The sequence below is a fragment of the Eulemur rufifrons genome, chromosome 5, assembly GCF_041146395.1.
Source record: "Eulemur rufifrons isolate Redbay chromosome 5, OSU_ERuf_1, whole genome shotgun sequence".
In the NCBI taxonomy this organism is placed as follows: Eukaryota; Metazoa; Chordata; class Mammalia; order Primates; family Lemuridae; genus Eulemur; species Eulemur rufifrons.
In genome coordinates, this window is record NC_090987.1 from 8,412,071 (window position 1) to 8,556,249 (window position 144,179).

General features: G+C 33.7%; 1 protein-coding gene across 1 annotated transcript; it reads right to left on the minus strand.

The window, feature by feature from the left end:
• Positions 1 to 17,120: 17,120 nt before the first annotated feature.
• Positions 17,121 to 118,103, minus strand: CDH7 (cadherin 7). Its single transcript, XM_069467884.1, has 11 exons — positions 117,894 to 118,103; positions 74,708 to 75,002; positions 72,740 to 72,859; positions 64,957 to 65,124; positions 62,300 to 62,487; positions 45,497 to 45,750; positions 34,185 to 34,321; positions 33,136 to 33,257; positions 32,356 to 32,473; positions 29,172 to 29,423; positions 17,121 to 17,614 (listed from the first exon to the last, which is right to left on the minus strand). The coding sequence occupies exons 1-11, from the start codon at positions 118,101 to 118,103 to the stop codon at positions 17,121 to 17,123; spliced, it is 2,358 nt and encodes a 785-aa protein (XP_069323985.1).
• Between the last annotated feature and the right edge of the window lie 26,076 nt (positions 118,104 to 144,179).

The window sequence follows — 144,179 nt, forward strand, 5'->3', positions numbered from 1 at the left end:
CACACACTCTAGAATCATGACACTGTGGCTATACAAACATATTATTAAAATGTCTTTTTTTGCTGCTTGTAAATGATGTACAATTTAAAAATTAAATCAATTGATTTTATTTTAGCTTTAAGTGTAAAGTTTGAAAAACACACAGAACATTTTGAAATCAAAGATTCAAGACTAAGGATACCTGCAGAAATATTCAAATATATTAAAAAATCTTTAGATAGCTTATTATCCTGGTGCTGAACATGAAAATAAGTATTCTACTTGAAACAATATGCACTTTATACAGAACAGAAATCTTAATAAATGAGCGATAACCACAGCTTAAAAACAAACTTGAAAAAATAAATCTAGAGGAATTTATTTTGTATTAAAATAGGGAAGTGCCCAGAATATCAGGTATTCATGTAAGATCTTTTCAGTGTGATGCAAAAATTTACCTCTACATATATCAAAAATCCTTAATAAAGTAAAGTGAATTTCATGGTTGACCTTAGATTAAATCTCTTTTCTAGAAGTAAAAAATGTAAGGTATCTTTAGGGACCTTTTAACAGATATTGTTCACATAAAGCCCTTTTCAATTATGTGGCTAGTTTTAGTAAAAAGAGGTATGAGATTGCTTTATTTTTCCTGAATTATAAGTAATTTAATTACCCTAGCACACTGCAAAGGGACAATAATCTCTCACCTTGCAAAATATTTCCAAGGATGGTCTTTAAGTTTTCAGCAACTTATAAATAGAACCACAAGCTACCTGAGTTAGAACTAAGTCTTGGAATCCAACTCGAGTTTAATGGCAAAATACATGCATGCATACATAAAAAGGTGAATAATTGACATCTTTTCTTTCCTTAGTAATTCTGGTGGTGTTTAAAACATTAAAAACTTTCTAAATCCCAGTGATTTGCATATTCTTATTTTGCATAAATAAAATAACACATTGTCTCAATATCTGCAGGCTGGAAAAATAAGACTAATTTTCTATATTAAATATTTGAAATAATTTCTTAAGTTGCCTTTATTTCTTTGTTCATGTTATATTTTCTATTTTAATATATTTTTTTCAGAAAAGCAATTTTCTATAATTTAAAAAAAGCATTTTTCCTTGTAGGCAATATTCCTAACTCACATACTCTCAAATGTTTTGCAGTTATTAAATATTTTTTATCATATTTCAATCTAGTTATTTAATTAATCTGTATTTACTTTATACATACAAAAAAATGAGTAAGTACTGAAAAGTTTTGAATAATGTCTTCTGAGTACCTTTGCCATCATCTCTAGCCTTGGTAGGGAAATAGGTAGGTATGAAAGAGTAGAAACTGACAGATATTGTTCAAGCTTTTATTTGTTCTTGGAAGAAAAGAAATGTTTTAATTTTTATACTATTCACAAATCCTATAGTGTCCTTGAATGTAAAATGCAATGTAATATCACACACAGCAACTTTTATTTCACTGTGGGTATTGCCTGTAATGCAAGGCAAAATTCTCTGAGAAGCAAAAGAAAAGCTTTGAAAAGCATTTTTTAAAGTAAAAAGAACTCCATCACTAATACCTCCGATCGAACACATCTCCAAAGAGAATAGACAATCGGTGCACTTAAATGTCCTGTCGTATTTTAATAGAAACTTATTTCTCCTGGGTAGATCTCAGCTCTTCCTGTGAAGATTCTAGGCAGTTCTGACACAACATTCTTTGTCCTAATATTTGCTTCTGGAATAGATGAACTTGATGAATTTAGGTTATTGCTCTCTCCAAAAACTTACCTATCACATGTTTTATTTCTTTCAAGAAGATGTAGATATTTAGAATGCCAGAGTCAATAAAATCCCTAAGAGAATTTTTCTTAAAAGTTTCATTATTCAACACTTATGTACATGTATGGAAGTAAAACTCAAGGGAAATCAAACAGGTGGGAGGGCGGAGGAGGGGATAGATAAATTCACATCTAACGGGTACAATGCACACTAAATGGGTGAAGAGCACACTTATAACTTTGACTTAAACTGTACAAAAGCAAATTATGTAACCAAAATATTTGTACCTACATAACATTCTGAAATAAAAAAAGAAGCAAGGGAAAATAAAGTTTCATTATTTGAATTTTTATAGATTTAAGAAAGAATTGTCCTTCAGTAGACTTGGTATATTCACATTTTCCTAGAATCTGTGAAGAATGATGTTTTACAAATCTCCAGCCATACCAAAAAAATAAGCATAAAAGGAATTAAACAAATATGTCACAAACTAAAAATATAATATTAAGACTGGAACAATAGAATAGTGATGAATAGTAATTTAGATTTTCACATTTGGGCTGTCCTTTGATATCTCACAATAATTCTTAAAATTCATGTCAGTTAAGTGGATGCATTCAAAATAAGATAAATCAGATGCTCAGTTTTTGAAAGGGCTTTATGAGGGGTACTAGTGGGTGTAGAGAGTTATTGGACAATATTGTCTTTGGATCTTTCTCTCTCTCTCCCCCCTTCTCTCTGATAGAATTAAAGAAATCAAATAGGCAAGAATGCATTTTCACCCTCATAATTGGACAAATTAGTAATGTATTAATAATTGATTAGCCTTAATTGGAACTGAAGTTTTCTCCAACTTTTAGAACAAGTTTCTATCAATACTCTTCTAGACCTAATGAAAAAAGAAAATGATGCAAGAATGCTTGGGAAGGTGGAAGGAGTGGTTCCATTCATGAATGGATTCACACTTAAAAAAATGATGTATGCCGAACATAATCTAAGACTGTCCTAAATGACTACCATAACTAATCATGTTGGCAAATAAGCCATGCAGATAGGATATTTCTATTGGTTCACCTGTGTGATTTTATTTTTTCAAAGCAATCCAGGAAAAAAAAATGATAAACGTTTTCAGTCTGGCAAGACTTTTTATTTAGCAAATGCTGTTTCTGCTACTCTTCTAAATATTACTTTATAAGTGTTAATAATTTTAGTGGTGTTAACATCCATAATAAGTAGATTTTATTGGTATGCCTACTGCATAGATGAAAAATTTGGATATAGAGAGGGAAATTTCTTGCCTAGAGTCACTCAAAGAATAAGTAGCCTGGAAATCAGTCAGTTTACCTCTAGTGGCTGTACCTGATGGTGCCAGCTGATGACGTCTGAAAAATCCACATTAAGAGGTGTGTTGGGGAGTGGGTGTGTGAACAGCTTGATAACATATAAATCAGGAATTAGAAGGTCAATACCCGTCTTTGTTTAAATACTTTATGCAGTGTGTTGGGATGCATAACGTAGGGACAATTTTAGTTGATTTCCGGCCGTGATCAATAAGTTCAGTAAGTGTTGAGCCCTTCCTGCTGCCAGAGGTCCTGCTGCATTTCTCTAGTCCTTTCACTCTTCTCTTCCCCAAGATATCTACTTAGCACTCTTTCCTGAGTCATTAAGATTTCTTCCCCTTCCTCACTTTCTGCTGATGACTTTGCTCTTTTGTTCTGCAAGAACAACAGAATTAGTTAGAGGAAAATTTTCACAGATTCCCACTACCACATTTATTAAGCTACCTGTATTGTTATCAATATGTCCTATTGTTGCTCACATTTCTGTTTATGGACTATCCTTTTTTTCTACTTGAAGCCAATCTTTATGCACTATACTCCTTCTCTCTCACCTTCTCAGAGATATTACTTCAAAAATGGTCTCCCCTGCATCAGCTAGCAAAAATATTGAACTGTTGTTTTATCTTTGAAAACGCTTCTTTGACTTCACATTCTCTTCCAGCTACTTCTTCCTCTGCAGTACAACCACTGGCAACACCCTATGCCAAAGACTACCAGTAATAGACCTACAGTTCAACAACTCTGGGTTTAACTGCCCTTTGCAACAAAGGAGAATACACAAAGCAGAATTGTTGGGCATCTCAGTAAGAGGATATTAGAAAATACATATTATCAGAGCTGTGTTAAATGACTTGGGGAGAAGTCCAAGAAAGCAGGGTTTTGCTCTGAATTAGATACTGTCAGGGAGTCAGGATAATTTTCTAATTGAATATCTTAATACATTTTATCTAAAAGGAAAAAAAGGAAGATAAAGCCATTGAATTCATTATGTACATTGATAATTTAAATTAGGATTAAGAAATAATTTAAGCTCCTTCAGTAAATGATATTTAAAGATAGTAATAATATTTATTACATATAAAATTATAATTATATCTTATCTTTTGCCAGCCTTTAAGCAGATAAAGTAATCCCACTCATTTTATTTTATTTTGTTAGAGCATACTTTATGATTTTTACCCTTTGTTTACATATAATTTAAATTTCTTAAAAATATTTAATTGAAAAATGCTTTTCTAATATACTCTTAAGTCTATCAGTTATAAAGTTTTTGACTGTAAATAATCAAACATTACTTACCAATGGCTTAAGCCATTGGGAAATTTATTATTTTCTTAACAAGAAATAATAACATATCACTTAAACATACTTTATGATGTTTGCTATAGCAGCCATAATTTCATAAAATTAATATTATCTAAATAAAATTTCTAATTTTAAATTAATATACAGCTTTCTGCTAAGCAAATGTACACCAAAACAGATACTCTATGTCATTTGCATCATAGAAAAAAGTGACATAAAGGTCTATAAAAGCTTTTATAGACCTTTATTTTTAAAAATTAATTGATTTATAGGAAAATTAGCTATTGCCAACTCATATTCAATTGTTGAATACATATACTTTATAATACATATCTTAGAATCTTACAACAAAAGTATAGTATCATATGGAAAAAAGAAATGTGATTAGCAGCTCTTTGGTAATCACCATAGAAACTGCTGTTCTTCCAAGCCTGCATCGTATGAGTCAGCACTGCCATATGCAAGTCTCTTACTATGTCTTACCTACTTAATCTAATTTGATTTACCTTGGGGACTAAGATAATGCTGTCTCTAATATTTTATTTCTACTGTAATTAATGGTTCCATTTGTTATTTTTTAAATTCAAAAAAGATATTTCTTTATGTACTCTGGCAGAGGCTAGATTAGCTTTCAGATTGAAATTTCATAAAAGCATTTGAAGAAAAAATGCCTTCTAACTGTGGAAGTTCTTGCATTGCATTTATATATCTCTTTATTTTCTTTTAATCTGGAACATTCCCTAGCTTTTCTTTTTATTTCTTGAACTTGACGTTTTGAAAAATGCAGGCTCCTTATTTTGCATAACATTGCTCAGTTTGGGTATGTATTACGTGTCCTAATTAGAAACAAGTTATACATATCAGTCAGAAATAACACAAAAGCGATATTGTACCCATGTCTGTACATCATATTAGGAGGAATTTGACAACAGTTTTTGCCTTAACCAATTAATCAGCTAATTAATAATTTCTAGTGCAAAAATTTGATAGACACTGTGTCTATCAAATTTTTACACTAGAAATTATTTTTTCTCTGTAATTAATAAATAACTTGTGAAAAAATACCTTGAGTGTTACATAAATAATATGTTCATTACCAAATATTACACACTAGTTTTAATATTCTTTGATGACTTTCTAGCTTCATTATCTCTTCAATATTTATTGGTTGGCATCCTACTGCAGGGAAGCACTTTTAATGATCCCTAATTTAATTTCTTATTCATTAATGCCAGCATGGACTCATGGATTTTATTGTATTTAGTAGTTTATATTCCATACTATTAATACTTATTTTAATAGTCAAATTGCAAAAGACAATTTGAAGTGCTTCGGAATCACTGATGTTTATAAAAACTGTCTTTATTCAATATAGAGGCCAGTTGGATCTTTGGATAGTTTTAGTATTAACATATAAAGAATTTTATTTGCTCATATGTGTGGAGGAGGATCTGACAGAGACACCTGTTGACACATTTCTATGGTAGCTGTTGGTGATTAGAAGAGGATGTCCTGAAATGCAAAGCTTCCCATTCCCAGAAATTCTAATTTGGCTTACGGAATAAAGTCTGTAAAAATATGCTTTCTTAACAAGAATATCATTACTTTAAGAATTGCTATGATTAGGAAATCCAGGAACCAGATTCAGAGAAACCTGTCTAATAGGTGTGTAATAATAATATCTGTTTAACTCACAGTTGTATGGACAGTCTCGTAATAGATGTTTAATAACTTCTAAAAGTAATGAATGAATGGTAGGATTTGGGGAATTGAAGAGGGAGAGTGATTTTGACATGGATTATAGCTAATTTGAATAACAATTTCCTATAAATATTCTACTTTCAACCAACATTTTGTGAACCTCTCTCTAACAATTGGAAGGAGTTTAAGAATTGTAGACATCTTTTTCTATTTGTTTGCATATGATACTCTTCAAGAAGATTTCAGTTGAAAACATAGATATTATGACAACCATTACAACAGAACTATCTCTTGCCTGTTTCTGGTAGGTGCATTTGTTTTTCAGTTGGTCTGTTCAATACTATGTACATTTTCTCACCAGGAGACATTAACGTTTAAAGGATCATCTTTTTGAGGATTTTTCCCCTCTGACCACATATTAATCTGGAGGAACAATAAATTTTAATGACTTATACTTACCTACTTATATGATGGCCAATACATACACATTTAACAGGTGAAATTATGATATAATGATATTAAGCCTCAAATTATGAGAGATCATAATAGTGTTAAGAAAGAACGGACTTAGCTTGGTTCAAGGTCCTGTCCTGTCACTTGATGGATGGAACATTGGCCAATTCATCTAACCTCTTTGCGTTTCACTTTCCTCGTGGGTGAAATGCTGTTAATAATACATGTCCTCAGAATGTGCAATAATGGTGAAATATTCATCATATGAATAATTTTCTTAAATTTAAGTTAAGGAGCATTGTGTGATTTAAGCCTTTCCTGTTGTAACTATACATAATAAAAGTAATAATGCATATTAAAAATAAAAATATTCTTATCTTTTAATAATTTTTACACATTATTTTACTACTTGTTTTCATTTTGGAGTTTAGCTCAGTTAAGACTAAGTTTTTAGACTACAGAAAGTGAAATATGAACCTTTTTTAGGCTTATATAAATGAAACTTTTCTCAGATCCTTTACACATGCTCATAGGCATATACATACTCTACTTACCCACCATGAACTAGGAGACTAAGTTTTATTTATTTATTATTTTCTATGATGAGGGAAACAAATGCCTATAAGTATAAAATCTGTGCCTGTCATACAGCCCTGGCTTTGTTAATGTCTTATGAGAACAAGTCCTAGGGACACCACGCTTACCTCTGACCTTTCTTTGATGCTCAAAAGGAAAAGAAAAACATGACACAGCAATCTTTACTTTGAACTACAACTGAAAAAATAGCCCTTTAATAGCAAACTGTGAAATGGCAAAGCACAGCTCAGCCATCTTTATGAAATTTATAAACCAAGATATCTAAGACCACCTAGAAGTGGTATAGATTAGAATTAGTGACTGATATATCACCTGAGAGCTGAAGAATTGACACCATCCTCAACTGGCTGTATTTTCCAGCTATAGAATATATTGATGGAAGGAATTTGGGGGGCTAAGGGAGTAGGGAGAGAGTATTTGGATAGGAAAAAAAATGCATAATCTTGATTTATGAACTTATACTCTGATTACATTATATCTTTTCTGTCAAAACTAAATTAACTCCCCTTCTATTAGAGTAAAAAGTTAGGACTTATCTTTGATCTTCGGTTACCATAGATTAAACCATACAAAACACCCTAGAGAGAAAAGATAAATTAAAAGACAGAACCCATATTTAATTATCTGATTTTAATTCAGGTTGCATGAGCATCCTGACCACTTTTCATAGGTATGCCACAAGTTTTGATGAATGTACACAATTTATTTTTGCTAGAATTGAAGCTTCATATGTTTACAACAATATTTCTTAAGTGGATCATTAAGCTGAATAAATTAAACTGTGTAGTTCATAGTGAGTACAATTTGCTATAAAGTTAATGGCATAGGAAGACTTGAGCAGAAACCACCATTCAAAAATGGGAGTCAAATAAAACAATGGAACATTCTACTGAAATTTTGATTAACAGGGGTCACAATGGTAAAGGCACATTGGAACTCCACATTTTATCCTTGCCCCTTTACGTTATTGTAGATTACCTTTTTTTCTCTGTCTATGTGGCAGCCTAGGTAATTTTTTGCAGTCTATTTTTTGGTTTTTTTTTTTTTTTAAGTTTAGCAAGTTCTCTCTTGCACAGTGTCTAATGTAGTATATATATTCTCCATTGTATTTTTAGCTTCAAAGATTATATCTTTTATTTTTAAATATACTATTTGGTTCTTTTGAAAGTATACATCATCATGGATAATCTCTGTATTATTCCGCATGTTTTATTTTATCTTTTATTTCTTTGAATATTTTGTACATAGCTTTGCCTTTTAATGTTTCCTATAGTTACAGTACCTGAAGGTCTTGGAGATTTCTGCAAATTGTCATCACTTCTTCACTTCACTTTCTTCACCATATTATGGTGGCTATCTTTTGTGTTTGGTGATTTTTGACTTTTCATTCATATTTGGTTTAAAATAAGCTGTGGGATCCAGGAGTGAAACTGCCCTCATATGACATTAGCACCTTCATGGATCTTGGCTTAATGTAGATTCCTTGCTGCCTCCCACAGGCCCAGCTCTGGGTCAGCAGCTGCTCCTAGGGCAACTTCAGTGACCCTGTTTGTTGACAGTTCAGCTTCATAGAATTTACCTTTACCTTTTCCTTTTCTTCCCCCACCCCCTTTTTTTTTTGACAAATATGGAGGGCTTCTTGGGATTTTCCTTGTACTCTTGTGAGCCAGCTATCCAGTCAAAAGTTTATGAATCTGCAGAGAAAGTAATTCTGAGAAAATCTAAGCTGACATATTTTTGTGATATTGTTCATCTTCACAGCAGTGTTCCACCTCAAAGAAGTAGTAGGAAATGGATTGGAACATAGCGAAGTGTCGACCTACTGACGATATAAATATTTCTATTGTGTTATTTAGATTGAAACACAGAATTTAATGTCATTTCCCAATTATAATTTTTTTTAAAAAAGAAATCTCATAGTCTTTGTAAGAAAACTAAAGTGTGATTAAGATTGGAGAGTTTGATTTTGAAAAGAGTTTCAGCTTTCTTATCCTCCCAAAACAGAACATCATTTATTTGAAGGTCTATGATAATAGAAAAGATAATGGAAAAAATATCAAAAGGTTTTTTTTTCTTCTTCTTTCATCTGTACCGTTTACTTTACATGTTTCCTTGGATAAGTTACAATTATTCTGGGCTTTAATTTTTCTCCTTTAAAAAAGGTATAATAATGCTTAACTTGGGCAAGTCATAGGCTTGTAAGAAAATTGAAATCACATATTACATTAGAATATTCTGGAAGTTAAAATTATATATCTGCTGAAAATTTTTATTGTGATAATTTTATATAAAAATTAGTCACTTAGAAGGAAACATCAAACTTTAATTACAATAATACTCATTGTTTTTTACCAAGTTGTCAGAAGGCATGAATCAGAACTCAAGTTGGCATGGCTACCACAGCTGAGAATGATGACAATGGAAGTAGTCATTGCAGTGTCTCAGGTCTGTTGAGTTATCTGGAATTTGGGAAACTGTTTTCTTCTACATATCTTCATCTGTGACCATTTTTGTCTTATTTTTTAAAAACACAGCAAAACATACATCAAGAAAACATGGCAATAAACCCGAGCTCTCACATCATCACCACTTGTTTTCCAACACTTGATCCATGTTCAGAGTACGCTTTGTATACAGCTCTTGACTTGCATAGTTCTGAAACAGTACTTTATTTCCTGTGTCTGTTCTAAACATCTCAAATACTTCATACTTTAGGAGACTATTTGCCTGAAAGATAGTGCTTGAGCCGAAGTAAAATAATCTATTCAGGATCTGGCATACATTCTGACTCCAGGTTTATGCTCAATGTCTCATTTCCAAAGCTAAATGAACTGGATTTTTAGGATCAATTCTGTGGTCAATTGAATTAGCATTTTGGGGACTCTTTTGTATCTATTTGAGTAACTCTTATGTAAGCAAAACCATTGCAAAAAATGGACTTAATTCTTTTTAATGTAATCTCATGAATATAAAAATTTGTAAGTAGTTTCATTGAAAGTTATGCTGTATGTTTTACTTACATGAATTATTCATTTCTAAATTTGAGAAAGAAGTTACAAGATAAGCATTAAAGAGAAGTTTTACAAATGTTCAATATTTCTTCCAGTACATCCATATAATTTAATTCTAGGGGTTTGATCTGATAGACATAATTACTTAAAAACTAAAAACAGAATATTAAAAGTCATTTACTTCACTTTAATATTTGGCCTCAAATTGTGTGTGAGTGCATGTTTGCACTTTCTATGAGTGTGTGTTATATATAACACACACACTTATATATACATACATACTTATATATACATACATACTTACATATACGCATATATACTATACATGCACACATTTTGAAGCCAAATATGTAACATATATTATATGTTAATATGTTTAACTTAAGAAAGTGTATTATTTTTTCCCTTTCCTTTTTTTGCCTTTAAAATTACATGTAAAATGAAATTTATATAAAGTTATCTGATCTGTTAATTAAAAATTTGATTACTTTTGAAGTGCTGGTCATATACAATATACAACATATTCCAGACTTAGATATACAAAAAACATACTGTTTACACTCACAAAAATAAAATATGAAGCACTAGAGTAATAAATCATATAATTTTTCCTGTTTATAAAATATCAACCATTAGCATAATTATATTCATTAATGAAATGAAGATGCAAAAGTCAATGTTTTCGAATGAGAGTATATTGGACATCTCAACTCTCTCATTATTTACAAAGTTATTAATGTATTTGTTTATAATGTTTGTTTATATGAGCATCAACTAACCAGATAACATAGCTAAAGTTGAGAAGAGGGCTTTTTAACATTCATCTTATGATTAGAGCATCACTGACAAAAATTCATATCCAGTGTATATTATTTTTTAGATTTCTAGAGCTTCTGCATTTATAAAAGGTTAAGAGGTACTGTAAGATATTAGAAGTGATTGTGAATCATCAAGAATACTTTGTATTCAGAATGGTTTTCATGTTAAGTCAATAACCTTGTATTCTAATTCTTTGAAGCGTATAAAGCATTAATTATACAAATGTCACTATGACTGAAAAGATTACTGAATTGCCTAGAACCTCGCTTTCTTTATCTACTCTGGATATCTGGAAGACTACCTCACTTATTATATTCATTATTGTCTTTAAAGTCTTCCCTATTCCAGTGTACTTGTGTTCTATAATGAGGCTGGGATCATCTAAAGGCCTTTATCTTCCAATCATCATGAATAAGAAAGACTTTTTTTTTTTACTTATAATCCATGATGATATCCTTAATTCTTATGAATGATTACATTAGGTTGAGTTAGACTCCAGCCTTTACAGACCTTATGATTATTTCTGAGTGGTTTCAATTAATTATGCCAATTGTCTTTTTGACTATTCTTTCCCAATTTAGGATACTAATTGCATGTATTTTTCCTTAATGCACATTTCCCAAAACAGAAATTATCTGTGTTTGCCATATAACAAAAAATATAATCAACCTTTTTATATAATTTCCATAATAAAGCCTTATATTTTTATAGCATTTTTACAGTTTACACAGTAACTTTCATTTAATCATCTCACAAGCCTCTGAAACAGACAAGATAGTCATTAACTCAATTTTAATCATGAAGATATAAAAGTTCAGAGAATTAGAACAGCATCCAGGGCACAGCACAACTGTGCTGGAATTGAGCTTCTGACCTAGATTTTATAACCACAGATCAGGGGTAATTCCTAGTACATCCCACTGATACTCAAAGGGCCAAAGCCCAGTAACATTCCACATTAAATAATTCACACTCTATATACTGTGTTTACAATGAGAGTGCATGTACACAATAAAAATAAAATGTGGAATTTATACAGATAATTCAGCTAAATGTTCTTCCCTTAACCACCAAAATCCATTACCTAATATAAATTAAATTAGATTGTAACAGCAAACAAAATATTTCTCCTTTCAGTCAGTACCATATTTTCTCGACTTATTGCCTAACAGTCATTTGACAAATGACAATAATACACTGCCATTAGCTAGGTAATATTAGATGCTTTTTTTTAAGGTTGCTTCAGATATACTTCTCAATGTCTCCAGTGACACACACACATAAACACAAAGGCAGACACATATCCTTTTCAGTTAAATTCTGAGCCAGTAGAAGTTAGCATAACAATGAAAAAGTGTTGGAATGTCACACATACTGCCTGTCTTGTTTTTGCTTGAAAAATTACTCCTAGAATGATACCTTACAGTGCCTGCAAAATCACAGCCTCAAACATCTCCCCTTTTTCTCAAGGGCTTATCCCACTCCTGTGAAACAATTTCCATTACATTTAAAATGCAAATGTTGTTACTCCTTTCTTGTTCTTCTTTATACCTAGTCAGCCAGCATGATTGTTTCAGCTTTCATTGCCAAACTTTCATACACCATCATGTATACACACAATGTACATTATTAGTAATTAAAAAATAGCTGATTGCATATTCCAGATCAAATAAACATAGAAAATACATTGGCTTATGTATTATCATATACATTCCTCCCACTTCCAGCCATCCCTGACCAGAAAGAGTTAAAAGAGTAAGTTGAAGCTTTCATCCACCTTAACACATTGACTGCCACATTAGAAAAAAAATTTTTTCCATGGGACCACAGTGTTTTACTATGAAAATAGAATAAAAACTTCAAAAATGAAATGATCCTTTCTAATTTAATTAAAAATTTGTTATTTTTTATTGTTTTCTATGTGTGTTATATGCAACTTGAAAAATAGTTCTTGAAGCTCCCAAGGCGAAGAGATGTGTGAGTTACATATGCATCACAAGGCCCCACCATCAAAACTAGCCTGAGTTAAAGACAACTCACATGGCAGTTAATGTATTAATTTAACTAAAACAACAAAAGAAACTTTTAAATGATGACTTAAAAGATGATTAGTTTTATAGTTAAAAGAGTTTGTACGTCAACTGATGTCAAATTGAAAGTGTGAAGATTAATATTTACAGCTAGTGTAAACTTTAAGATATTTAAATAAATGGTTTTGCCTCTTGCAATATATTTAAATTAATTTTAAGCTCTTTTAGATTTTATATTTCAATATAAATGCTAACACTATTTGCATTTGGATTTCTTTGGGCATGTGGGTCATATCACAAATGTCACTCATACCTTGTACAACTATACCATTTACATGAAAATAATTGACTATGTCTGCTTATCATCCAATATAGTAAATGTAATTGTATATGAAGATAAAATAATTTAAAACATTCTCCGAGGACAGAGTGACAAGGCAGCTATCATCACTTAAACACTATTGCTTCCTGCATGTATCTTGTAATCATCTACAACTGCAGTCAGCCTCAGTGGAGCTTCATGGCAAAGGAAAAAGTTTACCAGATCCATCTGGTGATTGCTTGTAGAAAGATAGAAAGATCTACTTATTGCCTCCAAATTATTGCCAATTTTTTTTTTTTATGTCTCCTTTCTGATTTTGGTCAGTAGCTGATCTTGGAATATTGCTTTAAAAGAGAGACTAATCTGTAAATCGAGATTGATAATTTAGGTTTGATTTTTGAAAGTTCACATTCTGTTATTTTTCTTTTCTTTTTTTTTGTTCCAGAGACAGGGTCTTGCTCTATCACTCGGGCTAGGGTGCGGTGGTGCGATCATAGTTCATTGCAGCCTTGAACTCCTGGGCTCAAGTGATTCTCCTGCCTCAGCCTCCCAAGTGGCTGGAGAAAGCCCATTTTCTTCATAAGATTTGGTTCTCACAATTTTTATGCTGATTTAAAATAATGCAATGGTAACAATTCAGAATAGGGACTTCGGTGTATTTCTTTGACATAAATAGTAACAAGTGAAATTCAGCTAACTTTTCAAAAAATTAAATTGCTTAAAATGGGCATTATTTTGTGTACCCTGAGTTTCTATTGGTGCCTCTGTATGGATAAATGGAATATATTTAAATTTATTGACTTCCTGAACTGTACTCAAAATTGTTAACTTATCGCTTCCCATAATGAAATCCTTTCCCTTTTTTACACCTAGTTGCAAGGATTTGATACCGGTAAATCACTACCACATGCATCTATATTGAATAATGGAATATAGCATAAGTTTCTTTCATGTCATTATTTGATATTCTATTCATTCATACTATATTTATAATCGCAAGTTTTCCTTTATGCTGGTAAACATTTAATAACTTTTTCTCCAGAAAAAAGGGTAGTCTTTGCAGCTTACTGTGGTGGTCTATGATATCACTGTACGTGGAGTGGAGAAGAGATGTGCAATAATTGGTTTTTGGGAGCTGGTTCTAGCTGGTTCCAGCACAACACTGAATTTAAGCTATTAGATAACAGATATTTATTTAAATGATTTTTTAAAAAAAATTTCCTAACTACCTTTAAGACTGATTTTATCAATTAACTGTTCCAATGTCTGTTTTTAAAACAAAGCCCGTCTCTGAAGTATTATGTCAGATAATCATATATAACATTAAATTTCAGGAAAAAATAAAACTAAAATAAACAACAACAAATTTACCATCATTACAATTAAACTGAGAATACTTCATATAAATTCTATCTACATTAAAAACATTCTTCTAGCCATCTCAAGCAATTTTTTAAAATACCAATGAATCAAGTTTAATATTTCATTGAAATAATCTGCCACACATAAATAATAATTGGGTTTATGTAAGCACTTTAAATCATTATTTAAATTTGAGCCTTTTATTTCCTAATCTATTACTGGCAAATATGAAAAAAAATTTAAAAAGAGAGAATAAATACATTTTAAAAGGAAAGAAAGCAAGGTGAATGATGTGATATTTCTTTTTTAAAATACATCCAAACCTTCATTTAGTGATATGTGCAACAATCAGCAGTTTTGAGAACATAATCCAAAGGTACTAAACTACTTTATTTTCTTGCAGACAACGAGGGGATTATTACAAACTGTTTTCTCAGCACCTTCCTGACTTCACATCCATAAAATTCCTGCACCGCAATCTGATTTCATTGAATTGGGTAAGTGTACTGTTTTTTTATTAGAAAAACTTGTATGTATGACTAAAAGTCATGAATAGTACTCCGTTATAAAATTGGGTTTTTATATATCCACATTAATACAGCAAGAAGTGTATCTATTTAGTCATAAAACAATGTCTTCAAACTTTATTCAAATTAGAGAACTGTTTGCAGATAATCAAATTTATTGAATTATTTATTTTTATGAAGCTGAAGGCCACTTTTACATACTTCATTTCTAAAGTTGGGCTGCAAGTTTACAGAATCCTTTAAAATTTTTCTTTGTGTAATCAACATATTATTTCAGCATCTGCCTTTCAGAAGGAAGCACTTTTAGAACACAAATTTCTACATAGTGTTTACTATCTGTAAATTTATTAAGAACCCAACAATGAATCATTCTGAAAAGGAGTAAGGAAGGAAAAAATAAATCCATTCTTACTTGAATATATGCACATTAAACTAGTATTAATCTAGGAAAAAATAATAGGTAGAAATATTATTTTGGTCATGAAAGTCTTACTCTAAGAAGCTCATCTCAAACTTGAACACATATGATTACTTGTAATTGTCTTCCTCACTTTGGCACATCTAAACCACATAGAAATTATACATCTCTTGGTTAATTTTTGAGGGACATGTTTGCATTAGAACTTAAAGATGGGTTTTGAAATTTATCACATTATATTGTTTAAGATATAAAAAATTTTCAATCTTTCACTCAATATGTTTACAGCAAAAATGTCAGGGAACAGATTCTTGAAAGTCTTTGGAGCATGTAGAACTCATGACCTTGAAAAATAAATCTTGCATCAAAGAAGATCTCAATTCTTTCTGAAGTCTTTCTAAAATACAAATATTTTATTCCAATGTTTTGACATTCTAATGGCTCAGAAGAACAATTTATTTGTCCTTGTAGCTGTGCTCCTCTTTGAGATGTGAACTGCAACAGGGCTCAATTGCTTCACTATTATTTCTCCATTTCCATGCTTCATTTCCTTCACGTAGCTCAGGCTGGAGAAAAATCAGCATGTTCTGATGAGTTTAATACCATGAGGCAGTAAGATGGACCTGAATTTAGTGGAGATTGGAGCTCCAAAATAAATATAACACCATGTGTCAAATAAAAAAGAAAAGATATTCTCCTGTACAAATCAGAAGAGATAATAAAGATCAACGAATAGACAGCAACTTTTTCTTTAAGTCATACCTACACAAGCATCTCAAAACTATTGCAAACTTTAAAAATTATTTACCTTTTTCTTATTTGGAACACCTCATAATTTATTTGATAAACAAGGGTTTATGTTGTCTTAAACCAAATTTTACTGGCTTTTATTGAAGGGTTTTCATATAGGGAGGATTTTCTGAGAATTTGTATATTGCTAAATAAAATATTTTTGCTAACCAACAGCAATAAAATTCTGCTGGATTCTATAACATAGCAAGCTAAAAAGCATTGCTGTAAATTAAATTTGTCCCAAGTTTTTATATGCAAGAAGTTCCAGGATTTTTCAATAGCACATCGTGTTCTATTCCTCTTACTGACCGAACCGTAAAGGTATGCACAAGGCATCCTTGACTCACTGACAACACAGGGCACTACTTACTCATAGAGGTTGGGTGCCTTTGCAGGTATATGAGAGTTGCTATCTATTCACAAACCACTAAGCATTTCTTTTTATCAAAAAACCTTCAAATGCTCAGAGTCTGTGGTCAGTAAAGTCCCTTAGGTAAGTCTAATGAAGATATGCTTCACCAAGGCAGAAACCTAAACAGGTAAAAACGGAGAAATATTTACAACCATTTTTCTCCAGCAAGTGGAGTTCTTGTTTTCTGTAAGTAGTTGGTTGGTTTTTTTTTTTTTTTTTTTTTTTTTCCCGCTGTTACTTTTTCTTCAGTACATTTCAAAGTAAGGTGTCAAGGCTATGAGTACAAGCTCTCTTGGCCAGTCCCATACATGTCTGCAAGTCGTTTAAAACGAGGTCCCCAGTCACTCAGGTAGTCATAGTTCTGATCAGAGTTTGAGCTGATGGAATCTAAAGAGCTCAGTGATTCGGCCACGGAACCGTTGCCCTCAAATGCGTACGTCTGCAAAGAATCGTACGGGGGAGCGCCGGGGTCAACATCGGCTTCTTTCAGTCTTTCCCAAATAAATTCCCTAAAAATGACATTATCTGGGATGCTTTTAAAAGTCGGTCGACTCAGGAACTGAATTTCTGGAGTCACATCCCTCCGGGTCTTGGTGTCTCGGATGACATTGAGGTTTCTCAGTGCAGCCATGTCAAAAGCTTCTGTGTCTTCCTCTCCCCCGCCCTCGTCATCGTATCTAACGATATTTTCTCTGATATCTCTCTCTTCATCAAAAATAAGGGGCTCTTTTTTCCGTCTTCTCATAGTGACGATGAGAAGGATCAACACTAAAACAATGAGACAACAATGGGAAAGTTTCAGTAAACTCACCACCTGAGCCTCCTCATGGCAAAATTAGGTCTGTGATGTTGACTTACAGATTTTCTTCCCTTTAAAGAGAAATGAATTGGCCACCTACTTACAAGGGAATTCACAGCAGTAGATGTGCTAAAATTGCTAAAATGGCTTTAAAATAGAACACTTTTATACATCAAGGAACCCTTTTCCACACCTGTTCAGAATTGATGTCTCCCTCTTTAACGTAACCTCTAAAGCATTTGATAGAACAAATTGAAGACCCAGTTCAGAATAAATACAATAATTTCAAAGCCATGAAACACAAAGGGATTTTTGAACTCCTTAATTGCTGGAAAGGTGAAGTGACATTCGTAAATATTTTGTGTCTAATTTAACAACTGCAATTTCAGAAGGAAATGGATTACAGCATTTGGTCAGGTTCTTTGAAGAAATGCCTAGTCCTTGTCTATGAAAGTCAACTGTTAAATAAAATCCAGCATGTCACGCCATTGACAAAGATTAAAAGCTTCTCTATAATAAATTGAGTCCCACTTTCATGTATAAAATACTGAACTTGGTCTTTATACATTATATCTAGAGACAGAACACAGATTGTGAGATTTCAGCATCACTCAAAGATAGATTTAAGAAATAAACCTTTAATGCTAGGAATTTTTCTTCCTATGTTAAAACTAATAATTAAATCTTAAAGCATGTGGTTGCATTAGAAGGCAAAGGAGAACAATTACACTGTCTGTTCTTTGGGCTAAAACGAACAATATATCCTGTGTATTTTCCCTTAGTATATGCTGATAAGGAGACTGCTCTGGCTAGCAAGTGACTGAATGTTCCCTAAATTGAGAACACGTTAAATTTTATGGCCCCTTGAATTATGTTGAAAAGAGGAGGATAAAAAAGGTGTTCCTGAATTTTGGAATTTAAAAACATAAATTAATGAGTTATTAAATCTTTAATTATTTGTCTATAAATATAATACCATTTAACAATTATTATTGCATTAAGTTTTTTTTTTTTTTGGAAGATCTAACAGCCCAAAATATGCAGTAAGTGGATTGTTTGGGGGTACATTATTCTTGTCATATTTTTAAAAGGGGGCTTGAAATACTTACATTTAAAGCATCTTGTAAACTCTTTACTTTGGCATTAAGAGTACATTTGAAAATAAAAATAGAAAACCAAGAAAGATACCAGTGTAAGTCAGTATAATTAAATACAGTAACGAGGGCTGAGGCATACTCAATTCTCCACCTCAGTCTACTTTCAAAAACCAAAAAGCAAAGTACTTATTTAATTTTAAATAAAATGAATTAATCTTTTTATTAATTTAAATTAAAAAATTATTCTTTCTGAAGTATTTGCCATCTGCTTTACCATCATCAAAAGAAATGTGACTGATGAAAACAATTGTATTGGATATCATTATAAAAACAATTGTTTTTGTGGCACTTTCCTTTCCTTTTGTATTTGATCCTGGCCTATTGTTCATCTCATAATCTTTCTACTTTATAGATGGATGGCCTACTGTTGAGCAATTGAGATACATTTCTGAGCTTTTCTGGCAGCCTTCTCATACTGCATTGGCAGATATACCTATTCTCTTTTTTGCTCCTATTTAATGCATTTGGATACTTTCAACCAGCTTTACCAAAATGGCAGATATAAAAGTTATTGCTTGCTTATCTTTCTGTTCCCATAAGTAGTCTGGTACTCACCTTCCTTTCCTGTTAAGTGGCTTGTCCCTTCTTTCTACTGAGAATTAACACTGCCACCACTCCAAGGCCTTATAGTTTTCAGGGTACATGTCAGAATGACACAGGAGAAGAAACTTCAGCTTTGGTGTTGAGAAAGCCTTGTTCAACCTTTCCATATGTTAGCTGTGTGCTATTGGGACAAGTAACTAACTGATCCTACCTATGTATGATAATATCAGCCAACTTCAATTTTCATAGGGGGTATTAACGAGATAAAGAGTTTTGAAAATAATATAAGCAGAATTAGCAGAATTTCAGGCACTTATAGGTGTTCACTGTTATCTTCTGGTCTACCAAGAACATTAATTCAAAATTCCATAAACATAACACCTGAACATATTGTGTTTTCCTTTAAAGAAGGAAAAACAAAGAACATAATTAAATAACAAACAAAGTAGAAAGTGAGAAAGTGTACCAAATATGGCTAGGCGTGTGTACTGAAGATGAAACGAGAGACAGAAAAGGTGGTAAGGTGAGAAATGAAGATCCACGCATAGGACATATGATTTAAAATCCTCAGTTCTCCAGAGCGATGGTTGTCTCAGATGCATGAAACAACCTATTGATGGCCAGTGTAATTAAAAGCAACAATGGGTAAGGCACACTCCACTTCAGTCTTCCTTCAAAGCCTTGGCACTTTCTGTAACACTGTAAACTGGTACTTTCATAGAAGGTAACTGACAAATAAAGCCTGAGGTTGACAAGAGCAAGATCTCAAGTGGTAATTGCTTATTCAAAGAAAGAAACATCAGTTATTTTTACGACACATGGAAGAATAAAATAATGATTTTAGTTTTATATACAACTTTAGTTTCTGAAATCTTTCACATAGTTCCCCCCAAATAAAAGTAATTACAGTAGAAACAAAGTGGGATCTAGTAAGGCTTCTTAGTGAGAATCAAATGGAGTAAAGCAGAGAATGGAGAAGGGAGTATTAGGAGAAGAATGATGGGGTGCACAGGTGGAGGCAGGCAAAAAATGAGAAATCTATTACACATGTTAAACAGCAAAATTGAAGGGGAGAAATGTCCAATGAGAGAAAAGGGGTATAAGAAATAGGTGAACATAAGAATAAGTGAGGATTTAAAGAGGGTAAGAGTTATGTAATAATTAATTTAATTCAGTGTCTAAGTAGGCAGAACATTTCAAGATTCTCAGTTCTTTCACATAATTATAATGAACTTTGCCATATATACACATATATCAATAAATTTGTTATATTCTATTGTAAATGTATTTCATACTACTGATACACTTGCTTTTGATGTTCAAGTATTCAACAAAAGTGAAATCTGAAAGCACCCATGGGTATCTCAGCCCACGGGTACAATACACATCAAGGATAGTAATATCTTAGGGATTTTGCCTTATTTCCCAATTTTGCTCAAAGCGATGAGAAATGTGAAGTATTTTGGAAGGTGAGGCAATTTAACATTTCAACAACTTGAGAGAAGATTAATTTCTAACTACTCGAATACATATGAGAAATAAATTTTAATCTCTTAGAATAAGTATTAACTGCTCTTCAGGGACTATGGTGATAATCTCTGTATTAAGAAGAATATTTTCTGCCTAAGTAAGAACAAGATTATATATTTTAAGAGGTTTCATCATTTATCTTTTTGGTCATATGGACTCTACTTCTGAATGGATACAGGAGAAAAGATTTAAGTAGAGTTGAAGTCTAGCCATGTGATACTTACATTGTTCTGGTTGTTCATGAATTTATAGGAACTTCCTCATAGTAATTTTATGAAGATTCAGTGAGTTTATATTCATAAAGTACTTAAATAGTGCTACACATAGTATGCGCTATCTGTTTATGTTCAATAATAAGTTATGTACTGTAAACTTTTATGTACCGTCTTATACAATTCAGGTCCAATTCTTTTGAGTCTTGCTAAAATTTGAGTCATGGAACTGGTAAACAGAAAGAAATGAAATCTTTACCCTGACCTCACTTATTCAAATATGTGGGAAAGGTTGAAAATTTTATAGTGGGTTGTGATAAATAATATTCATTAATTAATTTAAAATATTTTTGTCTATATGTAGCCTATGCTCAGCCCTAAGAATATACTGGTTAAAAAGAGAGGGAGAGAGAACGTGACAATGATCATTACTCTCGAGGTGCTTCCATACTTGACCAAAGCAGATTAACATATATATATTTCCAAATTGTGATAAGTACTACAAAAGATATAAACAAATATTGGGCCGGGCGTGGTGGCTCACGCCTGTAATCCTAGCACTCTGGGAGGCCGAGGTGGGCGGATCGTTTGAGCTCAGGAGTTCGAGACTAGCCTGAGCAAGAGCGAGACCCCACCTCTACTAAAAATAGAAAGAAATTATATGGACAGCTAAAAATATATATAGAAAAAATTAGCCGGGCATGGTGGCGCATGCCTGTAGTCCCAGCTACTCGGGAGGCTGAGACAGGAGGATCGCTTAAGCTCAGGAGTTTGAGGTTGCTGTGAGCTAGGCTGATGCCACGGCACTCACTCTAGCCTGGGCAACAGAGTGAGACTCTGTCTCAAAAAAAAAAAAAAAAAAAAAAAAAAAAAAAAAGATATAAACAAATATTATGATGTGAAACAGTGGGTGTAAAGGGTGCCTTTTAATCATAGTGGTGAAGATGTTCTTCCTCAGTAGGTAACACTGAACCTGGGACATAAAAGACAATCTAAGCCTAACAGGCAAAAGAATATAGGGAGAATGTTTTAGGAAAAGGGTGGCAGGTTTGAAAATAATGGGAAGAAAGACCCCGTGGCTCTTCCTGCTGGGTGAGCGAAGGATCAGACAGCCTGATACCTTAGAGAGGCGGGCAGGTGGCAGAACGTGCTTTGCTTTGTGGACCGTGAGAAACATTTGGATTTTATGTAAGTACATTTGATGCTTCTGAAATGTTTCAAGCAAAGAAGTAAAATAATTTATGTTTTAAAAAGTAAAATTATAGGAAAAATACAGAAGCACCAGCACAGTCTGGTTGTGATCAGAAAAAAATGTCATTAGAAGTGACATCTAAGCAAAGATCTAAAGGATAAGTAGAAATCAACTTGTCATTTTGTCTGGATTTATTTGCCATGGAATCAGAGATACATGCCGATTCTCAGTAACAAAAAGTCAAACTTTTAACTTTTACTATGGACCCACTCTACTACCTATTTTCACAAAGGATAAATAAAGATTTGTAATTGACATAATCCAGGTACGTGATTGAGATAAATTAGATATCAACTAAAACATTTTAACTGAATTTTAAACTGATAATAATTAGTATCCTTCACATCTCTTCTGCAATATTTTCTTTATCTATCTACTTTTAGTCATACATTCTGATTTTTTTTTTCTTGAACCCTTATATAGTTCCATGGCTATTAAACTGAAAATAAAATTTAAATACTTTTAACCTCTGTCATATCCATTTTCCTGAGACATTAAAGAAATAGACTGAATCTCAGAAAAATGTCCTAAAAATGTAGAATCTTGAGAAATTGAGAAATCACAGTCCAATGGAGATACTCCTATAAATGACAAAAATTAAAACCAATATTCTTTTCCATAAATGAGTACATTCAAATCATTCATGCTTCATTCAGCATGCATATATGGGATGCCTTGTATATGTTAGATCAGCATTTTAATATGTGCTATATATATAATAAAATAATGTTCAGTTCCTGCCTCCAAAAGCAGGAGTCTACTGGAGTAGATGGACAAGGAGACAAACTAATGCAGCAGACAAATCACCTCTGACGGATGCCCTAAGACACAAGGTGTCTTAGGTGGGGCTCTTAGGAGCAGCACCTAACCTTGGCTCAGAAGCCAAGGAAGTGAGTCTTGCATACCGAAGGAGTAAACCACTTGTGGATCCCACAGAGAGGTAATTCCAGGCAGAAGGAGCAAGGCAGGTTAGAAAAAGTAAGACAAAACAGAATCAGTATGAGAAAAAGCAACTCATGCAATTTGGCTAAAGTACACCTTGTAAGGGAAATAAGGTTGAACTGGGAGGGAGCAGTCTGCTGATGGATTGTCTGCGATTTTAGTTCTTAGACAATGAGGAGTCATGAAAATATTATTTTAAGCTGGGGTTGTCACATCTTGTTTGATTGTAAAAAGCTTGCCTTGCAGTTCTGATGGATTGGCTTTGATAGAGAATGAGACAGTTGCCATAATTGAGGAGAGAAAAGATGGACGCTGGACAAAATCAGGTGCAAAAACAGGGAGATAAATGAATTGATTCAAGAACCAAAAAAGTAAAATTAAAAATACTCAGGGCTGAGGCAGGAGGATTGCTTGAGGTCAAGAGTTCAAGACCAGCCTGAGCAAGAGCAAGACCCTATCTCTACAAAAAATACAAAAATTAGCCAAGCATGGTGGTGCATACCTGTAGTCCCAGCTACTCTGGAGTCTGAGGCAGGAGGATCGTTTGAGCTCAGGAGTTTGAGGTTGCAGTGAGCTATGATGATGCTACTACATGCTAGCTTGGGAGACAGAGCAAGACCCTGTCTCAAATAAATAAATAAATAACAGGGCAAAGGGAGAATGAAATGGACAAACATTCTTGGTATGTATATCCCTGAGACTTGAATCATATTGGAGAAATAAATATACTGCACTCTAACCAGGGCATCAGAACAAGACCCTTTCTCAAAAAAAGAAAAAAAAAAAAAAAAAAAGGTACTTAGGGACTACTTGACTATGGAGGGTGGAAGAGAGAAGAAGGAAGCCTGGCTGATTCCACTCAGAAAAACATATAGGTAGAAAATAAACCAGAAAAAGAGGCAGGAATGTAGGAGAATTGTTCAGGATTTGATATTTCTGTTGAGATTTCTATTTTCAGCTCTCCAGTAGAACAAGGAACCAAAGATTTGGAAATCATACATAAAGGAGACAATTTTTTCCATTTTTCAAGACAGGAAAAAGTTTTACTATAACTAAAATGGATCTTATCTTTCCCAAAACAAGTATCACAATTTTTTTTTTTTTAAATGTGAGAGTTAGAAAGATTTTACTTTAGTCTCAGTTAAGATAGAGAAAAACTTTCCTAAGTACTTAAAACTTTTCTAAATGTTTTATGCACAGAGACAATTTGTGTAATTTTATTTTGGTTATACTGAAATATAACCTCAAATTTAACATACACAATTCTAAATGTGTTCTCTGGAGGCTGAAAGTAATTGGAAGATACTATAAATTAGACCCAGAATTAACCAAAGAAATGATAAAACTGCTATGTGAAACAGATAAAAAATACTGCTGCCTCTAATTTGGCAGTGCCAGACTGTGATATCCACAGACTTATAGACATTTCCCCCAAACACACAGGTCATTCATGTTGGAAAACACATATGGAAAAATACTTTATAAAGAACATTCAGAAAGCAGCCTTGCCTGTATTTGGGTTCTAACTCTAACATTCATTCACCCTAGAACTTTGTGCATATTTCCTTTAAGTTGTAGTTTTCTTATATGAAAAGTGGGTATAATAATAATTGTCTAGGGGATTTATGAGAATTAGATAATGTTTGTAAAGCACTTAAGCTAATGTCTAGCACATAGTATGAGCTTATGAAATGTAATTTTTTTTTATTGTGTTCATGCTTGTTTGAGAGAGGAACACATGTGTTACCATAAATTAGCTAACTGTAGTCTGCCCATTATTATCTCAGGACTGCTATGTCAATTATGTTCTATCATTATAGATTATGACGGGGATATGTTTTTTACATAGTGCTACCATTTTTTTCTCAGCAATTGAATATATATTTTTTACTTCAGTAACGTTCACTATCACTTACAAAACCAGGAAAGTATTTTTCCTGTGGAACAAACTCATGAGCAGCCACAGTTACTGGAAACCAAATATAGTTTAGTACCTGGTACTAAAAGGTGCACTTGATCAGGGAAGAAAAGTGAAAAAACCCATGACAGCTAAACGACAAGCTGACCATCCCAGACACACTGGAAGAGCTTGAGTCTCATGTAGTGAACAGTGAGTTTCTACAAACACCTTATTTAACCTGAATTTATGAAACTAGGCCAGTCTAACTAATCCCAATTGTGTCAGAAGAGCAAAGAGCTGGAAGAAATGCTACAGGACTTCAATTACTTGGACCTCAAAGTCCAAGTAGGAAGACAACAAAACTTAATATAGTAAATTCAGTGGCAGCTTTAGTGTGAAGAAAACAGCTTCTTTGTGTAGAGGAACAGAAAGAATCTAGCTATAATATCCTCAGAATAGATGTATAATATTAAATATTGAAACCATAGTTAAAAACAAAGCTGAAATTCTTCCTCTTTATTTTTGAAAAATACACTGGAGTAATAGTTTAATGTGTCAGTTATTCATAGTATTTTTTTCTTTAAAAAGTGCTTTTAGCCTGGTGGAAAAATTATATATCAACAGATATGAATTTAACTATGATAAAAATACATAATTAAATTGCCATTGGTGTCAGTGATGGGTCATAAGTTTTATTCAAGCTTTAGAATACTAGAGCATCTTGCCATATATTGATACATTTTTTCTGCATGAAAAATAATTAAGGCACCTAACTGATTACCATAAAATTTGAATATGGCAATGTGTCTTATTCAAGCTCTATTTGGTGTAAATAAAGGCAACCTCATGTTCTAATATTTAGATCATCTGTTTCATTCAGAGAATTCAGGTGCAGATAAAACAGAGTAGTAAGAACAAGAGTGAGAATTAGAGAAAAGTCAGAAAATAGTCCATCATAAAGTTAGAAGAATACAGACAGAGGGGAAGACTGACAAATCCAACTTCAGATAACATGAATTTCAAATGTGAAACATGATGACGTGAATTTCAGGACTATGTGAGAGTAACAATTTTTATATTTTTCAAGTCATGTTTCCTTTGTAGTTTAATCCAAAAATGGTGATTGAGAACAAAGAGATCTAGAATCTTATCCCATCATAGCCACTAACTTGTTATATTAATAAAAACCCCTGCAAATCATTGAACCTAACTGTACCTCAATCTACTCCCCTCTATAAAGTGTAGAAGTTTGGGTTGGAATCGATTTCTGGGATGCCTTCCAGCATTAAACTTCTGGGAACCTTCCATGCATTCCCTCTGTCATGTTACAGGTAGCTTTAACTTGTCATATCTCTGGAACACAAACGTACCATGTAGTGAAGTATACTTTTTTTAAGCCCAGGTGCTTCTACAGTTTCATCCTTAATTGAACTTGATTCTCAAGTTCTTCTTCTCCATTCCCACCTCCTCATCTTCCTTTTTTCTATTAATATTCATTCAGAAGTCTGAAAGGGTTTGAGTTACCAATCCTGAGATCTAATGTCTGGGGAAAAGATTCACACTACTTTTTGAGGTGTTGTAAAGAATGAGTCATTTGTGCATTAGAAATCAAGTTCCATGTCAGGCTGTGTACACCACCTGCAACCCTGTGAATACTTCAATCTTGCTGTCCTCAGCACCTATGGTGTGAAAATCCAGAGCCGATAATAGTGGTGACAGAACCAAAAGGATATAAAAATTCCTGATTATCTGCTTGTAAAAACTTAGGACATAAGACACAGAGACCACACTTTTGAGCTAAAATGCTAGCATTTGAAGATACTGATTCTTGTGTAGTCACTATAAAAATGAAAACTGCAGGCAGAAGCCCACAGTTCCAAACTGTATTCCAGTGCAATAGGCTCTGGATTGACTTATGTTTTTGGAGATTTGCAGCAACTTTTAAAAAATGAATAAAATATAGGACATAACAACCTAATCCTTAGACACAGAAGAGGCATTCCAAACCTAGTGTCTACTTAAGCAGTATGTTCAAATTTAATAGAAAGAGTAGTCATACTTACCTAAATGTTGACAAAATCTCTCAAACCATTATAGACACAAACACACACACACACTCATACATAGTATACCCAAGAATGAAATCTAATAAAATTCTATTTCATTTACTTTCAGAAAGAACCAGTTGATGATTCTTAACTAATTAGAATGGTCAAGTAACCTAAGTTGCAAGAAACCCCCAAGTCACAGGTGAAAGTATTTACTAAAAGTAAAATAAGCTTCATCAGACAGACACTCATTAAAAAAGCAAAAGTCAATTCACTATTGAGGATAATGAAAATGTGGGTAATACAATTTTATCTTATCTTTAAAATACAGTATTATCTAAGGTGCGTGTAATAAACTGGTTAGCTTAAGTTTAAATAGTCTTCCACACACCATCTACCTATGCTTTCATTACCTTTTCTGTGATTTTAAGCTAATGAATGAGTATTTAAATATGAAGGGAAATTTTTTAATCTTCTTGTGTAGGTTATTCTGCTACTATAAAATAAATATGCAATTTACTAATGCATCTTTATTATTATGTTTTGGAATCCAGTAGACCAATAAAATGTTTGAAATGGTTCCACCCTTTTCAAACTTTATTCTAGTCCCTTATCAGGCACCAATTGAGAATCATTTGCCATTTCTAGTGAATTTCTGAAAGTTTCTGCACATATATGAACTTCTATTGAAAAAAGCAGTTTAATTATTTGCTTCTAGATTGATTTGCTTAGCTAAAGTTATTGAAAGTAATAATTTCCATTTTTATTAGACTATTTACAATGTATTGCTTACTAGGTCCTAGCTTAGAATTTTTGCTTCTTCAATAACACTTAAAATTTAGTAAATGTTCACTATATGGTAGGTACTCTTCTTTACATGAATTACATGAATTATTTCTTTATAAGAAAGTAGGCACTGTTATTTTCATGAATTATCTCATTTAATTATCACAACAAACATATGAGGCTAGTTCTGTTATTTTCCCCTTTTAGGGTAAGAAGCCATCTATAGAGGAATTAACATTCCCCTCATGACAAACTAGTGTATGTTGGTGGCAAAATAAAACCTGGGTTTACCTAACTCCACCAATATAGTTTTTAAACATTATAAAATGCTAACAGCCATTGTAAGTGCTCCTGTTATAAAAAAAAAATATGCTATAAATGGGTTTAGAAATTCTATTAGACTCCAAGGAAACACACAATATAGTGTCAGGTGAAATATTAAGAGCTTGTTGTCCTTGTTATAGGAAGTTACACTGTGAAGGAAAATGTTGCTTTCGGAATAAACCCATTACCCAATGTCCACGTTGGATGTCTCCCAATTTTTAAAAGGATGCTGTATAATCTCTTACAAAACTGCAATTCTAATATGAGAGATAAATCTAATTTAACCAAATAATAAATTAATCATTAAGAAGTACAATTAAATAGGTTAGTACTTAGGAAATTATGACGTTTGCATTGCTGAAATTGTAGTCTTTTAAAATGTGCAAATAATTTAAGCCACTGTAAATATTTTCTCAAAAAGGTAGACTATAAAGCCATAATTTTCTAAAGTAAGCACATTATCAAAAAAATCTGGAAAATGTTCTCTCTAGTCTACTGCATCTCCTCTGTAGAGTGTTCTAAAGCTAAGAGCTGGGATAAGTTAAATTTTTTAAAAAATTGAAAAACATCAATTTTAAGCATAAGCTATACTATTTATCTGCAGTGCTATTTTGAAAATAAAATTAATATTTTTTTCTGACTTATACTTTAAATTTATCACTGGAAAGTATGGCCAACAATTGTATTACTTAATGAGCAAAACACCATCCAGTGGAATATTTACTTTCTCCAAAAGGTACTACAAAGAAATGGAGAAGAAAATAGGAAAGTTGTGACACATTTTTATCGTTTTGACTGCTCTTACAAAGCAAGCCCTGGAAATATTACCTACCCAATAATGTCAAGACACAGGCGAGGATTGCTATCAGGGCTCCCGTACTGAGGCCGGCAGGTAAGACGTAGGCCTCCGCATTGCAGGTCTGGGCTATGCCATCGGCATCACAGTCACAGACACGGATAGTGAGGGTGTTGGTGCTGCTAAGTGAAGGGGATCCACTGTCCACAATGAAAACCGGCAGATAGTAAACTGATTGCTCCTGTCTCCTGAAGCCATTTCTCCTGGTTAGTATCGAGGCTGTGTTATCTAGGATAAAGAAAGCAAATATGTAACACAAGATTTCTGATGGAATCTGCCTCTCCAAACTTTAGTTAAATCACTCTGTTTACTTTGATTCTTTAATTAGGGAAAGCTCTGGAGTTGCAGATCTTTTTTATTCAACAATTTCCCTTGAGTTCCTTTGGACAGAGAGACATATTCCTGGTGTAATACATTTTTAAGATACCTATGTTATTCTACACAGTTATAGCCAAAGAAGTAGTTATAAAGCAAAACCAAATATGAAAATGTTTATGCATCACTTATTGCATGAAGTGCAACTTTGTAAAAACTACCCTAATAATTAAAAATTAAAAAGCAAACAAAAAAATTCAAACCATATACTTACAGAAAAGATAGTAAAAATTAAGAGGTTAAATATTTTTGAGGCATCATCATATAGCACAGATAAAATTTTCAATCATTTCTTTGACAAGTTTCAAGCTTAATATAGAAGCAAGTAAAATAAACCACTTTAGCTTTATTTAAATGGAGTACATAGAAAAGGACATTCAGAAAAGGAATTGTTATATAGTTTTAGAAAATTCTATATTAGTATTTATAGTTACTGCATGTATATAAACATTTTATCAGTGATAAAACAGGTCATTTGTGCTTAATTTATATTCAATATAATATATCAGCTAAACAATTATAGTAATTATAAATTTTTAAAAGCGATGAATAAGTCTCTACAATATCATAACTGTGATTTCTATGTCAGAAATAGATTTTTTACCTGTTAGCAATTTTTTCAACTAACTTGTCTTAACCAATTAGAGAATTATGGGATTCTTACAATTTATAGCTATTAATGAAAATATAAAGGAAATGAAGGAAGATCAGGACCATAGTTTCATTCAGTGTGCTTATGTGTATATATTCCAAACTGTCAAAAAAGATATTTATCCAATGATGGCATGAAAGAATTAACAATACTGTAATGAAAGAGCAAGCTGAAATCTATTCCGTCTCAAATAGCATAAAATAGCTAGCTTACATCAGACTGCAGAAAATATATTACATGCAATTATAGATGAGAAAGTATAATAATAAAACTGACTTTCAGATTCCACCTGGCAGGATTTTATATAAACAAATATTTTATTTTAAAAAATATGAATTTGAGAAGTTACTCACTGTAAAGGCAAGCCTGAAATTGTTGAAAAGTATTGTCTTGAGTATGTCCCTACACACTTAATAACACACAGATATATGCCTTTGGTTCCCACCAACTCAGATGTTATATGTGTCTATGATTTGATACAAAAAGTTTTACAAAGTTGTTGATTTGTAATCTAACCTGACTGACATCACAATAACTAACACACACACACACAGTGAATTGAGGAGCACAAGCTGAAATGCCCAACATGTGATAAAAAACCCCTACATTCAGAAAAGATACCATAAAATTCATCATGTTCTATATTTGCTCCCTAAGAAGGAAGACAACATGAGAACTGACTTTCTCCCTGTTTGTATGTTTTCCTGCAGGGTACAGGCAGGGGTGCAGGGTACAGGCAGGGGTACAGGGTACAGGGGAGCTCTGGGTTGGACATAGACAAATTTTCAGTTGTGTGGCAATGTGGATGTCCTATAAATACAGACCTTTTCACATACATGCAGTACAGCCATCATGGTGGTATTGGATGATGACACATGGGGGATATATTTATATTCTCCTTGTGAAGGTCATAAATTCCCCTTTCTGTGTCTGTTCCGCATGAATCCTAGTTCTGAGAGCCATCCCTTCCAACTATGATTAAGTCCGAGTCTGGGGTTACCCACATAGAGAATATGCTTCCTTTTATATTACTAAAGGGACAAGATAGTGTTCCCATTAAGTGGAGAATGAGATCAGGAAAAAAATATTATTTTCTGATTGAATTTTTGAGGCCAAAGTGGGAATTTGTGCACTAAAGAAGGTGGTGGCCTCAGGCAAAATTCCTCATAACATCCATCTTTTGAAAGCAAGTCTCTTTAGACAAGCCAGTATTTGACTAGCAAATCTATTTCTATATATTTTCCCTGAAACCAAATTCAGATAATAAATCTAAATCAGAAAAAGAATTACATTTTCCACATTGTTGAAGAATACTATTTTCCCTTTATATCAATTTCAAAAGCTCTTGTTCTAAAATAAGTATCGTGAATGAAAACACTTTGAAATATATGAATTCAAAATTAGATAATAAATAGCAAGTTCTCATGCTTTCTTTAAAAGTTCTTATAATTTTCAATATCTATATTATTAAAAAAGACCAGAATCTACTTATAGATATTTGTAAAAATGTTTCTATAATGACACTTAGGAAACTTCTAAGAGTGTTTACCTTTGCAGCAAGAAAATGTGGTTAGGCATATGGGAGAGTACTTTTGTTATTTTTATTTTATATTTCTTAGCATCAAGAATAGATCATCATTTTTTATTATTTTTATTTGCATGGATTACTTTTATGTTTATGTAAAAACAAAGAATAATGGATATTATTATTGAAAATATTGTCAAAGTTGATTTATGTTAAAATGTGTGGAGTCATTGTTTTTTTACTGTTTCCAGTTGTATCTATGTAGTGTATCATAGTACTTATTTAGGCATTTAGTTGGCCCTCAACATATTAGATTGTTTGGATAATGAACTTGTTATACAAATAAGGAAGCAAGTGTCTGGAAGAAAAGAAAGAGAGAGATCTAACTTTCCCTCCTATTTGGCTTTAGGCCTAACATGATTTAAATAGCAGCTTCTCCTTCATGACAGCAAATCCATAGATAAAAATTACTTGAGGGGCTCATTGCCCTTTAATTAATGTCCTTGCTGTTAAGAAAAAATCCATAATCAGCATTCTTGAAGGCAGAAAAACGTACTTGCTTAGAGAGTTGGTACCTGCTGCCTCCACCAGAGACAGTAACACCCTACCTTTGTTATCTTTCAATGAAAAGTTGTGATTATTTGATGCATCCGTCGTTAAGCTGAAGTAAAACTGGTGTCCATTGGATGGCTCATCTTTATCAACTGCACTGATTTTCTGGATGACCTAGGAAAGAAAAACGTAAAACGTGAAAGCCTATTGGTGCACTATGCTAAGTTTTCTGCGGCAAGACAGAGCAATTTACACCTCTAATAAACACCACCTTCCTGAATGAGCTGGGGGAGAGGATCAGATGTATTAATATGAACCCAATCTAAAAAAGGGCTATGAAAAACAATTCCTGCCCTTTTCAAAGTTCATGCTTGCATTTACTTTTGTGAACCTGAGAAATAAGCTGGACCAATTGATTAGACATCCCAGTAAACATCACAAGACAACGAACAATGGATGAACAAACCAAACTGAGATTGAACTATGCTTAATTCTTAGAACTTCAAGACATTTAAACCCTGCCTTGTAATGTGGGAAACAGCCCAATCAAGCTTAATATGCTATATTTCTCCTTAAAGGAGTCTAAGCCCTTAGCCATTTAACAGGGCTTTTACAATGTTTACCTTTTCTTCCCGAGGAATTTTCATCACCCCAATTAAACCAAAATTTGAAAGTTCCTTTAATATTAGTTCATGCTATATACATCAAAGTGTTAGCTTTGCTGAAACAAACTGATTATATTTTATATTAAAACTGGAAGAATTTCAAAGGCAACTGCTGCTGGATATTTGTAAAGAAATCACAAACTAGAAGCAAGGTGTTCTGAAAACTCTTACCTGCCCTGGCTGGGCATTTTCACAGACAGTGGTCTCATAGTCCATGGCAAATTCAGGGGCATTGTCATTAATGTCAAGTATAGTAATGGCCACATAGCCTCTTCCTACTTGAGATGGATTCTCTAATAAATAAGAAAATGTCTTATCATTTGCTCTGATAGATAAGCTGTTATTACACTTCCATTTCAATCCATAAACATATATTAGAAACAATTAGAATCAACCAAAAATGTTTGCCTCTCTAAAGCACAATTCTAATAATAAAATGACCAAGCCCCAAATGCAATCTAGAATCTAATGCTGTATTCTTTAAAGGAAGCTACAGATAATCTGATCCAAATATACATACGTATTTATGTATATGTATATTATTTGTGTATATATACACATGCACATATGTATGTGTATGAGTACATATATATGTAGTATTTATATGTGTATTTTTTAGTCCCTGATAAGAAAATTGTTGAAAGAAGAATGAACAGTAAACCATGAATTTCAATATTCTTTGATGCTTGAGCTCATATTTGTATGAATAAACATACATTTATTTTACAAATAGATGTATAATATCATATATGCATATACATTAAATATATAATATGCATATATGCACATAATTATGCATTCTTTTTTCAACAGTTTTTTTATCAGGGATAAGAATATCAGAATATTCAAATATCAGAATATTCAAATCTGGGTATCTTGGTTGGAGATCAATTTACTAATTATTGTAAGCTATTTCACCAATTCCATATCAGCATAAACAAGATATATAAATTAAGACCAGAAAACAACAAGAAGCCCTCTGAAGATAATCCAGGCCCATTATTTTTTAGACATCTCTGTTCATTAATTTTGCAAATATTAGCATATAAAGCCAGTGAGTATAAATATATGTCAAAGCTTAGAAACTTGGGATATTCAAGTTTTTGTTCAATTCAAATAAGCAAATAATATAATTCAAGTTGAGTTTACAACCTCATGACAACCTGTTCTCCACTCTCACTATCCTCTAACCTAATTCAGTTTGAAACCTCACAACTTACGGCTCTCCATTGCAAGGACTGTGATATTATGAATAGCATTTGTCTCTCGGTCCAAAGATTTGGCAGTGGTAATAACTCCACTGTTGGCATCAATATTGAAGTATCTCTCCAAGTCTGTGTTTCTGTCAATTGAATACCTAATTGAACATTAAAAAAAGCAACATTTGTGTTGTATTATAATTCGCTAAAATTATTTCATTAATTGTGTAGCCAATCCTGCTGACTTCATGATTTGTCACTTTAGTAACATAAATACATGGCTTAGTTGAAACTTTACCCACGTAACAGATGGTTTATAACCTGCATGCCACTAATCTGTTTGTTTTTCTGTCAGACAGTACAAAATGAACACCATAGTATAGTATTCTTCACAGTGTCTTTGAATGTCATTATAGCTTAGAGCTTCAATTATTGTCAATTAGTATTATTATTGATTATTATTATTATTTTTACTACTGAAAACCATTATAATAGATTTTGTAGTCCTGTCACTGTTATAGGTCCTTCTAAAATGAAATACATGTAGACATCTTGTTCATTCACATATTCTTAGTAACATCTTTTGTTTTGATACCACCAACTGGTTAATAACTACCCCCCTCCTACCGCCACACACACACACACTTTTTTTGGTACTTCTTACTCGGGGGCCTTGATCAGGGTTCTAAAGACATGTTTCAAAGTAGAATCCCTAAAATTGCACAAATAGTTTGGCATACAAAAGCCTTTTCTCAAAATATCTGTAATCCAAACATCAGCGAAAAATTACTGCTCTACTTATATTCTTATTTCATACTATTATTTGTCTCCTACAAAATTTATCCTCTCTTCATTAATAATCATTTTCAAATTCCCCTCACAGTCTTTCTAGTTGGGTGAAAGAAAAGATATCATTTAAAAATAAATAATTAAGCAAACAAAAGAACAAACAGAAATACTAAATTCTAACACACATCCACTTTGGCATGATAATTAGTAACTGATTCAACTACACCTATGTTCCATCAGACATACTGGCTTCTCCATTATGTTCTCCAGTGATCTGTTCCTCTCCCCCAATTCAGTCATAGATTCTTATAAACATACCCTTGGCTTGTCAGTTCTCATATATGCACTACTGCTGAAAATTACTTTAAGCATCTTATTCTCGGTTCACCACCTCCCACCCCAGCAATTTTTCATCCTGATAAAGACCTACAATCTATTGATGCTAGCAACATCTTCTCAATATCAATTTGCCTTGATAACCTCACCTCTCATTATTATCACTTCTACGTATATGCATATTGCATTGTAATACCTCCAACTTAGTGGCTTAAAAAACAGTACTCATTTAATATATTTTATATTTTTTGCAACAAGAATTTGGGGGTGCGTTTGTAGGGCAGCTTTCACTCCTGACCTCTCAGGATGTTGCAGTCAAATGTTGGCGGGGTCTGCAGTCATTTGATGTCTTGACTGAGGTTGGAGGATCCAGTTCCAAAGTACCTTGTTCACATGGATGCCATGTGTATGGCATGGATGACTAGTTGGTGCTGACAAGTTGGCTGCTCTGAGTAACTCTCTCTGTGTGTCCTCATGGCAGGATGGCTAGTTTCCCCCAGAGCGAGTAATTAAAAAATATATAAGAAGGTGAAAGCTGCAACACTTTTATGACCTAGCCTTGGAAACAATGCACCAACAATTCATTATATTCTATTGCTCATGTAGGGCAACTATGAGACAACTTGAAAACTGGACAGCCAAAGCTAGTAGGCTTTTAAAAAAATTACATTGCACAGAGAGATGATATGTTACACAGTAGCTTCAATATGCTTTATCAATAAAGAATAAACAATGAGTGTGAACTCATTAATGAGTTTTATGAAGCTGTCCATTGTACCATTTCTGAAACTAAGGTCTAAACATAAGAAGAATGCCCACCAAAGAATCTTTCCAATGTTCATTCCTGATTCAGAGTGTAAAGCTAGGCTATATAAAGTAATGGATTTATATATCCCTTTAAACAATTCTCAAAAGAGATAATTCACAATTTTAAAATTTTATTTTACTATTTATATTAAAATAACAGGAATGTTGATTTTTTGGTGTACTGTTCTATGAATTGTAATGCATATGTGTGAATTATACAACCCTTGTGGAAATCAGGATACAGAACTGTTCTATCACCACAAAACTTTCTTGTGCTATCTCTGTGTAGTTACAACCTTCCCCACCACTAAGCCCTGGCAAACACTGATCTGCTAGCCAACACTATAATTACATCTTTTTGTGAATGTCATCTAAAGGGAACCATACAGAATGTAGCCTTTAGGGACTGACTTTTTTTCACTCATTGTAATGACTGAGATTTATTCTACTTTTGTGCTCATTTTTTTTTAAATGCTCAAACAAATATATGACAGCATGTTTACTCATTCATTCATCTGTTAAAAGATATTTGGGTTGGTTTCAGTTTTGACAGAGTTACTATAAGCATTCATGTGCAAATTTTATTTCAACACATTTTCTCTTCTCCAGGGTGTGGGATCACTAAGTCACATGATAAATATGTAAGAAACTGCTGAACTATTTTTCAGCATTGCTGCATTCCCATCAGAAATATATGAGAGTTCCAGTTACTCTACAATCTCCTCAGACTGTGCTTTTAATTTGCGTCTTCCTAATGGCAAAAGATGATAACCATACTTTCATGTGATTATCTGTCATATTCATATCCTTTCTGGTGAAATATATGTTTAAGAACATTGTCCATTTTTTAATTTGGTTGTTTTTTTCCATCATGTGAAGTTTTGAGAACTCCATACATATTTAATACAAGGTCTTTGTTGGATGCGTAATTTGAAACCCTGTGCTCAATATGTAGCTTATCTTTTCATTTTCTTAAGAGTACCTTTCAACAAGCACGTTTTTAATCTTGATGAAGCCCAATATATCAATTTTCTTCTTTTAATGATTTTCCTATTGTTTAAGAATTTCCTATGTTTAAGAAATTTTTGCCTAACCATAGGTCATGAGTATTTTCTACTATGTTCTTCTTTAAAATATTTATAGTTTTGCATTTTGATGGAAGGTGTAGGTCAGAGTTCATTTTTTTTTATATGATTGCCCAGTTGTTATACTACTTGTTGGAAAACCCGTTCTTTCCATTAAATTGCCTCTGCACCTTTGTAAAAAGTAAATTGACCATATGTATGTGGTTTCATTTCTAGAGTATTTATTCTGTTTTATTGATTTATATGTATACTACCCCACTTTGTCAATAACACAGTGTCTTGATTGATGTAGCTGTATAATAAGTGTTGAAATCTGATAGACTAATTTCTCAAACTTTATGCTTCCTTTTCAGAATTGTTTGGTTATTTTAAATCTTTTGTGTTTCCATATAAATGTTAGCATCACCTTGTTCTATATCTGTAGAAATAACTGCTGGGATTCTGATTGAGATTTCATTAAATCTATATACTAATTTGGGGAAAACTGATACTTTTACAACATTGAGTCTTCTAAAGCATGAACATAGTGCATTTCTCTGCTTGGCTTTCCCTGATTCCTTTCATTAGGGTTTTATAGTTTTCAACATACAGGTCCTATACAGATTTTGTTAGATTTATATCTAAGTATTTTATTTTTTGAAGTTATTGTAAACTGTGTTTATATATGTAGTTGGTTTCAAATTGTTCCATGTTGATATATAAAACTATAATTGGTTTTTTGTTGTATTTGTATTCTGCCATCTTGGTAAATCACTTATTGCTCAAGGAGTCTTTTTTTATTGTTATCATTTCCTTGGAATTTTCTATGTAGACAATAAGCATGCCTTCTGAAAACAAGGACAGTTTTATTTCTTCCTTTCTAATCTGTATGACTTTTTCTTTCTTTTTCTTGCCTTATTGCACTTCCAATATGATGATGAATATAAATGATGAAATACGTATCTTTTTCTTGTTTTTGAACTGGGGCAGGGGAAGCATTGTATCTTTCACCACTGATCATAATATTAGCTATATTATTTTAAATCTCCTTTATCAGGATGAAGACATTCCACTCTATTCCTAGCTTGCTAAGAGTTTTTATCAGAAATAAATGTTACATTAGCCAATACATTTTTCTATATCAATTGATATGATTGTGTGATTTTACTTCTTTATTCTCTTAATATGGTGAATTATTAACTAATTTTTAGTATTAAACCAACCTTATGCTCCTGGGATAAAGCATACTTTATCATGGTGTATTATTCTTTTACATATTATTTGATTTATTTTTCTGAAATATAGTAGAAAATATTGGTATGAGGGCTCTTGATTTAAAGTTTTCTTTTCTTATACTATGTTTACCTGATTGCAGTAGTAAGGAAAATGCTGAATTCGTAAAAAAGTTGCATTGTGTTCCCTCTCATATTTTCTGGAGAACATTGTATAGACTTGATGGTAATTTTTTAAATATTGTGTAAAATATGACAGTGAAACCATCTGGACTTGGATATTTCTTTTTCAGAAAGTTTTTAACTACCAATGTAATTCATTTAATAATTATAGAATTATTCATGTTATCTACTAAGTGTACACTTTTAAAAAAAAATGATCCATTTCATCTAAGTTGCCAAATTTCATCTAAATTATAAGACTTACATGGGTAGATTTGTCCATTGTATTCTCTCATCCTCTTTTTTTATGATTGCATCATCTGTAATAATATTTTTCTTCTGTTCCTAATATTTATAATTTGTTCCTGCTCTTTGTTTTCTGTCAGTGTTTATAGAGGTTTATCAGTGTTTTGGTTTGTTCAAAGAATGAGCTTCTGATTTCATTGATTTCTGCATTATTATTATTTGTTTTCAAATACATTGATTTATGCTCTTATTTTAATATTTTATGTCTTCAGCTTGCTTTGAATTTATTTTGCTAATATTGTTCTAGTTTCTACTCTAGGCCAGGGAATGGTAGAGGGAAAGTAATGGTAAACTCATCACAGGTTTGAGATAATTTTAGTAATGATCTTTTTCCCCAGACTGCCTGATAATACTTGCTTTTAAGGGTCTTGAATAGCTTCATTCAATCCAGGTTTGATAGCTGCATTTAATGTGAGAGACAGGGTAGAGTGTGCTTACTTAGAATAGGATTACATACACATACACATATATTATACATATGCACATATTTATGTAGGCAATATACATATATATTTACTGTTATGTAAGCTTTATCCAATGATGACAATTGATAGGAATGTCTGATAAGAGGATTATAATAATACCCACACACTCATACATCAATTGAGTCAATACTAAAACCCTGAATTGTTCATTTTGTCAAATATCTACATTAATAAGTAAGATAATCTTTGCATATTGATGAAAAAGCAGAATCTAGGATCTTTAAAGCAAAAAAGACTTAAACTTGAAATACATCTGTCTAAATGAGTTCCTATAATTCCCCACAGGGTTAAGTCAATGACTAAAACACTTGCCTCAGTTATGAATAGTCTCAAAGATCCCAGCATTAGAATAAAGGATATTAAAATTGAAAAGCCATTTACTATGTTAAATGTCTTCAACAACTGTTCACCTCATAGAAAAATTACTAATCATTTAGGGATCTAGTTATAACTGCAACCTCTATATGTTTGGAAGAAACGTGGGTAACGAAAGTTTCTATAATTCAAATATTTGTCATTTCTAAATTATAAACTCTGCAGCTTACATTTATAAATTGTGTGTATTTGTTAATAGCTGTAATCCCCACTTAGATCTCACTAAATAGCACAGCCTCGTGTATACACACACACACACACACACACACACACATGCACGGTTATATATGGTTATATACACATATATGAGATAATTTGTGATTTATTATGATTTCCCTATGTCTTCCTTTTGTTCATTTATATATTCAGCAATTATTCTTGAGCATCTGCAAGTGACACACTCTATTTCAGGAAAGATATAAACAAATAATTTTTAAAACTAGCAACCTAAATAATAAATATTTAGGAGGGAATTAATAAGTTTCTATGCTAGAGTATAATGAAGGAAGTCAGGGCAAGCGTGGAGAGAGAATGAAGTATTAGCTTAACAAGAGACAGGAAACTTTGGCAAGGCCAAGGAGTAGACAGACTATCCTGAACAGTCCTGGTGGTTATGATAATTCTTAATGGCAAGGTCTTGGGATCATCCAGAGTTAAAGGAGTTACTTATTTTCTATCAGTCCCTCTGGATATGCAACAAACTGGAGCTGATATATGAAGCATTAGCTAGTATATAAAGTTCCCTGAGAAGAACAATTCTTTAGCCAAGAAAATTATCTCTGAATAGTAAGTATTAATACATTAGTCTAAAACAACAAATTTTATGGTTTTCACGATACCTACACATATACTTTCCTTTCTCATTTTTAGTGGCTGTTGTGTTAATATGAGTAGCATTTTGGAATAGAGTACTTCTCACAAAATTGATTTCTGCTACTTTTCAAATTGATCAGTTTTATTGTTAATACTATTTTTCTCTATGTTACTGGCTGGCTGAGTTTCTTATAAAAATCAGATGTTCACAAAAAATTTAGATTTAATATGTAGAAATGTTAGGTAGACAGTGAGGGATTCCAGTCCTCCTAGGGATGAAAGTGGGTGTTGTTGCCTTGGTGCAATTGCCTCACCTGGGAAGAAGGACAAGGGTGGGCTTCAGGCCCCCATCTCGGTCCTGCCCCACCCTAATCCTTTCCCAAGCAACTGCCATAGCTAGGGGAAGAGGGAACACCCTACAAATCTGTCCATCAGAACTTAGCATGCCAATTACAAAAGAATTTTGCAGGGACTCTGTAGCCCCTGGGCCAAGCTGCATAGGTACCACAGAGTCTAGAAATTGAACTAGAACAACCCACATGTGTAGTTAAGAGTCAGGTCATGCAACTCTCAACTGTGCAATCAAAGTGGTTCCATGGTGACATCCGAGCCACAGGGAGGTCCCTATCTGGGCACTATGAAACAAGACTGAGACCATAACCAATGCCCTTCTTTTTGGCCCCTTCCTTTTCCTCTCCCTTTGCTGTGACAATGGGTCTAGAAGTCATCTGTGGCATATATATCATGCTCTGTAAACCTGTATCTTGCTCTATAATAGTATCTTTCTCTCCTCAATAAACCTCATTTTCATGCTTGCCTTATTTTGGCATGTCTGGTCATTCTTTGGCCATGAGCATGCTAAGAACCAACATTTCAGGCTGAAACCTGACAGAAATACATATATATATACAAGCAACTTAAAAAATACACATTGAATTATTCAAATACCCCAAATGTGTCCATACTAGTCTCACTCCATAATGTAATTTCTGATATTATTTTATCACTTTGTATCTGAGGACATACAATACCAGAATGCCAAAAGAACCCACAGTTAAATATTATCCAAGAATCCTTGAATATAAATGTAAACATATTTCTATAGTTAGAAATGCTGAAAATGATGTGTATTATTTTGTATTTACCCATCTTCATATCTGATCTTATTTGTAATAATATCATGTTTCAACTCATTGACTACTTTTAGCATAGGGACTTTGGGCTATAGAAATGAATTTTGTGATTTCATAATTTAGCAGTAGACTCTTAGGGTATAACTAAATAAAACATAAGCATACTTTGCATAATTTGGTTTTTTTGGCTTGTCCAAACCCTGCCATCCCTCAAAGCCCTACTGATGCCGTCACTCCTTCAAATGAAATCTCATGGCCGGTGAACTCAGAGTGATTATTATTTATCTCACAATTTTTCAGGTTACATACAGTGCTGGCATTTTTCCCCCTCACATTGCTTAATTTCCATGGGATCTTTTTACTTCATACAGATTGTGAATTCCTTGAGGTCAGAGAAAATATTTTATTTATCTTTGTTTTCCTATCAGCGTCTCCCCCTGTGGCTTGCACAAAGCAGGTTCTTAATAAATGTATGTTCTGTCATTGATTAGTCTGCCAATGCTTACATGAGAAATGAGTCTAGAATCCTTTAGACTGCTCTTGCATTTTTTTACCATCTTGGATGAGAAAGAAATGAAGTTTAATAGATAAAGCCTGATATTTAGTATTCAAGGCTAAAATGTATATAAAATAATAAACAATTACTTAAAAAAATAACAAGGCAGAAAAGTGTTTGCTCTTCCATTATCCACTTTTGCTTTACAAAAATCTTTTTTATTGTTGCTTCCAATTAAGTAATCTCAAATATCACCTAATTTCTACCTTTGGCTTTGACTGCAGTTTTAGTTTCCATATGGGAAAAGAGGAAAGCAAAGTACATATGAAATGGTGGTCTAGGTAAGCTATCTGAAGGGTGGGCAAAGTATAAAGGAGACATAATACTTAGAATGGTGCTATAGTCTGGCCAATCATGGGGCTTGGAAATGAAATACATAGGAACATAATAATGGAGAATTTCAACACTGACAGAACTAGAGAGGTCATTAAGGCAAAAATTCAACAAAGAAACACTGAATTTAAGCAAGACTCTAGAACAAATGGACTTAAGAGACATTTACATAAATAACGTTCTACTCCAAAACTGCAGAATAGACATTCTTCTCATCAGCACATGGAACATTTTCCAAGATAGACCATATGTTAGGCCACAAAATAGGTCACAGAAAATTTGAAAAATTGAAATCATGCCATGTATCTTCTCAGATCATAGTGGAATAAAACTAGAAATCAATTCCAAGAGGAACTCTCAAAACTATAAAAATGCATGAAAATTAAACAGCCTGCTGCTGAGTGATCTTTGCAGAAATCCTAAGCAAAAAGAGCAAATATTAGGGATTACATTACCTGATTTCAAATTATACTATAAGGCAAGAGTAAATAAAACAGCATGGTACTGGTATACAAATAGACAAGTGGACCAATGAAACACAATAGAAAGCCCATAAATAAAGTAAATTCCTGCAACTAACTGATCTTTGACAAAGTAGACAAAAGCATACACTGGGGAAAGCACAACCTATTTCAAAAAGGGTTCCGGGAAAATTGGATAGTCTCATGCAGGAGAATAAACCTGGACCCCTATTATACCACCATATACCACAATTAGCTAAAGATGGAGTAGAGACTTAAATGTAAGACTTGAAACCATATAAATATTAGAACAAAACCTAAGAAAAAATATTCTTGACATTGGCCTAAAAAAAAATTCATGAGTAAGACCCCAAAAATAAATTTAACAAAAACAAAAATGGATAAATAGGTCTTAAATAAACTAAAAACTTATGCATAGCAAAAGATATAATCAACAGAGTAAACAGATAACCTACATAATGAGAGAAAATATTTACAAGCTATACATCTGATATCCAGAATCCATAAGGAACTCAAACAAATTAGCAATAAAAATAAATAACCCCACTAACAGTAGGCAAAAGACATTAACAGACATTTTTCAAAAGAAGAGAAATAAATGGCCAGCAAACATGAAAAAATTCTCAACATCACTAATCAGTAGGGAAATGCAAATCAAAACCAGAATGAGACACCACATGACCCCTGTCAGAATGACCGTTACTAAAAAGTCAAAAAACAATAGATGCTGGCTCCCATATGTTGAAAAGCGATGCTTAAACACTCTTGGTGGAAACATAAATTAGTACAACCTGTATGGAAAATAGTATGGAGATTTCTCAAAGAACTAAAAGTAGACCTACCATTCTATTTATAGCATTCCCACTACTGGGGATCTACCCAGTGGAAAAGAAGTCATTCTATAAAAAAGACACCTTCATCCATATGTCTATCACAGCACAATTCACAATTGCAAAAATATGGAACCTAAGTTCCCACCAACTGATGAGTGGATAAAGAAAATGTAGAGTACACACACACACACAGACACACAAACACACAAAATGTAATGGAGGTCATTATTCTAAATGAAGTACCCCAGAAACAAAAATCAAGGCTTAATCTATCTGGCGCATTTGTGGTTTACAAATATCCTAGTGCACAGAAAAGTATAATCTTAGAAATGATTTATGATCACCACATTAAAAATAGTATAGTCATCCATATATCCTGAAATTTTTGTATAGATAGGGAAATAATGAATATGAGTTTATTCCTTAAATAACTATTATTCTGTACCACCTCTTTACTAGGTTCTTTTAATGTCAAGCAAAAGAAAAGAAAAGGAAGGCACTAACTAAACTAACTAACTATATGTATGAGCATTTTTAAAATATTGAGATTTTAAATATTTTTATATATATAAAATCAATTTATTACCTAAGGGAGAAAAGAGCATTATCAGTTTTTCTTAACCAAGAATTATTGTCTAAATTATAAATATTTTTCATGACACTCTATAGCCAATGTCAAGACTTAGCTCAAAAGTTAGCTCAAAAACATTTACCATTCTTAAAGATCATTTAAATCTAAGTCTGTGGTTAGCTTATAAGTTGACCATATCTGAATATAAAACAATTACTGATTTTTTTTACATTATAGTCATTGTAATCAAAATCAAGCCTTCACACTGAAAAATTAAGTGTCTTATGAGCCCAAATTAACACGTATATTACAATGCACATTTTCTTTCAAGTACATTCTATTTATAATATTAACTCAGAAAAATAAAGATTACACTCACACACAAACACATGCATACACACAAACAAACATGTAGATATTAGATTATAAATTATAGATAAACACTGCAAGATGGAATGCTGGCATATTTTGAAATGCTTACATATCATCATTGTGTTAGGCCTAAAGAGATTATTTGGCTTTAACAATGTGTTTGGCCTAGATACAAGACTACTGAAAGTATATTTTTAATTAAACTTAGACAAGGTACGCTTTTATTTTTATAAGTGTAATTAATAAACTAAACAAATATATACTAAGTAGACTAATATAAAAATTTTGTTTAAAAATTCATCTTTAATTTAAATTGTTGATACAATTATTTTTCTAACAGATGCATTTATCCTGCAGCAAGGACATGCATCACTTCAGTATTGAACACGGTTTGCTTAAAGAGGCTCAGGATAATTAGTTGAATAGAAATATCCGCCCTGGCTTGTGGATAACAATGGAAGCCTAAAAATATGGCTACATAATAATGGCCTTGGATGACATTTTTGAATTAGTAAAATGTTGTGTCATTCTGATCCTGCTTTGCCTCTGCTGCTATGACCTGATACATATATAAAATGGGTTTTTATGTGTTATAAACAAAAAAGCATCTTAATATAAAAACAAAGTTGTGAATGAAGGCACATAAATGTGAACTTGTAGAAGAGGAGAGGAGTGGGCTTTTACCTCACAGGGCTGTTGGAAGAATCTGGGTCATGAGCCGCTACAGTGCCAATGATATTCCCAACTTGGGTGGCTTCCGACACCTCCATGGGGTACAAGGGTGATGAAAACACGGGGGGCTCATCCACATCTTCCACGATTATCTTCACAGTTGTCGTGTCGCTGAATGGCCCCAAGCTTAGAAAGCGCGGGTCAGCATCTTTATTTGCAGCTTCTATCCGTAGTGTGTAACTTGTTTTGGCTTCAAAATCCAGTTCCTGTAAGGCAAGTTATTAGGAAAATTAAATTAGCAATTAAATAGTCTGCAAAGCAGAGCTTTTTCATTTATGAATGTCAATAAACATAGAGGGGACTCTGCCATGAAAATGAACCATCAGCATTCAAAAATAATAAATAATAATGTCAATCAAAATCCCTGCTGCTCTTCTGGCTCATAAACAATGCTAAGTGCTTTTGAATGAACTTAATCCACTCTGCTGCTATATGTCGCATGGACAGACATATGTGGGTCTTTAGAATATTATTTGAAAGAAAACTGATCAAATTTTAAAACATTTCCAACAGGGACATCAATGTAATATTGTTCCACCATGTAATTTAACTGCACGACTCAGGGGTGTATATTAAAAAGGAATAAAAATATAACTTTCCATTGAGTTTCTCACTTAAAAGGTCAGTGACTTGGGGGACTACATTAAGATCATGAGTTTTCCGCTACTCAAAATGTAGCTTCAGTAGCAGAATTGCCATACTGAACTTGTCCAGTCTCAAGGCAAACTCAATTGTTCCCGATAAAGCATCATTTATGCCTTCATTATTTCTCAATCAAAATACAGTATATCTCTCTTTGTTTTAGATAGTTGACAGTTATATTGTAGATTTCTTTATTTTGTATCTAATTTTCCAAGAGGATTAACATGTTAACATTTTCCTCAAAAATAGCTACCAAGTTAAACCACATGGGAGCTTAAAAAGTTTGTAAGGGCAATTAAATGTTGCATTAGTAAAGCACCATCTGTGAAAAAAGAATCATATACACAACATGTAGAAGTTGTGACAATAACATGCTTCTTATTCCAATGTGTAGAGAGTAATAGCTTTTTATAACTTTCAATTTCCATTTCATCACCAAAAAACTGTCCCAAATTACTTTTTATGTTTAATAATGGGTGGGACAAAGGCAATATATGTAACCTAAAATTTGTACTCCCATAATATGCTGAAATAAAAAATAATTATCACATGTAACACATACTTTACTTAATTTTCAATGTTTAACAAAAAAGCATTAAGAAAAATGAGCTGATATGTAATGCTGAGAATTTTAATTCAAATTCATTCACTATATATGTGTGTGTGTGTATATGTATGGGCATATGTGTATGTATATATGTAGGCATGCATATATTCCAACTCTTCCCGCAAAGGATGTGATGGTGATCAGAATAAATAAAACAGTCTAGTTATAAAATAGGATATATACACACACTACACTATATATAATACCTACTGTACTGTATATAGTGTATATATACAACTTAAAACAACATAAAATATAACATACATATATTCATATATACTTTACATATAAATATATATACACACACTATATATGTGTGTTTGTACATAAGTATTGCAAAAAGAAATCCCATGGTTCATCTCTAGGTAATACAAGAAGAAAAATATACAAATTAATAACAAAATAGGTTTACAATATCTAGACCAGAGAGGACTTACTGATATGTTTATTTAACATTTGTCTCATCCACTAGATTGTAAGCCTAGATTGTTTTGTTCATCACTATTATTCCCAGTATCTATTGTTCTTTTGCTAAACAGAGAAGTCTCAGTAAATTCTTAAGGATACTTTTCTTGAATTTGGGAGAAAAAATAAAAACCTAGAATGCAGATATCCAGGAAACAAGAGCCTTAAAATTGAACTATACCTTTGACCCAGAGAATTGTGATAGCCAAAGTAGAAGATGGGGAAAGAAACAGTCAGGCATATTGTTTTTCTTGACCACAAAACACTTCATAGAATTGCTCCAGGAAAAAAGAAAAAGATTTAATTCTTATCTGAGGTTTCATATAAAAATGTTGGGGCATATGGTGAACAGTGCCATAAACAGCATTGTATCAACAAATTCAGTGACTTTTTTATGAGGCTGCCTTTTTTGTTTGTTTATTATTTAAGCCAGGGTCTAGCCTAATGGCCCGCATGTTTATCAACTTGAGGAGAGAATCAGAACCAACCAGGGAAACTTTGTAAAACACACTTGACCCTTTCCAAAAAAATTCTGATCCAGCAGGTCCTAGATGATACACAGTGTATGTATTTTTAGAAGGCTCATCAGGTAATTCTGATACAAATTGTCTTTTAAGAAACCTGGCCTAATCACTAAAATTTTCTTGGGTCTATATATAAATTCAACATTTATTTGGGAAACTTATAAGAATAAAGCAAAACATACTTATTTACCTAAAAACATTTACTGAGAAACCTAAACATACTCATGAATAGTTTGGATAATAACCTTTTCAGTTTGTTCTTATGTTCCTTATAAAAATGAATAGTTATAAGAGAATCCTTATATTCAAATATTATGTATCTATATATAATAGAACTTGTTAAAAACTGCTATTTGCCAACTCTTTTCAAATGAATGCAAAACCACAACCTTTAAGATACTTGTTCAAGTTTTCAACATTACCAAAAGGGATACCAAATATTTCTGTATTCAAGTAAAAGTTTGTCTCACTTATGAAAGAATAACTTATAATTTACTGTGGAAACAAATGCAATTATTTTATGGCAACTTGTTTTTTTAAAATGTGTCTAAAAGGCAGCAACATGAAGTATAGACATCTGGATGCTACAAAGTCATAAAGAAGCACAGTATTATGCATGATGATTGGTTGCCTAAAAGCTATTATGAAAATAGAGCAATAAAAGAATTGATATGAAAGGCTATGAATCAAGACTACAGACAAAAAGAATTGCTATACAAAATTATTTTCAAAGCACATCAGAATAAGCCAGAGATCTAGTTTTCAAAGAGAGGAATTATGTGATGAATAGGATTGTTAAATATATGAAGAAGATATTTTTGCAATAAAATTTTAATTTTTATTAGTCTTTCTCATTATTGATTTCTATATAAGTAATACATTCCATAACTATTAGATTTAATTATTAGGGCCATACTTGTACAATTTAAAAGAACAATTGAAGAAAGAGGAAAAGGAAAAGGAAAAAATAAAAGTAATATCTATACAGATTCATTTCAATGTTTTAAACTACATATACATGGAAAGTGTATGCAATTGGAAATTTAAACAAAACACCATTCGCACTGTAGTCCACAACATTAAGTAATATGTGAGATTAATAAGATGCTGGAATCAATTAAGAGTCATATGGATCCAAACAAGCAAAGCCATAGAGTGATTCTGTGACCTCTGCAAAATGCTTTTTCATCTTTCAAGTGACAACTATGTTAGAGACACTGAAAGAGAGAAGTAGTGTGTTTGGTATATTAGTTCTCAAATTATAAAATGAGTTCTCTAAATTTATTGTCATCAAAGATGATGAAATGTAGGATAAAAGAAAAAAAAAAGAATTATATCTAAGGTGATGGTCTGCACACTTTTTCTATAATGCAGAAGATAATAAATATTAGATTTTGCAGCACATACGTTCTCTGCCATGTGTAAACAATGGTTGTTTCCAAATAATTATTTATAGGCACTAGATTTAAATTCTATATAAATTACAACATGTTCTTCTTTTGATTTTTTTCCCAATCATTTAAAAATAGAAAACCATCCTTAGCTCATGGGCTGGACTATAACAGGCAGGTAGTTGTTTGACACCCCCTGACTTAGGAACCCAAAATGGTAAGGCTAACATTCAAGGCCTTCTAGGATGGGTGTCTAGCACACTTTGCCTATTCTAGGACATATCACCTGCTGCACTTCTTTCTCATATAACTTTGTCATTTCTCTTATTTAAATCTAATAGAGACTATTAACTTCTTTATAAGTGTCTCCATAATCCTTTTATCTATGTAATAGTAATATTTTTTATATTAAGAGCTAACTACAAAGAAGGAGTTTTATATAATATTTAGCATTCCTTTTTAAAAAGTACAAGCTTAGTATTTGTTTTGATCTGAATATTTGTGTCCCTCCCAAAATTTATATGTTGAAATCCTAACTCCCAGGGGGTATCATTAAAAGTAGGGGCATATGTGGGTGATTAAATTTTGAGTGTGAAGTCCTCATGAATGGTATTAGCGCCCTTACAAATGAGACCTCAGAGTGCTCCCTCACCCCTTCTGCCATGTGAGGACACAGTGAAAATACAGCAGTCTTATAAACCAGGGAGAGGGCCCTCACCAGAAACCAAATCTGCCTTGATTTTGGACTTCTCTACCTCTAGAACTGTGAGAAATAAACGTTTGTTGTTTAAACATCCGGTATATTTTATTTTTGTTATAGCAACCCAAATGTACTAAAACAGTATTATTAATTGATGTGAAAACTAAATAGCCAACAGATCTAGTGAAAGTCCAAAAGGTCCATGTTTAAGGGGCAGAGATGCAATGTAAACTTATGGCCATATATGTCCACAACCCATTCCATTTCTGCTCCAGCAAGCACACATTCTTCAAGTCTTAAGGGCAACTAGGGCCTCATACTGTATTATATTATCACATCTAGGTACTTGCCTACATCATCAATCTCATAGGGTTGTAAATTATTTAGAAATGTATAGCACCTAAAATAGTGATGGAGGTAGAGTAATCACTGTATAATATTTGCTGGGTTACTATTACACTCGTATTATTAGTACCATTATTTCCTGCTAGATTATGAACAAATGGAAAGTAAATACTATGTCTTTCTCATCTATGGTTCCTCTCTGGCACCTAAGTCTATGTCTTTGGCAAAGTCAGATGATAATGTTCATTGTTTAATTTAAAAAAATGACTATCACAAATAGTGAAGTCTCAGTAGTACCCCTGCCTTTTTTAGCTTTTTCAATACTAAAGCCTAAGTTAAAAAGATCTTTAATTCATTTAATAAAATCATTGCACTGCACTTTTTTAATATAGCTTTCTGGTCTGTAGCCAAATATACTCTCATTAAGCTCAATGGCGACCTCTTAGATTTCGCACCTTTGGCCAATGTTGTGGTTAATGTCTCAGGAATTGATCCAAGTTAAATCCTTCTGGAAATTTTCTATTTTATTTTTTCTAACCATACCATGGTACCATCAGGGCTGGTTTGTGTGTATTTGTGTGTGTGTGTTTGTGTATGTGTGCATGTCTACATATTTAATGTCTTATATTTAACGTTGACTTTGTTCAAAAGTTCTATGACTGTTTGTCATCTTTAAAAGCCTTTTTTTCCCCTGGAGAATCCAGCTGTTTTTATAGATCAAAGCATATTCTGCAACTTTCAATACCCTCCCTATTTCTTGATCAAATAAATATAAATTTTACTTTTCTGCTAAGTTAATGTGTTTAAATGAGACCATACCTGTGGAAAAATAACCCTCAATTATAAATTTCCCTTTATTATAATTTTACTCTAAATAAATCTACTACCCAGATCCTTAAAAGTGACCTACCACTTTGGATACGGTATCACAGCAAGAATAATTCTATACATTTAAATACAAGGATAAGAGTTTTAAAGTTATTCCCCACATACTTTCCAAAAGCAAAACACATCATCTTTATTATTCACAACTCATTACTGTCCTTATTTTCTTATTTCTCTGGGTCTTGACCAAGAAGGTTAAGTACTGTTTTCCCAGCTTGAGTAAATTTAGACAGGTTTCTTCTGGACTCTAGGCTTCTGACCTCTCTTTTCTTAGAGCATTTCTTTAGAAAACCTGTACTTGTAAATCCTTTTTCTGCTCCTTTGAGATGTAAATCTTTTTAAAAGCCTCTTGGCATTTTTATAACCCAGGACTGTCTTCCTCAAGGGCTCAGGAGCCATCCCTTTGAAATGTAATCATCAGGGAAGGCAGAGCCTCTATCTCTCAGTTTCTGTGGGAGGATAAGAGCCTAACTTCTGCAGGAGCCTTGATCCAAGTTGTAAAACTATCTCCTGTCATGAAGACACAACAAAAAAAAATTTACTTTTCCATTGGTTAAAACCAATTATCAAACACAGATGACCTACAATACCCCTCACCCTATCCCAGCTCTTAAAAACTCTCCAGTCCTTTGCTTTAGGCAAGCTGAGTTTAGACTGAGTCGGCTTTCTCTTCTCTTTTACAATAATAGCCTTGAATAGATTCCTCCTTACCTGTTTAGCTTTCTCCCGTGTAATTTTTGCTTTGACAGCTACAAATGATTTTAGTAGCTATATTTGTATATTTATATTTAGTAGTCTTTGTCTTGAAATTTTTGTGAATCATAAAACTATATCCAGATTTTGGCAAGAAATTATTTTTTATAGAGAAGAACATAGCAAAAATAATATATGAAAAATAAGTTCTATATTCTATTTAGATGCACCCTGTTGATGCATAAGAGATCTATGGGTTGAGGGGGAGAATCGCTCAGGAGGTCTTGTCAGCTCTGTGTGTCCTCTGCAGGGGGACTGACTCTCTCATAACTGTCTAACTGCCCTAGATTTTGAGATTCTTATAATAGGACCCCAACTTTATTAATTTTACATATCTACAGTAGATAACAACTATTTGAATATAAGAGAGGTTCACTGATTTCTGAATGAAGAAAGGAAAAAAAAATCTAAAGACATAGAAATCTTCTGAGAAAATAGCAATGTAAGTGTAAGCAAATTTAGAATTAGCAAAAGAGATCACTGGGTGTCTCTATGTTCATTTTATATTTCTACGAAAGCCATTACTTTAATTTTTCAAAATTATACTTTAGCACATCTATCAGGAGAGTACATGAGCAGACATTCATATTTTACAAAAAGACTATTGCCAGTACATAGAAAGTGCCTAGTGTTCTAAAGGTAAATTGAAAACAAAAGATACTATGAATAATTTCAGGAACAGTTTGTATCTAAAACATTAATTTATGCCAAGATATTAGGAATAAAATAAGAATATAAATATCAGGAGTTATTATTTACAACATCTAGCTACACAAGTTTCCTCCAACTTTCATTAAGTACTTAAATTAACATTTTAATCTAGATGTAATGAGCCAAGCCCTGAATATTAAAAAAAATATTCAAGTGTCTATTCTAACATGCTATCTCCATTTTGCAACAATTCTTTTTCTATATCTATGACCACCAACTAAATGCGTAACACATTTCAGATTCTTAGTTGGACTTATCTACACACAGCATAAACTGCCCAATATATTTCTCATTAATAGTACATATTTTTATATTCCTTACCATGTGCAGTTATTACTCGAGAAGTTTCACAATATTAACTCATTAACTTCTCATAACTAATGAGTTTTCACAACTTATTATATAATACAGGTTTTGACAGATCTTTTAGATATTTCTGGTTACAGAGTCAAGGAGAGTTTTGAGTTTCTTGCTCATAATTACACAGGTAGTAACCTTGGTATTGTGACTGTAGCATCTGAGCTCCCACAGATTAATAAAAAATATCAGAATACACTGGAACCATGAAGCAGATAATCTAAAACAAAAAAGAGTAGAAGGAAATGGCAGAATGATGACAAAAGAAGAAATCAGGACAATCCCTATAAATTTGATGTAGAAATAAGCAGTCTATGTTAGAGTGATGAGTTCAAGAGACAGACAAGTCGAGTGCTGTTCTCATCAAAATGTCCACTGCCATGCTATATTTTTTAAATTGAGTACAGAATGCCTGGCTCAGCCTATCTGGGTTCTTATCCATACTTAGTTAATGACTGTCTTTGTTTCTCTCTTTTGTTCGGTTGTCTGGATCAGCTTTTGCCCCCACAGACATGTTTCACTTTGACTTCTGGATTGACTTCCTACTGCTATGGTAACAAGTTGCCACAAACCTAGTGGCTTTAAAAAACATGGATTTATTATTTCATACTTTTGGATGTCATAAGTCTAAATCAAGGTGTTGACAGGGCTGCATTCTCTCTGGAGGCTTTAGGGGAGAATCGTTCCGATTTCTAGAGGCTGCATGTATTCTTGGCCCACAGCCCCTTCCTCCATCTTCCAAGCGTTATCAGTCCAGCCTCTGGTTACGCTACTGCATCTCTGCTTTCTAACTCTGACTCATTCTGCACCCTTCTCCTAAGCAGGCTTGTGATTATACTGAGCCCAATCAGACGATCCAAGATAATGTCCCCATTAAGCTCCTTAACTTCATCACATTTGCAAAATTCCTTTTACCATGCAAAGCAAAATATTTATAGATTCTGTGGATGTCTTTGTGGGAAGGGCACTATACACCACAACCTCCTACTGTGAATTTAGGTAGTCTGCTTTGATTTTATAAGCATAAAGTAGAAAAAAATTCTTGCAAATGATGTTTCTGCCCAACATTTAAAAGCTGGTTGACATTATAGCTCAGGCCAATTCCCTTAGTATGTCAAGGTCTGTATTTTCCAGCATGCACTACGGACTGCACCCAGTGACTCCCATAGAGGGTCACACACATTGTCTGGGAAGCTGAGTCCATATTATGACCCAAAGACAACTTAGCATACGTTTACCTGGAAACCTTCATCAAACAGTGGCAAATATTGACTGATCTTGATCAATACAATTACTTTGTGAGTTAGGCTAATATAGGAGAGAGGATGATGGTGGAAGTTAGCAGACCTGAGTTTCATATTGCCTTTGCTATTTCATGTAAGTGTAACCTGAAGGTTATTTAATTTAGTATCTCTGGAGCAGAGCTGGGACTCAAAAAAAAAATTTTTTTTTTTTTTGCTTTCCCTTTGTTCACAATACATTATTGTTTCTTTCTTCTCATGGATTTTTGTCCTCAGTTCTTGAATCTGGGCTGTCCTGTCTCTTGCTTTGATCAATATAAAGTGGCAAAAATAATGCTCTGTCAATTCCAGATATAAGTTTCAAGAGACCATACTGTTTCTGTTCTTGCCATTCTTGGAACAGGCCCAGGTTAGCTATTGGAAGATGAGAGAGGCACATGTCAGGCCCCTCCTGTCCCAACAGACAGACAACAAACACCTCTGTAGAGGCAGAGCCACCAAGCTGATCAGCAGCTGACCACTGATGTATGTGTGAGCTCACTTAAGACCAGCAGAAAAAATAACCCTGAGTGAGTCCCAGCCAAATTGCTGATCTAAAAAATCATGAGCTAAAGACATGTGTTGTTTTAAAGAACCAGGCTTTGGGATGATCTATTAACCAGCAGTACTTAGTTGATACAGCCATGGAGAGGAGGAGGATGAGAGGTGGTGACTTCAATTTTTGATAGGTGATGGCAGCATATCAGGGAAAATGACCTTAAATGACCGAATGACAAAAAATGACTTAAAATAACAAAATTAAATAGTGGGGAGATGTTAGATTTAGACATGAGAATTTCTTTGAACTCAGCAAGAGCTCTAGTCCTTTGACTATTCTAACCTTTTCCTTATCTGTTATGTCCTGTCTTTATTATCTAACACAGATTTCAGGATCCATCAATTTTCTATTGATAATATATCCAACTCCTTTTATTTATCTAAATATGAATTTTTATTTATTCACTTTGTTGATCAGTTATTTTTCACTCTCCTACAATAGCTTAATTCTGGAAGAATAAAATGATTTGCCTTCTCTGAGTCTTTCTCTGCCATGCTAACAGATTTTTCAGTTTCACCAAAAAATGTCCAAAGCCACCTTTCTATCACTTTATATATATGCTCCATGCATGTTCTCAATAGTCCCTTTAATTTCCATTGCCATGCATGTGCTTCTGACTCCTAGACCTAAATTTGTACCCTAGACCTTTTCTTTGAGCTATAAATCTTTATTCATGACCTCCTAGACATACTTACCCAGATTTAGAGCTGCTTCAAAGAACATGTTTTAAGCAGCAATAATCATTTCCACGCCCCCATTCTCCAAGAAACAATTATTCAGCTAGTTACTCAAACTAGAAACACTGGTTTTATCTTTAAATTCTCCCTCTGACCTTCTTTATACAATCACTAAATTCTCTCACATCTATTTCTTAAATTTCTCTTTCTTGAAATCCTAGAGATTGACCCTGATCTAGGCATCAACACACTATAGAAAAACTGTGACTCGTACTCAGCAAAATAAATTTCATGATGAACTCACTGGAAAACGTCTTAGGCATGCACATATCTGAGAACATTTCTATGATAACTAACAAAATCAACAAAAGTCGAGAGGCTACTAAGTGAATAGTAGTATTCTCTTTTGAGCAGGTCAAATGTGTTGACATTTGCATTAGAATTAACTTTCTGCAAAGAATGTTGATTTCTTATTTTCTTTTTTATAAAACCCTAAATTCATCTCTAATCTTGACTACTCAATTACAGGTTAAGTGTTTAATAAGCAGATAATAAGCCTGTATATATGAAACCACATGCATAATGATTAAAATGATGTGAGAATACACTTATATATACACAGTAACAATGACTTGAATAAAGTGGAAAATACAATCTGAAATCCAGAATTAGAGTAAGTATATTAATCGTATCATATCTCAGCCTTAAAACTAAAATCATCCAAACTTTATACCTTTTCACAATCAAATGAGAGCAATCTCTTTGCTCCATTTGGAGAAATATGCATTCTTAACAACAGAAGTAATTGAATAAGATCTTTGAAAAAAAATAATGAAAGAAAGAAAAATAAATTAGAAACATTGTTGGTTTGATTTTCTTCCACCACATGTCAGCAACATTTATGAAATACTGTAACATACTTGACTATGGGAATTAGCCCCTCATTATTGCAAATAGTAGGCAAAGTACACATTTCAATACAAGACAGCAAACCTCAGATCTTACAAATCTGTGAAACTTGACAGTTGAAAGGACACTGTACTTTCTAACTCTTCCTTACTCACAGTGAACGGAGGCAGGTAGCATTATCAACACCTTCACATAATATTCTATTATTTTAACACCAGTCAGCCTTTTTTAGGGTAGACACAATGTGATGATGTGAGCCACAAAAGAAGCCTTCCGCATGCCAGAGACTGTATGCATAGTTATCCTTTACAGGAAATGTATTTTGAAAATGCTCATTTTTAACTGTACAGTAACTCCATAGTAATGTATTTTATTGAAGGAAAATTCCATATTCAATCCCAACCGAGGACTGATATTGAAAATTAGAGTACATTAGAGGAAGGATTGCCATATCTCAAAGGAAAAATAAAAAATCTAAAGTTCCTAAATTGTAAATTACGATACTAAAATGTCAAAAGAAAGAATTCAAGGTGGAACAAAAAATAGTTTTCATTCACATGGGATAATCTTCATGTTTACACTCTGTGAATTTTGAAGCCCTGTGTAACTGGTTATAAAAGTTATAATAGAAGCATCCATAAATGGTCAAGAAATAGCACATTCATTGCTTTAACTGTTTAACACTGAAGTTTCATCATCCTTTTTAAAATATTTAAACTATATAATCATATTTATTCTTAATGTACAGAAAGGGTGATTAAATCATAGAAAAAATTCAATGACTATATTTATATAAATCTTTAGCTTTATGGATTCTGCACATTTGGTCATATTAAATAAACATTTTCTGTATATGACATTGTTATAATAATCAAAGGTAATGTTTCAAAATTCTCTATGTATTTTTCTTTTTCCAACATATCTTTAAAAAAAGATTATTTTCTGTTTTTCTCTCCTATTCCTAAATTTACCATATGCCAAGTATAGCACATGTAAATGTTTTAAAATATGATAATAATTTTCTCAAAACAAAATAAATTTCATTATACCTATAATGGTACATTGTTTATTAAAAGGATATGGACTAAAGTTTCATTGTATTATAGAACAGAGAGAAAATAAGTTCAACTGATTATCAAGCATGGTCCATCCACAGGTACAAAATAATCTAATTCCTATAGAAATGACTCTATTGACTCTAAATGGACATTGAAACTTTATTATCCAAATGTGAAGTAATATTTAGACATTGAGAACCATCAGAACAAATAAATTTATTACTTTGACAAAAATCTTGTCAACATCCTGGCAATATGTGGCTATAAATGTTTTCCTGTATCTCAGAGGGAATGGAAGACTTTCCAACAAATTGTTCATTTTGGTGGATTGCCCATAGAATTCTACTGTTTATCTCAGTGAAAATTTAAAACTGTTTTGGGAATAACGAAAGGAGGCCTCATTTGTCTTCTTTCAGAATTTCTGAGTTTTAGTCTTGTGACTCAGATTCAAAGTCCATTCATAATTTCACAGATGATTTCCCTATTTTCTGGTCCAGGAAGAACACTGAAATTAGGGGACTCATATATTATTTTGCAGACTCCACTTCCTGTGCAGAGCCTCTGGGAAAGTTTTATTTAGGGCATAATGTGGGCTCCAAGTTTACTGAAATCTTAATAAGTAGAATTGAAAATCAAAATCCTGACTTTTTCAGGACAGAAACAGTTGTTAGTTCAAACTGAGAAAATCTTTTTTTTTTTTTTTTCAATAGCTGGTCCCCAGCCAGAATGAGAAAAATCTTAAGAAAAGCACTGTTCACTTAATAATTTATCATGAATATTTCCCATATTATTTCATATCATTGTACAAGAAATAATGTATACATTATGAGGACATACTGTATCTAACAAGATATACTGTTAGACTCTTTGATTCTGTAAAATTAAATTGAAAAAAAAATAAAAAAAATAAATAAATTCAAAAAAAAAAAAAAAGAAAAGAATTCCTTCCTTCTGAGAAAACCACTCTAAATAAGCTTTAGTTACAAAAATATAAACAAAAACTCTCTTCTGAAATTGAGTATAGCAATAATGGAAAAATACCTGGATTTGGGGGTAAAAACGGCCTTTGTTAGGCCAACAGAACATATTGCTTTAAGATGCAAAGTTTTAGGGATCTGAAAGAGAGGGATAGATATTCCTTACACAATTCCTGTGGGTTGCAGCTTCTATGGTTAGATTAAGTCCAGAAGCTCACAGAAATGTTCTCACGATGTGAATACAGAGATAACTTATTTTTGTAGCACTCATTAATGAAAGTTCTCATTAATGTTGACAAAGTAATTTTAGTGATTTAATTTAGAATTTCTAAGTATATAATCTCATTTTATAATAATTATTTCACTGCTTCCTTTCAATTGATGGCATCATTATGTCTTATTACCTTAATATATGGTAAATTCTTTTAAGACTAGTCAGAATAATAAAAATAGTGTTGAGTTTCAAACAGCAATTTTAAAAAAGTTAGATTTAAGAATTAAGAAGCTAGAAGCAGGTCGCGAGCTAAGGAGCTATTAAAATAGCTCAGGAGTGAAGCAATGATAACCAATCGTAGGATAATGCCAAGAGGAAAAGAAAACATACAACCAAGAGCTATCATGGATCAGGAAGGAACAAGAAAAGAAACTGAAAATGACTTTGAGCTTTAAACAGAGAAAAAGAGAAAGAAAGAGAAAGGAGAGAGAGAGAGAGAGAAAGAAGGAAAGAAAAGACAGAAAGATAGAAGGAAGGAAGGAAGGGAGGGAGGGAGGGAGGAGGGAATGAATGAATTTATTTGACTGTCACCAGGAAAGTGATAATATTTTAAATAAAAATTGATACCCATTAAAATATAGTCCTTTGAAAAGAAGTAAAATGCTTGAAATGAGTTAGAATTATCACAGATAGTTCCATGAATAAATGTTGAAGAGAAATTGGCAAATATTTTAATTTTCTATTCATAGTCTATTTTATTTAGCTGTAACTAAAATACCATATAATATTTATTATTTGTAATCCATTCTTATTTGCAAAACACCACACACATATGTTCCTATTTACTAGCAGCAACCTTGTGTTGGAGGCATTAATAGCCCCTTCACCTGCATTGCCTCAGTTGGTCGGTGCTCTCTGTCCCTTCCACATTATTTGCCATTGAAATTGCCCTAGTTCTACTTTCCTGAACTTAACACATATCTCATACAGTGAAGTCTTTGCACAGATGGTTGCCTCTGTGAGAAAATGCCCCTTTCCCTTGTCTCCTTGAGGAACAGTGTTACCATCCACTATTCAACTTCTTCCCCAGGCCATGTTCAAACACTTGGGAGGTTTGGGTAGATGTGACCAGTTAGTTGGAAGATGAGTTCTGAGCTTTCTTGGACACTTCTACAGAGCCTTGGATATTTACCTTATTTATCCTTGTGGGCACAGCTAAATCTATGAAAAAAAATCACAGTATTCATGGAACTAAGGCATCTGTTATATTATTAGGACAGCTCCCATTATTGAAGTTACACACACACACCCACACACTCCCATCCCCACATACACATTCCTTTCCTTGAAAAACAAACAAACAAAATATTGTTTGTACAGACATCATGCCTCCTCTGTTTACTATTTAGTTTGAAAATAAAGGAGAGCTATTTTCCAGACTTGGAAGATGAGTAAGATCCATGGGTCAGCGAAGCAGAGCACAGGAGAGTCATGTAGGTTGGGGGAAGGTTGAAGAGCTAGAAGAAAGTTTCTGCTGCTTCCAGGAATTAAAAGTAGTTTATTGACTACTCTAGATCTTTGAATGCAACTGGAGAATAGTAGAATATGTGTCTGGCAAATACCAGCGTAAATAATTCTAGGGGTCCAATAGTTCTTTTAAGGCCATAGAAGCAGTTGGAATAGACTTATTTGGGTTTTTTAAATAAGACAAGACCAGGTCTATTAGTAAGATCTAATTGTTTAAAAAAGCCTGGCACCTCCTCCTCCCTCTCTCTTGCTCCCTGTCTCACCATGTGACACACCTGCTCCCCCTTCACCTTCACCTTGATTAGAAGCTTCCTTAAGCCCTCAACCAGAAGCGAATGCTGATGCCATGTTTCTTATATAGCCTGCGGAACTACGGGCCAAATAAACCAATTGTCTTTATAAATTACCCAGCCTCAGTTATTTCCTTTATAGATACACAAAACGGACTAAGACACCATATTACTTATTATGCCAAGACAACATCAATACATTACTTCAGTGATGTGCAAAGATTCCTTAATATGGCAATATTATAAATGACCATATCCTTCATTGTTGGGCATTTGTATAATGTTTCCATATTTTCACTATGCTAGTAATAGCTTCAAAAAATTGTTGAGAGTATAAAATAAGATAAAGTCTTGAAATCACCCCCCAAAAAAGCCTGGCAGATATTAATCACAACGTACAACAGCTATAATGACTATTTGTGTTGTTTTTATACTTTTATAAGTTAGAATTAAATTATTAAATTTCTCTGTGCAATTTTTTTCTGGTTTTTATGCTTTTAAATTAAATAATTTTTAATCTAGAGTCTTTTTATGATTTTTTTAACAATTAATTTTCTAAAACTTAGAAACCATATGAAATTAAGGATAACATTTTTATTTTTCTATTACTGAATCAAATATCTCATATCAAATATATATTTTTCAATGATTTATGCCATCTTCATGGTAATACATAAAATGTGTTCAATAAAATAGTTTCAATATGTATTAAAAATTGCTGAACATAAACAGATTGATTTCAGATGAATCTTTGAAATCTTTGAGCAGCAGTGTAACTTTTTTTGCATTCTTTTTATTTTAGACAACAAAACAAAACATTTTACCAACAGTTGGCCTATCCTAGTTATTAAAACTTTTGTACACAGATTGTCACCAGCTGAGCTAAAACAGCAGCTGTCCACTGGAAATAATTGCAGAAATGTTTTGCCCATTGGCCTGAAATCAAACATATGTTTTCCTTTAACAACTAAATATACCTTTCTTTATTGATATGTGTTAATTACTGAAGAGTGTTAATTACAGAGTTATACACCTGGATTGTCAGACTGGCAAAAATTTCAGTATCTTGAGAGGTAAGGACTTTGATATATTTTTAATGTTTTAAATATTTGACATAATATTATATTCTGGAATAATGCTTTTGACTTATTTTTAATTGCATATTTGTCAAAAGTTATGTCTATACATTAGGAAGAGAGTAAAGAGCCCATTTTCCCCCATAACTATCAGTGTTGAAAACTAATTTATATACACCACAGCAAATAATCTTTAGTTTAGATTGTACTGACTTTTTATCTCCTTGGCACTTTTACTTCAGGAATTATGATAGGCTCTAGACCTTTTCATGCTCTTCTTGTATGGAATCTTCAAGTCCTTTAATTACTATACATTTTAAAAAGGAATAATTGGTAATGTAGCAAAGCTTGGTATTTTGGCTTCTACTTCTAATTTTATCTGTATTATTTTCATGTATGCAGAAAATAATAGTGTCCATTTAGCTTGCATACAAAGGCTTGTGATTGATTTTAGGGTTTTGTCAGTGGAATAGTAAAGGAAGAAACATATTCAGCTCTCCAAACAGGTCTTTAAAACAGCACATTTGCCAGTGTGTCTTATTGTTACCGTGCTATAGATAACAGCTGTGAGTTTCTTAGAGAAAGAATAGAATTGATGGGATGTTATTACAAATGTCATTCAAGGTTTGCTAAAATTCTGACACCTAAAAATAAATGCATTGTTTATCTTATTAAAATTAAAATAGCAATGCCTCCATATGGCCATTCAGTTTGTCTAGTACATTCTTCCCTCAAGCAGACATGACTTCTCCGTAATCTGTGAGATTGCCCTCATAGAAAATAAAAAAGGAAATAGAGAAAATATTACCTTCTGTATAGTAATGATTCCTTCCTGTGTATCTTTGTCAACAGAAATCTTGAAAACCCCTAATCCATCACCATCCACAATTTTGTATTCCATTTCAGCATTAGCTCCAATATCTGCATCAGCAGCTTTAATTCTGGCCACAACTGAGGCTACAGGCAATGATTCAGGGACGTTATATTGGTAAGACCCTGTGAAATTCAAAACAAGAAATGAACAAAACCTTAAAACAAGCTAACCAATAAAAATTAACATTTGGTTATTTTGCAGCATATTCCTTTAATTTGTTTTTATTTTTTAACAAAAAAGATGCTAAGGCAATGGGAAACAAAAGACAATTTTTATATAGCCTTAAAAATTTCAATGGGCATGATTAGGTAATGATCACTATGTGATAGCAGAAATAGATGGTCTGAATAGAAGAATCTCTTATTCTTTTATTTCTAGTGGTGAGAAATATCCTACCTTTCATAATAAAAATAAATTTATTAAACTAATTATAAATATAATCCATATATAATTATTAAATATAATTAAATATTATAATTTAAATATTACAAAATAAAAATAGAATAGATTGGGCTTCAAATAGGCAAATACAAGCCTAAATGGTTTTGATAACTTAATGTTGGAATTTACTTAGTATTTTTCACTAAGAAAATTACAGAAGAGTGGATAAGAAAGTTTGTGAAAGACAATATTAGTCTTCTTTTAGCTCATAAGTTTAACAAGGATAAGAGTTATTTTTGTGGGTTAGATGTTGAACTGATTTGGGGCACAATCATGCAAAGCATAGGCAATAATATTTGAACAGGAAGAACAAGAGAAGTAAAAAAGAAAGAATAACTTTTAAAAACTTTGTTTAACTTTTATAATAACTTCTTTTCATTGTCCCTCAACTAAAAAAAAAAAAATATATTGTGAAGAAGAAATACATGAGTAATCACTTAGAAACCAGGAAACAGCTAAGCACACTCTGTTCTTTCACCATTTTTCTTTAATCATTTACTTTTTCCTGCCTTCTGCATCTTCTTCCATTTCCTTTTGGTTGTTAAATTGTGGCATTTTTGTACCTTATTATGAAGAGAAAAGTAAGGATTTTCTTTGAGAGGAATATAAATAGGAAAATATATCCATATAAAGGGACTATGTTTTAGGCTGAGACTTGTTTACAATTTTCTCAAGTTTGTGAATAGTTACTTTTAAAAATAAATGCTTACAATATATGCTTATTACTTTTGAGTGACTCCTTTCACACATCTATAAGAGTCCTTAGAAAAGTATGAAAATTCCAAGGTTAGAATATTAATTTAATGGTAGAGAAAATCCCAGAAAAAATGAAAAACTCAGTGATATATCCTTGGCTTTCTTCACTTTAATAAGTAAGACAGTATCTAATAGAAAACCTGTGTTCTATCTTATCAAAGCATGACAACTGAAACTACTAAAATTCTATGTATCAATTCTTATCATTCCAAGCTTAAACAGAAAAGAAGCAATTTTGTTATGAGCCCAGGGTAATTACATTATTACTTTTTTTATTCTAAAATCCCTCCTTCTCCATGACAAGCATCAAAATCACAATTAAAGATAGGCTCATTTTTTTAAAAATGCTAAACTCAGTGTCACTTTTTAAAAAATATTTCCAGGATGTATTGAAATGTTCATTGTCTAATAACATAAATATTAAAAATAAGTAAAATGAAACTGAAAATTCTAAAGAGCAGTATTGGAAGGAAAAAATAGTGACACTCATATTTGCTTAGAAAGCTTTCTTATTTAATATAATTTACCTCTAAGTTTTGTTGGTGAGAGGCTTAGTTCTCTATTTCTATTGGACAAGCATTTTAGAGCTATAGTACAGATGTTGTAATCTGTACAATCTCTTCATTTTCTTGAGCATTCTAAAGAAATACCACATATACTTGGAAATTAAAAAAAAAGCAACTACAAAGAGAAGGAGATGAAATACTTTTTACAAACAGGACACTTCTACCTATAGAATATGTTTTAACTTTTTCTTGGTTAAGTCAAAAGCCATTTTGGTGAAAGAAGCTGAATTGAGGGCATGTGATTTTTCTGGTTCCTAAGATTGATTTCTTTTAAAGCACTGAATGTTTGCACCAGAAAGATGTGGTAGAATTGCTAAAGGAATGTGCAGTGCTAATGAACTGGTTTAAAAAAGTATAGAATGAAAAACATGAAAATTTTTATTCTAGTTTTAATCTACAAAAATAAAGCAATATTTGTTCTGTGTAGAATTGATAAACTGAATATTTTAAATAATTGATTAAGAATTTGAATATTACTAATTGGCCACAACCTTATGATTTACAGAATGTATAAAGAGAATATGTCTTAGAAAAAAAGACTGCATAAACAATAATTATCTAGTATTCAAAATATGAATTAAAAATCATATTATATTTAAGATAGAAGTAATACAAATATACGATGACTTCTATTTCTTTTCAATACCCTTATAATCCATATTACTAAAGTAAAATTTTGCCCATGATTGTGCAATTATGCAACTTTGGGAAAATGAAGTAAAAGAATTATTTGCTTTAGAAATATTAGAAAAAATTCCTTTTAAGAGATTTTTTTATAGACTGTCAGGAAAAGTTAGTGCACTTGTATCAATAAAAAAAATAGCTTACTTCGAGGAAAGCGAGGTGGGTTATCGTTGACATCAGTTAGGGTCACGGTGACTGATGTAGTTCCTGACAGTCCTCCATTTTGACCAACCATATCCTTTGCCTGAATAACAAGCAAATACTGGTCTTTAGCCTCTCTATCCATGTTTGGAAGGGCAGTCTTGATGACTCCTGTAAAATTTCAAATCCCAGTAAAATGCATCATGAATCACTGCATTTATACTAACAAAGAACATTGATATAAGTAGCAAGTTGCTGTTGAGTTGTTGCCTTTTGTTGTTTTGTTTGTTTACTTTAAATAATTTTAATACATAAAAGAAAAAAGGCATATGATAATTTTATAAACTGTTACAAAACAGAAAATGTAATGTGGTCTTCTCAATACTGGATATAGAGGATTATCTTTAGGGTTCATGGAAACATGGTTAAGGAAAAAAGAATTATAAATAAATAAAATGGCCCTTTATCTAGAATAATGGACAGTCACCTGTACAAGTACACAGAAATGAACTTATCTCTTTCAGCCTTTCCAAGAACTTATCATTTATAACAATTTATAATCAGTTTCTTAGTTAATACTCATGCTATCTTTAGCAACTTTATTTTTGTTTAGGTCTGAGCACACTAGATTTCAAACACACACGCACACACACATATTAGCAACACGTCATATTTTAAGCATTTAAATTACACTTATTAGAGTAGGCCAGTTTTTTTTTTTTCCCAACATTACTCACTTACTCTAATACACTAACAACAATCAGATGCTCTTGCTACAATGAGAGCAATCAAGGCTCACTTCAATTAACACCTTCATGGACTCCTTTGGCTATTTACATACTTTATAACTAATATGTGCAATATTACAGTGAAAATGAAAAAAATCATGTACCCATTAGGTCCAGTTAGTGTCTGATACATAAATATTCTTCTTAGAGCCATAATGATTCTATGAATTTTTCATATTTGTTCTTCACTACTTCTGTTAACTCTAATTTATAATAAAACATTGACTCCCCTAATACTTATTGACATCAAATATAAACAATCTTTGACTAAGATTTCTGGAACATACATATCTCCACCTTTTTCTTTTCTTTCTTATTTTTTTTCATTTTTATCATTTTTCTTTTTGGAATCCTCTTTTTTTTTTGTAAATTGAGCATTGCTTATCTTGAACATTTTACCAATAAACATATTTATCTATATGAAAAATATTAATAAGATGAATTATTTTTAGGAAAAATGTCTTATTTATCAAGTTTTAATATTTTTATTTATAGTTACCTCTCATTTTTCCTTCCAATAGCAATATATGTTGAGTTATCTTTGCACATTTATTATGATAGATAGAAATACATAACACCTAATCAGCAAAAGAAATATTGCAACCTCATCCTCTCGTGGTTTTGCTTAGTGGCATCATTTTTGAAAGGAAATATAAGGTCATTAGAAGTCTGGTAGTCAAAGTTTCTCACTTATTTATCACACATCTAATTGTTTCTTATAAGTGATCCTGAAAATAACACTTTTTCAAAGCAAAAGTTATCACAAAGTTTGCAAATTCATGCAGGTGGGATAGGTAATTTCCAAATGTCTCAACTATTAAACACATTTTTGACAAGAATGAAATAATTGAGAAAAGTTGAGTTAAAAATAAGGAGATTCAGTAATAATATATTTCTAGTCATACAACTTTTTCTAGCTTTGGCAAAGAATTCTGATATATTGGATTTTATTTGTGTTTTGTCACTTATTACATAAATATGTAGACACACACACATACACACAGCAAATTATTAATACCATGTAACTGAATGGGTAAAGTCCAGTCTTATCTAATTGGATACCTATAATTCTGTGAGTTTTTCATGGAAGATAACTATTTATGGAAGATAACTATTTCATGGAAGATAATTATTTAATTTAGGTCACTTACGATGAGACAAATATCTACCATTGGCCCTTTAGAAAAGATACTGGCTCAAATTTCAGGTTTTCTGAATAAGAGTTTTTCCATAGATATAAACATCTGACCCAGTAACTCAGAACTTTGCATTTATTAATAATCCATGTTCACAAAAAGCATTGTGCATATAAAACATAAACTTGTATTGCTATTATTCAAAAACTGTCTGTTTTTAAGTCTGTGGAAAAATATTCTGATGATTCTATAATATCCTGCAAGCCACAGATAATTTTTTAAGCATATTCTGTTACTGTGGAATCTTCTTAAACGTTTGATATGTGTACCACGTGTAACAGATAAGAGCCATTTCAAAAGCTGCCACATTTTAGGGAACCAAACAATCACTGGAGCACAGATTCTGCAAACTCAGGCTTTGAATTAGCCTGAGGAGTCTTTGCAACCACACAAACCCAAGTAATGGGAGCTGCGGGTTTACACTCCATGAGGCCTCAACCCATTGGGATTCCCTCACTAAAACTATATCAGTGTTTTTGGATATCACTTTGAGTGGACTCATATTCCAAAAGGAATCTCCATATTGAAAAAACAACTTTTTCAGGGATCTAATTAACTGAGGAAACATCTTATGATAACCAGGACATGGATCATCTGCATTTACCCATTCCTGAAGCCATTTATGTTCCCCACTGTTTTCATCACACTTTTATCTTCTCTAGAGCTACTCCAAGAGTTCTGACCATAGAATTAGGGATTAGAAATATGTTTCCTCATGGCTTGCATTCACTTAATAATATAATATATATTAGAGGTAAGGACCATGAATAAAGTAAAGCCATTTGGTTTGACCATCACCAAAAGGGAGCAGACCATTGAAAGAATAGCATTGAGACATGGACAGGAAATTCCATGTGTGAGAATAAGGTAGTTTAAAATCTATGTAGCTTGTCTGTTTGCTTTGCTTTAACAGAACTAACTAGATATCTACTGTTTGTAGCTACTTTAAAGATGATAATTTTTATGTGAATATGCACCTGTGAACAAAGAATAGATGTCACTAAAAATGAGCTAAATATGTATTTATGTATTCAGTTTCTGTCAATATGCATTATTAATTTTTTAAAAAACATCAATGATGCATATTACCAATACTAGCCTATTCTGTTTTACTTTCTATCAATAAATGTTACATTATATGATATTTAGAAATATAGTACATATTCAGGAAAGAATTCCAATGTAATGTTTTGATATTAAAGGCATAATTGCATATTTTAGTGCAATGTGATAAGCTGTTATTTTATGGGGGAAAAGTAAACATTCCCCTATGCACATTCAGATTGGATAACAATGGTCACTTTTATAAATATATTCAGAGTCCTAAATACCACCTTCTTTCCTGGGGAGAGTTCTTGGTTAAGTAATTCACCAAGCACAATAAACCCAGCAACTCATTCTGTGATGTAACATATTTATAACCACTGAAATTTAAAAATAAAAAAAAAAATCAAAACCTTACAGTATGAGAAGTTAATTAAAAATAGGCCAGGGGCAGTGGATCATGCCTGTAATTCCAGCACTCTGGGAGGCCAAGGCAGGAGGATTGCTTGAGGCCAGGAGTTTAAGACCAGCCTGAGCAAGAATAAAACCCAGTCTCTACAAAAAATAGAAAATTAGCTGGGCGTGGTGGTGCAGGCCTGTAGTCCCAGCTACTTGAGAGGCTGAGGCAGGAGGATTGCTTGAACCCAGGAGTTTGAGGTTGCAGTGAGCTATGATGATGCTACTACATGCTAGCCTGGGAGACAAAGAAGACCCTGTCTCAAAAAAACAAATAAATAAATAAATTACGGGGCAAAGGGAGAATGAAATGGACAAACATTCTTGGTATGTATATCCCTGAGACTTGAATTGTATTGGGGAAATAAATATACTGGTTTACATTTAAGAATCCTATTATAATAATGTGTCCAATATAGTATAAAGTAATATATTACATATTTGTAGAATTATAGAGGTGAATACAGATTAGGATCAAGCAACATTCCTTCTTACAAATATAGACACTGAGGCATGATGAAATAGATCCTGAACAAAGCAATTTTAACTTTGAAGAAAAATAAATACTCATGATGCTTGAAAGTTAAATTTCAAAGGGACTAAGAAATTGGAATAAGCACAACAGTAAGACCTGCCTTCTCTTTTTAAAAATATCATTTGATGTTAGGATTAACTCCTATCATCCTAAACATTAGAATACAAAGTTAAACAATTTAATAAAATAAGCAATAAAATCAAGTATGGTATTTTTTTTACTGATATTTATCTATGATAAATCAAATATTAAGGAAATGCATTACACTGACTATAAGAACTATGTTGCTGATTAATTGAGAAAATTCATGAGAAAAGAAAAAAACTATAAAACTAAAATCACAAAATTTTTGGATGTACATTTTATTTTACACATAAGATGTAAGTCTTATGTTAATAAGTTTATATTTTTTTTCTAAATTTTGTGGTGTAAGCTTTGTATTATTTGGCTGTCTATTGGTAAATATAGTATATAATAGAACATTAAAAAGATGAAGAGCCAACAGTAGTAACGCAGTAAGTTTGGAAGCTTCTGGAACACCAAAAGAACTGGTGGCAAATGAACAGTCATTGAGGAAGGCACTACTCTTGCAGTCTATGTGGGATATTCTTAGCAAGCTTGACAGGAGCTAGGACCTTCCATAACATGAGCCACACCCCAGAATGGAATGTGTGTGAACGGCATATTTGGGAGGGGTGATTTGCTATGACAATATTACTCACATAAAATTATGATTTAAGAAGCACACATGTAATATAAAATGCAGGTACCACATACTCACACTTCTTTTGTATAAGGAAAAGTCCTAAATGACAAGTGATGTTTAACAATCAATCCATTTTCCAGAGCTCACTTCATGGCCATGTGACATGTGCAGTCATTCTGACTCCGCGCTTCGTTTAAAGTTCTGCTGATGACATCTTGAAATCCTTAATCATTTTAGAACAAGGGGCCTGTATTTTCATTTTGAATTGCAAATTATGTAGTCAGTCCTGCCATATATCAAATAGATACAAAAGTGGAATCTATTTGCTTGCAGGTTACATCTTAAAATAATCCTACCTCCCAATAAGTTTGTGGACATTATGAAGATAGGTGATAGGAAACTTCACAGTCTTTTTAACACTGCATTATCTTGTTTCTAGTGTCATGCTATTGGCTTATTGAAGTAAATTGTCAACATTGGGTTTTGCAAATACTCACATTCTGGCTTTGTGAAAGAAGAAATAAAGGTAGAAAATACAGTTACCCTCTGGTCATTCAGCCTGTAAACAGTGCTACAGATGGAATTTGTGTTCTGAGAACACATGTTACTTTCTTAGAAGTTAAACTGTTGTATAGAAATGCACCTAACATTTATACCAGTACCATGCTGTTTTGGTTACTACAGCCTTGAAGTGTAATTTGAGGTCGGGTAATGTGATACTCCCAGATTTGTTCTTTTTGTTTAGGATTGCTTTGGCTATTCAAGCTCTTTTTTGTTTCCATATGAATTTAGCAACTTGGATGGAATTGGAGGCCATTATCCTAAGTGGAGTAACTCAGGAGCAGAAAACCAAATACCACATGTTCTCACTTATAAGTGGGAGCTAGACTATGGGAACGGGGAGTCATACAGAGTGGTATAATGGATATTGGAGACTCAAAAGGAGGGAGGGATAAAAAATTACCTGTTGGCTACATTGTATACTATTCAGGTGATGGGTACGCTGAAAGCGCAAACTTCACCACTATACAACTCATTCATGTAAAAAAATCATTTGTATCCCTAAATCTACTGGAATTAAAAAAAAAAAAATGCTCCTAACAATGATGGCCTGGGCCTATTTTTACAAAATCTTTATTTAGAATATTTTCAGCATTTTCCTGTGAAAATTTTACTTTCTTCCACCAAACCCTTAGATTTGAAGTGGAAAATAATGTTATTTTTCACATCAATAAGAATCAGACTTCCACCAAGTAACCAAGGCCAAATGTAACTTGATTTACAGCTCTCCATGCCCTTGAGGACTGAAGACTTACCATTTTTTTCAGAAAAATGTAATTTATTTTTCTTGCAAAAAGTATATTCTACATAGTATGAATTACCTAAAGGACAAAAATGCCTAGAACATCTCTGTACTAATGGCTATAGAAAGAGAAGTCCCAATGATAACCATAATTACAGCATTTAAAAAATCAAACTAAACTTTTTTTGTCTCCTGTAATACATGGCCCTTTCAATTCTGAAGTTAAAATTAAGTTTGAGGAACTAATAATGTAATCCTATGACATATACTATTGTCCCGTTGATAAATTGGTGAGGCTTTTCCTAACTGGGTTATATGAAAATCCTGTTATCTTGCAGGAAAGCTAAAACCACAAGCCAATCATTAGTAGCAGCAAAATATTTAATCCTTGAGGTTACTGCATGTTATTTTGGGGCAGGTTATATAAGGTAGGAGTGTATAATCCATGAGCAAATTGTCAGAAACTTGTCAATGTCTTTTTACGTTGCAAAGAGTAGACACATAAGACAAGAGGTAGGTGTCTGAATTTAGAGTTCTCAGATCTATATTATTAAATCAAACATGAGCACACTTTCTACATTCACAAGATTCATACCATAAATCAAATACTTTCATTTACTTCTCCTTCAAAACTTACTTCATCATAACTCTTTCTTTTCTATTAGACTTTTCAGGTGCTTTCCAATCTCTACCACTATGCTGGTATAAAATATGCATCAGACTCTCTGTGAAAGTTCTAATGAATGAGCTAGGATTGAATTTACTTCTCTGTTCATGTGCATTACAATTGTCATTCCCAAAAGACATTTAAAGTATTTATTTCCACAGTGATTTGAGAATCAACTAATATTGCCCTTTTTGTAAATATGGAACACAGTATCAATGACATTAAAATATTCATTTAGGATCACAGGTACTATCAAATATTCAAAATCATAAATTTATATAGTTGAAGAATTCTACTCCATTATAAAGGTAAAATTATTTTTAAAAAGAGAAATTTTGGATTATAATGGCGATGAAAAAAATCAATGGCATACATCTACCACTATTTACACCCACTTGTTCCTCCCTACACAAAGACAGAAAAGCCAAATAGATTAAAATATAATTTTATAACCGAGATAACAATGTTCCATGTATAGTCTTAATATAAACTATTTCAGCTTACAAGCAAAACAGAACAAAACAACCACATAGTCTAGCCATACAATCTTACAACTCATGGTAAAAAGTTTTCCCCTAAAATTAAAAAATCATTTTAAGTTAGTTTTTGATTTAGCAGATCATCATAGTAATTGTTATGTTTAAACTAATATCCCTGAGAAAACCAGCATCTGGAAGAATAAACTGAACCTACTACCTATTCTGCTGTACTGCAGAGAGGTTTCTGCTTGAGATTTAAATTCTACCATGTATAATTCCCAATTCATAAAGAAAGCAAAAACACAAATAAAATTTAAAGGTAAATAATCAACATTTTGTTAAACAGTAGATAGTAGTTGAAATTCTTGTGAATATATAGTATTCTTTTTAATTTTGTTAGGATACTAATGATTGTAATAAAGTATTCTTTAAAAAGTGATAACTCTTCTATAAATAATATGCTATTTACTACCAAAGTATTATTGCAGAAGAACAATAAAAATGTAGTGTCTGTTATCAGTCCCAACTACGTTTAATAATAATATATTAATTCTAAGCCAACATATAACTGATTATTAATACTTTACAGGAATGTCCCTTTTCAGTGTTTACCTGTCTTTGGTTCCACTGAGAAGTATGGCTGTCCTTGAAGAATGCTGTAGACCACTCTGGCGCTGTTGCCGTATGTAGGGTCATCAGCATCCGTCGCTGTCACTTGGACTACTGAGGTGCCTATATGCCAGTCCAAAAACCACTGAATTAAAAACTTCTGAATGCCACAAAACAACTGACAAAATGTTGCAGATTCTACATTAGACTTATTTGAAATTTTTCATTTATCTTCTTTCAAAAAGTTCTAAGCCTGTTTGAATTAGCCATGTAAATAACTTACATGTGTGTATAATAACCATGCTTTTGATTCTGGTATCAGAGTATTATCAAAATCAAAACTATAGTGAATTATATAGCTTCTAAAACAAAAAGTTCACATATACCCAATTTGCATGGCTACATTTTATGTAGGAAAGCATAAAAATTTATGCTAATCTTAGCAAGCCAAGAATGCCTAAATTGCCCATGAGAACTAGAAGCATGAAGTTGAATTGAATTGCTCAGATGCACCTCAAAAATTCCTGTTTTAATAAATATTACTAATTTGGGGAGGAAAATGTGCCTTCTCTTTTATCTAAAACTTCCAAAATCTTGTTACCGTTAGTGTTGTTGCTGTTGCTGTTGTTAAGCAACAACGGCAGGGATCAGTTTGAAGGTGTGGGCAGTACTGAGAAAGCGTGAGTCAGCCTGCTTGGTCATAGAAATGCTTACTTATGTGCTAACTCTAGTAAGATCTTGCCACTGTGGTTCAGAATTCTTCCCAATCACAAGCATTGATTCTTCTGTCTCACTGTCAGTTTGTATTTCTCTAGCAGCTAGTCATGGAATCACAAATAATTTTCCCTCTCTCATCGGACTGGAACAGAAATTTAGGGTCACTAAAATTTAATTCCCTAAAGGGCATACAAAATATACATCTTTGCAATCCTACTTCCCAGAGTAGTAAATGTGTTGATTGCATGATTGAATGAATGAATTAACCTTTATTTAAGATAAAACAAATCACATTGGCTAAATTGCCCCTGTCTTAAAATATGTTCCATTATTATTTTAAATAAACTTTCCACTTCAATATTAAAAACAGCAGGAAATAAATATATAAATCAACTGGTCTCTTTTCCAGTCTCATAATATTTTTTTAAAGATCATCTGCACTTTAATTACATACTCCCAATAAACTATTCCAGAAGTACTTGAAGAAGTAAAATTTAAAACATAATTTATATTATTAGATATAAATAAACTACTTGCTAGAAATGCTTTACTTGCTATTTTTTTCTAGTAATGGGGCAATGCTAACAGGACTTTGAGTAAAATAGCCTTCATTATATTCTTATATATTTCCAGATGGGTGTTGTCTTACCATTGTTATAAATTCACTATAAAATTTCAAGCATTTAAGTTTTCAGAGAAATGACAAAAAAGATTAGTGGCAGCATGTGAATGGACATTTGCGGTCCAAGCACATTCACTACAATTAAATAGCCCAGTCAATCCAGATGTTAGCCTGCCTAGCCAACGATGGCCATCTTGATACACTGGCCACAAAGTCATTCTTAGAACAGTGAATCATTATCTTAATATTATGGAAAGAAAAGTAAAAGATCATCACTGGCCTGCATCTGGAAGTATTTTGTTTTTTAACTTCCTAGGCATAATTGTAATCATTTAAAATGTGTGTGTATGTATATAGTTGAAAAGGGAATATAAGATATAAGTAATTTCTTCAAGACATTCAGATAGCTATGTAAAAGGAAAAATTTCCGAATTTTTCATATAAATAAAACAATGTGTTGAATTAAAGGGTACTGACCACTAACATGTCTCAAAGTTTCCTTTCATGCTGACAATTGCTATACACATACTAATGTGTTTTTTCCCCACTTCTTCTTAATGACAATTCAATTTTAAATACAAACCTCCTAAAAATCAGAAACTCACTACCAAAGCAGCATGTTCTTTACTTACCCACAGGAGACATTTCAGGAACTCCTGCGGTGTATGGACCATCCAAAAATTTGGGTTCGTTGTCATTGATATCCTGAATTTTGATGACAAACTCAGACTCGGGCTCCACGGGTTTGTTGGTGAGCCGGTCCAGCGCTTGAGCTCGGAGCGTGTAGTAGGCCTGCTCCTCGCGATCCAGTCTCTTTGTAGCATGAATATCCCCAGTGTTCTCATCAATAATGAAAATGGAACTTGCCCCTTCTCCTGACAAGATGTATTTGATGGAACCATCTCCTTTATCAACATCAGAGTGAAGCTGGTGAAAAATTCATGTGAGATGAGATTAACTTACAAGAGAGTCAGCGATATGTAGATATGTAAAAATAATTCTTATGTCAGGCAGCAGTACATGAAATTTTATTGTTCTTGGAAAGATAAGCTGAATGCTTATTGTGCACAGCAGAAAGGCTATTAGAATGTGTCAGCTTGTACGCGTGAGCAAGACAATTTCATTTCTTCCTGTAAACAGTCTCATTTCCAAAGGTATTTTATTATCATTCCCAAAGTTAGGAACTTGTTGTAGTGTTATTTTTGATTTGGTTTGTCCTTGCCACTTCTAGCTATCTTCTTTGAACAGAGCAGGCATTCAGTAAACATCTATAATTGGTTGATTTGATCTTATTCCAAGCAAAGTGACTTTCTATAGAACATTTGTAAATTTAGTTCTAATGTATAATCTAATATGTTCAGAAATCCTCACCTTCTTTAAGGGTGACCTTTTCTCCCTCCTCCCTTGCCCCTACTCACACTACATTCCATGATTAACAAATACAGATGGATGTCCAGTCACTAAATCTGTCTTCCAAATCCTGTTCTGTGTTTTAAAATATGAAGCAGAAAAAATTACATGGCTCTCTAAAGTGGGAATTTTAAATCAATACATGCATGGGACTTCGACTAAAACCTTTCTTGAAATACCAAGAACTGCATTAGATTTGCATGATTAACCCCCGGCATCAGCAGCAGAGGTAGCACCTACTGATTTGCATTTCATATCTGGGACTGTCCCTGCTGTATGTCAGAACATTATGTTGAACAGAGGAACCCTGGGAAACTCAGAAATAATTACACATTTTCCTGAACTTCATAACCTGAGAAACACACTACGCAGTCTATCATTTCAACAATCTTTCATTCCCTATAACTGCTATCATTCTGGACTTTGGTTAAAATGAATATAAAAACCCAATTTACCAAATAAAAAAAGCTTTTTAAGGCCCTACAGAACTGGGATTGCATTTTTAAAAAGAATTAGGTGCTAAGAAATAGAAAATATGAAAAAAAAAAAAAACACTTAGGAAAGTATGGGCACAGTAGTTTTTCATCCTTACCATGGTTTCCTGTAAGTGATTCTTCCCTTACACTGTAACAGCTGTGTTTATATCTGCTGCAGAGTATTTAAATACCTGGAGCAAATCTTTCTGTATCTGAAGTTTTTAGTCAGGACTAAGTAATACAAAAAATAATTCTGGCACAAGTTATAATTTAAATGTTTTCAACGTGGAATTATCTAGTAGATAACTGTGCCACATGTTTATCCAGCGTATGGGGAAAGTGTGTTCTTGAACTATTGTGAATCACTTAATTTTCTTGAGTCATTCTCAGGGATACTATTATTATGTACTTATCTCTCTCTAATTTAAGAAGGAATAAATATGAGAATTATTATAGTTTGAACTATTGAGAACTTCCTAGGTGTCAGTCACTATTCTTAACATTCTCTACATACCACTCATTCAATATTCACAACTGCCATTATTAATCCTATCAACAGATGAGGAAACTGAGGTACAGAAAGGCTAAATACCAGGATTATGAAAGCTGGCAGGCTGGGGGAAGGCCCAAGATTCCATTCCCTGCAATGAGATCCTGCCTCTGATCAGGATGTCATGTGTGGGAGCTGTCCTGTGTGGGAGGGGCACCAAGAGTCCTGCAAAGGAGAACTTAGAGAAAGAAGGATACATGCAAGAAATCCCCACTCAATCACTCCCCAAGTCTTAGAGAAGCTCAGTGCTTTGGAATGATTTCCATCAGTGCATTTTATGACTTACCAGAATGGTCTTTTCTTACCATTATATAACAATAAATTCTACCACATTTAACAATGCATAGCAAAAATCTTGAGTTCTGAGACATATGCAGATGATGGATAAAAATAAATTGTTTTTAAGCTTCCAGTCCCTCAACCCACATTCAATGCTGCTCTCTTAATGCTCCCTGTCCCTCACCTGTGCTCGTATGGGGCAGTACTTTGTGGTGTCTTGTCTACATCCTACTGCCAACATTCGTGTGAAACGTTAGAGAAACAGCCAGGTAACCATAAAAAATACCGGTAATACATGGTTTGTGTCTTTAATCAAAAGTTTTCCCCACCCCAAAATCACACTAAGGGCTTCCATTTATAGAACCAGCCCTCATAATTAACTAGTTCCTGTCAACTGATTGCTGTTTTCATGGCTGGTTATTCATTGTCCCTGTGGTATTCCAGGTATGGGGAGAGGATAAATGTCTTTTCAATATAAAATGTACATTAAGTCCTGGCTATGAACTTCACCCTGTGCTGTGATGCTGTATTTTACACTATGGTGGTGTTCGTTGTTCTCCTTTCTGACAGCATTAAGAGCTTAAAAGTAAAAGGTTCATTTGGTTGTTTTTCCAATCATTCAACAGAAAGATTCCTTCTCTTCTACTATCCCCCCAACACTCACTCACACACACACACGCACACGCACACACACACACATGTCCTGTTTCAGAAGCCATGAACTTCACTACCTTTCCTGTCACTGACAATTTCTTCCTGCTGGTACCATCACTAGGCTTGTAATCATTGCCAAAACTCACAAGCAGAAAATTGCTTGGAATCTAAACTCAGTGTCCTTGCAAGGTTAGTGTAAGCATCTGTGGTTAAAAGTGGTTGACCAACTTTGATTTGTTAAGATGAGTACATAATTATCAGATGCATTCAGACGTTCAATCTGTGAGACTATGTGCATTATACTAATCTTGATAGGTGAAATGAAACTTGCGCTTTTAGTGAAAAACTACTATCTCATCCAGATGAAAAAGAATGCTCAGCAAAGAAGAAAAATGTTGCAAGTGTAGAAATAACAAATATCTTAAGTTGACACGCATCTATGTAGGTGTACACATATCTTTGTAAATAACTGGCTATCACAAATAGAACTGAGAAGTGTTACTCTTCACAGTGAAAACCTATGGCCAGGAAGCAACATCAAAAACAAAAAAACTATGGTCTCACAATATGGCAAATGAATAAATAAACAAATGACAAACACAACCCAAACCCAAACCAAATGTTTGCACTCTATTTGGGGCAGAATAGAACTCATAATGTTATGTCTATTTCACTTGCAAATACCCCTATGAATGTGATCCTGAGATTTGTCTAGACAATAACTAAAAAAAAAAATCTCAGTTCATTAATCATCAGACAAAACTCACCTTTACTGCCTGGGTTCCTAAATTTTTTTTCAAAGTATTTGTGTGACTCTAAAGTAAATATTTAAATTAAAGTTTGTTTTTTTTTTTTTCAAATGAGCATAAAAAGTAAGGAGCACAGAACTCTTATTTGGGTCTATCTCATGATCAGGAAAAAGATAAGTAGGGGAGAGGTATAATGATTATGTGAATCCTATATGTTATTATGTCAGCATCATGTATGGAAAAATGTAAGAAATATCAAACTGGGTTGGACTTTCGTAATCTACACAGGCCAGGAATGCCAAGAACATGGTACAGGTACCCAAAAATATATCTCTTAATAATCCATTACATTTCCATCATCCTGCTTGATAGAGTACCCCCATGTGTCTATTATATCCTATACTGTTTTCATTTTCTCTGAACTACACTCCTAGTTCAGAATCCTCTAACCTTTCACTTGGGCTGTTACAAAACTCCTTAATTATTCCCTACTTTTAATAACTCACATTGTCCAGGCTGTTATAACACTTATCAGAACTTAAAATATACATTAAATTCCATCACACCCTCCATTAAATATGATTTTACATATCACGAGTATTTTTACTGAGTACTAAAACATAATATTGAGAGATGATACCATCTCACATTTGTACAACAATACTGGCTCTGAAGGACTTTTCATGATGGACCAGCACATGGACATGGCATGGGGCTCCCCAGGGTCCAGCCAACTGTGGCTGACAATTTCAGGAAGCATCTGTTGCTGTGGTTATGTTCATTTTAGAACATGTGGAAAGCACATCCTTGCTGAGAATCCAGTTCTTTAGAAGTCATTGGAAAGTGAGAGGAACATTTACCCGACTGACTCTTGATCTTCATCCTTTGGCCTTTTCAGCATGCTCATGAAATATGTCTGATTGTTTCCCATGGTTTAACCAAAAATTCTAGGCATGGGGCCCGATCTGGGTGTACACCATCTTCCTATTCTCACTTTTCCACCACATTTCACATTCTACGCTCCAAGCATGTTGGACAGGTCCCTCTGTCTGAGCATAGCAAGCATTTCCCACCTTTTCAACACATCCTTCATTGTCTTAAGCACTAACTGACATCCAATTCAGCTAATACAAGTTCCCTTTTACTGAAGCTTTACAATTGTCCTATTATTTTTCACGGCATTTTGTTCAAATTTCTATGGCAAAATTCATTTAATTCTGCTTCATACTGAAAATCTAGTTTAGTTGTTTTTATAGCCAACTTAATTATTAATAAACTCCTTGAGAATTTAGGTTCAAATTTATCATCATAGTCTATATTCTCAATAAACAGTATGTTGTATTAAATTTGGTAAGTTTATAATGCACTTTTTAAAATAGTATTTGTTTTATTTCAATTTCTATCCTTTTAAGTTCTAATAACATTAGGCAAAAAATAAAACGAACAAAAAACATCCTCTATCTCTGACTTCTTCTCCCTAATCCTCTGAACCATCTAGTTGGAGCTCAGATACCTCATTTTGTTGCTCGTGGTAATATAATACTAGGCGTGTTATTTTCTACTTTCACATTTACATGTTTGTGTTTCCCAGGAGACAGCCCTCGCAGGGACAGACATGCTTTCTTATTTCTCTCTGTTTCTCTGTTTCCCCAGCTTTTCTATCTCCCTTTCTCTTTCTTTGTCTGTCTCTCATACACACACACACACACACACACACACACACAAAGGTCCTCAAGGAAGGTTGAAAGACCCTTACATATTCTGGGATGCCAGAATCTTCATGGTTTTCATTAATTATTTTTTGTCCATCATTTATCTTTTAAGATTGTAGCAACCAAAACTAAAACCAGAGCAGCACACTGCCATTCTGACTATTTATTACATCTGTTTAACCAGATTGGACCTGATATGAGCTACCTGGTCTAGTATTTTCAATCCATCTGATTAAAGAAAAGTCTGAAAATAGGAAATTTTCCTCAATTTAGCAGACTGAGGTAAAAAAAAAAAATCAATTCAACAAATTGATCAACTTTTCTTTCCTCTCTGTACTACTTAAGCTCTGCTTGTTATTTGATGTTCCTGATGATCTTGTCTTTACTCTGACTCTTAACCCACTCCTCTGTAAAATGGAGATAAATATATCCACAACTGGACTTCACTGAACAATTGTGACCACTACTTCAGATGATGTGGTGGAATGTAATAAATTACCATAATACTGGGATTTCACTTTTTAATGTTTTTGGCTTTAAAAAACATACTAAATTTTCATGTCACAAAAAAGAGCAAATATAGACATAACATGAAACTATTGGGAAAGAGATATTTATTATGAAAGCTTTGACATTAATAAAATAAAAATAAATTAAAGCCTATGTTATTCTCACTGACCTATTTACAATAATTATAGTTTTGTATTCAATTTTTCCTTGTAATGGACATTGGGAGAAGAAAAAAATGCCAACTATAACTTTATACTGCTATTGCAAGAGTATACAAAAATGTAGTGATGATGGTAGAATAAAAAATGTGCTTCTTTGAGCAGTGAGTTAATCAATCTGAGAGTGATTTATATAAAATATTAGCAAAGGTCTTTAAAGTGAATGCTCTATCATTTATTTAGTTATTATAAATTCCTGACTTTTAAAGTTTAAAATTATATTCCAGATTGTTAGAACAAATGCAGGACACTTTTATTAAACTTTTAGAAGGTTAAAATTGTAAGTATAGCATGCAGCCACTGGCCAAATTCTTGGCCCAAACTGATTTTCCAGTTGCAGTGGTTTGGAGAGGGATGGGGAAGGAAGAGTCTGAATGGAAGAAAGCCAGCTCTCTGGCCTCTTGTGACACTCTCCTTGGAGGGGAGCACTACACGGAGTGTCCAAGCTCTGGGATCATGCAAGTTCTCTCCACTATACCATGTTTGTCAGTGTGCTTGGGCCCATGGGGGTAGAAAAGCCTCCAAAAAACTTGGTAGCCACTGGCCACCAAATGCTTGTGGAAGGGTGAGAAGGATCACTCCTTACCCTTTCCCTGGGCTCAGAGCCTCTCTGATATCTTTTTTCCTTAATCTCCTTCCTTCTCTGCTTTGAAATTTTCCTCCATTAGATCCCTGCAGGCTCTGGCACCTCTCTCTATGACCTACACCCACACTGCATCTCCACTCCCCTTTCCCCTATCTGAAATCCTATCATCCCTCTGGGATGGTCCAGCCAGTGATGTCTCTAGTAGGCCATCTTTTCTCTCTCTCATGATAAAAGCCCTCAACAATCTTGGTATAGAAAGAATGTATCTTAAGATTATAAAAACCATATGTGACAAAACCATAGCCAACATCATACTGAATGGAGAAAAGTTGAAAGCATTCCCATGAAGAACTGGAATGAGACAGGGATGCCCATTTTCAACACTTCTATTCAACATAGCGCTGGAAGTCCTAGCCAGAGAAATCAGGCAAAAGAAAGAAGTTAAGGATGTCCAAATTGGGAAAGAAGAGGTCAAACTGTCGCTTTTTGCTGATGATATGATCTTATATCTAGAAAGTCCCAAAGATTCCACCAAAAGACTTCTGGAATTGATAAATAAATTCAGCAAAGTCTCAGGTTAGAAAAACAATGTACACATATCAGTAGCATTTCTATACACCAATAATAGTCAAGCTGAAAATCAAATCAAAGACTCAATACCATTCACAATAGCTACAAAGAAAATGAAATACCTAGGAATATACTTAACCAAGGAAGAGAAAGATTTCTACAAAGAGAACTACAAAACACTAAGGAAAGAATTGTCAGATGATACAAACAAATGGAAAAACATATCATGCCCATGGATTAGTAGATTCAACATTGTTAAAATGTCCATATTGCCCAAAGTAATTGACAGATTCAATGCAATCCCCATGAAAATACCAATGGCTTATTTCACAGATATAGAAAATATAATTCTATGTTTTGTTTGGAAAGAGAAAAGAGACTGAATCATTTGGAAAGAGAAAAGAGACTGAATAGTCAAAGCAATCTTGAGCAAAAAGAACATATCCTGGAGGCATCACATTTCCAGACTTCAAATTCTACTGTAAGGCTATAGTAACCAAAACAGCATGGTATTGACACAAAAATAGAGATATAGACCAATGGAACACAACAGAGAAATCAGATATAAAACCATCCACATTCAGCCAACTGATCTTTGACAAAGAAGACAACAATATACACTGGAGAAAAGAATCATTTTTCAATAAATGGTGATGGGAAAATTTGATTGCCACATGTAGAACAATGAAACAGGATCCATATTTCTTACCACTCACAAAAATTAATTCAAGATGGATAAAAGACTTAAATGTAAGGCATGAAACCATAAGAATTCTAAAACAAAATGTTATAAAAACTCTTCTAGATATTGGCCTAGGCAAAAAATTTATGAAGGAGGCCCTAATGGCAATCATAGCAACAACAAAAATAAATAAATGGGACTTGATTAAATTCAAAAGCTTCTGCACAGCCACAGAAATAATCAACAGAGCAAATAGACAACCCACAGAATGGGAGAAAATATTTGTAAGATATATATCAATAAAGAGCTAATAACCAGAATCTACAAAGAATTCAAGCAAATCAGCAAGAAAGAATCAAACAACCCCATCAAAAAATGGACAAAAGATATGAACAGGAGCTTCTCAAAAGAAGATAAGCAAATGGCCAGTAAACATATGCAAAAAGGCTCAACATCACTAATCATCAGGGAAATGAAAATCAAAACCACAGTGAGATATCACTTTACCCCTTTTAGAATGGCTTTTATTAAAAAGTCCAAAAACAATAGATGCAGCCATGGATGCAGATAGAAAGGAATGCTTATTCACTGTAGGTAGGACTGCAAATTAGTACAGCCTCTATGCAAAATAGCATGGAGATACCTTAAAGAACTAAAATAGACCTATCATTTGATCCAGCAATCCCACTACTAGATATTTACCAAAGGAGAAGAAGGCATTTTATCAAAAAGACACCTGCATGTGAATGTTTATTGCGGCACAATTCATAAATGCAAAGATGTGGAATCAACCCAAGTGACATCAGTTCCTGAGTGGGTTAACAAAAGGTGGTATATGTATAACATGGAACACTATTGAGCCATGAAGGATGACTTAATGCCTTTTGCAAAAATATGGATGAAACTGGAGAGCATTATTGTAAGTGAAGTATCTAAAGAATGGAAAAACAAACACCACATGTACTGTCTATTAAATTTAACTAACTGATGAGCTCATATGTGCATAGAGGGAAGTAAAACTCATTGGAAATCAAGCAGGTGGGTGGGGGGAGGAGGAGATGGACAAAAACCTACCAAATGAGTAACACTATCTTGGTGACAGGCACACTTATAACCATGACTCAAGCATTATAAAAGCAATTAAAAAGCAAAAGTATTCGTACCCCATGATACTTTGAAATTAAAAAAAAAACTGTAAGTATAGAAGGTAGATTTAAACAATAATTGGCAGAAATAAACCTACGTGAATATTCACATTATAAAGAAGCTTTCTTTTCTCATTATGCCTTTTAATAAACATTTTTCTCATGCCACTGGTTACCTTGTACTTATCAAACGGTTGAAGAAATATTATAGATGAAAACAAGTGCATGAGTCATTTCTTTCTGGCTGAAGTATTCCTAATTTATAATTATCATCATGGTCCAGGGTAATGGAACACAATTTACTTGTAAAATACTTTTGGTGAAGATGTGTACTTTAAGAAGTATAAGTATTAATTATTACACAGAAACTAATAAAGGAAAGGGATATAATTGAGAAGTGCACAGATAATGGTAAATTTGCCAAGAAAATCTCATTCTTTTTTTCTTTTATTTTAATGAATAAAAAGGAAGAGTTACTCATATTGTTTTTATTCTCAGAAAAAGTTTACAGTAATTAAGTTGTAATGAACTTTCATTCTGGAGTCTTAGTTCATTTACTTAGTAGCAGAAGGACACAATTGTAAGGTCAATGCAATGGAGCCCCAGGTGTGAATACTGAATCTCCATTCTGTTCCCTGTTGTGCTGCCTTGATCACTTTTAAATCCCAGTTTACTCATCTGTTATAGATCATATCTGTAAACATGCACATGGCCTTCAATGCTGAAGCAAGGACAAAATGAAGTAATGCATCTGAAAACCTTTTCATAAAGTGAAACCTTCTATCCATATTTATAAGTTTCCATACTTTGGTACAATAGAAATACCTGCATTCCTTAGGTAAAACCATCTTGCTTTTGTGCGACAAAGTCATGCACCTACTGCATCATTACTCAGAGCTTCACGTTCACAACCACAGCTTTTTGATCAGGGACCAAGAGATAGCAACTCAGAAAAGCATTCTCTGTTCCACACAGCTACATTCACTTCCCTGAAGAAAATTCCACAGCACTGATCTCATCCTATCTCTGATTGCTATCTCTAGGCCAGATCCAAAACTTTCACACAATTTAAGGAATCTGTCTAGAGTTGAATTCTTAATGAAAAAAATTGAAGCCAAGATCTCATCCCTGCTTAATGTACTCATAGACACTTCATGTTAACCAGATGGTATAGTACCCCTTGTTCACTTAGATGTATTAATAAATGCCAAGAAATGGGTGAGAATCAGTTAAAAGCAAATCCCTGTAGAAGCTAAGCTTTTTTCTCAAGAGGATAACTTTTAATTTTTTTTAAATGAGGTTGGTTGAACAGAAAATATATTAATATATAACTGAGGCTAAAGCAGCCACACTCAAAGTGTAGTCTGAGGACTGTGTCCATTTTTCCAAGTCAAAGTAAGTACAGAAACTGAGAGGAATGGCTTAGCAACTATGATAGTAATTTCACAGAATAATTTAATGTCCGTTGAACTCCCAAACAATAATGAGGATTGATTTTTTTATCTAAGTAATTTATTTTTATTGCATTTTATAAAATTATTGGGAGGTCACAACAGAATATGTTCTCTGTTCTTAAAAAAACAAATAATCATGCACAAAAACACTACCAACAACAAAAAACTCAGCTCTTCACCACAGATCCATTCAAAAGCACTGGGCCAGTGAATAAAACCCTACATGAAGCCTCTTGAATGCTTCTAGGCAGTAATACATCTAAAACTCTTTTTCCTGGCCTAACATTAGAGAAGATTGGGAGATACTTGCCACAATGGAGGCAGAAGCAATCTGCAGAGATTATCCTTAAGACTTGCACAGATGTTTTGTACCTGGCATTTTGGGGAAGGCATTCATGTGCACCTTGCAGACAGCAAGAGCACAAGGTGTTTGTAAAATATTTTCTAACCTTTTCTACATTGCATTGCCTTGAGCATTAGAAAATAGAAACAATAATAGCTAAAGCAATGGAAATATAATTTTATAGTCTGCATTTGTGGGAGGGGAGAAAACTTTAACACTTGTGCAATCTAAAGAAAGAATTTTCTAGAATAGCTTATTGGTTCTAATATATGGATAATATGTGTCTAATGCAGATAAATGGAGGTCAATGTGTGAATAAAGATATGGACAGAGAATGTCAGAGATAACACAGAATAGGGTGAATAGAGAAAAGAAATTAGCTCAAGAGGAGGACAGGCAGTGATTTGGCGACTCAACATTTAAACTTACTGATCAGATCTTGTTAAGGAGGCTGTGATGGTTAACTCTAAATCTATAGTGAGTATGTCCATACATTTGTAATTCTATAATCTATTAAGCAAAGTTGGTCTCAGTTATTCTCTATTCAATATTTAGTGTTTATCTAGTTTACCCTTTATGGCATGTGCATAAAAATTACACACTAAACATATCCCTTTATTTGTTATTTGAAGTATCATGTTAAAATTAATACCATCTACTTCACATTAGCTATTACATGAACTAGATGGATACCGTTGACATTATCCTGGTGCCCAAACTGGATTTCCTGATAAATCAAATTGAGTTGAATTTGTTTCTGTTTTTATCTACATACTAACATTATTAATCATCTATTAAAAATAAATATGGACTATCTACTATATTCCTAGTTTGTGGGTGTATACGGATAACCAAAAAGGGTAGCAAGAGGGAGCCTAAAGTGTTGAACCAAGTAGCCCCTGTCTTCATGTGCCCAGAGAGCATATGGCAGAAAAACCAAACTAAGCCCAGGGATTCAGGAAAGTGCATTATTAAGAAATGGTATTTAAGTTGAGACAAGAAAGATACTACTAAGAGTTAGCCTGGCAATGAAAAGCAGAACTGGATTTCCAGGAATGAACTAGGCTAACTGATGAAATAAATTCCTTTCTAGGAATAGTCAGACTGAGTAACACACAGAATTCACTAATTTATAATAAAGAATAATATTGGCATTTGATATATAAAAAGACAGCTTATAGCCTAAATGTATTATAATCTACATTCTAAAACACACACTCCACCGAAGACAGGCCCCCCCATCCACGTTACTCGGCTTCCTGAGGTAGGTAGAACACAAAGGACCAAGAACCAAAGGGTTAGAGTGGGACTGTCTATCTTACCCCATTACCATTTACCCACTTGGGGAATGTGTGCTTCGCATTCCTAGAGCAGGCTGTTTCCATCAGGAACACAAGATACGTCTACTTCATTCTCTTTGGACTCCTAGCTCCAAAGGACCAGAAGATAAGGACAGGAGCCACTGTCCTGGTAGGTGTAACTAACCTTGACCATCAGGAGGAGGTGGGCTTCTGTTATACAATGGGGGCAAGAACAATAGCTTTAGAATTCAGGCACTTGAGTGTCTCTCGATGCTCCTTTGTCTATTTTGATGGAAAATGGACAAGAACAAGAACCTTGGCCTGAGGAGGACTTAGAGATGAGAGGAGAATGATGAGACCACTAACCTTCTTGTGAACTCCACCAGGAAAAGAGGCCTAATATATTTCTGTAAAAGTTTTTTCTTGAATGTATTACGTGAAGCTGGTGAATGTGAGTGGTGCAAGGGGTGGACTCCAAGGCATATCACAACAGCCCCCCAGGTCCGCTCCCCATCCAACCTAATGAAACACTGAGGGTGCTGGTGGCTGACATTTCTCAGCTAAGCCCTTCCCCAAAATGGTCCTCAGCTGCAGAAAGCCACCTTAACCAAGTTACTGCATCTTTCTTTGAGGCATCTCACATCCAAAGACTGGTTGATGTGGGGCTTTAAAGCTGTTCCATCTCCTCTTAATTCAGGACAACTCTGAGAGCCATCCCTACTCCCGAGCTCCCCAAAAGATCAGCTGAGTCCTAGGTAGGCCAGCTCAAGTCCTTCTACTGTCCAATCCTACTTCTTTCTTTTCTCCCTCACAAATGATTATTCTAAGAATCCACTCCAATAAGCTCCCGACAGGCAATTCCCTGTCTCAAAGCTTGTATCTCTGGGGACCTGACCTGCAACATGCATACAAGTTACTAACTCAGTAACTGATGAACAGCAGAACTTAGCTCCCTGTGTACATCTGTCCTCATGTATACTATGCTCTCTCCATCAGATGCATAGGCGACCGAGAGGAACATTTAGATAAGGCTGGGAGAGATGTGTATTTGCAGATTAGAAGCAGCAGCGCTGAAGCAGAGGTTTCAGGGTGGCAAAATTCATGAGAGTTGTAACCTCAGGAAAAATGCCACTTGTTTCAGTAGATATCTGACTTAGTTGTTTTTCCAAGCTCTCAGATACTTTGATTTATAGAAACTTCACACTGTGAATGAACCAATCCCAGGAGCGAGAAGGATTCACTGTGGTGTTTTTCATTTGGGAAGAAAAAGAAGCAAAAATGTCTTAGCTCAGTGAACCCAGGAATCCAATTTGCGTGCCTTCTTCCCAGTTTTCCATGCCCAGGTGAGCATCTTAGGTTAGCTCAAGTGATATGATGCTCAGACTTCACCATAGAATAATTCAATCAGAATATCTACCCGTGGGTCCAGAATTTTTTATTTGTAAAAACTTCCTGGGTCAAACTATTATATACCCACGATAAGAACCCTTGGCCTAAAAGGAAGAAAGAAATATAGAAAGAGTATGAGGAAAATGTTCTTCTGTTATATTGATATATCATTTTTAAGGATGAAAAATAGATTTATTAGCTAGATATAAAAGAGGGAAAATAAGCATGTTTGCAAAACTTTGACAATAATTTGCTAAGAAGGTGCAAATTTTTAAAAGCATACCTCAAACAATCTCTGGCATAATTTCAGTAAGCACTAAAGCTTCCTAAATAAAAAATAAACCTGGTTCACATAACAGGACCCTCCATGGGATATGTAATTGTCTCTTCTAAAATATAGCAGACATAAAGAATAATAAGACAACACTCTGGCTCAGATGACCTAAGAAGATCTAAGAGATGTTTTCTCCTCTAAGCAAAATATCATTTAGAAATGAATAAGGAAAACAAAGTCTCTCCTGAGTCCTCTCAGAGCCCCATCTCTGCAACCACAGAAGCTTCAATCTCCTGCCTTCCTACACACTAACAGTCTTGATTGCAGTGTTTAATGCCCTAAGGATAAACATTTCCATGAAGAAATGTAATGAAATAGGTAAATCAATAGGAAGAAAAAGAGAGTGAGATGGAAGGGACAAGCAACAACCACCATAGAGCAAAGTAAATAATTAGGTTGCCAAATGAGTAGGACATTCTCAAATAGCTATTACCCTGCAGGCTCTGGAAAGGCATCACTAATCATTGGTTTTCCTGCTGGTAGAGAATGGCCAGGGCTCCCCCCCGCCCCCACCCGTCTTTGCATATAGGTTGTTTTGCTATTAACAGAGGAACTCCAACAGTACCACCTAGAGTGAGGTGGCCACATCACAGGTCTGAGGAACAGGTGATAAAGGATGAATAAGACCATTGATTGCTTAAGACTGAGGTTTGCAAAATTCTGCTTCACTTTTAAACTGTTGAATTTCCTTCAGATTTTTAAAATGTAATTTTCTTAGACAGCCACATTGATTTCATAGTATGACTCTTCAATCTTTCTACTCAAATAAGTATCAAATATTAGAGCTATATTCTCTTATCCATTATTCCACAAAACGGGATTCAAGATGAATCAAACAACTTCTTCAGCAACATGATCACAATTGCCAATGTGAGTCAAAATGATATTAGAACTGACTCCTGTCTGTATTATGCAACCTGACTTAGGACGAGAGCCAAGGGACCGGGGCACTAGTGCCCTCAACCTGCTCTGATGTTGGATAACCCAAAGAAATCAGTACTTTTTCTGGTCTTTAATTTGTCCATCCACAAAACATACTAAACTAAGGAATCTTAAAGGGTCCTTCTATACATCTCCTCTAAACAAACTTAGGTGAACTACAATCATTTGTCCAGTCAATAAATATATAGTAGGTATACAATACATACTGTACATTTGAGGAACTACACAAGGTATTGGGGCTGAGTCTTAGGTGCATGATTTTGCCTTAGTTTTAAAAAATTCATAAAATTATTATACATATAGGAATTATGTAGTTATGACACCTTGGGAAAGTCAGCAGTGATTTATTTATGTATTTATTTATTTCAGTAGTTTACTCTGACAGAGTCATGAGTATTTTAGAACATGTTCAGACTATTGTGTCCTCAGAAAATCCCCAAGATTCATTTTGTAAGATTCCTTTCTATAATTTCAAAATGTCTGTTTAGTATTGGCTTGTGAAAGAAAGATATTAAGGCATTTTTCTTCTGGGCACTTGAGAGTGAGGATTTGTGTTTTGCTTATGTATACCAGCTTACAATTAGGTTAAAGTAATTCAGTAGAAGTACTTAGCTTATGATTTAAAAATCTATGTCAAGAACATACACAAAATATCTTTAAAGAGTATGTCAATATAATATGTTACCTAAACATGAAACTGTCATGACAAGTACATTTATTTAAAAGGGCATATTATGAATGGTACTTCCTTATAATTTATGAGATCTTATGCACAAATTCAATTAGTATTGCTTACAAATATACACACTAAGAAAACTCATTTTCTCTTTCTTTCTTCTCTGAGATTTACAATGTTACATTTTCGCTGTACTTCATTCTGTCACATTGTAGATACATGGTTTAGATGTATTACTTTATTTCAATTTGAACTACCCCAAACCCCCTACAGCAGTATAGGATGATAATGATTTCCTGGTAGAAGCCTGCTTCTGAGGGACATTAATACAGAGAAACATTCCTAGAGGGCATTATTATGGGTGGGCGTTTCCTCCCCTGTTATCAATGTTGTTTTCCTTAATTAAAACAATCTTTGCTGTGGGGGGGGATAAAAAAAATCAGTGAAATCACTTTTCGTTGCTTATGATTAAAAAAAATACAGTACCTGAATGAACATGTGTTATAACATGTCAAATATTTAAAAAAAGAATTAGTAATCACCATAACTAGGTGACCCTGGACTACAATACTATGTGAAATGGTACCATTTCGATAATGATGAAATTATGACAGAAATTTCTCCCCCCACAATTGAGCCATTCTAATTTCAAAACCCATCACCACTGTTAAAAGAATGTAGTTCTTCTATCCCTTTATTTAACCTTATATTACTTTACTTTAAATTGGCAATCTTGGCTTTTATCCACTCTGCTTCACATATTTTTTATAGTTCTTTTATTCAAATACCTAATAGGAACAGCTAATATTTACTGAGTAAACTTATGTGCCAGACACTATGGTAAAAGGGCCTTTAATTCTTTTAACAAACTTCTGTTGTTGACCATCACTGTCCTAATTTTATACTTGAGAAAACTATGATTTTAAAGAATTTGTGGTTTTGCCCAAATTCACACGATAATTTCACAGACTTGAATGTAGGCCCCTTCAACAACATGGCCTGTACTCTTACCCACTCTGCTGCCCTGGGTGTGCCCATGGAGTAGGGGTGGGTCCTACTCCCATCCCATCTCCTCTCATAAAGGTGACATAGGAGAGCTTGGATTCTTAAATTTCCCCTGTGAAAAATTTAGCCATTAGTAAGGCAAAATGTCAACTTAAAGCTACTGAATTTTCAATGTTTTTATTTCTGACCCTTCCTATCCTTTGATCCTCAACCCTCCATCAGTTGTCAATTTCCAATATCCCACCTCCATAGCCTGCCAACTTTCTTTCTCTTTGTCTCCACTTCCCCTATCCCTGCCTTGAATCAAGATTGTTTTATTTTTCACATGGATTTATTAATCCTATTAACAAATAAAAATTAATAATCCTATTAATTTATACTTTATAAAAAACTTGCAGATTCTTAACTGGTCTCCTATCCTTTCACATCTCTGACACATAGTATTACATGATTGTCATGTACATCTCATTAAAACACAATAACTTTATTTCTTTCCAGCTCAAGGTCATGGACGGCTCCCTACGACTTTCCGGGTTAAAAATCAGCTTAGTATTCAATGTGTTCAATGGTATGAACTCATGGACTGTAATGTACACCATAATCTTATATACAACCATGAAAAAAAACCCTATATATTATAATTTTAAAATGCCATTTACTGTAACAATCATCTTGATTTCTGAGAGTAAAGCTTGAAAAAAAATATGTATCTTATAACTGATAGCATGTGCTGTTTTTGTTTCTTATCTCCTACTTCTAATTCTCCTCTATTTTTCTACATCCCCTCTTTCTGTCCTGGAAATGCACCAGGCTTTGCAAAGCAACTACACATTCGCCACAGCTTTCCTACAATCAAATCCATCAGATTCCATAAAAAATTTTCCATATTTTGCATTTATCTAAAGTAAAAATCAAGAAAAGAGAAATAAAAGTGTTAAGGAACACATGAAGTAATGAATATTATGCATTGCTGTAAGAAACATGATGACAAGCGCTTCAATAAATGGCAGCACTTTGTTTAGTACTGCTACTGCATGTGTTTACAACATCTTTTAAGATTATCTTATTCTTATTTTCTTTACAAAATCAAATCTCCATTGCAATCACACTGAATGATAGGATACTTTGGTGATAAGTACAGTATGATGAGATGTAAGAAATTTATAGTCACCACCATTAACAACAAAGCTTACCTAATTTCTGAGCTGCAGTATACAGACTGGGCTGTAATAACATTGTGAGAAATATTTCTGTTTTGTAATGAAATGGTAACAAGTGTATTTACTGGAATTTCTATGTATATTTATTTAGAGGAAATGTTTTATAAACTTTGTGAAGTGTAGAGAGAGAAACTTGCTTGCTTCACACAAATGCTCTACTTATGAAGGATAATTACTAACTCCCTCAGAACAGATAGAGAAGAGAGAGAGAAACCAGTAGCTATATGCTCCATGGAGGAGAGGATAAAGGAAAAAACATTAAACCCTCCATGAAAGGGTCTCAGAGATAAGATAGCCAAATGTCAGAACATCAGATAAGGATTTGTGAAGAGGAATGCTGTATTGCATTCCCCATCATTTCTGTTATCTTTAATTATTATTTTTTAAATATTACAAAATGCTTGATGTAATTAAACTTTTTTTAATGGAAATTGGCAAAGAGCTGTGTTTTGATGCAGGATAAACAGAATCAGCCTGCGTGAATGAAAGGGGTAACAATGGATGTAGTGAATGCTGTTTTTCTCCTGTCTGCTGCTCTAGAGGGCACAGTGCTACAATATTAGAATGCAACTCTGTGGCCATGTTAAAAAAAAAAAAAAAAAGCTGAACACTTATTATTCTGGGATACGATGTTATTCATATACATATTACTTTAGAAAGAAGATACACCTGTCCTTCCATCTGCATTGTCCTTTTTTTAATATATGGTGAAAAAATTATAAAATGACTAACACACAGCCCTAGGGTTAAATACTGCCTGCTGTCTCACCTACAAGCTTCTCTGAGGGGAATGACAAAGGCCCCTTTTCAAGGTTCAGATGTTTGATTCTTTACATTTGTACTCAGCAGACATTGACCTCCTTTTGAGCCCCAGAGAGCTCATCAGTTCACTGTCCTGGAGAATAGAAATCAGAAAACCCTCCCCTTTCCTTTGCTTCTTCTCTCTTCCAAATTCTCTAAGATGTCTTCCATATGTTTTGCCAGCCTTAGAAAACAGATTGGCTGCAGCAGCACTTCTGGGGCTCGTGGAGTATAGCTAGAACTTCTAAGAGCCATTTTAAATGCACAGAATGTCAGCCTCAGGGGCACTTAAGAAAAATATCTAACATGCTACGATAAATAAACAGTTAATGCAGTTTTCAAAATTCAATATTCGAGTACAGTATAAACAAATTAGCATACTAAGCAGGGCAGGCTTATGTAATCAAATGCCATTTAATTAAAAGCCAGAGATAGCCATTTAAAATGAAGGCCAAAGAGAAACAGATGAAAGATAAGGATGATAGGAGAATGTATACAACCATTAGGGCAAAAGGAAACTGAGCTAGCCAAGTTGTATTTGCTTCCCCAATAATTCTGTCATATTTTTAAACAAATTATGGAACTAGTGACAGGAGTTACTGAACAGAATCTCAATAAATGTCCAGAGAGTGAGCATTAAACTATACACACACACACACACACACACACACACACACATATGTAGAGAGAGAGTGTATCATGGCTCCTAATAATTATAAAAGGCATTTTCTATATTTGCAATGAACAGAAAATAAGTCCTGGCATCATATGCTTCATATGCTTGCTACACTGTAACATTATTGGACTAGTTAATTCAGTGAGAGTCCACAGAATGTCAGGCATCAGACTAAATACACAGTGACCCACAGTGGAATGGGGACCGTGGTCTGTGATCAGAGGAGTTGGAGCCAAGGCTTGGCTATGTATTTAGCTATGTATATAACTTTCTTTCAGCTTTAACTTTCTCACTTTCTTATATGTAGAAGTGATTTAGTGATAACAATATCTCTCCAAACTTCAAAGAATTTTTATAAGAATCAAGGAAGATAATGTAAAAGAACATGGCTCACAAACCACATAATATTAAATAAAGGACAGTTTTCATTATGTTAGTCTTATTTCATTAAGAGCATTAAGAAAGGACAGGTTATGAGAAAAACTTTTTATTAACTGGTGTGCATAAATATATGCAAAGAGGTGATTGATTAGATGTGATTAACTTTCAATGTTTTGAAATATAAATCTATAAATATGTACATATATATATAAACACACATACATATACACTCAGATGTTTCATGTTTCTAATGAAGATGACAAGCACAGAGACTAAAAGGTAGAAGTACAATACCTAATATTCAGATAAAATCTTTCTTAATATATTTTACTTATTTATAAGAAAGTTACTTCATAAGCAAGAACATTAATGAAATCTTTAAATTAAACATTGTTCATGTTTTTGCAAGCTCTTTTGTAAGTAAATAGATTTTCTTGTATTCAAGGTGTCTAAATAATGTACTTTTACCTACACAGTGACTAATAGTACATATTTCATACTTTAGTGGGTCCATTTTAAGCTAATCAATTACCTTTCGTGAATAGCCCATAACAATGGTTCTCCTGCAATGAATACCAAGACTAATGCAATATTTTAAAAAATTGTTTCTCACTACTTGGGTGAAGAAGAAAAGAGAATGAAGAGGAGGGAGAGAATATAAAAACCAGTATACTGTAGAGTACTTGTTCTTCTCTTTACTCTCAAAGGGCCCTGTTAATAACCAAGCTTAATGTCAATTCTTTATTGAGAGGCATTAAATACTATGTGCTTCACCACCAACCAAGTTCAATTCGTTATTTTTCTCCATACACCTCTATGTTTAAGGATGGGCATATGTCATGTATGGACATCTCCATATATATATACCTCAGGCAACTTGAAATTCAATATGGCCCAGTTGCAACTTAATCTGATCTTTCCTGCCCAGAGTCAGAAACATTTGCTTTGTCAGTCATTCGATAGAACTTACTATATGGAAGGTATCTTTGCTGATACTGTCCATACAACAATGAATAAGAGACAATCTCCCTTCCCTCTTCCCAGACCCCTCCCAACATATCCAACCCCATATTTAACTCTTAAACATCTCATAACTACCCCATTTTCCAAATAATTTTTATTTATCTTCTCTTTTTTTCCTTCGTCCCTTTACCATATTTCAGCCCCCACAATCTCTTGCTTGGAATATTTAACTATCACCAAATGGGTTTTCTGCCTCCAGTCTGTCCTCTCCAATGCTATTGTCTTTAATTCTAAGAGAATTGACCTCTCTGAAATGTAAATTGGTGCAAAATCATCCCCTAGCCTTACTAAAAGATAAACAAAAACAAAAAGCAAACAAAACATATCTTAGCAGGTATATTAAACTTTCATGATATGGCTGGCTCTTGCCTCCTGGCTGTCCCTGTTTCTATTTTGTCCTACTTTTTGTCCATCTGCATCACTTACAGACACCTAAACAAATTGTGTTTTCTCATGTTTCCAAACCTTTGTGTAAACTATTTCTTTGGGATAGGAATATCTTTTCCTCTTGTCCCATTTATTTAGGAGTCACTTTATCATCCTTCAAGGCTCAGCTGAAATATTATCTCCTCTTTAAAGTCTTGCCTGAAGTCACCAGGATGGTTTTGGTGCTCTTTCCTTAATCTTTCTTTGCACATTTATAAAATTCACTATCAAACAACACTGAGATTATCTGTATGTTTCCTCATTATATTGCCACCTACAGGAAGGACAAGAATATTTCTTTGCATATTTTAAATCCCCAATATACATAGCCACATGGGTATACAGAGTACATACTTCATGAATATTTGCTCAAAGAGGAAATGAATGAATGTCTTGAAAAATATTCACAATAATATAAATTTTTACGAGACTGTTACAGACTATGAATTTCTTCTTTTCTTGTACCTCCTTAACCCATAAGTTTGGTTTTCAACCAGGCAAACTGTGTTAGCTACAGGTAAAACCTAAACTTGGGTAGGACAGAACTGTCCAGGATAGACTCTTACTGGAAACTTTGACTCTCACAAACTGGCTAACAATCTGAGAACTTCCATCTAGGTGAAAGCTGGTATAACTTCTACCTCCCTTTTTTTCTCATTAAGGATGTACATGAATAGCACTTACTATTTTATTCTCCAGGTTGCACAGATGTCTGGCAAGTGGCATCATCAAAAAGGTCTATCTGGTCAGGGAAGTGGTAACTTCAGAAGGCTGAGAGCCACTAGAGAATCAAGTGACTGTATTAGTTGGGCAGACCAGCAGATGGCCCCTGTGCCCTCTGCACCTGATATGATTATCTGTAAACATCGCTGCTCACACTACATGGCACAGACTGCAGCTACTGCCATGAACTTTACACGCAATGTGACAAATGGGGCTTTTCTTTCTTCTGTTTTTTCTTTTTGAATTTCAGGGTTTTTGTATGTTATTTAGGAAGAGCTGATTAGGTAAAGCACTTCAAACTGGACATTTTAGTGATGAAGACCACAAATTGTTTCTTGTTTTTAAGGGTTTCTTGGTCTGCAAACTTTATTGATGATTTCAGGCAGTGATATGGAATTTGCTATGAAATTTAGTGGAAATGGCTCTAAGTAAGAACAGCATCCATTAGGTTTGAAAGTTTTTTAGAATAGAAAACCACGTGTGTCATTGGCATGTCCAGTTAGGATGCCCATTCTAACCCAGGCTTTGCAACTAACCAAGCCCTGTGTCAGTGAACTTGAATCAATTTCTGATAATACCACCTTATTTTCAGAGTGTGTTTATATGAAGGACAGAGTTTAGTAAAAATATTGAAAAAAAATCCTTATAGTTAGTATGTTTTTCTTCTTGCTTAGTATTTTAAGACAAGATTTCAGAGCTTTTATATTTCTAAGATTTAATCTGCTAAAATGTAAATGTGTTTTACTTTTTTCTATTTTCACACTAATTAGTTACTTTTCTCTTAAATTTCAACATTTTCAGGAAATATATTTCCCACATATCCACTGAATGAATGGTCTTATTAGTCTCAATCTATTTAGAAACCATAGTTTCATAGCTATATTCACATGTGTGATGTATTTTAAAAATACTTACATCAGATCATCTGCTAGGTGCTGAGGATGCAAAAATGAAAGATTCTTTCTCCATCCAAGAGAAGAGCCAGTCCAATTAGTAGGTAATTACAGCTCTGCCTTATCACATTGTTGTTTCCGTCTTTCTATATCTGAACAGCCCATTCAGTCCTTCATGATACAGAATTCAAAACTAAATCAATTCTAATTTCATCCTTCTTCTGTCTGGACCCTGGTTACTTAGACCAAATCTTCTGAAATTTAGATTAAGAATTCCTTAAAATATGCATTTGCTAACTACTCTATCCTCCTGCTACTAAGTAAACTCCTATTGTATCTTGTAGAATGTGTGGCAAATGCTGAATAAATCCTTGTGAAATTAAATTGAACTCGTACCAAAATTATCTCTACCATCAGCAGCAGCAGTAGTTGACTATGGCAGCAACAAAAAATATAATTTAGAACAATTGTTAACCATCCTCCCTCAAGGTTTTTTTTTTTATATTCCTTTTTTTTTTAATTTCAGCATATTATGGGGGTACAAAAGTTTAGGTTACGTATATTGCCCTTGCCCCCCCCATCAGAGCTTCAAGTGTGTCCATCCCCTAGACGGTACCCATCGCACTCATTTTCTATGTATACACCCATCCCCTTCCCCCACTACATCTGCCCGACACCCAATTAATGTTATTCCTAAATGTGCTCCTAGGTGATGATATCCCTAGAATGGAAAAATAAGCACCACATGTACTCACCATAAAGGTTTTAATTGTCCTTTTTATACCTGTGAACACCTAAATGTATGTTGCATACTTCAATAAATTTAAAACGTTAATTAAATAAAATGTATTGCCAGAAAAGTTCTTTCTACATACACACAAAATGTACCAAGATATAAATATACATAATTTTTGATAAAAAATTTTCTGCTTCATGCATGACTTTCAGCCTGTATGTGTCAATAAATGTTTCTAATGATAATGATCCTTAATTTTGTTCATTAAAACACAAAAATATCAGTATTGTGTTAAAAATAATAATTTTTCATTGATGGGCATGAAACCAAGGAAATTATCTGACCCAGTGAATTATCAACCCTTAAAGCTATCCTTTTACAACATCACTTTAAACAAGAACTAAATCCTATCACAGGCATTATATTAATAATATATTCAATTAAACATTATCAGTATAGATTTATGGTTTGCTATGCAAAGGTAGATTTACTCGAAAGCTAATGCAGTCTAAGATTTAGGGCCTCACACTTGCACGGGTTATTTCTAAGATCTAAGAACTGGGGGAGGAAGTTGTAGGCTTAGCAATGTAATTATAATTTTGTAAATTGTCCAAAATATATTTTTATATTTTTTTAAGCATTAAAACGCACATATTTTATGTCAGACTGAGAGTCCATGTAACTCATATCTGTCCCTGGTTATCACTTTAAATGTTAGGTATGCTTCTGATGTTATTTGTCAAATTTAACCAAATTGCTTGGCTTAAAAATTACTTCCTCATCAGTCTCCCTGATACAATCGGGTATATTTCACTGTGAAAACACAAGCTTGAATGTGTGTTAAATATTACAGTAAAAATTTAATCATTAGGAATTCATGTTATAACCATACTAATGGGCAGCTTTAACTCAGATTAACCACTACCATTTATTTATTCCAGGCAATATCTCAGGGCTTAGGGAACCAAAGACTGCATGTCAATGTAGGAGAAACATGCAGTTGCAATGAACACTACAAGTATTTATAATATGTTTTAAAATGAATGTTCAGTATCTTAGTATATGTTGTTTAAAAATTCTATTGCTCTTATGATTACAAATTTTTTTTCTTATGTTGAAAAGTTTAATTTTGTTTAATTTTTGTGTTATTCCCTTGTATAGGAAGATAGAAAGGAATTCTTCTAAATGAAAGTATTTTACAAATATAATGTTCATGTTTTTTCTTAGACAATATCAAAATCAGAATAAAACTAATGAATACTCCCTCCATGATGTGTGCAGTGGATGGAACTGGAGAACATATGTTATGTGAAATAAGCCAAGAACAGAAAGATAAATCTCACATGTTCTCATTCATGTGTGGCAGCTATATATTAAAACAATTAATCTCATGGAGGTAATAGAATGATGGTTACCAGAGGCCAGGAATAGTAGAGGGGAAGGAGGAATAAAGTGGGGATGGTTAATGGGTGCAAAAATATACTTAGATGGAATGAACAATATTGGATAGCACAACTAAATAATTATAGTCAACAAGAGATTATGGTATACCTTAAAATAACTAAAAGAGTAGAACTGGAATGTTCCTAACACAAAGAAATGATAAATGCTTGAGATGATGGATACCCCAATTACCCTGATTTGGATTTGATTATTACACATTGTATGTATGCCTGTATCAAAACATTACACTCCCCTCTAAAAATATGCAACTATTATGAAGCTATAATAATTAAAAATAAAAAATTAAATTAAAAAAACTAATGCCACTAGGAAAATGATTATCTATTAAGTTCCGTAAACATCATGAGATATTTTTTTAATTAAGTCTTGTCATTTAGGTTTTTTTCTTTTTTGTCAAAGATTTTAGGTTTTCATATATATATATATATAAATAAAATATCTCCTACATTGGGTGAAGCTATCTTGGAATGCAGGCTAAGAATTTACTGTTAATGTGCCATCTATAAATAAATGTTCTAAGTTAGAGAATGTGCTTATTAAATGAACAGCATTTGCCTCAACAATGACACAATTAATTTCATGTTACTACATTAACCAGACATACTTTTACTAAATTGTACTTAATAGAGTATATAACCTTCTCTACCACCTTGACAGCATATCCTAATAAAATGATCCAATTTTGATGCTGTCTTTGTATAAAACTATGTTATATTTACTCCCATGATCTGAGAATTACTTGATACAAATATGCATATTTTTATATGACATATATTGTATGACAGACATGCTTGTTTTAGACACATCATGGTTCTCTAATAAGAAGTGTCATAAAAATTGTTAGATAGAATATATTGGATTCAGCCAAATTATAGTTTAAATGTATTGCTTTGCAAGTGAAATGTTGCAATAAATTAACCAAATTCTAGTTAGCTGAAAATCAATCCAAAAGTCATTAACTGAACTGCAGTTGCAGCAAATATCATAAAAGAATACAAGTTCAATTTCTTGATTATCTATTTATTTCTTTATCTGCCTATTTACTAAATACCTTTTTCTAGAAGGAAGTTATAATGGTTTATAAGGATACTAAATACAATATGACAATAAATGAACAGCAAGGGTAGTGAGTGTGGAGACACAGAAAGGACTTAATAATAAGAGGGAGTCAAAAGATGCTATGAACAACTTTTTGACATATGCCGCTGTTTGGCAACAAATTAACTTCTGAACATTCTGACAAAAAAGAAATGTTTTGAGATTTAAAGACTTAACATTGAGATTAAGTGCAATGATTACTGATATTAAGATCACCTAATGACTTTTCTAAAGGAATTCATAAAAATAATACTGTGGAATGCAATTACAAGATTATGGGCACTATCTCTACAACAGACATACACATGTGTTTTCTAAGATGTTTTTTCTTACAGCTTATTTTAACTATAGTCCAATGTCATTACTTCAAAGAGCACGTCGCTAAGAGGAATTAGATAGTGGGTCGGGTAATTCACCCACTTAATGATAAGCTGATTCCCCTTTCCTCTCTGCTGTTATCTTCTACTCATCCCAAACCAGCCACACTGGCCTTTTTTATTTCCTCAAACACACCAGGCCACTTCTGCCTAATTCACTTCCCTCAGGTGTCCACTTTGTTCATTCCTGCCCTTCCCTCTGGACTTTGTAAAAATATCACTTTCAGCTAGGCTGACTACCTTTTTAAAATTATAACTTCCCTACTGACACTCTTGATTTCCATTCTCATGTGTTTTTCTCTACAGAATCTATCAGCATTTATTACATTCTTTGTTTTTGTTTATGTGATTTTGCCTCCATCCCCAACTAGAATGTAAACTCTACTACACTCTCATGTCTTTCTTCATCTCCAGGTTCAGCCATTAGGACTTCTTCCTGACTGTCTCTAGTCAGAGTTTCCATCAAAAAGGCTAGACTGATAAAATATGGCCTCAGGCACTTGGGAACACTCTTTGTAAAGTCTAAATCAGCAATCTTCTGCTCACCAAAGTCTTCACCATTTTCATAGAAATTTTTGTACTACTAAACTTTTCATAGAAACTCTTTATACCACTAAGGGTTAGTACAAGTACCTGATTAAATTTGATAGTCATAAGCTAAAGTTAGGACATTGATAATTTATAGACTCAAACTCAAACTTCTACAAGAAACGTGGTTACCAAGAAACAACATATTTTTTTGCCAGCCTCCTATATTATATATGTGCATGCAATGAATTCAAAATCTTGCTTTGTTTTCAGAAAGAATGCTGGATTATCAGTGATGTTTTGAGCTATTCAGAATTTTCAACTATCGTTATTCTTGCTTTGTAATTACCTTGCTTTTCATTTATCTTCATCATTATCAATCTTCTTTTATCTGGTGTATTTATTTATTTGGGTACATTAGTTACTTAATAATAGAATGTTAAAGTGTTCAGGCATTGCGATCTAAATATGACTCTCTTTGCTAAATAGATACAGTTGATATTTATTATTCCAGGATTCTGTATTTGGGAATTCATCTACTCAATAAAATTTATTTGTCCATGGTCATTCATGGACATACACAGAGCAGCAAAAAATTTGAGTCTTCTGAATCACACGTTCCCAACTAAGTTAGAACAAGGCAATACTCCTATCTCTTGATTCTGCTCTCATATTGTAAACAATTATCCTTTTTTCAGTCTGGTTGGTAACACATTTTTCTTTTATTTTGTGCTTTCTGTTTGTGATTTTGCTGTTTAAAATGCCCCCCCAGGTATAGAACTAAAGTGCTGTTTATTGTTAGCAGGCACAGAAAGGCTGTGATGTGCCTTAAGAGAAAACAGAAACACACATAAAATAAGGTTAAGTGTTGATCAGTTGATAAAAATGTTGGAACCAGACTCCCAAGAATCTAACTTTGTATTTCCTCTAGGACCAATGGTTCAGTATTCACTAATTTAATATTTGTGTCAACTTTATAGAAATAACTACCATATGTGAGAGTCAATTGTACATAAATGATCACCTATCCAAGAGAAAATTTTGTTCTACCTTAAATTTGTGTAAGCCCTAAATTCCACTTCTATGTACAAGTAGTAATTTACCAATAGAGTAGTTAGACAGCAAGGTTGTTTGCCCTAGTTAAGATAGTAGCTCTTACTTTTAAGTCCAATGAATGGGACAGAAGAATAGTTAAAAAAAAAAAAAAGGTGGGGAGAATAGAGGAAAAAGGAAAGGAAATGATGAATATAAAGTAAAAAGAGTTTGAATTTCATATATTCTGTTTTGTATTCCCTTCTTTCCAATAGCATCGCCTTTTAAAAGTCTAAAATGTTGTCTTGTAAATGCAAAATCATTTTTCCCAGGTGAAGTAACTCCAAATTTGTACCACAAAGTCACATTCAAGTATATTAAATGCTGTTAGGGTAAAAAATGGTTACCTTCTGTATGTTTGCATATATTTGTATGTTATTTATATGTATGGTCAGATTATTTCATGATATTTAATACATAAAATTTAAAACCTGATTTCTTAATTAAATCAATGCTTCTCTTTTCAATCATGTTTTATCATGTACCAAATGTAGTTGACATAAAGTTAAATACATCTGAAATTTGTAACAAGATGAAAGGTAAAATAGAGCCAATCTAAGTAAAGGGCATTAAGCTTTCTGAGGATTCAGTGTCAATTCTGTGATAAACGGGCAATGATGTGGCCACGAGACAGAATTGAATTCAAGCTCTGCCAGATGTTCCTTCTAAAACACTGTAAGAGACTGGCAATTCTTTCCGTTCCAATACCATCTTGGGCAGTTATTATTTGTATTTTATAGCTCCACTGACTTCCAAAGAGTATTGATGAGGACCATATGTGACTCAAGTGAAGATGGGGCCATTGCCAGTGCAATTGAATCAGTGTCAGAGATTTGTGGAAGAAAATCCTCTTTTTATCTTCTTTGCCAAAAGGCCAGGAATAGAGTGAAGCGAACAAGGCAGTTCACTGTGCAAAATTTAAGGAGGAACTCAATCTGAGTTGTGGGCAAGTGCTAACCCTACCCTTGTATTTCGCCAAGAGTGTGAGCTTTCTTAAGAGCAAGGCACTTAGGACACAAAATTTAAAGAGGTACTCACTCTCAGATACATGCAAATTCTGGTAGAAAAAAATGAAGGATAGTAGATATCCTGGGAATAAAAATAAACCAGTTTCCTCCATGTTTCTTCCTGTTTTGGTTTTGTACCTTAACCCATCATGTTCATATAATTCTGTATGAATTTAGGGTCATGTGAGTTTTGTTGTTGTTGTTGTTGTTGGCTTTTTTGTTGTTGTTATTGTTCATGTGCATTTAAATCAGTGTGTCAGTAGTTCTTGATAAAAATAATGATGATAGACACAAGTATACTTAGCATTTCATTGTAGATCAGGATAAAATGAATAAAAAGGAAAGCTCATTGACTGAAAAATATGGATTAAAATCACTAAATGGCTGAAGGACACTTCCCAATGAGCTATGATCAAAGCTGAGACAAGTGTGTGTTCCGGATTTAGTTTGCCTAAGCAGAAGTTTTAACAAAACCAGCAAAAGTGGCACTTGCAATTACCATATTCTTATACACACTTTAAAGTTAAATAAGTTGTTATAATAGCTATACTTTGGTGAACAATAGTTAGACTTAGTGTGCAGAACTAGAGCATGAATTCTTACCAGAATTTTCACTTCATAGATGCCAGGGAGTAAGGGAGAAAGTGCATTGCCCCAAGTTATGTCCTGATGAATTCGTGATGCCAAGATATGTGTTCTCTCCACTCAACCAGATGTTTCTATTTGGATGGATAAAATATAAATTTATCCATTTGAGTGAATAAATTTGCTCCAGGGTTGAAGAGTTTTGCTTTTCACTTCTGGCTAGCCTCACTGCAGAGATCATATAGTCTCTTTTTGGAGACTTTTGAGCTTTTGGGTGGGTTTAGCATTCATTTTATCAAGCAGCTTTAAGTACTTTCATGCTTAATTATATAAAGTTTTACCTAAAATCCATGTAGTTTCCTCTGGATATAGTCAACTGACGTGATTAGTTTTGTGCATGAAGAAATACGTATCTTAGCATTTTCTTCAGCTTTATACTGTAGAATTGTATTACAGGAAGTCACTTTGGATGATTAATTTCAGCATCATGTCTTTCATTTTCTTTAACTTATGAAAAAAGGATTAAAAAACCCCTCTGATCTTCATTTCTTCTCTGTTTTTTTCTCTAATTATATTCTAGAACACCTGCCTATGCAAAGTGGTTTGTTTGTAATGGCAGTTCCTAAAAGCCTGGCAATAGTTCTCCTTATGAACACTCTATACCCCTCCTTTTATATGTTGGTAAGACTATAAGAATTGCAAAATATTTGGTTTCTACTTGTTTATCTTTCCTAAGGCATAAATATAAAATGCCTGTCTATACCAGTATTTAAATTATATCAAGTGTTCAGTACCTTTTTCCTCTCAAAATGTCAGAATTTCACTACTCCAAAAATGTTGTGCAATCAGTATTAATTCTGAATACATAAGCTGGGGATGTTTAAATGCTACCATTTTGGGACTAAAATGAATTAGTCAAACTCAGATTCTGAATTCAGAAAATAATGATATGTAGGATCAGTAAGCCCTAGCAATAGGCTCAAGCCAAACTTCAGACTAAATGAGGTTCTGACATAAGACATGGTCTTAAAAAAAAAAGGAAAAAAGGAAATTAACTGAGAGATTAACGACCAATGTCTTTTATCTAGTTCCAATAAGCATCACTTTTCTTCAGTACAATCCTAATGCTACTACAATCTCTTTCTGGGAAACTCAAAGATTTCATTAGCTTTTAAGATTTGAAAAGTATTTGAGACTAGAACAATCCTTTATGTGTGTGTTGAGTTCTGTCCTTTTTTCAAATTTGTGATTTGAAAAGCTGTCTTATGTAATTTTAATTCTGATTTGATTCTAAATGTATAAACTATTAAAAGAGCAGCTAAATCCCAACAGCATTTTTGGTATACATAAAAGTACTACATGTCAGGTGCAGTGGTGCACACTTGTAGTCCCAGCTATTCAAAAGGCTGAGAGGCAGGAAGACTGCTAGAGTACAAAGAGTTAGAGGCCTGCTTAGGCAACATACCGAGACTCCTGTCTCTAAAAAAATTAAATTAGATTAAAAAATTACTCATCAATAATTGCCAAAAGATATTGTCCAAGTGTTACTCATCCATAATTACCAAAAAAAGAGTGAATGGATTACAAATTCTGTTCTCACCCTTATATTTTATAAATATAAATAGTATCTTTTCTTCCCATCAAAAAAAACTTTTATTTAACATTTAATGCTTTATGCATTACAAAGCACTTTAGCAGATGTTATCTGATTCAAGTCTGACTTCAACTCTGAGGCGTTGGGAAATCTGTTGTTACTGTCCCTTCGTGATGATAGGACAAGGAAAAGTAATTTAAAGGACTCGTCTGTGTTCACCAAGTGTGCCAATGTGATTATTTTTGCTTGGGTTCATCTTTGTTTTCTCCTTAGCCTTCTAGGTTGTTTTTAAAATATGCTTTAAAAAGCAAACACTTAAATAATGTCGGTCACAGAAAATAGCAATTGAATGCAAAGTAAAAATATGTACCACTATTATTAACAATAACAACTAAGTCTTTATGAATACTTTCTATACATCAAATATTAATATGAAGTTGTTTACAATGTCTTATTTAGTCCTAACAACAACTATGTTATATAAGATCTATTATCAAACCCATTTTACAGAAATTAAACTCAGAAAAGCTGTTATTTCTTAAACCCATGTTATAGAAATTAAGCTGAGAAAAGTTGAATTATTTCAAATTAAATGACAATACTGAAACTCATACTGAGATCTCTCTGATTTCTGAACCAGATTTAGAAGGTGGCTACTAGGCTAAACTTCCTCTCTATGCCCTGGCTTAATCAACCAATTCATTAGTATCTATGCTATCTGTAGGAGGTAACATATTCAAAGATGAATAAGCAACATGAAAATTGCCACATAATGTCCGATTCCCTATGAGAAACTAAACTAACAAAAAGCTTTTATCTTACTTTTCAAAAGCCCTTACTTTTTTGGGTCAACCCCCATTTCCATTACCTTCGACACTTGACTTCAGACAAACAACTAAATTTTTCCTATCATTTGCTTTGAGGAAGAAGGACGGTCATGCATTGAACATTCCAGACAGCCACAAACAATCTATCTCTTAACCCCATTCTCTACCTCTTTTCCTATTTTTTTATTTCCTTCTCCTTAGTGTATGGAAAAATTTAAAAGAGAGCCAGGGCCATCACAGGAATTATAGAAATGGTAAGGTTCATAATCCTGGGTCATCAGAGTGCTATAACTATGATTCAGATCCAGATCTCTCTGTCTCCCAGGCCCCACATCTCCTGGAACCCGGGGGTCCCAGCCTGGTCTGAGAGATGGGAGTAGGTGTAAGCACTTCCAATGACGGCCCTGGGGAAATCGAGCTCACTTCAGTGCATCAGATTCAGATACATGTAGAAAATGCAGCATCAGGACCCCAAGGGTTGTATGATATATTACCCCTGCAATAGGTGGTCTCTCTGTTTGGAGGAGCAAGCATATGAAAAAGGTGGTTTTAATTTGTAAAACCAAAGGAGAATGCTGAAAGACCTGAAGGGAAGGGTAAGCAAAAGCAAATATTGACAGCCTATGTGGGAAGTTTTCATAGTTTGCTATGGAAGAAGAGATACTGAACTCCTTCTTCATATGACATTTTTTTAAGGAAAATAATTTTTGGAGAAATCAACTTTGGCTTTCATAGTTAATATTTAATTTTATTATAACTTCCTTTTGATCACTATATATTTAATAGCAAAACCTAATTTTTCTTATAGTGTTTTCTTTAAAAGATGATAATGTTAATAATAATAATAACTAATGCAATCATAGCTTGGATTAATAGAGGGATAGAATGTATACCATATCGAGATCAATAAAAATCTTGATTTTTATTTTTTTAACTGATTTATAGATTTTTTACAGATTATTGAGGTGACTCTTGATTTTCAAATTTTAGGACATTGAAAAGCAAGCACAACTAAGCATGAGGACAGTTCTGGAAATCATGTCTCATATGAAATGCTTGAGATAAAGAATTATTTAATCTTTTCAAGCATTCATTTAAAACTGGAGGGAGATGTAATAGTGATGCCTTGGGAGATTTTGATAGCCAAAAGTAATTTAACTTCCTAAAAATAAGTTATCCTAAAACTCAGTATTCTCTCACAATAACACAGTATCTCATAATTTCATGAGCTGTTTATATATATTCAGTACTCATTCTTTGAATATGTACAGGCATAATGCTTGGATTGGACACAATTCTTTTCCTCATGAAGCTCACTAACTTTTAGAAATATACTTTTCCCCTTTTATACTTTATTTCATGCTTTCCCATTAATTCCTTTCTTGTTTTTATGTTTATGACAGACTTGTGCAGTTAGTATTGTTGCTTCTATTTTTTAAGTGCCTGAAATGAGGAAATAGGTTATTTGCTTGAAGTCACATCTTTTGTAAATGGTAGAGTCAGTATGCAAACCCAAATCATCGACTATGAAATGTGTATTTCCTTGACAATTCATGGCCCCACTAAGATGGACCTCAGGCTGCCTGATCTCCCATCAAGGATACTGTACAGAGAATTTCTGAATTCAGAAGGAGACTAGTACAAATGAGTTTTAAAGCCTCCAGCAGCTGTAACATTAAAAATGCAATAATAAAAAGAATCTATTATTTTTATTTTTGACGAAAATATTTGATATTCATTTAATACTTAGATTCAATATGGATACTTAAATAATTTGATAAAATTATGTGATTTATGTGTATCTCATGACTAAAATTATATGATATACTTTATCTTCTGTGCTAAATTACAAAAAATATATTTTTGTGGAAAAATAATAAAAAGAGCTATTGCATGACTGTTGAAGTCTCTGAAGTAGTCTAAACACAGTCCGCCTTAAAGTTTCTCATTGAGCCACACATGCCTTAGGTCTGGATAGGCAGAAAGTTAAAAATGAAGTTGTGTGAAAAACTGAACTTCACCAGTGTGTCCAGAGTTTACTGAGAAATCAAACTTAAAGTATAAATTAGAAGCCATAGACAGTGTGAAGACAGCAACACTGAGAAAAATATACATATAAGATGTTAATAATTTTAATATTGTTTTGGTCATAAATATCCACTGTGAAAACTTAATTGGATCTAAAACAGAATGTACTTACTCCCCTGACCCTAATCCTAAATTCTCACTCACTTTTATATATTTTCCATCATCAGTTGTACTCAAGTACCCACAAATGATCTAATCAATGGGAAAACCAGTCTTGTTTCAGATCATTACGCTCCACAAGTGCTCTCCCAAAATCACTGAACACAGCTGTTCTGCCATAGGTGAAAGTCTATATGCAGGTGTTATAAATGATTAACCAAAAAGATAACTTATCCTTTGTAATAAAGTTAGTATTTTTAATTTTAATATCAAGCTTTAAACTACATCCTATCATTCCATATTATTCTTGTAAAAATCATTTTTCCAAGGTTGTGAATGTACCTTACAATGCAGAGTTACTTGTATTTTGTCATGGTTCTATATTTCCTGTAGACTTTATGTATGACTTTAGCTTTACAAGTAAGTTCACGCTATCTACTATAGCAATGTGATAATTCTTGTGGGGTTTTTAGCAATATTTTTAACTGTTGATGGCTTCACTTTCCTTAGGTATAATTAAATCAAATCTCAATGACTAGAGCTCACCAGAATCTGTTTCTCCCAAATAAACAAAACATCAGTTAACCACATAAATTCAGCTTTGTTATGATTCAGTTGAGAAAATTATGTAAACTGTGTGAGGAACAGAGTGGAAGTGAGATACAGAACTGAGTTCTTAGACATGTTATGGGAAAGAAAATGATGATTTTTATCTTATTTCTTCTTCATTTCAAAAAATCAAGTGCAGAATGTGTAATCTTTCCCTCTCCACACATATTCCACTCCAATATGGACTCTTAAATGACTCACAAATCAGAAAAATCTAATTTAAGCATGGTTTGACTAATTTCACTAGTGATCATCACAAATCTTTCAAACTCACATCTGTTGAACATTATGTATGTGTTGTCCAAATTTTGATTGTGTGTTTTTAGTTAAATACCTTAAAACATGTCAGCATTTTAACGAAGGAGATAAGTAAACATTCTAAGGGAAGCATTCTTATCAGATAATTGTGTGCTGTTTACACACACAACTTGCTGGAATGATGCTAATCATTTTGGTTCTGGAACTTTAATTACCATTCCTGTAACACAGTCCCATCTTGAGAAATTACCCTTCTACATTTATCTCACAGAAGATAAGGATTCTATCCTAACTAGAAATGTAGATGGCCTCACCATACTGTCTTGTTTTCCCCCCACTGTCATTTGGCTCTTTCTTTTTTGTTCGTATGGTGAAAGAACAGAAGATAATTCTCAGGCTCTTGGTGCTGACCTATAGCTAGTTGAATAAAATATGGGTAAAGTTTTAAAACCGTTAGAAAAACTACTTTTTCCATACATTTTTGAAATTGCTATGTGAACTTTTATTTACTAAAACTAAACATAGAATATATTAAATATTGTCAAAAATTACTTGCTATTCACTCATTTCTTATGAATTAAAATAAATTTAGATACTTGCTATGGACTCACTGGTGACCCCTCGAAATTCATATGGTGAATCCCTAACTCTCAATGTGACTGAATTTGTATTATAGATAGAAATTTTAGGAGATAAAGTTAAAAGAGGTCATAAGGTTGGGACCCTAATCCCACAAGATTGGTAGCTTCAGAAAAAGAGGAAGAGATCTCTCTCTTCTGCCATGTGAGGACACAGGGTGGTTGTCTATAAACCAAGAAAAGAGCCCTCACCAGAAACTGACCTTGCTGGCATTTTGATCTTGGACTTCCCAGCTTCTAGAACTGTGAGAAAGAAATTTTTGCTGTTCAAGTCATCTAGTCTAATATTTTGTCATAGAATTGAACAGATTAATGCAATACTGAAACTTTGTTTCCTCTAAACATAATTGGCTGGTTTTATGACAAATTGGTATTAATTTTTGCTCAAATTGTTACAAAATTTTAGAATTTAAAAAAGGATAATTATTTGATATAAACATCCAGATATGCTTTCTAGCCCTTCTCAATTATAGCTCTACTGGCTGTCTCCTGCTCTACTATTTTACTCCCAAATGTATCTATTACCCCATCTCTAATATAAGAACACCTCCTTTATAACTCACAAGGCTTTCCAAAGATTTAATCAATATTGACCATGAAACGTAAAATATTATAAGATTTACAAAAGAATTATTAGAAGGAATTGTCATTTTTTTTCAAAATTAAACATAATTCTATGAATTGTTTAGATTTCAACTTTGTAAATACAATAAATATAAGACATTAGAATGTAATATCTTGTACTACTTCTTTTAATTTATAGGAATCTCAGTGTCTATTATTTTCTAAAATAATGTTTTGTGTATAATTATAATGGCTAAGTATTTGGGGCCCAATCTTACAATGTAAAGCAGTTTGTTTGTTTTTTTTTTATGTTTTGTAAGCAATGTGAGAGGAAAACGCTTATTTTTAACTCTAGTAGAAAAGTTTCTTGGAATTCTGGACTATAAAGAACATTATTACATGGTTCAGAAAAAAAAACAAAAAACAAAAAAACAAAATTAATTTCCCTGCAACATCCTAAATTGATGTATTTTTGAGAAACATAATCAATTACTACATAAAATTATGGACATTGTCTGATAGTATTATAGATTTAAATCTGGCCAATGTTTCAGACTAACCCACTCCTCATTCTCAAAACAGACCATAAACTGTACTGAATCATCCCTCAAAGCTCCCTCAAACCAATGGTAGTATTTATTCCCATCTATAAGGACACCTTGGAAATTTTATGCCTCTTTCAGAATATCAGAACTTTCAGATAATGTTTTTTCAGAGAAGGAACCTGGCAGACAAGACCTTAACCAAGCGATCAAATTCAATATCATTATGAATGAGTTATATCAACATCCTGTATCTACTGATATCATGCAGTGAGAAGGAAAAAGCATCACTTCTCTCTTACCTTTCCAAAAACACATATCCTGAAATGTATACATTAAGAAGAAACATGAAACAGACCCCGATTGTGATATTTTCTACCATAATGCTAGTCAAGAATAACAAACGACTAAAGAACTATCCCAGACTGGAAAATTCTAAGGAGATAGGACACATGAAAGGTGTGATATTGAATTGGTTCCTATCAGAAAAAAATATTTTATTGGAGAAATTGGCAAAATTTGAAACAATCTGTTGATTAGTAAACAGTATTATGCCAGTGTTAATTTTCTGGTTTATATAATTGCTGTAGTAATGCAAGATATTAATATTTGGGGAACTTGATTTGGGAACACTACTTGGCAACTTATTTGTAAGTTTGAAATTATTTCAAAATAAAAAGTTTTAAACTTTTGCCAATTTTATATCCTTTTTATAGATGAGAAAATCAAAAATTATTGTTTTGGAGACTTGTTCAAAATAATGATAAAATGAGAACTTTAACGTAGGGTTTCTGCTTGCTGATCTCTTCTACTATATAAAAAGCTTCTCCCAAAATATAACTTTACAAGACTCTGTCCTACTTTCTTAGAAGATAAATCTCTTTCTCTCTCTTTGTCTTTTTGTTTGTTTTTTTGTTTGTTTGTTTTAAGATTGTATTTAAAAGATACTAAATCACAGAAGTATGACAGGGATCCTTATGCAAGCACTTGTTCATGAATCTATGAGTGAGTTCCTTTGCTTTAACCCCCTCTACAGTTGTTGGTTAGCTTTGGAATTTACTGCTTTCCATAGCCATCTGGTCACCTGCTTGGCTTACCAACCAGACTGTGAATTTTATGAAAGAATCTATTTTTTAGCTCTTCTGTCTAGCACAATATCTATCACAGAGTTAGTACTTGATAAGTATTTCAAGAAAGAAGGAGAGAGGGAAAAAGGAAAAGGGAAAACACAGAGGGCAGGTTTAACAACAGGCAAAAAAGAATTTTTGGATAGAATGTTAAGCATATTTGTCCAAACTAATGTTTCTCCCTAGTAATCAACCTAAGACACATAATCAATAAAATCATGCCAAATGATTAGGATAAAATTTCTCCCAAAAAGTCCTTGCCTATATATGCTCAAACCAACGAAACTCAGTGACTGTCCTGCCATTTAACTAATCTTGTCACGTATCCTGGTGAGCCACAGAGACTGCTGCAGATTCTATGAATGTATCAGTGAACAACGCACATAAAAGCTTGTCCAAACAATTATAGTGTGCTCTATATAGAAAGACCTAAATCATCATTTTAGTTTATATTTTGCACTTAAAAACTCAACATAAATACAATGTAGAAACACAGCTAGTATGGATTGTATTTTATTCTTAATTTTTGCTGCTTCCATCACCAAAGAGGCAGCAAGTAGAGTGTGTATGAACATAAACAGATGTTAAGTAAGACAGCTAAGAAAGGGGGAAAGTAGGAGGGAAATGAGGGATAGAAACCTACCTATTGAGTACAATACACACCATTCTGGTGACAGGTACGCTGAAAGCCCTGACATCAGCATTATACAATTTGTCCACATAACAAAAAAATATGTGTACTCCCTTATATTTAAAATAAAAAAGGGTAGCATATTTAAATGATTTTGATCAACATACATGGACAATCAGGAAATACACAGCCCAATCTATAGTATCTATCTTGGCTATACCAAGGTATATAACTGAAATTCTCCCACTTCCTCCAACTTTTAGCTGTATACTTTTACCTGATAAAGGCTTTGGTAATTATAACCATTTCGAAACTAAGATAACTTTGAAGAAAATTAGCAATATTAAACTGAATTAATAGCATTTTAGTGGCACAACCTTACATATTTTATTTTTAATATGTAAAAAGAAAACAAATAACAATTTTGAATTGTTGATTTAATGTGGAGAAAAATCATTTCATATCTTACAGTTATGCAAGAGTATTATAATGGCTAAAAATAACTGCCAAAAAGTATTTCTAAAAACCTGAACTTATTTGCATCCTACAGAGATGATCTATGTCCAAATTCCTTTTGAAATCACCAGGAGTTCCACACTTCTATCAGCAAACTAACAAAGATAAGAACAAGGGCCTTCACAAATTAACTCTGGTTATAAAGATATTATGAAAATGAGTTTTTTATACATTCTCAGAAAAAACAAACCGTCTTTGTTTTCTCCTAAGATTTGGTTTGATTTTGGGCAAACTACATATTCATTTCCTGCGTTTTTTTTTTTCACCAAAATCTATAAAATGTAAATTTTACTACGATGAATACACTCTTCCCTAAATCATTGGTAGTTGGGATTTATTATTTTCTTTTTCTGTAGGTAATACAAAATTTCCCAGTTAAGGAAGCCAATTTGTAACTCAATTTTTCTTTTAACACAACCTGTTTTCAAGATAAAAATGTCTTTTCTGAAACTCTGAATGTATCTTTAGATATCTGGAGATAAAGAATCTCTTGGTGAGAGAGACTGCTGACATGTAATTAAATGCATTGAAAATGCTCACCAATACTTCTCAGGAAGCTTAAATTTAAAGCAAAGTGAATCCTGCAAACTGCACTTCTATGTATTTGATTTCTAGTGGGGCAATAGGAATAAATTCTCCCTGAATGGGCAGGGAAGAAAGGAAAGTAGCAAAAAAGGCAAGAGTGATGTTAACAGCTAAGGAAGCAACTGCGGAAGAGGCACGGAGCACACGTTTCAGTGAAAGTAATGGCCCAGAGCACAGATCTGCTGGCAGCCCATTACGGTTAGGAAAGATGAAAAACACTTAATCCCTGGAACAGAGACTGGGTGGTTTTGTAGACAGATTTTTTTGTCAGATGGTTAAAGGACATTAAGTGAGAAATGCTAAGATGCCAAAAAGACTGGGCTGGAAAAGTGCAATGTGAGGCAATGAAATGGGTGGAAATTGTCACCTCCTATGTGTGGAAAATAACAAGGTGAGTGATGCTATAAAGTCAGAGGAAGAAAAGACTCTTCCTTTCATTCTCCCCATATACCAACAAGAAAACAGGCATGATGATAATTAAGAAATACACTTAAGGAAAGATGCACTATTATTCTTTAAAACAGAAATCAATCAGAATAATGTCTAAGGACTCCTTCCTTAAGTCTATACATTTAGGGTCAGTAATTTATTAACTTATTTCACAAGATAACAATGGAAAGTTAATGATAAAGGTTGCACCATCAGAGTCTAACCCAGCACAGATGTCTGTGCCCTGGCAGTTTCTCGGTAAGCATTCTAGAAGCACTCCCGGCCCCATTCAACAGACTGTTCTATCTACTTTAGTCTTGGTTATCATAGGTAAAACAAATACAGTAAATTAGGTGAAATAATAAGGCTGAAAGCCATATTGTGGCCTCATTATCCTCAATGTCTTAATGACCAAATTTTACTTTCTGTTCAGTCATTCAACTGATCGTGTTGGCCACAATCCATTAATATGAAGGCCTCCAAATTCGAAGGTTTCAAAAAATTCACAGATAGAATTTCTCCAACATTTGAAATTCCTGTTTTTAGAATTTTTAGCCTACTAATTATATTTATGCCTTAGTTTAATCATATATAAATATAAAAATAAATGCTACATTTCTAAGCACACCCAAAATGTACCATTCGTCTAATTAACTGGAATAAATATATACACTAGTGGACCATAAAATAATGCCTGCTTTCATCTAAGGAATCACACATACAACATTTGATACATAATATAATAGATTATCCATAATTCAGTTAATTTATAATTAATATGTAGTGAAGTAGAAAATATAATGATGTCCAGACTAATTGAATGTATGCTCCAAATATTTTACTCTCCTTTATTCAGTAACAGCCTTGACTTGTAGATATCATTTTTATTATTTTAGAAATGAGAAAACGAAAATGTAATATTAGGCAACTTGCCCCCAAGTGATACTACTAGTAGGAAGTGGTAGAGCCAGCAATAAAACTGATGTTAATCTGAAACACACTGTACTTATCCATTATGTGATTAAATTAAGCTATGAAGTTTATTAAAGTCATCATTTATATTTTCCAAATTACCTAAATAGCTAGATTTTGTCAGGACAATTAAAAGTGTGGTCATCTAATTAGCATAGGTTAAATATACATCTGTGAAAAGTACTGATAAGGTTTTTTCTTTTCATGATTATTTGCCTAGCCACTCCAACACGTCTACATCTATAATTTTTAGTTTTCTCTGTCCTATAAACATTTCTGGTCATAGTCATCAATTTCTATACACACACACACACACATATATATTTTATATACCCAAGTGATCAAAATGTACTGAGGCCAAAATTATTCTCATATTGCTCTTTATTCAGAGCACCAACCTAAAAAGAATCATTTCATCATCTCATATTTAAAATCTGTAGTACTGAAGTTCTCTGCCACTTTTTTTTTAAGGAAATATAAGAATTGTTTCTGTAAGGCCTTACATTTGTCTCTCTTATCTATAAATCCTCTCTCCATCTCAAATTATTTTACTGCCCTTTTTCCTGTATTTTAGTCAATTAAGAGGTTTTTTTTTTTTTCTTTTTTAACCCATTTCTATCCTGAGTTTTACTGTCAATGGCTGGATTGAAGTCCCAGTATACAGCATGCAAGAGATAAACAAAAACTAACTTTCTTGTCACATAAAATTTGTTAAGCGACCTTCTCCGATGAATTGAAAGGGAAGTACAGAATATTTCTTGTTACCTAATCAATAAACCACACAATTTCTCTTAGAAAAAGAACACCACCATTGCCCAGTAACTTTGTACATGTTTGGAAATTAAGTAACGATAGGGACATATATTTTAATAATTTTAAATGGACTTGCAGGGGTTATTTGTGTATAAGCATTCTGAATTATTACGTGAAGGTTATAAAATTTTTTTAAAGGGCATTTACATTTTAAAATTGTATTGATTTTTAAAATATCAACTTTGCCCAGCCAACTCCATTTAAAACCAAATTAATGGGAATATTTTTTGTTGTTTTTAGAAAATTTTACATTGCCACAAAAACATGATTTCACATAACCAGTACTCAGAATCAAATTGAGAAATTCAGGAAATCTTTACAAATATTGAAATAATTGAACCTTCAGTAGACTAGGGACTGGGAACATGATATGAGAATGGCAAGGAAAAGACCATGCTTTTTTTTGTTTTGTTTTTGAGACAGAGTCTTGCTCTGTTGCCCAGGCAAGAGTGCCTTGGCATCAGCCTAGCTCACAGCAACCTCAAACTCCTGGACTCAAGTGATCTTCCTGTCTCAGCCTCCTGAGTAGCTGGGACTACAGGTGCACGCCACCATGCCCAGCTAATTTTTCTATTTTTAGTAGAGACAGGTTCTCATTCTTGCTCAGCCTGATCTCGAAATCCTGAGTTCAAGCTATCCTCCTGCCCCAGCCTCCCAGAGTGCTAGGTTTACAGGTGTGAGCTCCTGTGCCCAACCGGCTATACTTTCCTGAAGCACAATTTGGTTCACAGGCCCTCCAATGAAAACTTCCTGCCCAAATATTCAGACAGAAAGAAGCTGTGAGGGAAAAAAAAAAATCTCCATCTGGCTAACTCTTGGCCACCAAACAAATGCACCATGAACTGCCCACCATTTGTCTAATATCACTTCTAACTGGCGTCTGTTCATGTTCATTTTTAATCAAAAGAAAATTTTTACCAAGCAACCTAAAAAAAAAAAAAAAAAGAAAGAAAGAAAGAAAGAAAGAAACCCACAGAGATATATCAAAATCAGACCACTAAGAAAAGTGGGTTTGAATTGTTCATAATCTAGAGCCATTAGGATCAAGAATTTCACTTTGCAGTTTTGATACTGTATCAGGGAAGGATACACAAGTATAAATGTTAGTATGGACAAGTATGGACATTAATTACATAGTTATCGCAAAACAAGAGGCTAAAAAATCAACTGGCTATAAAAGCCCACTACTCTTCATTTATTAGTGGATATTCTTGTTCTAATTTTGGTGATAACAGTTTTACCAGTATGCCGCAATCACAGTAAACTAGACCACTGTAGGATCTTCATCTCTTTTTAGGAATGAAGCATCATTCCCTAACTTACGGCTACGCTGTACTGAATATAACACTCTGATTACAACTTGGAAGTGGCTAATGCCAGAAACTTCATAAATTCTTTCCTAGAAATGATATTTTGTGTTTTCCATCCCCATAGCAAAAGTTAGCAGTTTTCCATCCAACCACAGTCATTGACAATAATCATTTGCAACTTTGAAAGGCCAAATGCCCTACCTTTCCTACATAGAGGGGGTCTGAACCCATGTATTCCTCCAGCACAAAGAACTGATTCCACACCCAGCTGCGCTTCGTCCGGGACCTCCCTGATTGGAAATAGGGCTTTGATCTGGACCTTGAGAGTTCTGCTTGACTCATCCCAGAAAAACACAGGAAAAGAGCTATTAGCTGCAGAAAATGGCAGAATTCCACTTTGCCCAACTTCATCTTTTTTTTTTTCTTTCTTTTTCCTGTGTAAGAAAAAAACCTTGACAAGAGAAAAGGCACAGTTCCAGTTGGCTTAGTAGCTTTTGCCTCCGGCAGGGTGTCAGCTGGGAGTCCAGAGATAATAATTTGTAGAGTGTTGGGGTGGAAGAGGTCACCACTGCTGAATAGCCTTCGCCAAAGAATGGTGTAATAGGTACCTATCAGAACAAAGAGAGGAGCCAGTGTCAAAAACAAAACCACATAATAACATTTAGCTTTTATTTACTAGCCTAATATTGATTTTCCAAAGATATTATTTGTATAATCATTAAAATATTAATTATATACTTGGAAAATTACAATAATCATTTCCATATTTGTAAATTACATAAATACCGCTGATGCAGAATTATCCTCATTCCATAACACAACCTTAAAATATCACGTTTCTTCTAGGGTATTTTATTTGAGCATATGGTTTATTTTACACAAATGTAGCAGCATCATTTTAAAAAGCATTTTAATGTTAGCTTTTATTTTTTTACTTTTATATTACAGTCATTTTCATTCATTGGTATTAGAATGTGAAAGCAAAGCAACTCAAAGCAGGGATTTAAGCAAATGGGAAGGACATATGCTGGTTTAAATCTCTTCTGTGAAACTGTAAAGAGAAATAAAGAAGTATGAGGTGATTCAAAACTGGTTGATTGATTCTGAGTCACAGAACACCAGCTGTTTTGATGTGTTCTTATTTGATTGTGATCAGCTGAAAAGCTCAGTAGTTTCTATTTTCCCCCTTTCAAATTTATTGTCATGTATGCTGTGTAGCATGTGAGGTTATGCCATTGCACTGCAGTTATTTGCTATCCTACAAATATTTATGGAACACCTTGCACACGACTTGTGCATAGTAGGGCCATTCTCCATAAACATTTATAGAATTGATTTATATTGATCAACAAAAGGGGTGAGAAAACACAACTATATTTGTGAGCCCCACAGATTGTTGGCATGCATCCAGGAGGTGATTTAGCAGCAGCATGAAAAAAACCTTTTATTCTAATATCTACTTATTTCAGTTCCAGAATTCTGATTATGCAAGAGATATAAAATAAGTTACAAAACAAGCTTTCAAACACACCCCCAAAACACAGAGGAATGAAAATTTATGACAAAGCGTTCACTTAAATCATTATGTTGCACTTTGGCTTATGAATTCATTTTACTTCCAATAAATAAATCAACAACAGAATGATTAAGGCAAAGATTATCATTTATTTATTTCTGTTATTTTTGAAGAATAAGAGGTGCAAATTATAATTTTGAGAACAAGAAGCCAAAAGATATCTTCCTGTTAAAGCAGAAAATACACAATCTTTATAAGCTTTTCCATCTTTCTACATGTCTTTCCTGTAACAGAAGTGTCTGTTATTCAATAGAAAAATATTTCTGATAGCCAAGTTTCTTAAGAAAAACTCTATACAGAAAAAATGTAAAAGAACATATATACATGTATATAAATTTATTAAATATGTTAAATATTCCACACAACTGGAAGAAACATGTTGCATCGACTTTGAGCTCTATTAAAATGAACACATACATTTTAAAAATATCTCTACAAAGTTTTGATATTCTAGAGTGCATTTAAGAATGATCCAATGTTCAGCTAATTGACATGTGCTGAGACCCACCAGAATGTTAACTGTTATTAGAGAATACTAACTATGGCCTGTGCATTGAACACAATCTCCCAAAATCCAGATCTCCCATCTGAGGATCAAAAATGAATTTACTCCATTTAGAAACCACCTTAGAGGGATAGTTGTTCTAGACACAGAATTATAAAGAGCAAGTAACTTGGGGTCATGCCTTGATATATCAACATGTAGGCCCCTCGATTACATTGAAAGATCAGCGGAGGCAGGTCTGACTACCCTACCTGAGAGACGAGCTCTCTGGAGTTGAAGAAGGCAAGAAATGATGCACTAGTGCAGATTAGTCCAATGATGATACAAGAATCAAAAGAAGTGCCCTTTAGTAGGCATTGCTGTCTGCATGGGAAGAAGTTCATGTAGCTTCCTTCATCTAGTAGCAAACCACATTCTTTTTTTATTTATTTTATTTTATTTCAGTATATTATGGGGGTGTGTTTAGGTTACATATATTGCCCCTATCCCTCCTCCCTCCCCTGAGTCAAAGCTTCAAGCGTGTCCATCCCCCAGATGGTGCGCACCACATTTATTATGTATGTTTATACCCATCCCTTCCTCCCTGCTTCCATCTGCCTGACACCCAATTAATGTTATTCCTATATGTGCACTTAGGTGTTGATCAGTGAAACTAATTTGATGGTGAGTACATGTGGTGCTTATTTTTCCATTCTTGGGATACTTCACTTAGTAGAATGGGTTCCAGCTCTATGCAGGAAAATACAAGAGGTGCTATATCACCATTGTTTCTTATAGCTGAGAAGTACTCCATGGTATACATATATCACATTCTTGGGGCTGGGGAGAGATGGTTTAGAGTTGTTGTGGTCATAGGACTGACACCAGAATGTGAAATCTGGGGCCAAAGAACAGTTCTAGTTTCACCCTCTCCTTTCTCAAGAAAGAATGAATTATCTCTTAAAAATAATGACATAAACACTTTGGTCCCTAATGTGTTTTTTTAAAAAAAGTGATAAAGCAAAATTACATTATTTAGACTACTTTATGAATTAAGTGGACTTGGTAATAATGTTTGAGTATGAACACTTATTCAACTTCTAAAAAACTAAATAGCAAATGAGCATTTGGAATACAAAAGTTGGGGAGTTTAGTATAAATTATATACACTGGTGAAGACTGTGGGTGTCTATATCCGATAAAGATCTAAATTCTTGGTCTGTCATGTCCTAATCATGTAATATTGGGTAAGTCAAATTTTAAGAACTTAAGTTTCAGAGGTACAGCCTCAAGCCTCTCACCTATAAAATAAAAATGATAAAAATGGTATCTGCTTCATAGGATTAAATGAGCAAATCATGAAATGCTAAGAGTAGTGCCTTACACATCAAAAAGCTATAAAAAGTTGGGCAGGTGGGAGGGGGGAAGGGGTATAGGCATATTCACACCTAATGGGTGTGATGTGCACTGTCTGAGGGATGGACACACTTATAGCTCTGACTCAGGTAGAACAAAGGCAATATATGTAATCTAAACATTTGTACCCCCATAATATTCTGAAATAAAAAATAGATAAATAAATAATTTTTTTTAAAAAACTAAAAATAGCTGTTGGGATTATTACAATCACATTTTTAGGTGAAACTGGTTATGTTAAAATTGAAGTTGGTTTGTGAGATTATGTTAGTTTTCATTTTAATATCATCTATAGTCAGATGTTTTAGACAACTGTTAAGCTAAATGAAAACATTCTTGATAGTTGAAGTTGATGCCAGAGAAATATATACCGTTATGAATCAAAATATCTAGATGAATACAAACAAATGTGCCAATTGTTTTAAGAAAAAATATAATAATTTCTTTCATAAAGGCAAGCCCTCTAGAATTTTTTATAAATCAGACACTAGTATCAGAATTGGGGAAATTTATTTGAGTTCACTAAGGTGTTCACTGATGAGGAACAAAGGAAACCTAATCTAGACTAGGGTAAGATCACTGAGCTTTTTGCTCTTATAACCTCCGACACTTGCTGTAAGACCTTGGATCCCTCTGGGATTTTACTTTTCACATTTTCAAAATGAAGGAGCTGAACCAAATTATATTATAAAGTCTGTTTTTATTCAGATGTTACTTTTCTGCTCTTGACAATTATATAAAATTGATTTTGTTAGTTTTTTTTAAAAGCTGTGATAAAGTATGTATTATTAATAATTAAAAATAAAAGGTAGAGGAGTTTAAGAAAGCTATAGGAATGTAAAAGAAGCATTTGGTCTGCTTATGAAATGCAGCAAGCTCTTTAACAAGAGCTATTGAATTTTCTCATCTTGCCTCTTGAAGATAATTTCTCTTTCATACAATAAGATTGTGCATTTATCAAATTAGCTAAGAGAACAAATAAAAGAAGGGAGTTACAAAATATGCCATGGATGATACTAAAGTCATTAAGATAATATTTGTGAAGGAAAGATACCTAATGATTGTATACTATCCTATTTAAATCAAGAGTTTTAAAAGCAGCTATTAATAGTATTAGCATAAACCTTGGTGAATAGAAATAGCCAACCTATCTTTGTATCTGTAGTATTTAGAAAAGAAGTAGGCACATAATTGACATTTGGAAAATATTTACGGAAGATTTGTTTTCATTATGATGAACCTCATATTTTAATATGGAAAATTAACCATATAAGTCAATATATAAATTCCTGGGTAACTCTACTGTGTTTATCACAGTCATGTCGATTCCATTACATGTCTCTGCAGTATTTGAAGTATTTGCCAGGCTCTTGAGCCAAATATTCTTTACCTTGCTCCAAAGGTCTACAAGAGTGCACAAGAATACTTTAACTGACTTTGTGTACATAATTGGAGGACAAAATTCTCTTTTATGAGTGAGATAAATACGCTTTCTGGAATGCACTTGGCAAACCAGAAAATGGTGCCTAAACTTATGAACTGAAGTAAGGATATTTCATAATTTGTTCACCAATATTTTTGGTAGTTACCGATGCTGCCAGGAATATACACCTGACATGGCAGGGGACAAGCTGTCTGGTCACAGGTCAGGTGCCCCTTTCCTTATCAGTCTTCCCCAAATCCTTGCCTTCCTTTTCAATCACATCTGCTTTTCAAGGTAAAGGCCAGTATAACAGTTCAACTCAGTGCATCCTGTCCTGAGTCAGCTTATCATGAAAGAAATAAAAGCCCTGAAGAATTATGAAAAACTTTTAGTTCTTTGTCTATGGTTGTCAAACAGAAGTAACCAAACTTGAACTTCAGATTTTCTCATCTATTGCATAAACTCTCCAAACAAGCTTTTTATCTTCTCACAAAGGTCAACATTATTGTGGTATAAGGGTACTACAATAACTTTTTTTTACATTAACATGAACTTGATCACAGGACCAATTACAATTGTTGACTTTTCACAATGGATTAAATATTGCCTCACAAATCTGTAACCCAAAGCAAAAACAAAAACACTGCATCCCTCTTTAGACTTTCAAATTGTTTATCTTCTCCTTTTCTTCTGCCTCCTCTCCTCTCTGAGTTTCACATACAGGAGTTAACAGGAGCCACACCAGCAAAAAGCAGAGACCTCTGCACCCATGCTGTATGGTGTAGTATCCTGTCTGCATGGGAAAGCTTATGAGAGTGACCCTCTGGAGGCCTGGACAGCTGACTGCTTGACTATTACTAGTGCAGGAAAAAAGCACATTAAAAAAAGATGTATCGGTATATAGTTGAGGGAACTTGCACAGATCTGTGTCACCTGGACAGTTACAAATGTGGAACATTATAACTCTGAGGAGAAAACAAGAGGAATAGGTTATATCTGTGGAGAGAATTGAATAGGGGTCAACCACTGATGTTTGAAAGAGTAGTAGTGATGGCTAGCGGACTAATAAAGAATCTGAAATAAAAAATTATCTGAGTAAGATTTAAAATATTTCTGTTTGCTCTGATATCCTATTCAATTTTTCAAACTGAAAATACATGAAAATCGCAAGTAGTACTGTGATCAGCACAATAAACCTAAATCAATCAGAATATAAAATAAAACCTTGAGAAGGAGATTTGAAATGAATCTCCTTCTCAAGGAAAGGAAAAAAAAGGGAGGGGGGATGAGAATCCCTCAAGCAGTATTTACTATGTCAACATCGTTTATTTGACCTGAAACCACTTTATCATGCTACCATTTTGTCCCAATTATTTTTTCAATGAAGTAGCCAAGTATTAGTTCCAAGTAGGACTAATATTCCTTTAACCTTAACATCTAATATTATTTGACTGAAACAAATTCATTATTATAAAATTTTCTCAGAATTTCTATTCTACTTGGCATCTCTGAGAAACCAGTTTTAACAGATCAACTGACTTATCATGCTCTTAATCAAATGCTTTGTTCATACTTAAAAACAATGACTAAAGGTCCCTTAACCAAAAAGATGCATTTTTATGCATTAGCATATCAATTGTTAATCAGCAAAAGTACAAATCTTTGAGAATCTGTTCCATCTTAATTAAAATCAGCATCCTAAAAACATGACAAGTGTATATCATATTCAGCCACTACACATTAACATATAACCACAGAAGTTTTTAAAATATGTCTAATTGCCAATTCAGTTATATATGCTAGACTACCTTTTTGAAAACTACATAGTGCTATATGCTTTCTAGAAATAATACGTACTATAATGTATGACTATCAACTATATTAACGGGAAATATATTACTATTTTTTGGTTTTGTGGTGCTTGTTAAACTGGAACTTGTTTTTTGTGGTCCAATATAAATAACCACTGGTTTATCACAATTAAGGACCTTATACCACCAAAGCTTCTCTAAATTCTAGGCAAGAGCAGCTGCTCATTCTCTCTGCTGCCTGGAGTCCACATCAGATCTTCTAAAATCTGAAATAAGTCTTCTGAAACTGTTTTAAAATATATTTAATGAATACCACACTAACACACAGTTAATTATCAATGGCCATACTGATTGAAAGAAGTTATGACTTTATTTTAAAAATGGGTACAGTTCACAATTAGATGGAGCATGACAGTCTATTAATAAATTCAATAATTTGTGTTTTGTAGGAAAACAATTATAGGAATGACATTTGAGGACTGTCAGTGTACTTAATAAAATAATCCACAAGAACCAGAAAAATCCAGAATGGTTGACTGCCAAACACCTCCAGAATCTGATATTCCCTGAGATGTTGGTTGGCTGATCTATAAAACATAGTAGCACACGAAATCATAGTAGTAACAGTAACAATAAAATGAAAAAAAACAATCATGTTGGTCTGTTGGGGGAAACTATCATTTCTAAGACTGCTTTAAAGTTGAAGTGCATTTTGACAAGCAGCATATGTTAAGGAATCTTTATGAAGGGTGAACAATACAAATGTCTAAAAGTAGAAATGACACCACTCCACAGCAATGGGTAGAGGGTACGATCCAAAATACTACCATTGCCTTAAGAGCAACCTTCCACTTATTAGTTCTTTTGTATAGTCTGGGAAAAGAAGTCTGTTCTTTTTGGGTCTTTTTTGGGTATTGAATGGCTTTATTTGAATTCAGTGAAGACACTGCCTCCTGATTCATTCAATATCTTCTTTAAAAACCTTCATTTGACCTTGTTTCCCCAGGACAGCTGCCACCTGTTACCACTGAAGCCCTCTCTGTGATTTACCTGCCCACAAAGTTAGAGTAGTCTGCTTTGTATAACGGATAGTACTTACTCATTATTGCTTTTACTCATTTTTAATGTAGAATCGCTTAATACATTTTTGGTAATACCAAAGAGCAAAAAGATATATTCTAATTGCCTCCCATTCATGACTGAGCAGATGTCAGAACACAACACTAGAGAGAAAGTACTCCAGGACAAGGAATGCTTTAAGAACTGTATCCACACTTTATTTCCAACTGCAACACAACATTATAGCTATTAAGGACAATGTTTATGAGATAGACAAAGATAATGTCACTTCAATACTGAAGAATGTAATAGTTTTGTTCTCATGAGGGTTCGTGTTAGAGGATATTAAAGAAATCCTCAAACTCTATAACTCCTTATGTTTGAAGATTCCTGAAGTGGGAGAACCACAGATGAGTAACATATTTGAACTGGAACAGACATTACAAAAAACAACACAGCCCTTTCTTTCTTTACTAAGAAAACAATTCAAATCTACGTAATTCCAGTGAAATGCCCAAGGTCACACAGCTAGTTTTTGAAGTAACTGAGAATAACTGGATGCAATGAGCATTTCAAAGTGTTTGTTAAAAATTTCTCATTTGGGTAATGAATCTCTTTTTAACGTGTGAACTTTGGAATTTATGACCTTTTTCAAAAGCCAAGAAAAGATTTGATTGCACTCAAATTTTTATATGACCACAAGTTTTAATTTTCAAAGTAGTAGATCATCATAATTACCATTCAGGAGGGCAGAGAATGCAGAGTAAGAAGAAAAAGTGGAGGAATCTATTGTCTAGGTTTGTATGTTTCTATGTTACCAAAAATGAAGAGTGAGAAATATCTAAATTTAAAATTGCCTTCTCCCCTTTAAACATCTCTAGAATAAAAAAAAAAAATCCTAATATATTATGACACTAAGTAGTTAAGTATTTCCACTGAAATTTGAAAAACAGCCCTTTGAATGTTTTAGAACTCAAGAAAATATCTTAGGCTATAAAAAAAAATATATAGGGCCATTTTGTTTGGCAAAACAACTGCCATACCAATTGTACCCTTTTGGGTGGTGTTCTAAATCCTATATTTTGAGATAACTGCTCCTAATATTCTCATTATAATCATTATAGATTTAATTTTACCATGTTCACCTTCTAGTATAGCAACATACTATCATTTAATTTGTTGCATCTGTATACCATTTAAAGTTTAATATAACATTCAATAATTTTAATACTAATGAAAGAGCCCTCTATTTTGTACTTAAACGGTATAATTTTTTACATTTTAATTAGTGAGGCTAGGGACTCTCTATGATATGTAACTTCTCACATAAAGAAACTGTGATCAAATCCATTAGCTCCCTGTGCCAGATAACATTACAGCCACAGACCACAACCTCCTACTGTTAACTGGCCTAAATATGCAGGCAGGGGCCCTGGAAATGAATCACATAGCCTGTAGTGTGCATCTGGTTATCAAACATGGAAAGAAAACTTCCAAAAGTGGATTATAGAGTTAATTTCAACTAAGCAACCTTTGCCATGGGTGAAAGGAATAAAAAAAGGGATAAAGAATAGTTTACAATAATATAGAAGAAGCCTCTGTAAAATAAAAAGTAAACCAAGTATCAAAGCACAGTTCTTCTGAATTACTCATGTAATAACAAGATTCTAAAATTATATTTAAAGGGCTTTTTTGTATATACTTTATTCTTACCAGAAATCTTAGCTGTATCAATTTAATTTTTTAATTTACCCTAGTATTTACCTTGTGCCAGATGTGATTTATGTGACTTCAGTAAAAGTCATTATGTTTCAATAAACAGTTTGCAAAATAGCAGAAAAGAAATTCTATCAGAATGAAAATCTATACTATAATCTAAAATGAATATATGGACAGATGCCTACGTATTCATTTGCACTGGTAATTTTTTCTGTGAGACTTGCAGAATGACAAAGGGAAAGTGTTTGCAGGGGTATCTTTCTGCAGAACCAGCAAATCCCCAGAGGAGGCACTCGTGTATTGCTGGTTACAGCTAGAGCCGCTCTTCTTGTCAGAGGCTGGGGAGATGGTCACACACAGGACTCTGATCACATGTCTTCCTTCCTTGTCCTCAGCTCCCCTTTATCACCCCAGCAAGTAGCATCTGATTCTCTCATCCAAGAAAGAAAAAGCTTCCTTCTCATCCCTTTGCAATCAACTAATGTATGTTAGTTATTTTAGAAGTTCCTGAAACTCCCAATTTAAGCTAAAGCTTTGAAGCCTTCCAATCAAGTAAAAGACATTTTTTGTCTGTGAGAGAAATGTGATGTGATACAAACTATTAAAGGGATAAATGTAAACCTTATAATAACCAGGAAAATTGGAATCACTCAGGAGTAAATATTCACAGCACAATTTATGAGTTTAGTTCTTTATAATTTCTGAAAGATTTGACAAAGAAAGTATCTGACTCTAGACAAAATTGCATTCACTCATATAAGTATACGTTCTGGGAAGTTTATATCAGCTTTGCCATCAAAAAGACCAAAGTGCTGAATAACAGACCAGCAAAGAAATCATGCCTGAGGAGAGACAGTCATTTGATTTTTAGACTAAGGAAGGCTGAACAGTGGCCAACTTACTGTGCTCTCAACCCTCTCTTCTTCATTGGACACTAAAACCTAGAGTCAATTCAAGGGTAAATTGCTGTAATACAGATGCTTTACAATTACCCTTTTATAAGAAAAGGAAAAGCTCTGTGCTATTAAATCCATAAAAGCAGATTTAAGAAGAGTTGTGAGTCTGTCAACTTATTGTTAACACAATTCTAATGACCTATTTCAGCCCTTAATTACAATAATATCTCACGTTGTAAGTGCACAATGCCTTTGTATTAAAGCTGCAAACCTTAATAGCTTTTAGCAGGGTGATGGTCTGCACTACTGATTATTGTTTTCCTTATTTTTCTTTCAGCTAGCTTTCCCAGATAAGACTATTAACATTGGGTGTTACCTAATTGCTTCAGCCACACCACTCCATATTAAATACTAACATATAGGCAAGACTTCCAAAAAGTTGCCAGTTTGACTATCTGCCTCAATTCTTTAGCACTGTAATTCATACTGTTCCAAATAGCGCTAAAAATAAAGAATAGCATTCTTAATGCATTTTGCCATTACATACAGTAGCAAGAAAAGAGCTTAGGTAAACCAAAGTCTAACTAGTTGTTTAGAAAAGAAGTAATTTTTGGTCAGTTACTGAAAGCTTTGAATGTAACTACTTTTTTCCTTAACTCTTTTCTCCCCTAACAATTTGTCTTTATAAAGATACTCTTAAAACTATTTGGATGTCCCTGGCAGTGTGTCTATACAAACTTTTCTTTTAAACAAAGGCTGGTACTGCTCCTAAACTCTTAAGGTATACATTGTGTGTGTGTGTGTGTGTGTTGTTAATATGATTTTTAAAATAAATACTTGCACGTAGCAAGGGCCATATATTGACAAGGTACATTTTTCTATTTATTTTGGTATGAAGTTCTGTTTATCTGCGTCTATATGAAAAATTATCTGAACACCTGTCTGGTTACGGAAATTATGGAGGGCAAGTCTCTCTTAAAGGTCTTTCGCTTAAAAAAAAGATCTAATAAAGACAAAATATTTCTTGCAAAGCAAAAAATGTTTTAAATCTAGTCATAGTTCAATTTGCAGATTTCCAAAGCCTTGAGATACCTAGTCCTTGATGGTTTCTCAACTGTTTGCCATTCCCAGTGCCGGGTGAACTCATTGCCAATCTTTACTCACCTGAACTATGACATCTAAGAGATCCGTAGGGTTAACGATCTAAAACGTGGAGTGGAACAGAGTAATAGGTCTTTTCTCATTAATCCACATTGGAAGGTTGTATACCAGCAACTAGCCGTGTACCATGTGTAACCACGAAGAAGTCCACCACGCATTCAGAGAAGCAGGACGCCCTTTTCCCAGCGCACACCTAAGGTACAGCCAGTCGGAGGGGAAGCAGGACGCAGAAGCACCGTATCAGCAGAATACTAATTACAGGAAAAAGCAAAGCACCCTTAGGTGAGTTCCACCTTCAGGAAAGGCAAAAGGTGTCTACCGCGAATGGTTCAAAGGACTGGGCTGGGAAAGGCGCTGCACACTGCGGCACATACCCCCTTCCATCCTCAGCCCTCTGCAGAATCCGGCGGCAGAGCCAGCGCGGAGTTGTGCCCCGATCAGTCCCAGGTCAAGGGGGGGGCCGCTTGGGTTCCTCTTTGAGGAGAGCGGTCCAGACTGCCTGTGTTTACCGCTGCATCTGGTGAGTGCTCTCACCGAACTACTTCTCATGTCGCACCTGGTGTCTGTCAGCACCGGTTTTCCGGGCCGCGCGCTCCCAGCTCCGTCCACACGCCTGTCCTGCCTCGCAGAGCAACGTCTCACGGCAACACGCAGTAACTTGGGAACGCCAAGGGAAACTCCACAAGGATACCCCCGCCCGCTTTCCGCTTACTGATTAGTTCTGCTTCCAAATGCGCACAGCAAGGGCGCACATCTGCCCAACAGCGCCTTCCCCAGCCCCAACCAGGCAGGCAGGCACACTCACCTGGGGCCTCGCTGCCCTCCCAGCGGCTTCAGACGCCCGGGATCCGGGCGTTTGCATCCGAAACGACGTGCGCTCTCCTGCCGGGCGCCCGCGGGCGCTTCGGGACCCAGTGCGCGCAGCTTGGCGCGCGGGGCGGACTGGAGGCACCTGCTCTGTACCCGCTGGGGCCCGCCCGGCACCGGCTCTTCCTCCAATCACAGCCCACTCCGCGATGCGCGGGGGCCCTGCCCCGGCCTTCGGCGCCTCGGGTCGGCAGCCTCTGCAGGCTGCGAGGTGCCCCTCTGACTCGCCGGAGAGACGGACACCAGGTCCGGCGCCAGCGGGAGCGCGCGTCCGGCGAGAGGGCTAGAGGGCGAGCGCGGGCGACAAGGAGAAACAGAGCGCCAGGGACCCGGAACCAAGACGGAGTGGAAGAGGGTGATGGTGGTCCGCCGCGGGCGCCCGCTGTCAGCACCGTCAGAGGACGGCCCAGGGAGCCACTGAGACTTCTGTACCCATCGGAGATCCAATGAGGGTTATTGGAAAAGAACGCGAAGAGGGAGCCGCTCAGCCGCCACGCGCGCACACACACGCGCGTGCACACACACGCGCACCCTCCTCCAGCTCCCTCCTGACAGATCTGTACAGATGGATTCCTTCACAGCAAAATAAAGAAGAGGGTTGAAAGAAGGAGGGGCTGCAGCCCATCCATCTCTTCGCGAGGTATTTGCATTTGAAAGCACGGAGCTGGAGGAGAGTTTTGAGAGTTTTTTCAAGCTTCCCCCCACCTCCGAAACCCCTACCCTTAGCCTGTCTTGGAAGCCATGATCAATTGAGCTCCTGAGGCATGAAGGCAAAGTCATAAAACTAATCAGAACTTACAGTTTTCTTGCTTGATAGTTTTGCCCTTTCAATCTCCTCGGACTGCCCTAGTTCTACTTTCTATACTTGCAGAGAATTTCCTCCCCTGCTGGGCTCTGTAATACAAAACTTCCTAGGTGTGTGATTTAAGCGCCGGACGGGACCGAGGACTCTTGCAAGGTTTGGGAGGGAAGAAAGGGCATCTGGTCTTTTATTTGGAAGGCGCTGCAGCCAGTTGAGTTGAGCACGCTTTGTTTTCCTCGGCTCTGGTGCCTGATTTAACCTGATGACTAGGTGTTCTGTCATAGGGGTAGGAGGGGGAGTAGTAGATGATTTCCAAGTACATTGGTTTAAATTTTTCTCATTCTGCCAATGAAATTTGTTCTTCTCTTACCCTCTCATCCTAAGCAGTGATTCTTCGATACCGGTTATATGGGGATATGGTTGTATGCGTCAACATCTCTGATTTCTTGTTCACTAGAGCACACTCGCTCTGCCCCCATTCCAGCCTCTTCTGGCCATTTAGCTTGCATTCCCCGCCCCCCCCCCCCCCGCTAATATTTAAAACTGAATTATATGCTAATAATCTAACATCAGACATATTTTGAACTCCTATTAAGTCCCAGATACCATGCTACGCTTACTTCACATTGCTTCATTTTAAAAGTTATATCTCCAACACAAAACCTCCCCAGACCAGGGCTGCTTGGATGGCCATTTCATGATTCATTTTCACTCAACTATCAGTGATCACTCAAACTCAATATATAATACTTTAAACAGACCTCATTATCTCTTCTTAGATATCACTTTGGATTTCTCAAGGTGTCTTCTCTGGGAGGGGCACCATCATTCTTCAGGTACCCAGAATTCAAATCTTGGGTTCATCTTTGAGTTCTTTGAAATGCTTTTCTGTGTTAAAATCCTTCAATTCTTCTGGCTTATAGCATACCAATCTAGATCTTTATATTTTTCTGTTGACATTTCATACATTCTTCTTGTTTTGCCTCATGAACTGGCTTCTGGGATGGGACTTTCTCTTTCAATCATTCTAGTCTAAAAGATTCGGGAGTGCTGAGATTGGGGTTTAGTGTCCACAGGTTTGGCCCGCAATAAATATATTTTTTTTTTAAATAATGAAGTGAATGTTTGTGTCTCATCCAGCATTTAACGCAACTTTGACCATACCAAGCTATCTGTAAACTGCTCATGGATTGCCTTGGTCATTCATCTACAGGTGATATGATGATCGGGGATCAGGCACTGCACCTTATTCAATTACTAGCTTGTTTTAATCAAAGGAGATTACGTAGGAAAAAATATTTTGAGACCGTTTAAAAAAGATATCTTGGTGATACTTTTCCTCAAGTTCTCCACAATTTTTTCTTTTCTTTTCTTGTGCTGCCACATAAATGTTTATTGCAGATTCAGGCTTTTCATCCTGAACCAGATGTTTCCATTCTATCTACCTTCCTTTTTGAAAATTTCCTTAAACTGTAAGTTTTACACAGATTCCAAAAGAGGTGAAGTGCATCCAGTTAACCAGAATACTAGTGCTGGTTCTCATAGTAACAGCTGTTCATCCTAGTGGAACGTCTAGGTTCTTCTTGACCAAAAGGCACAACCTAGAGTGCAAAGATGAGAAATAGATATAATACAGATGGTAACTGAGGGATACTCCTTTAACAAGGGAGGTTGGGGATGATCTCTCTCTGAGGAGATGGTGCTTAAGTTGAGATATGATGATGAGAATGAGTCAGCTTCATGAAGATATGAGGGAAGAATGATCTAGGCAAAATAAACTAGGGAAATGTCTGCAGAAGGAAAGGGTAGGATGTATGTGAGAAAGTACTGCACAAGGTGAGAATAGCAATAAATTATATTGTAGTAATGGGCATGGAATACCCATTGGTGCAGGGAGCTTCTAGCTCCTGAAAGATGCTTGTATTTTTTATTAGGAAGCCCAACTTTAGGAATAAGATATAAAAGATGAGTTCCACAGGTTTAAGCTGCGGTCAAGTTTAGAGTCAAGACATGTTTTATTAGGTCCTTTCTCTTCTCCTTTTCTTTCCCCACAAATTCTGGGTTGAATAGAAAACATATTTTTCTGAGAAACAAAAACAAAAAATTAGTATAGTAGATGAGTCCTAAGGTGCTGTCAATTGTTTAACATTCCCTGTAAGCCATAACTGCATATGATTACTTATGAAATTTCATGTTTTCTTATAAATTTCAGGTTTATGTTGTAATAGTTCTATTATTATATATCAATTTTTTCCAAATCTGCTCAATTGAAGATTTTATTGTTTTAGTGATGTATATGACATTATTTGATAAATTTCCCCTTTTGGGGGCTCTACTTAAAAATGTCTTCTTGTTCTCTTTTCAATTTATTTTTACTCTCTTGATTAATAAAAATCATCTGTAACAGAACTATAGTTTAGAGAAAGAGGAATCATAAAAGGTAGGAATATTCTGTCATGGTTTCTGTCTGTGTGAAAAGTATCTCCCTAGATGTTTTATCTCCCAAAGTAGATTTGATGCAAGTAAGAAGTTTCTGATGAGATTACTGATCATATTATATTTATATTACTCCATCTCAATCTTACCCTAAAACCAAAGATACAGCTCTGGCATCTAGTAGCAAAGGGCAGAAGAGATGTGATCATTGAAAACTAAACACCTCTAAAAATTCTGGGGAAACGTGTAAAAAAACATAGATGTGGCAGAGGGTAGAAAGCTCCTTCATAACATAGATTCTCAAAAAGTTGGACCATTTATGCTTTCTTGTAAATATCTCTCCCAATATATACTGTGAATAATTATAAAAAAGCTAATATATAAGCATGTAATTAAATATATATAACTATATAATGCTTAGCATTTTGAGGGTGTCTATGTCCTTCAATTCATTTTATATAATTAAATATATTTCTGTCTTCTACAAAAGAAAGAACTTCCAGCTCAAAAATCATTCACTAATTTGGTAAACATTTACTGAACCCCTGCTATATTATCCCTAGACTAGGGTATGAGAACACAAAGATAATTATGATGTAGTTCTAGAATATCTTCAGGATCCTCTCAATCTATTGTGAAAATAAAGAGGTATATACATCTCTATGCACCATGTGATGAGGTAGGCATAAAATGTCAAGTGTGGGAGTACAAAAATGGGGCCACATGATGAAAAGTCTTGAAGGGCAAAGAAAATGCTTGGAATGTACCGTGAAGACAATGGGATTCTTTTGAGGAATTTGTTGCAGGGAAATAACGATCATATTTGCATTAGAAAAAGGAACATTATAGCAGTCTTGTTATGTCAGCCTTGGACCAGAGGTGAGAGAAATGTTTAGGAAGTTGTTGCAGAAATCCAGGTATGAAAAATTTTGGCCTGGACTGTAGTTGTGGCACTAGCAATATATGAAATTCCCTTGGATATAGTCAGAAAATATAAATAGACTTAAAGAATTCTTGACTCGAGTTACCAATAATGGAGCATAAATGATCACTAACAGAAGAAAGACATGGGTACCTAAAATGAGCATCACTGGTGACCATGACTTTTCAAAGAACACTAAACTAGAAGAAACCAAATTCTGAGCTAACCCAACAATTTTGCTTCTTAGCATATACTCAAGGGCTCCTCTTTCACTATCCAAAAATTCAGTCTTTGCACAAAAATGAATACTTATTTGGAAAGTATACCATTCAGTTAAAAGACCCTGAAAATATTCACAGAATAAAGGAACTACTTAGACACCACGGAAGTATTTAGAAAATGCAAGGATGTTTAATGGAGTCTAAGGAATTTTTTCCTTAAAAGCTTTTCTGAGTGAGGAGGAGGACAACAGGGCTTCAGGGAGCCTCTGTCTTTAAGAGCACAGGACACTGTGTGGTCTAGGATGAGGGCAGTGAAAATCCTTAGGGAAGATCTCTCTGAGGCTTTCAGCCTGTGCTGCCAACGATGCTGCTTCAGCTCTGAGTTTGCAAGTAACCTACTCCTCTCCTGAACAACTTAGAAAAATCCTACAGAAAGGGAAGGGGAATGAAATGACATATAGCAGAATTGGAAAGCAAAGGTAAAGACTACATTTTAGCCCTGTACCCAGCAAAGGAAGCTGTTCCCACTGTGATAACAGTGCCCTATAGGTCCTTAGAGCTTCTTTTCAGGACTTGAGAATATCTGAGACATTGTGAGTCATTGGTTAACATTTTAAAGTAGGAGTTTAAATTTCTGCTGCTACATGCCAAATTTCTCAACATTTTCTTTTTGAAGAACAAACTCAAACAGATAAACATTTGATTTGTATTTAGTATTAAATGACAAAACAAGGGAGCACTTACTCATTTAAATAGCATGTGATACCATATTCTGTGTCTCTGGATTCAGAATACTTGAAACACGAATTACTTTTTAAAAAGCAACTCAAATCAAAATTTTTAGAATAATGCAGCTAAGGCCTGTGCTGCCTCTTGAATTATAGTTGTTCTCTAAAAGCCTTCTAAAATCTTCCAAGAGAAAAACAATAATGCAAATTTCTGCTAAACATTGTTCTATCTTTCACTTTGTATAAGCCTAGAATCTTTTGAAAAATTGGACTTTTAAAATATTTCAACTCATTTCACCAATTATTTATTGAGTGTGTGCTGTGTAGCAGGTTTGATGCTACAAATTGCAGGAGCTATAAAGGAAAGTAAGGCCAACTATATAAAAGGGAGAGATCAGGCTAAACTCTATAAGAGAATAGCAAGCTGTGAGGCTGTGGGATTTGAAAGAGGAAAGTAACATACGGTTTTGGAGAGCCCTGAAAGCATAAACCAATATAACATTTCACTTGGGCCTTGGAGGTACGAATAGGATATAGACAAAATGAGACAGTAAAAATTAGGAGAAAGTTCAGAGAACTTCAATCTCCTAGAAGCATAAGAAACTAATAGAATATTTTTTTAAATAAAATGAGATATTTATATATAATTCTCTACTCACCTAAACAGAAAGAGGGCTCCCTAAGCACCCACTCACTTGTTCTACTTGTATTGGTATAAGGGGCACTGCTCCCTGTCCCATAACCACTGCATTTCTCTCAGCAGAACTAACCCGACTGCTCCCTGCATGTAGATTCAGAGAGCTGGTTTGCCCTGAGTTCGGCAGGTTTTACAGCTGGTGCCACTCAATTATATTTAGTGCTCTCCTAACACACATAAAATGTGCATGTAGGAATGACCCTACTTCCAGTCACTGCACTGAGCCAAGAGTACAGCTCCCTGGTGTATGTGACTTTGGGGCTAAACTCATATTCAAAAGGAAGATCCAGAAGGGAAAAATATGAGAGGAAATTATATAACTTAGAAAGATTAGATAAAACGAGCCAGTTTATTCGAAGGTGGATTTTTAGGAAGATAAGCATGCTTAATAAAATATTGAAATGCTGCCACCCTAGAAGATACTTATAGTGAAGAAGAGTAGTAGTCTTTTTATGAACTTGAACTACTTGTGCACAAAGGTGAACTCTGAAGCAGTCATTATCTTTTTGAACTGTGAGTGTCTCCACTTTCTACTTTTAGGTCTGAATGATTAAAAAGGAATATAACAAGCATCTCTCCTTCACTCTATTCTTATCTACCAAAACAGTCACTCTAAACCCAAAACTAAGAGAGGGATCCTCCCTAAAAAAGATTAAATAATAAACTAACTCAATTCAGACTGATACTATATATTAGAACCAACATAAACAAATAGATATAATGAACAAAATAAACCACAATATTCTCTAGCCTATAAGTTTTGATGGAAATGAATTGTCATTATGCCATGTTCATTTAGTTAGGGCTTTTTTCATATTTTTAGGGAAATATGCTATAGTACTTATATATTTATAGTATGTAAGGTAACAATTTCCTTCCAAATATAATTGTGGATACAAATAATGGTTTGAAAGGGTAAATGAGCCTCATTAGCCACTAAATTACCAGAGAGGCGCAGTCACTAAAGATAACTGGGCTCAATACCTTATGCATAAAATGACCTCTATAGGACATCTTTGAAGACACTTAAGCATCATCCCTTATTTTATCAGTTACAAAACTGATATTCAGAAAAATGAAGGAATTGGTTCATAATCTCATGACAAACTTCATGTGTGGAAATAAGAACCAAAACCCAGTAACAATAGCCTGATTGATCCATACTGTAATACCCAATGCAGGATTCCTAAAGATCCTGGATATTCAGACATAATTTTTTGATATTCACATTCCAAATACCAAGAAGGAATTTGTTTATATTTTCTAGCTTTTCCAAGCATTGGTATAAGAATTTGCTTGTAGCCTTTCTTGGTTTCAATTTGATATTTTTATAGCTTGAACTAAAGTGAATTTATAATTATAAAAATTGAATGTACTTTCATAATTCTGTAGTCAAGGCTTTCCACCATCCCTTGAAATTTTATTTAAATCTTAAAAGAATTTAATGAGTCAGTTGCTTTAGAGTAAAATGCATATATTTTGAAGAACTATAAAGTCAAATGAAGAACTCATGACAACAAAGTCCACTCATGTTAGAATCCATATTGATTATAATTCAGTTCCTTTATTATATGACATATTAAATAGTTTCCACCCCAAAATTAAATAATTAAAAAACCTAAATAGGTTTATTCAAAACGTCATCATAAATAAAAATAGGTCTATTAGTTGTTAGAAATTGTTAGCTACTCTTAAACATTTAAATATTCTTCCACAGATTTAGACTATTAAGGTATAGCTTTCTTAATTTTCAAAAGACACCTCATTATCTGACCTTGAAATTTGCCTAGTTTGAGTCTCATGTTTGAGTGAGTACAAAAAGGAACAAGGCAAATAATGTGTAGGTGTTTTAGTTTGATTTAATCAAAGTGTGCTCACTAACATCTCCTCTGATTACATCCAACCTGTAGATAAGTTTGGCGTACACAGTGTTTTTTATTAACAAAAAGTTTAGCTTACATAATGCTTTTTATTAAAAAAGTGTCTTTTAGCATTTATTGTTAGAAGATTATACAGACAAGTCTCTGATTTCTGACTTCTGTTAAACACAGTGAAAATCTGACCACACTTAGTCTTGATTTTGATATTATTCCTGCGGTCCCCAACCCCCAGGCGTCTGACCAGTAGTAGTCATCGGCAGCCTGTTAGGGACAGGGCCACAGCCCCCCAACCCCGTACCCCCAGGCCATTGAAAAATTGTCTTCCAGGAAACCAGTCCCTGGTGCCAAAAATGTTGGGCACCGGGGGACTTGAGATGGGCCATGTACACTGCAGGTCACCATAGTCAACTTACTCCTTAATTTAGCTGTTGTGCCTGTATAGTCTTGTGTGTTTAGAATCTGCAATATGGAAGGAAGGTAAGATATACAAGTAGGCAAACTTCAAAGTCTAAAGGTTTTTTTGGTTTTTTTTTTTTCGTTTAACCATTAGATATAACTAGATCTTATCATTCTTGTGTCTGATGGTTATCTGTACTGTGTATTGCACTATTACATACTTGGGAACTTTTAGTACCCCTCACTAGGACACATATACCTTATTGTTTGTGAGTTGGGAAATTATCCTTGCGCTATTTTTTTTCCATTATATTTATGCTATCAAATTTTCCAGGCTTGGCACGTCTATTGATTTAAAAGAAATCTTAGCATTTGGATAACTTTACTGGAAGCAAGAAAATCAAAATATAAACCACCCATTTTATGAAGACTAGTTACAAAACTCTTTTAAATAATTCTAGCCTTCCATGTCTTAACAGGATGATATAAATAGTTAACGACCACCCAGTTTATAAAAATTTCTTTCTTTAAAAGTATATTCCCACAATATTCTTCAGTATTTATGGTACATGATCTTACATTCTTTCATTCTATTTTTTATACTGAACTTGTTTGGCTATTTTTACTTTTGGTTTAAAAATAGGAAAACGTGCTAATTACTAACGAGAGTCATAGGAAGCACAAATACAATATTGTACTTTAATGTCTTTAATTGCATATATTTAAATAGCATTGGAAGTATAATAATGTAGTTAAACTAAAAGGAATATTCTTTAAGTTTTTTGAGGCATTAACATTTTAGTTATGGAATAAAATACATTATACCCACTTTAATAAGTTTAAAGGGCATGTTAATCCTTAAACACATCATGCATTAATATACTATACTGGTAGAAGAATTTGAGAATCAAAGACCCATTACTTTTTAAAGAAACATGTATAAATTCAGATATTCTCAGACACATTTCTCTTTCTTTTTTATAATAAGACAAGAGTTATAAGTATTAAAAGTCTGTATAAATCTATCATTCGCTCGATAAACATAAGTGTGTATCTTTAGATTTTCTCTCTAAATGTATTTTCAAAATTATGTCAAGGATTCCAAAACATACATAAGCTCAATAAATTATAGTTATTACAATTAATTTTTCTTTGTATTATGTGTTTCCCTTTTCTTTTAAAAAGCAGAAGCCAGCAGAAGATATAGATAGATAGATAGATAGATAATTAATAACTGCATCCTCTCTCATTTTTATGAAAGGATGTGATAGTTAAAGTGAAGTAAATTGCTCAGGAAACACATCTTGCAAAAAAAGCCGGTAACTTTTCCTATATAAATTATCTAAAGTTGGTGTGTATTATAGTCCTTCATTAGATAAGTAGGATAATATGAATGGATCAAATCCCAGGGAAAAAATAATCAGTTGGAAATATTCATTTTGACAAAATAAAAAGAAAGAAAGAAATTTTATTTACAAAGTGCAATTATCTCCAAACTGTCTGGATATAGGATAACATTTAACTTAACAAGAAATTTCAAACGTAACAGACGTGAAAAATGTAAAGCATAAATTCCTTCACACTTCTGATCAACTGAGCTTACAATTCGGGTATTGAGAATACAAGCAAGGAGGGGTGAAATTTAACTTTTCTATAGTTCTTTAAGTCCTTTAAGCACTAATTGGGAAAATATTTTTTTCTAGTAGTTTCATCAGAAAAAAAGAGGAGAAAAAACTTTCTTTATACCCTTTCTGACAGAAGGCACAAAAGGATTCAAGTGTGTATGAGGCAACATGGCCATACTTCCTTCAGTTGAGATCTTTTATTTTGTTCCTTTCAACGGAACGTCAGTCCCTTTTTGAAAAGTTATTGTCCTCAGCCAAGACCGTTTGAAAGGCAACAGATGTTGCTAAGATTATACCAGACTGTCCACTATCTTGTTTCCTTTTTAAAGGAAGAAAAGATAGAAAGAGAAGGTGAGAGAGAGAAGAGAGAGAGGGGGGGCGGGTGGAGAGAGAGAGAGAAAGACAGAGAGAGAGAGAGAGAGAGAGAGAAACTGTGCCTTGCTTTAAATCACTGGACCATTTTGCACTTCAGCAAATCTGTTTGTACATGCTCTGCTGGCCTGGCAGAAAGGGCTGAGCCTTTTACATTCAGCTTGAGGTCAATCCTAATGTGATGTGCAGTGGTCCTCACGCCTTTCACATGAAGCAGCTGCCTCTGATTGCCAGAACAAAATGAGGTGATTCAAGTCACCAGCAGGGCATAAGTATAACTTCCATTCACTGTGAAGGGAGGAAAAAGCTCAGAACCGACCAACTGGGGTTGGCCACAATAAACCATAGGATTAGATTTGATACACTTGATATTAAGACATGGTCATATTGAAAAGTAGGCCATAATGACATAAAAAACTACAAGATGGTTATATGAATGACAAAAAGGAAAATACTTGGGCATTTATTAAGTTACACCTAATTATCAAGTGCCCCATAAGCTCTGCCTCATCCTGATACCTGAGGAATTCTCCTTGGCACTTAAGTAAATAAACTCTTTGGGCTCACATGGCACATACAGAAGGAGTGGCTAAGGACATTTATAAAGGGAAAATCATCCATTAAGCAGGAAGTGATTTTAAGCAAAGTGATGGTTAGGCAAAGCTAGATAGATTGTCTTCCACTTTAAGCACAGAATTAGATCAGCAGTTTAAAACTAGTAAGCTAGATTTATACCAAACACAAAGCAGTAAAAGAAAATATGTCCAACTGGTAACAGAAATTAATTAATTAAAAAGCAGCATAAATTGATTTTAGTGACACTATCATTTTTTAATCAGGGCTTTGAAATAGACAAAGAAATTTTTAATGTACATGCCTCAAACTTCTCATATTTACTTTAAAATAAAATGTTCTTGATTCATTAATTGAGCTAAGAATATTAGGCAAACATTATCTAAGACTACATAGGCTCTTTTTCTTTTTTTGATAGAATTATAGTCCTTAAACTAATAGCATCAATCCTACATTTTTCAATCCCCAATATTTATTTTTGTGTTAAAGTTCAGGACAATTATTCCGTGAGATCCATGCAATCCCAGATCTCCCATGCATAGGCAATGATGAGATTTCTATATGTAGAACTTTTGCTATGAAATATTTTTTTTTTATCCCCACTAGAACTGCTAATTATTAGGGACAGGTACCATTCCTTGTCCAAGTTAGCAGAGCTTAGTAGAGAATCTTACATAGCAATAAATTAATTATGCTATGCTATAAAAAGTCAATAAATTAATTATGTTTAAATATTAATGTAAATAATATTAGTATATAAAATGCAAAAATAAATACAAATATATGAAAAAGACTACATGTTTTCAACTGTCATTAAGCATATAGCATATTTTTCAATCAAGTTAGTCACCTCCTAAATTACAAGAGGGAAATTATTTTGGCAATAAAAACTCATTGGCCTTTGCTTGGCTGAGTGAAAGCTGACCTTTAAGTGAATTCTATGGTCATTTAAATAGGGATTGGCTCCACTGTTTCTGAAAGGATGATCTAAATTCTGCATGATATTTAAAATTGAGATCTTTCTTCCATGTAACTTCTATAATTTGTTCCTACATGTAGCTCTTTTCATGATTGGCAATTTAAATATTTTTCAACTTACTCCTCTCCTAATATATGTTAAAACTATTCTATGCTAAGAAATCATGTCCCTAAAATCTAGAATTGACATGGACTTTAGAATTTAGCCACAGATTTTTTTTTGAAATGTGTTAGATACAAATAGAAGTATTTCTTCAAGATATACACACTATTAATAATGAAGATAGAGAATGATGTCTCTGTTTTGGAAGTTAATTACCCTGCTGATATGGGTGCTAATAACTCTGTACCAAATATAAATTCAGTGTATTGATCTGTTAGTGTAGAGTCCAGAGGGTGAATGGTAACACAATGAAATTTACAGTGAAATTAGCAGCAAAAAAGTTAGTTCATGACTATAAATTGTCAGGGAAAATAGAGACATTTGGCATAGGGAAAATGGAACTAATGATCGATTTTGGAAAAAAAGTAGTTTACCAATGCACCTTTCAACCTACTGGGGAAAATATAAACTATAAATAGAATAGCTTTTTTAAAAAAAACAGTTGACCTGTAGCTAGTAAAACAAGACAGAACAATGTATTAAGCACTCGTAAGTGTTTTCTTACAGTAACATTCAAAGATTAACAATATTTTTAACCTATGTAACTCCAGGCAGCAGGATGTGAATAAGAGAAAATAAGATAATTAGACATTCATATGAGGAAAAGTAGCATCTGCAGTTACAGTACACTAGCTAGGATAGAATTACACCAGCTATCAATCTTCATGCTTCAGGGCAGAAGCTGCTTACCAGATGGGTCAGGAAGATATTCCCCCCTATGGTATAGTATTGTGAAATTAAGTGTATTATGGGAGGTTTATTTCTCTTAGTGAAACATCTGGCATTGGCCACCAGATGAGATCTACCCTCTGTCTGTTCCAGAATGGTAACTCTAATTTTTTCTCACAAAAGGATTGCTTATACCAATTGAAGTCAGATGATCCTCACTTTTATATCATAACCAACTATTTGATTCTTAAATAATTTTGAGTTTTAATTGAATTTCTAAAGGAACAAATGGGAGATAGTTTGGAAATAGTTTTCAGTTACTACTGAAATTTTATTTGTCTTTATTGAATATATAATAATAAATTTAAAGAAGATAAAATATCCACGATGCCTATGTAGACAAGACTGGCAGCTATCCATTCATATTGGTCTTTCTCTTTGTGTGCATTTGAACAGAGTACATTTTTCAGCCTCTCTTGAGCTGAAAGAGCCCAAGTAGTTAAGAGCCCAGTTTTCCTTGATGGAATGTGAGTGGAGTAATGTGTGCAACTTCCACTTCGCTTGCTTAAGAGGAATTATCTCCCTCTGCTCTTCTGTTTGTTCCTCTTCCCAGTGTCTGAAACGATTGTATCCAGAGCAGTCTTGGAAGCTACATGGTAGAGATGGCAGAGGCATTATCAACTTAGGTCAACTGGATCGTTTGGTTACTGGGGACCTGTTTATTTTCCCTGGAACATCATCTGAGAGACAAATAATCTTTTGTCTTTTTGGTCCATTTCCTTTTGGGTTCTCTCCATTATCACAGTTAGTCTACCTTAATACATCAACAATTTTCATTTTCACATGTCCTATTTCTCCTTCACAGAAATTCAGAATCTCTAAATAACTGGAAGAATAGTATAAGGGCAATTATTTGTTTTTAAAATTTAACATTTAAAAATGTATTAAATGCATACAATGGATTAAATTTAAATGCCTAAAACTTTTTATGTATAATTCCAGTACTAATGAATATTATTTAATGATGCACATGAAAGCTGATATACTGTAATTAGGTAGCCATTCTCTTAGTGTTATATATTTAGTCTTACTCCAAAAGGTGAAGACTCTGAAGATAGATTTCTTGAGTTAGAATTTTAGCCGTAATACCTACTGGAAGTATGACTTTGAATAAGTCACTTAGCCTCAATTTTCTCATGTATAAAAGGGAAATAATCATAATATCTGCCTTGTTGGTTTATTGAAAATTTTAGGTAGGGAAATATATACATACTATTTAGAATAGTCCCCACTGTATTGTAAGCACTCAATACATGCTAGCAATTTAAGATTTGTATTCCAATATTTTGATATTACAATCTGGAATTAATATCTTCATACCAAAAATATTTTCTCTCTTGTAATAATTTCCTTAAAAAATGCCTGAAGGCATTTAAATGAAAGTATTCAGAAGGATATGTTGCTAGATTTTCATGCTATGAGAACTCTAATACATTTTCCATCTGGCTTCACTGAAAATAAATTCCACATATATGAATTTTGTACTCCTTCAATCATCCATTTGAAAATTAACCATTTGTTACTATCCTCTTTCTGAATGTATTATGCTCTTG

Bases quoted from the DNA above. Each gene is read 5' to 3' on its own strand.
- CDH7 (XM_069467884.1), bottom strand. From the start codon at position 118,103: ATGAAGTTGGGCAAAGTGGAATTCTGCCATTTTCTGCAGCTAATAGCT. The intron at 75,003-117,893 runs GTAGGGCATTTG...ATTTTTCACCAG, and splicing joins ACCCCCTCTATGTAGGAAAG to CTTCACTCTGATGTTGATAA. The intron at 65,125-72,739 runs GTAAACACTGAA...GAAATTTTACAG, and splicing joins CTCAGTGGAACCAAAGACAG to GAGTCATCAAGACTGCCCTT.